This window comes from Lygodium microphyllum, chromosome 27 (assembly GCF_053477565.2).
Source record: "Lygodium microphyllum isolate KBCC chromosome 27, Lygodium_microphyllum_v1.1.10, whole genome shotgun sequence".
In the NCBI taxonomy this organism is placed as follows: Eukaryota; Viridiplantae; Streptophyta; class Polypodiopsida; order Schizaeales; family Lygodiaceae; genus Lygodium; species Lygodium microphyllum.
In genome coordinates, this window is record NC_141161.1 from 84,249,772 (window position 1) to 84,393,950 (window position 144,179).

At 39.9% G+C, this 144,179-nt stretch overlaps 1 protein-coding gene across 3 annotated transcripts; it reads right to left on the bottom strand.

The window, feature by feature from the left end:
- Positions 1 to 9,197: 9,197 nt before the first annotated feature.
- LOC148012546 (putative histidine kinase 4) lies at positions 9,198 to 71,876 on the bottom strand. 3 transcript variants are annotated; one of them, XM_087668842.1, is made up of 11 exons: positions 71,404 to 71,874; positions 67,753 to 71,291; positions 66,644 to 67,666; positions 65,655 to 65,771; positions 52,025 to 52,146; positions 49,888 to 50,113; positions 48,362 to 48,470; positions 47,067 to 47,601; positions 45,650 to 46,310; positions 9,642 to 10,213; positions 9,198 to 9,529 (listed from the first exon to the last, which is right to left on the bottom strand). In XM_087668842.1, exons 2-10 carry the CDS (start codon positions 68,110 to 68,112, stop codon positions 10,001 to 10,003), a joined length of 3,366 nt encoding a protein of 1,121 aa, XP_087524968.1. In that variant the 5' UTR covers positions 68,113 to 71,291; positions 71,404 to 71,874; the 3' UTR covers positions 9,198 to 9,529; positions 9,642 to 10,000. The 3 variants fall into 3 exon arrangements, with proteins under 3 accessions (XP_087524968.1, XP_087524970.1, XP_087524969.1); XM_087668844.1 differs by lacking the exon at positions 9,198 to 9,529 and adding an exon at positions 12,156 to 12,209 and having other exon boundaries at positions 10,114 to 10,213; positions 71,404 to 71,876; XM_087668843.1 differs by lacking the exons at positions 9,198 to 9,529; positions 9,642 to 10,213 and adding an exon at positions 12,449 to 12,897 and having other exon boundaries at positions 71,404 to 71,876.
- Positions 71,877 to 144,179: the final 72,303 nt, after the last annotated feature.

Here is a 144,179-nt window from a genome sequence, read left to right on the forward strand (position 1 = left end):
GCATCCAGCTCCTCATGAGTTCTCCCTGCTAAAAGCATGTCATCCACATAGAGTACCAAAATCAGTAAAGAACCGTCATGGGCTTTCTTCATGTACAAGCAAGAATCCATAGCATTGCGGCTGTAGCCGTGTGACTGCATGAATGCATCAAACTTATGGTACCATTTCATAGGTGCCTGCTTCAAGTCATATAGACTCTTCTTTACCTTGCACATTAGGTGTTCCCTGCCAAGGTGTGCAAAGCCCTTAGGCTGCTCCATGTAAATCTCATCATGCAACTCCCCATGTAAAAAAAACCGTCTTGACATCGATTTGGTACAAGTCCAGGTCAAGCTATGCAACCAAGGCCAAGACTAAGCGTAGATTGGTCATCTTGACCACAAGAGAAAAGACTTCATCAAAGTCGACACCATGCTCCTGCTTAAAACCCTTAGCAAACAATCAAGCCTTGTATGCCAGCTTGGAGTGTCCAGGGATACTTTTCAACTTGTACACCCACTTGCATGAAAAAGTGTTTTTACCCTGAGGCAAGGAAACCAAATCCCAAGTCTTATTCTTATGCAATGAGTCAAGCTCAGACTGCATAGCCCTCTCCCAAGAGTAACAGTCGCCCCTGTGCATAGCCTCATCATAAGTGAGAGGCTCTCCTGCATCTGTAAGCAATATATAATCCATAGAGGGTGCAAAACGATCAAGAGGTTGTCTATCTCTAGTAGAACGCCTCAACCCAGGCTCTGTTGTTTGCCTGACCGACATCCTGTCTAACATCAGCATGTTTAACATCCGAGCCATGAGCATCAGGTGATGTTGCACGCTGTCTAGCTGGCCGTGGAGCGGGTTGAACGGGAGCAAGTGGCTCCTCCTGAAAGATAACTCTGCGTACCTAAACCACTTTCTTAGGCTACATATGCATTTTTTCCTCATGGATGCGGATCACTTTCCGTGCTTGCGGATCCCATAAACGGTAACCCATCTCTCTTGCATCTCCATAGCCAATGAAAATGCATTTGACATTTTTAGAATCCATCTTGTTGTGTTTGTCCTTGGGCACATGGCAGAATGCCTCACATCCAAAGACACGCAAATGATCATAAAAGGGGGGCCTGCATACCCATACCTCCTCGGCAACTTGAAATTCAATGTCACTGCTAGGCGACCTGTTAATGACGTACACTACAGTAGTAACTACCTTAGGCCCAAAGTGTTGTGGTAAGACAGCCTGGCTATGAATGCTACAGACCATTTCATGAATGGTTCTATTCATGCGTTCAGCCATACCATTGTGGGGTGGGTTGTAAGGGGCGGTCAACTGATGCTTAATACCCCGCTCATCACAAAATTGCTCAAAAGCACGTGATACAACCTCACCCCCATTATCTGACCTTAGGCATTTTAGCCTTTTCCTAGACTCGTTCTGTGCCAATGCAAGCCAATACTGAAATGTGTCTAAGACATCAGATTTTCTCTTTATGGGATAAGACCAAACCTTACATCAATAATCATCTATGAAAGTAACAAAGTACTTTGCCCCACCAAGTGACTGACAGGGCACGGGCCCACATACATTTGAGTATACAAGAGCCAAGGGCTAACCCATGCGTTTCTTACCAGACTTTTTATGCATATTTCTAGTCTGCTTTCCATACAAGCAATGATCACAAGAATCAAAATGCGAAGAGTCAAAAAGTGGACAATACTGCAAAGCACGGAGCATTTTCATTCATTTAAGAGACATATGTCCCAAACGAGCATGCCAAAGGTATACATGGGGAATAGAACCCACAAACAAAACATGATCCAATGTAGCTCCTGATACAAGTAAGGGATAGAGGCCGCCAAACTTAGCACCTCTTGCAAGTACAAGCCTGCCATGAGTAATCTTCCATGCAAAGTCTCCAAAAGACACAAAATACCCTGCATCATCAAGCTGTCCAGCTGACATAAGGCTACGAGTCAACACAGGTACATGGCGTACATCATGCAAAACAAAATAGCTGCCAAAAGGAAACTACAGCCTAATATCTCCAATACCCACAAAGTCAAGAGACATGTCATCACCAAGACGCACAAAACCAGACATGGTACGATAGGTATGAAACCAGTTTCGACAAAGTGTCACATGAAAGGGCGCACCCAAATCCAAGAGCTTGCACTGCACATACATAAAATGTATCTCAGAAGTTTGTAAGGGATCGCATAAAGAAGATGCAAGTATGTAATCATCATCTAAATCAATGGCCAGCATGACATTGACCTCTTCTATCTTTACACTAGAATTTGCAGATACAGTATTGCGCTTTAGAAGACTTTTCGTGCACTTTTTCTTTTCTCTTTTTCTTGCGCTTATCATCACACATTTTATGGCGCTATGGCCTTTATGTCCTGCTTTCCCACAATAGTGACAAGTAAGATCAAACTTCCATCCATGAGACTTAGTGTGACCACGTGACTTGGACCTGGACTGCTGAGATTCCCTTCCCTTATGATCATTATCATGCCTGCCATATCTGCCACCTCTAACGCTCAATGCATGTGGAGCGGGAACCATCATGGTTTCTCCTGTTGATTTCCTCAGTCAATAAAGCACTCTCAACATCTTTGATTTTCAGCCCATCAAGCTTGTCTGTGCATATGGCAGTACGGAAGACATCCCATGATTTTAGGCAAGGTGCCAAGCAGAAACAACGGGTGCAAGTTGTCTTTGAACTCAATACCCTGTGACAATAGACTCTTCATGATAGCATGAAATGACTGAAATGAGATGAAAGGGAGGTCCCCTTCTTCATGCGAAGGTCCATTAACTGCTTTAGCCAATACATTTGTGACGCAGGACTCTGCTGCAAATACAGCTCCTGAATCTTCTCCCATAAATCCCATGCACTCTAATTCTGATCTTTAACAACATTATGATGGACCTCTTTTGAGAGTGACAAAATAATGGTAGACTTGTATAGCTTATCAACCTCCATCCAAACATCATCATCCATATCCTCAGGTTTGACACCTTTGAAATGCAAGGGTTTAATCTGCAACTTCTACATCAAAACCTGCCATATTTGGAACTTCTAATACCCATAGTTGGTACCATCCAACTTGGCAATGTTAAAGAGAGCTGTGTCTTTCAAATGGCCAGCCATACTGTCCCAAATCAATGCAAAAAATGCAAAATTGCAGGTTGCTATAATTCGTAAAAAATATAAAACTGGCTGAAAGAGTGGATTTCACCAAGACAAGCACCTGTCCACCAAATATGACCAAGATAACATCAAATAGTAAGCATTGCCCTGATAGAAGTGTTCAAAATCTACAGATTTCAGCTTGCTATAATAAATGATAGCAATATGTAAAACTGTCCCAAAATGAAGCCATCACTGATACGCATGTCACTGCAACTGCCAGGTAGCAAGATACATCCAACAGTGAGTTTTCAGGGGCAAGAAGGTACCAAGAACTGTAAAACTAATAACATGTCAGGCAAGAGACATCTCGTAGGTCCAGAAGTCATGCATGTAATGGGTCTCGGGGTAAGAGAAGAGACCAAGCACAAGCACAACTGATAGAGCAAGAAGCTCAATACATAACCATCCAAGATGCATACAAAACTGGCAAACCTGTGACAGAGATAGGTGCCTACCCCCCAAGAAGCGTATCAAATCAGCCCACTACAAACAAATTGCAGACATAAAGCTCTCAAGAGAGCAAATGCATGTAACTATCCCACAAGCTCAATCTCATCTATAAATAAGACTCTGTGTACATCCGAATATACCAAGAGGCTCCCACTGGAAGTGAAGTTAGATACAAAGAGAGCAAGCAACGCTCTAATACATCGAGTACATAGCATCAGACATGCCAAATCCTAGTAGGGTACATCTGGAGCATAAATCCCAAGCTATCTCAGACCCGTAAAGCATAAGCCTGAAAGCATTCAAAGAGAATGTAACTGACAACCAAATGTAATGCCCACTAGATCCAAAATGCTCAAATACATGGGAAGATGAAGCTCCAAGTAACTGACAAGCATGGGCAAACCAAGTGGCATCCATATCTAACCAAAGCATAAATGCAAGAAGCCTAAATGTCAAGCAATGACAATAGGCATAAACCGGTCCAAAGCATGCCAACTGAAGCCAAATGTGAGTGAAGAACGACCAATTCGGAGCTAAATCCAAGCTCAAAGCATTCCGGAACCAAGAAGAAGCATTTGACAACCTCCAAATACATCGGTATGATCATTCAAACATCCAGGAAGCACCTCACATCCATGAATCAATGCATACACCAAGTAAATGAGCTTCATCCCACTGTACTATAGCAAGCAATTTACTGTTATATGAAGCTCAAACGGTGCTCAAATATGCTCCAAATCAGTCCCAAAGCATAGACATAGCATGCCACAACATCCGGGCATCAATAGACATCAAACAGGCAATGCCAAGAAGCATTAAATAATAATTATCAAGTGCTGCCATGTTTTGACAGTCCAGGGACTGTGTATACGGTAAAGGACTGAAGGGAGAAGCACTCGAATCGATCTTTGGGAGCCAAGCACTGATGCCGGGGAGTCAAGCAATGCTCGGGAAGGTTGCCAAGAGTGTCGGGAAGCCAAGGAGGAGTAGGGAAATGCCGAGGAGAATATCAACCCAGCCCCCTAAAAATGCGCCGAAAAATGTGTTAGTTGTTCCTGGGGGCTGGGGGTCCTTCAAGAGCCCAAGGAGGCACTTGGCAATGTCGAGGGGGCTCCAATGCAGCGCGGGAAGAAGGCGATGAAGGTCCGGAAGCTTGGGGAGGAGAAGGGAGATCAAAACATACCTGCAAATGAAGGTGCCATGGCTGCCATTGAAGCTCGAGTTGAAGCTCTTCAAATCCGGGCTGAAGAGAATGACGGTCAAGCTCTAATGCCTTTGCTCTAATACTAGTTGAAAGGGAAGTTGAACCCAGGAGGAAGAAGCTTGGCGGTGAGAGCTATGGCGGATGGAGAGCAAGAGCCGAGAGAGAGAGAGAGAGAGAGAGAGACTCAAAAGTGGAAACTCCAACAACCACAATGTGGGGCCGGGCCTTCCTTTATTCAAACTATCACTAAAAGAATAAAGAATAAGTGATAGTGTGATGGGCGTCTGCCATCTGCAGTGTGCAGTGGCGGGTACTGTCAGTGTAGTAATACACGGGCGGTTAGGCGGAGGCGCATTTACCCCCAACAAGAAAAAGAAGAAATTCTCAATATAGTTTATGGATTATTAAAGTTTTGTAATGTTGTAGGCTTAGTGTATGAGGATAATATGCATGCCACGATAGGGTCAATGTGAATAGAAATCACCATTAAATATATTTATCTTCAAGAAACTTTGATAAATGGCCATAAGGATTTTTAGGAGATATAGTTTAGGCCTGATCCTATTAATGTTGGTCTTCCGCTCCCTGATCAATGAGTGTCGCATCCCCATATATTGCATTTTCATGCATTCAATATTATATAATTCTAAGTTGCCAAAACTTTTTAAGTCCAAATTATAGTCTGTATATCAACCTTCTATGAATTATATTGCCACATGAGACATCCTTTTGAATTGTAGTGGGAGGACACCAATTCAAAGCACCAAGAGAATATAGGCGTGGAGTGCCTTGTTGATGTTATATACGATGTTCATGTTGCAATTCTTTTTCCATTGGATGTTCGAAATAGTCATGGTGCTTTTATGGATAGAAAAGCAAGGCCTTGTAATCACTATATAAGTGAGGTATAGGTGCTAGTTTAGAGGGTAAGGAGGAGCAAACCAAGACGAACTAAGTAGAGAGTGTTGAGTGGTGGACAATGTCGACACATGGAGCTAGGGAAATGATATGACATCCTTGTTGCAAATGAGAATGAGAAGATTAAACAAGTGAAGGAAGGGAGCTATTGTTCATGGTGAAAATTTGGGTAGAACTATCGATGTGTTCTCCCCCAAGTGTGTTCCTTGAGTCTTCTATGTGGAAGTTTGAGGTTGACTCCCTAGCATGTGGTCCCATCATGTCTAGTGAAGAGAGCATCTTTGTATTCACTAGACCCGATGTCCCATCTATTCTTGTCAAATATCCTTATGATGTTGTAGAAGATGAAAGTGGTTTATTTTTACTAATTCTTATACTAGTTCTATTTGTCTATAGACTTTATTGGCATATAGAGAAAGGTGAAGGATATGTTCTTAGTCCTCAACTACACATTCACCAAAGGGTAAAGTATCTTTTGAATTACTAAGAGAATGTTAAAGAATGAGAGATGCGATTGAAAAGAGAGAAAATGCTAAGTTCTAGTATTGGAAATAGGCCAAATCTACTATTGCCTTCAATCGAACAATCATACATGATGTTTGTCGCAATTAGGAGAAGCCAAAATGCTATCATTTAGAGTAACAAACGCCAAAGACTTTGTCACCAACACTTACGGGACCTCCGAACTATTGTCGCCCACTTTCTTGTTGATCTCCCTTGCCAAAATCCCCACTTGGATTAGGCACTAATAGAAACATCGATATTTTCTTCTTCTCTCAATTGCTAGAATGACTATCACCACACTTAGCTAGCCAAAAACAACCTTTATTATTAATTTTCGACATCTGACCGTGACTATTAATTACTTGTATATCCACATTTAATGTGTATAGCATGGGATCTAAAGTTATTTTGAACTTTAATTTGGCCTTAGACTAGCACTAATTAATTGATTAATACCGAGTTGTAATGTCAACACAAGATATTTTAAAGACCCATTTTATACCCTGGCATCTTATTGACGCAAGCACCCATAAGTACATGTCTAATATAACTCAAAACAACTTTTGCCATTAACAACCATTGCATTTCTTAGGCTTTTGGATTGTCACCATATCCAAAATTAAATTGCATTTACATGTGCACAACTTAATAACGCAAAAGCTAAGCATTAAAAATACATATTCGTGTGATGATAGACCATGAGACAAGCCTTCCTTATCAAATAGAATGATATGTGACACGATTTAATGGAAATTACAAGTAATGAAATTTATGCTTTACCAATTAATCTTGGACTGTCACAATTAATCTTGGACGATCAACACACAATTGGCCTCAACAATTGACATCCCTTATGGTATTTCTTCCTCCTTGTGCCTCCAAAATGACTCCCACTTCTCTCAAGAAGCCTAAACAACCCTCTTTCATCAAATGTGGGTAACTTTTCCAAGTGGCAACCTTCCAAAAGCAATTCTTAACATTAATTAATTATCGATTTAACCCTACCCATTAATTGGTTAGTCTCCATCCACATTTAAAGTGCTAACCTTAATGAAACTATTGTTTCAACTTTAACTAGCCTTAGACTAACATTAATTATATAATATATGCACTAATATCACCAACAAACATTTTTAAAGCCCATTAAATACCTTGGCTCAAACTAACACCACACACCTAGAAGTACATGTCCAACATAGTTTATTACAACTTTTGCCATTGCTACCGATCACATTACGTGGGCTTTGGGCTATGATCATGGCCAAAAGTAGCTCATGCTCCACGAGTGTGTCTCACATGGGCACAACTTAATAATTAAGTAATTAATTATCGATTTAACCCTACCCATTAATTGGTTAGTCTCCATCCACATTTAAAGTGCTAACCTTAATGAAACTATTGTTTCAACTTTAACTAGCCTTAGACTAACATTAATTATATAATATATGCACTAATATCACCAACAAACATTTTTAAAGCCCATTAAATACCTTGGCTCAAACTAACACCACACACCTAGAAGTACATGTCCAACATAGTTTATTACAACTTTTGCCATTGCTACCGATCACATTACGTGGGCTTTGGGCTATGATCATGGCCAAAAGTAGCTCATGCTCCACGAGTGTGTCTCACATGGGCACAACTTAATAATGTCAAAGCTAAAGGCCTTAAAAATGCTTGTCCTTGTATTAGACTAAAAAGCCACTAAGTTATATATTAGTTCTCTACTTCTGAAATGTTGAGCATATCGACAATCTTGATTTCAACAATTTATCCTTGCAACTCTACATCGATAACCATAAAAAAGAAAGATATAACTACTATGAAAAATGATCACTAGAACATAAATGTCTCACCAAATCAAGACAAAGGAGATCAAAGCTTTCTTTTGATACAAATGAGACTCGTCCAAGCCACCGAAACAAAAGCTATTAAGACAACGTAAATCTCACAAAAATTTGAGTTTTGTCAATCAATGTAATTATTAGCTAAATTTTTAGAGAATAAGCTTTGGACCCAACTAGTAGGCTATGTAGCTCTATTGACATCTTCTCAAATTCACCAACCGATGAAAGGAGTGAACTTCACGAGTCCAAGAAAGAAGGAATGCAAATCCCACACGGCCTTCATCAATTCAACCGCCATATTTCCATGTAAATCAAAAATGTCAAAAACCCTTGGAAATCGAAACGTCAAAAAGAGAAGCCAGCCCAATGCTACAGAAAACATATTTCCAAGCCCTTCAACCTCGACCACTTGTAGGTTTTCTCGTTAAGGGTATAAGACCCGGACCTTTACCTAAAGGAGAAGGAGAAGGGCCGTTGAACAGGTTTGCGTTACTTAGCCAGGAAAACTCCTAGTAAAGAATCGAACGACGAAATTGGATCTTCTCCCATTTTGTCGAATTGCTCGCTACTCAATCGACCAGTCAGCCTACCTGCCATGCACACTAACCCTAATTATGTCCCATGGGAGTCGTGCGGTTTTGTCCTTTACCTGCTAGTCGCTAAGCTTACGACCTTGTCTACGATAACACGAATCTCCTGGTGCTTAGGTTTTATGACGCAGTCTGTCCGTCCGGGAGGGGAGGGCTGTGCTGCGACTGCAAATTGAAAGGCCTTGGAATGAAGATACGGGGATGCCAAATTTGCGTGTAAAAGCGTCCATTGTGAAGGACAAACACTGCCATCCTTCAACCATAAAGGCCTTAATGTAACCGATGATCGATTCGATGCGTCTGGTTGCGATGTTCTTCGCATCGCTCTCTCTTCCTCATAGGCAAGCCTGAATGCAAGCCTCAGAATATTTGAAACGTGCGGAATTCAAAACAACATTCCCATAGATCGGACGAGGATGCTTGACGTTGACAGCATAAGGGCAACAAATTGTCTAAATTAAGCCATACACAAGACTTTGATCATTCGCGGTCAAGAAATATCTTGTATTCGTAAATTTTGGAGTGTTTTAGTGATTGCAAATTTCACATGACATTAGTCGTGCTTACTTCATTATGCTATGAAGATGATGAGCGGGGGGCATAAGCATCAGCTGAATGATGTTGGTCAAGTATGACTATCCCGTACTCTCCACACTATTCATTCCTCGTCTTTTTTGACTGGGCTTACCGTATCGTCATTTGTTAATTTTCCGGATACTTCCAGTATGATGTCCATCACTCTAGCATAACAGGTATACACACTCTGTTCCAAGATGGTACTAGGATGCAGCATTGACATCGCATGTGATCAAAGTCTCAGGTTGCAACCTGAACCTGGAGAGAACAAACAGTAAAGGCTGCCAAGTTAACTATGGGCCGCTAAAGAAACAAGCAACTCTTAAAAAGCACTACTATGACTTGATCTACGTGAAATCGTACCACTGACCTTCATTCAGTTGACCTGATAAAGTATTCTGATGATTTACTCGCGGGACCTCCTCATTGCCCATCAGCACCCCACGTGCAACTGCTATGTCAGGATTGAACGTAGTTAGATTTTTACAATCCACATCAGACCTCGAACAAAATTGTTGGGGTAGCCTGCATGGTGAAATGCACCACACATCCATGACACAAAGCTGCCAGAATAATTTGCTAGGCTTGGCTTTGTCAAAAAAGGCTCATCATCCCCAAGAAGACTCACCCACAGGCAAGTAGAATGTTTTATGTTACAAAGCACGGCAAAATTAGCAGTGCATACTTTACATCAATCTCTGCTTTGATTCATTGGGCATTAACACATCATCACTTTTCCAACACTCTTTGAATCACTTCCACAAGCTGCTTTGTTTGGAAGGGTTTGCATGCATATGCATCCATCCCAGCTTCTAAGCATTTATCCTTGTAACCTTGAATTGCATGGGCTGTCAGCCCAATGATCGGCTTTTTCATGTAACCAAACTTCTTTTCATCGGCTCTTATCATCTTTGTTGCTTGTAGACCATCCAAGACTGGCATCTGTTTACAAAGGTAAACAGTCAGGTGAAGGGCATTTACCACATAGAAATAATAATCTGTACATTGACACTTTCTTTTTTGTTGCATTTCAGTCTTGCAGAGGAAGACAAGACAGCTTGAAAAACAACAGATTATTTATTGAGTACTAAGAAGTACGAGTCCAAAGGGTGGTCGATATGAAAGTGCAGGCTGGGAGCTGTACAAGTGATCTTGAAGTGCATTTGGCTGTTTGGGAATTTGCTTAAGGATTGCTTAAAGCACACATCTAACCCATTGTACAGTCAGAAAGTTATCTTCACTATCCAACAATAAGGTAAGAACATTTTTCAAAGACTTCGTTGATATGATGGATGTGGATGTTTGCATAATCTCGTTGACTGAGGAAAACAAAAGCAGAGAGGGCTGGAAAATATCGTTTATGATGTTCCAGTCAACCATTAGCATATAATTACATCAGACTTTTCAAGGCCAAGAGACTCCAAATAAAGATGTCAGCAGCTAGGATTATATCAAACCCCTCATCTTCCGATTGTGCATGAGTACAGCATAGCAAAGTAGTCACTTCTGTACTTAAGAGAAGTATTAACTTTCAACCAAATATTGCAAGTATTGCAATCTTAAGAGATACATGTAATGACTACAGTTTATGAATATATGTTTGTAGACAGGGAGTGACATTCCACTTGAGAGCAGGGAAGATAATATTTTGGAGCCCTCTCAGCAAGATGGCAATACTACTACAACCACTATATCTTTATGTTGAACTTTATGAGAATACAGTGGAGGGTGAGGATGTTGAATGATGGTAATGTGAATGATACATGCACCAGTCTAGCATCTTCTTCACTATAGTTTATCAGTTTTCTGTTACTCCACTTCTCCAATTTTGATATATCGCTTGCAGCCCCCTTCTCCAAGGGCCAGTTACTATGGATACGCCATTAGCCATGGACTAAATTGGTAAAACCAACATCAAGATTCTTTGTGATGTCTATTAAGAAAAGAAAACCACCAAGTGACCAACCAATAAACAGTCCAATGACCATATCAAAAAATTTGTGAAATGTTTCACTGCTGAGACAGAACATTGTTGGATCTAGGGTAAGGGGACTGGTCATGTTGTGGCCCCAATAGTGTTGCATTTTTCTGTTACATACAGGAGCCTGTAACAGTGAGTTGTGGGTGGTGAGGTGTTAGATTAACATGAGGTGCCACCTCCCTATTGGAAGACGGGTTCATATCCTGCTTTATCACTGGCACCTTCTCGCATTTTGGGTCAGGCCCTCACATGCCCTTCTACAACGGGCGTTTTCTGCTACTCTTAAATTGCAATTTGTACTTCAATCTTGCACAAAGACTACATCGTGAGTGCTCAGATTTTTTTTCTCACACTCCCTATGTTGGAGTGACACATATAATCTATACATTTGGCAAGGAGACGTAAATTTGTGGAAGATTTTGATTGTTGTTGGTTGCTGCCACAATACCACCCCCTTTACCCTAATTATAAAATGCAATATTCGAATTCTGAATGGGTCATAGTGACATGTCAGACTAAAATGGTCATTTACATGAGCGTGTGAAGGTTCTAGCCTAAGCTCAAATCTAAAATTCCAGGTTTTGAACCTCAAGACTACGATTCCAGGTTCCAACTCAAATTTCAAGACCTCTCTCCAATGCAGAGCCCACATCTAAAACTAAAGGCTTGCACCCATTTCAGACTCAGATCCCCAACTGTCCAAATATTGGGAAATTGTACTTTCCCTCAAAATATCACGGATCTTCCTGTCAATTTGGACCCAAGCCTGAATATTTCAGAGTCTGAGCACAAATTGTGGAGTGGACAATTTCAAAATCCAGTATGGAAAGACAGGCAGGGAGGATTTATATATACTTATTTGCTATACCTTAACAAGCATGTGAGGGTAAAGTTTGCACTTACAAAGATTTAAACTTCTTTTTCACCAAGAGAAAAGTGTTTTACTAAAACGCTTCACTGCATACAATGATAAGTTTCAGTCACATTTCATTGTCAGTGACAATGAAAAGTACTTTGCAGTGATCATGACCATACAACACTAAATGTAAACATTAGGTGAAAATTTGACCAAGCCTGTCCATAAGCTGTAGTAGCAAATAAAGAATTACCCAACAAGGAAGAGTTTCATTTGAAGCAAACAATGGGCTGCAACAACAAACATGAGGCTAGTGTCTTGGCACCATGATCCCCCGCACAGATAATCCAATCACCTTAGTTCACAAGCAGGCACTTTGCTAGAAAGAATATAGCCTACAAGAGAGTTTTGAGAACAAAAGAGAGTAGCTATATTATGAAGGTGCAAGGCCCGGGTGGAGGGAGGAACACCCGGGCGTTACAATGCTTGTTTGCGCACTTGACTTCCCTCCTACAAATCAATCAGTTCACACACCAATGGGTCAACTGCTTGATGGACAGGCTCCTCTTCCTTTTCAGCTATTAAACTCTCTGCTTATTTCTTTAAATTTACATCGCTCGTTCCTTTTTACCATTGTGCAAACTATGAAGAATCAAGTTGCATGTCACATGCTAATGGGATAACTGCTTCAGTGGCAGCCTGAACTTCGTTTACCTTTGCACAAGTAAATACACCTCACACAATTCTCTGTTGTTCTAAGATACTGTCGGTACACATCCTCCTGAATTCCTGTAAGAATCAAATTGCATCTGTTCATGCTGATAGGAAGACTGCTCCATTGGCAACCCTAACTACTTTTACTTTTACTCCACAAACAAATACAACTCACATATTCTCTGTCTCGCTATCATGTTTTCCGTAAAAAGCCCACCAAATAGGGATTTTAGATTGATCGTTTCAAAAAATTTTACACCACCACACACGTCAGGAGCCACTAAAACACTTGGTACTGATATGCTAGGACCATTTTTGGAGCCTATAAAATGAAACTTTTAACAAGTTTCTAAAACCATCTGCAAAACCTAGAAAGTGACACTAATTCCAAGGTCTCTCCAACATACGTCATTGGCAGCTTGTGCTTTTAAATTTAGGTTAGGGGAGGTTGGGCTGGTAAGCAAGGGCAGAGGAGGCATACTGCTAGCTTGTTGAAGTCCCATCTTTTGTCTCCTCTCTAAAATAATAAAGGACCTGCATTTGTACAAAGTCCGTGTACAAACAGAAACTCTCAATCAAGGTAACTGGACATTACTAGTCAAGAGGAGCATGAGCCACAAATGCACACATCCCATGCCTAACCAAGCAAGTTAAGATGTGTTCTATCATGTTTGCTTGAAAAAAATTTGGTTCTTCTTATGAAACCGCGACTTATTAGACCATTATTTTACAAAAAAAACATAGAACTGACCATCCAAATCAAGTAAAAAAGCACCATCCATGCAAGCAATATGCTTATTGCTGGCATGTAGCTATCGTGTAAAGATTTAAGATAGAGATCACCCCACCCTGTGCTGCTTGTCCGTGCCATCCCAGCCAGTCTAGCCACCTGCCCCCACAGCCTGCCCCACCATGCCTGCTCTACCACCTAGCCTGCTCTGCTCCTGCTTTCCCTGCCCTCAGCCCACCTCGCGGAAGCACCCCTTGTTTTCCCCTGCCCCCAGCTTGCTGTGGACAACTGCTCCCTCACCTGCTTCCTGCCGCCACCTGCTACTTTCCATTTCCCCTGTCACTGCCACCCGCCCAAGTCCAGCTTCTACACCTATGCTGCCCTTGTTCCAGCTGTTAGCTTCACCCACAGTTGGCAACTCTCTCTATCTCTTCGCGCCTAAGGAACACCTGCTGTCTCAATCTTCGTGCCGGACCCATCACTACAAACTGCTATCAGAGTGGGCAAGAAACAGCTCAGGTGTTACAGGAGTCCCAGGTGGACTCGACGAGCGTCAGTAGGCAGTAAGTTATGAGCGGCAGTCATTGGCAGGCAACAGTCGCAGGCAGTGAGAACAGTCTACAGCTGTAGGCATCATGGGTAGTCACAGGCAGTGAGGACAATTGACAGTTGCAGGCACCGTCGGCAGACAGCAAACTCTTGATGGCGTGAGTCAGTCAGCAAGCAATGGACAGCAACGGGGTTCACAGTGGGACCAGCGGGCAGCACAAGCAACGTCTGCAAGGAGTCGAGGCGCGACAGGTCACGCCGGGCAGCGGATAGCGTGCGACCAGCAGCAGCTGACGTGCGACTAGCGGGCGGCCGTTTGGCAAGTGCAATAGGTCACGAACCTGAACGGTCGTTGATCCGCTATGCATGTGAGATTGCAAGTATTGGCACTGTGCAGTTACAGTTTCAGCATGGCTCTGTCTTTACACTTCAGCATGTACGACATGTACCTCAGCTTAAGAAGAGCTTGATTAGCATAGGGCAGCTAGATGGTAATGGTTTTCATACCACCTTTGCTGATGGAAAATGGAAGATCTGTAAGGGATCTAGAGTGATTGCTAGAGGTTGTAAAAGTGATACTCTATATCCTCTCCCTGTATCTAGTGTGAGTGATCATGTTGTTGCCGTGACCGAGCAGCCAAGTGTGAGTTCCCCAAGAAACGTGGTTGGGCAAGCCACCTTCATATGCTCATCTGAAAGTGTCTGGCTGCAAGGCTTTTGTGCACATTCGTTAAAAAAAACGCAACAAACTTGAGCCAAAGTCCTATAAATGCATTTTCCTAGGATATGGTGACAAGGGTGAAATGGGGTATAGATTGTGGGATCCCAAGAAAAGGAAAGTAGTACGCAGCAATGACATTATCTTCCGGGAAGATCGCATGCACAAACAGCCCGAAAAGATTGAGGAGGTCCGTAGAGTTGTATTCCAAGAAGAAATACCTTTTGGACAGCAAAATGTGCCCACTGTACAGCAGCAAATACCTGCTGTAAACAAACCTGTAAATGCAGAAAATAATGCTGAAAATGATCAACCAGCTATTGCCCATGATATTGAGCCACTACATGTGCAGGAACAACCAGGATAGCAAGCTGTTAATGCTGATTTGCAGGCTGAAATGCTAGGACAGCAAGCTGAAAATGCTCAACCACCAGCAAACAATGATCATTGGGTTAGGAGATCGTCTAGGGCTACTAGACAGCCTAACAGATTTGTTCCTGGTGCAAACAATGTGGCTAATTATGTCATGTTGGCAGACTGTGGTGAATCATCTTGCTTCAAGGAAGCAATGGACAGACAGGACAATAAGAAATGGTATAAAGCCATGTTGTCAGAAATGGAATCTCTTGAGAAAAATGGCACTTGGGACTTAGTGCAATTGCCTAAAGGGCAAAAAACGCTTCCATGCAAATGGGTTTACAAAATGGTCACTTCTAGTTCCTCACCAAAGTACAAAGCAAGATTGGTTGCAAAGGGGTACAAGCAAGAGCATGGAATTGACTTTAATGAGATATTCTCTCCTATAGTCAACATGACTACATTGAGAACCATTCTGGGCTCGGTTGCAATTGAGGATATGAAGCTCATATAGATGGATGTAAAGATTGTGTTTTTACATAGTGATTTGCATAAAGACATATATATGCAGCAGCCTGAAGGGTTTGTTGAACAAGGGAAAGAAAAAATGGTATGTAAACTCAAAAGAAGTTTGTATGGGCTGAAACAAGCACCAAGAGAATGGTATCACAAGTTTGATACATTCATGCAGTCTCAAGGCTTTCATAGAAGTCAAGTGGATCACTCCTTGTACACCAAGAAGGCAGCAGATGGCAACGTGATTATCTTAGTTTTGTATGTCGATGACATGCTGATTCCTGGTAGGGATACTCATGCCTTGGATTCATTCAAGCAAAGTCTGTTGAGCTAAAATATGCATTACTTGCTGATTAGCCTCTTAAACAACCCCAAAACACACTAAAAATACTCTTTCAGAGTAAAACCCTAAAACGGGAAGCAATTCGAGACAGTTCAGTGGAAACCCTAAAACAGGGAGCGGTTCGAGAAAGTTTAGTGAAAACCCTAATTTTTGGGCTTCAGCTATCATCCTTGTTTTGCAGGTTATACCAGCCCACACACCCTCTGCTGCTGTTGGCACCCAGTTTCCAGCCTGCAACCTGCCTCCATCTGCTGTCCAACCATCATCGACTGCAGCCACATCATCTTCAGCCTGTCCATTACTGTAGGTGACAGCTCTCAGCTGCTGGCAACTGCTCCAAACTGTCCCAGACTATTGTTCAGCCTGCTGTCCATCATCTCTAGGGTCAGCCAGCCTGCATTTTCAGCATTGCAGGCCCTGACACTCTTAAACACTGTTTCAGCCTACTATTTATAGCAGACTGTGCATAGTTTCCAGCCCTCTATCAGTGATACACTGCTGCATTTACCAGTTTCTAACCTCCAAACTGCTACGTTTTGGTGACCAGCCTGCTGCCATTCACAATTCAGCACTCGGACTGGTGGTCATAGACTTGGGATCCGTCTTCGGTGGACTCACACTCCGACATTCCTCTGCCCTTGAGCACACTGTACACTCTTTAATTCATTTACAGCATTCATTCACTTCAGAGTTGTGTTCTCTCTCTCCCTTCTTCTGTTTGTGTTTGAGTTTTTGTGTGAGTTTAGGGTTTGAGTTTTGAGTTTTGCGTTTAGGGTTTGAGTTTTGCCCTCTGTATCTGTGTTTGTGTCTTTGTGTTTCTGCCGTGGTCATACACTCTGTGTGTTCTCAGTGCAACATGGTATCAGAGCCGATGCTCTTGTAAAGAGTATCCTGCGGATATTGTTGAGAGCTAGTCTTTGTACAAGGCACACAATATGACTCGTAACCGAATCACAATGTCCCAGATACCTTCTTCTCCAGTTCCTATGATGTCTTATCAGGCTTCTCCATCAATGGAGGCCCTGAGACGGCATTATGGACTCGGTGAGGAGGACGACACTCCACTTTCACCAGATTTCACTAATATGACAGAGGAGAACTTTGAGGGGTACTATCCCAACAAGTATGGTGATGTTTACACCCCTCCTACCAGTTTTGCTACCACATTCGGACCGGTTGGTGAGGCTGGCCACCTCTCCGATCATGGAGGACATACGGCATACGGAACGTTTGGCGATCCATCTTCATCATCTCTGTCAAGTCCAATGTCAGGTTTGTACAATTTTTTTGTGTTGCATGAATCAAAACTCTCGCCTGTTTCTTCTTTTGAGGTACAGGATCCGGATGGCTTTGCGTATGTGAACTTCAATAGAGGGGGCTCACGAAGCAGACGAAATTCAGGTACATCTACAACTTCTGTTTCATTTGAGCATATTACACACACTTCTCACTTGTCACAACTCTATAGAAACAGAATTTGTATCCTTTTTCATTAATTTGTCTATATAATGATTTATTAAATTTGTTTCCTTTGCACTAATTAGATATAAAGAAAAGTGCATTGGAGCTGGCCACTGATGAGTGGTCACAGGTTATAGTGGACCCACGCGGTGGATTAGAGAAAAGATAGTTCACACTTCCACCTATATGGCCTGATTGGGTGCCTGTGACTAGAACTCACGCATATCAGGGTTAGACTCGCACACAGAAAGAATTGATGCCTTGAAGTGTGGACTAGATCCGCCAGAATAGACAGTTACAATCAACAAGATGGCATGATCATGAAATGCTTGTACAATGTGCATGTGTGGGCTGAAAGCTTGAAATGCACATTTCTTTGCATAGGAAAGTCACATGAAGATTTTGATACCGTTTTTGCTATGTACACGGAAAAAGCTTTCATATGACACGCATATTTGGGGGTCCCTAAATTTTAGGAGCCTCGAATTAGCCTAAAAATGCTAGTCCTAAAAAATAGGCATGTCATTTTAAAAATAGTAAATTCTGTACTCTGACTGTGCTTACTAAATTTGGTTGTTTCTATTCTTGACAGTATTCAGCTCAAAAAGGAGGGCCATAAAGAAGAGAGAAGTGTCAAGACACTTGTCACACAAGTTTCCAAGTGTTCCACCACTTGTCACATCTCATGACATGTGGCTGGACACTTGTCTTGTGCTACTCCACTTTCCCCTTTTGTACTAGCTCTTCCCTCTCCTATAAATAAGAGCTCGTTTTTCTTCATTCAGCATCATTTTTCTTTGCTGTGAACTCATGTACAACACCCACAGATAGCCAGAAACTGGCCCCATCCATCCCCATTATCATCCCCCACTTCTCCATTATCAAATTCCTCCATATTCCCTCTTCTATCACTGCTGTTTTACAGGACGGCAAACCTATAAATTCATTACAACACCTCCTTCTCGAGCTCTTTCTTCTATTTAAGCAACAAGAAGCAAGCCTTATCCATGTACTGCTGATCAACGATGGAGAAAGGCTGATTTCCCCTCTTTCTTCTCTCATACTGTAAAGAAATTAGTTCTTATCATTGCATAATAGATAATGCATGTGTGTTTGTACATCTTTGCATGATCTTGTGAGAGAGAATTACTTCTCCTCACTCTCAGGTTGATTGTAACTGAGCTCTTTCCTAAGGGACTTGGGTTGAGCAGAAGTACATTTCTTCGGGCGGGGGGGGCAGGGGTTGTTGCTCATCTTCAACCCTCAATCTTGTCTCCATTACTTTTACATTTTCATGGCTGTAATTTTGTGAGTAATTTTCATTTTCAGCTTTAAGTGTTCATTCTCTTTGATATTAAATCTCGAAAACAAGCGAATTTCATAATTGTTAAGCATACTACGTTGTTCGGGGCGTTTACATTACTTGCCTTCCATCCGACCCTCTTCTATATCACACCTTGATCATCTCTCATCATCTTTCCAAAATCTTGGATTATACTCCACATCTGCATCACACACCCTAGGGGTTGGATCTACCATCTCTGCTCCTAGCACCTTTTTCTTCTCCACCCCATTCTCTACCTCTTTGTACCATTGTACTTCGTTAGGGAGAATGCCACCCTTTAACACAGTGCCTCTCACCTTTCAGCAAATGAGCACACCTATCACTCCTGGGTCGACTGTGATGGGCATCCCCCTCACTATCCCCATATCTCCCATGACCACTATCCCCATATCTCCATCCTCAGCTTATGGTGTGTCTTCACACTCTCCTTGGGTTACACCTACGCACGGATTCCCATCTTGTGCTCCCCGTGTTACCATCCCACCTCCTTGGGTTCCTCACGTGGCTACCATGCCCATGCCTAGTCAACCCATTCCTACCTATGGATCCACCTTACACACTACCCGCATGCCTGGTGAGCACTCTGGGACCCATTCCCAAGTGTACTCCACTCCCCCATCCTACCCCCACTACACTTTTTCACACTATCCATCTCCGAGCACTACCACTCCTGTTGCAACGGCCAAGAATGCCTTCACGGATAAGACACGTTTTAACAGGTCAAATTTCACTTCTTGGTCGAATTTCATGCAACAAGTGCTTGAGTCTCAGGGTCTTTGGGACCTCGTCATTGGTCTAGAGCCTATGTTGGACCCTTGACTAGCTCACCCTGACTACATCCATCAATGGAGAGTCCACAATGCTACAGCCAATGTTGAGCTGATCCAGGGATTGTTTTCTAAGTTTCACTCTCACTTGCAGCACTTCCCGCTCACATCAAAGCGTTGGAGTCACCTTTTCGACCGCTATGCGGCTCATGATCATACTCGGCGCATCAATCTTAACTTTGAGCTTCAAGAGTTCTTTCTTAAGGAAGGGGATGATCTGAAAGTCAAGCTGATTGACTATAGGCGGTTACTTGCCGAGTTCACCACTACTAGCTCTCCAAAGTCAGATGACGATCAGGTTACATTCTTCTAGATTAAGTTGCCGGCAAAATACTTCAATTTCATTCAACACATCATCTCCCAATCTCAATTGCCAACCTTCTACGAGTTTGAGTGCCAGTTTTTGCATTGCGCAAGGCTGCATGATCAAGTCCACAAGAAATCCTCATCACAACCTTATTCAGAGCAGAGGGGTTTGGTTGCTTCTTCTTCGGAAGAGAAAACCACCGGTGGCAAGAACTTGCTAAATGCGAAGGCAAGCCAATCAAAGGGTGACTCCTCTTCCTCCAATAGAACCAAAGAATCAAGACCTATCTGACAGCCACTCCCTAAGAAAAACTAGTTTTGCACACACTGCCAGAGAGCAGGCCATGTGGACGAGGAGTGTCGCTCCAAGGCCCAAGGTCTTTCACCTAAAAAGTCTCAACAGACCGCTACAACTCCACAGTCCAGTGGGGCTACGCCTTCCGCTCCTGCTTCGTCTACTCCTTCAACACCCGTTGTTGTTGCTGGACATGTGGCTCGAGTACAGTCTCAGCAGCCCATCTCTTTCACTACCCCCAAGGGACTGGTTGATTGGTTTGCAGGTTCCCATCCCGTTGCACTTCATGCATCTATCTCACCTTCCTCCCCACCTCATCAAGCGTTCCCTTGGCAGAGCCCTCTGCTGCTGGACGTACGCGATGGTGGCCACCTTCTTAGACTAGCATGTCTCTAGGTCCTTTCGGATACCCTAGGTCAGTCTAGCATTCATTTTTTGCACTCTTAGAGTCGGGCCCATAGGATTTTTGTATCTACATTTTAAGTCTTCCGCTGCATTTACTCACACACATACACATTTGCATCTTTGCACTTATTCCTTCAGTTGGCTTTTCGTTTTTGTTTTATTTTGTTTTTGGAGTATCTCACTACTGACCTCTGTGATTGCACACTTTGATCTCCTTTGCAAGTTTTGTTTTCAGTGTAGGGCTAACATGCACGTTTGCCCAGTTCTACCTAGACTAAAGACTTGGGATGTGCGTCGTTCCTTCATGGTTTCATCATCCTTGGAGTTTTGCTCTTCTACCAGCATGGAGACTTCCCCTCCCGAGGCGGATCGTACAGCATCTCTCTTGATGCTATCATGGCAGTGACTTCTACCTAGCTCTTCCAGTTGGGATGCTTCCTCCTCCTCTTCATTTCTTATGGTTCTCGGCACCACACGAAGACCAACATCAGGCTCCTCTTCCTTCTTCGGCATCTACATCCAAGTTGAGAGAGGGTTCCTACCCTTGTTGGTATTCTACAGGCTTCAGTACTTTGTCTCCGACATCGGCTTCTCCCCTCTGTTGTACCTTACCCTTTGCATTGCATGATTTCAGCATCTTGATACTAGGGCGCTTGGGCAAGTGAACAATTTCCCCATGAGAGACGCTATCCAAGTGGCACCAGCTGCATGAGCATTCTTCAGCATGTAGCATACTTTGCATCTCATTATGCAGAGGTCCACTTAAGCGGATCCTAAGCTGTTTCCACCGGCGGCTATTGTTACCACACCACCATCCTTCTTCATCACATGGATACCTCATCACCCACTTTTCCTCATCATCGACACCCTGAGTGGATGGGTTAGCTTGTACTGTTTTGTGATGTGTTGGGTGTACTCTCCCTACTCCCGTCTTCTGGGTCACTATTAATCAATCGGCTGCATCCCATAAAATTTACTACACTTATTCAAAAAAAAAAAAACACACACACATACAAAGTTCAATGTGGTTCCATTCACCTTTGTAGGACTTGGTAGGCCACTGGGCAGCTGATGTGCACCCTTTGTCCGATGCCCTATCCTCTCTAGGGTGACTACTTGGATTCCCTTGGTAAGATAGCCATCGCCTCTGTAGTCTTGGTAAGCCACTGGGCAACCGACGTGCACCCTTTGTCCGATGCTTTGGCTGCTTTGGGATGGAACGCCTTGGGGTACATAAACATCACCATGGCTAGCCTAACCTTTCGGCTCAGTTTTGGGCCTAAGAGGGGATGTTAAGCTAAAATATGCATTACTTGCTGATTAGCCTCTTAAACAGCCCCAAAACACACTAAAAATGCTCTTTTAGAGTAAAACCCTAAAACGGGGAGCGGTTCGAGAGAGTTCAATGGAAACCCTAAAACGGGGAGTGGTTCAAGAAAGTTCAGTGGAAACCCTAAAACCGGGAGCGGTTCAAGAAAGTTTAGTGGAAACCCTAATTTTTGGGGCGCCCTTCCACATCTATAAATAGACAGCATGCCCCCATTCAGCTATCATCCTTGTTTTGCAAGTTACACCAGCCCACACACCCTCTGCTGCTGTTGACTTCCAGTTTTCCAGCCTGCAGCCCGCCTCCATCTGTTGTCCAGCCATCATCGACTGCAGCCACATCATCTTCAGCCTGTCCATTGCTATAGGCAACAGCTCTCAGCTGTTGGCGACTGCTCCAAACTGTCCCAGACTATTGTTCAGCCTGTTGTCCATCATCTCCAAGGTCAGCCAGCCTGCGTTTTCAGCATTGCAGGCCTTGACACTCTCAAACACTGTTTCAGCCTGATGTTCACAGCAGACTGTGCACAGTTTCCAGCCCTTGATCGGTGGTACACTGCTGTGTTTACCAGTTTCCAGCCTCCAGACTGTTGCATTTTGGTGACCAGCTTGCTGCCATTCACTATTCAGCACTCCTACACTCCGACTAGTGGTCACAGACTTGGGATCCGTCTTCGGTGGACGTCACACTCCGACATTGCTCTGCCCTTGAGCACACTGTGCACTCTTACATTCATTTACAGCATTCATTCACTTCAGAGTTGTATTCTCTCTCTCCCTTCTTCTGTTTGTGTTTGAGTTTTTGTATTTGAGTTTTGAGTTTTGCGTTTAGGGTTTGAGTTTTGCCCTCTGTGTCTGTGTCTTTGTGTTTCTGTCGTGGCCGTACACTCTGTGTGTCCTCAGTGCAAACCCTAGCACTCTTCTTAACAAAGTCTTCATGTTAGCTTTGACATGAAGGATCTTGGTGATGCAAATCACATTCTTGGCATGCGAATACTCAGAGATAGATCGAAAGGCTTACTCTATCTATCTCAACAGGAGTATATCTCGAAAGTTTTTCAGCATTTCAATATGGAAGGGGGGGGGGGGGGGGGGGGGAACAATTGGGGTTCCATTGCCTCCATATGTAAAACTTAGTGCAGAGGACAGCCCTACATCTGATGATGAGAGGCTGAAATGGCCAAGATACCATATAAGCAGTTGTTGGCAGTTTGATGTATGCTATGGTTGCTACACGTCCTGACATTGCCTTTGCAGTGGTAGTGGTTAGCAGATAAATGGCAACCCCCGGCAAGAAGCATTGGGATGCAGTGAATGGTGTTATGCGATACCTCAAAGACACAAAGGAGTTGTTCATCTACTTTGGAAAGCAGAAGGCATTTGTTGTTGGCTTTACGGATGCAGACTATGCTGGTCATGCGAACTGCAGAAAGTCCACTTCTGGGTATGTGTTTACTTTCACAGGAGGAGTAGTCTCTTGGATCTCCAAGCTACAAAAGTGTATTGCATTGTCTACTACAGAGGCAAAGTATGTGGCTGCTACTGAGGGATGCAAGGAGGCTTTATGGCTTTCACGCTTGGTGGGAGAGCTTGGCATCACAGAGTTACCTGTTCTCCATTGTGATAGTCTGAGTGCTATCATACTAGCACGGAATCCTGTCTTTCTTGCAAAGACAAAGCACATACACGTAAAGTATCACTTCATTAGAGATGTACTTGACAGCAAGAGCATTGAGCTTGTCAAATTGTATACAAACGATAATCTTGCAGACCTTCTCACAAAGGATCTTCTAGCAGAGTGGTTTGCTCATTGCCGATAGATGATGGGAATTGGATAGATATATGTATTTCAGCTTTCTACATACCTAGACTTAGCTGATTATTTTCTTCTCTTAAGGCACATTGCCTTTAGGTGGGAGGTTGTTGGAAATAAAAACATCGTGTCTTTAAATGTGCTCAAGTGTGAACACACCCTTAGCACTTGTACTTACACATATATATCTATCTAAAAACCTAAAGGTACACACTCGTCATTGTACCTGAAAACGTGCTCACTCTCTACTTTGCTCTCTCACACTCTCTCTGTCTCTCACTGCGTGTAACGACTGTTTACCTCAATCTCCGTGCCTAATCGGTCCCTACATAGAGTGCTACTAGCTCTCAAGCTCCCAGGAGAGCCCATTTGGCTCTATGGTTGGGAGGTGAGTCTAAGCCTGCTCCCTATATGTTTGTGGATATAGCTTGTATCACGCCTCATGTGCATTTGGATTCTAAGTGGGCATTTCATTTGTATTAGAGCATCAACCTACAATCTCGATTTTGATTCTCACACAAGATGTGATGATGTGCACAAAACCACTTTCTCTCATGGAACCGTGAGATTCACACCTGACATGTACACTTTTATCTTGTTTAGGGTGCTATGCAACACTACTGGCAAGAGGGGCATGCATGGGGGGGCACATGTTGCAAGTGGTAGATATTAGAAGGTATGTTTCTTGTCCGGTATTCGTGTTCAAGGTTTGTTCTGAGGAGATGTTTTGTGCAAGTCTTTTCAGAGGTATTAATGATTGGAACCCGAGGAGCCGCCACTCCGCGGCCATGGTAGGCCATCAATTGGTAGCCAAAGCCTTATGCTCAAAATGGCATCAATAAGTAGTTTTGATATTATCATTTAATATTAACATTATCATTAAATTTCATGTTGATGTTACGATCAATCTTATGACATTAAATCTTAGTGTTAATGTTACTTTGATTTTAATGGTAATGATAACTTTTATGTTAATGTTAATATTTGTTCACATTAACACTACGTTGCTGAATTGTCTGGTATCAAGGAAAGAGAGAACATGGTGGTGACGAAGAGAGAGAAACATGCCATCTACCTATGTGCCGTGAGGCAGCCTGCTTGCATGAAGAGAGTAATCTATGTCTGAAGGGCCAATCTACATGCAAGGCTTCACATGGCCCTATGGAGATATGCTAGGGTTTGCAAAAGAAAACACTAAGTGTAAGACCACGACTGAAACACAAAGAACTTTTACACAAATGTAAAACAAAAAACACAAAAACACAAACAAAGAAAAGAGAAAACTCTGAAGTGAATGAATAAAAGCTGTAAATGAAGAAAAGAGCGTACAAGATGCTCAAGGGAAAAGCTATCCAACAGCCGATGGCTCTCATGACAGCGAGTTAAAGTAGGTGTTATGTGTCATCCACCAAAGATGGATCCGGAGTGCTCTAACCACCAATCGAAGACAAGGCTAATGAAGAAAAGTACTAAAAACGCAAAAACGATCTACTATAGATAATCATGGTATCAGTGAGATGGGGCACAACGCAACCTATAGGAGTTGCCAAGCTAAAGGGTGATAGTTGTAGACGACTGCAGCAACAAGCTAAATGAGGCACCTAATGGATGGAGGCTAGAAAGAACTAGGATAGATAGCTAAAGGACGATAAGCTATAGATAACCACAATAGCAAGCTAAATGAGGTGCGTAATGGATGGAGGCTAGGAAGAACTACGATAACCTACAAAACACTAGATTAGCTGAATAGTCAGCAACCTATCCATTTATAGCTGAGTGGATCCTCCCAAATAAGGGTTTGGCTTATGGGGCGCAAACACACTCTAAGACCATGCACTATTTAATGAAGCTTTGGGTAATTTAAATGTTTTGGGACTGTTTTAAAGAGCTAATTAGTTTATAATGTGTTTTTTAGCTCAACACCCTCTCACGCCCAAAACTGAAATCAAAGGGACTGCAAGTGCAAGCATAGCTCTAGCCCATAATCACCCCAATACATCCCACCCCAAAGCAACCAGGGCATTGGACAAAGGGTGCACATCAACTACCAATGGCCTACCAAGACTACGAAGGCAATGGTTATCTTGCATTTGCAATTCAAAGGGTCACCCCAAAGAGGCCAAGGCACTAGACAAAGGATGCTTATCGGCTGCCTAGTGGCCAACCAAGACTAACAAAAGTAAATGAAACCACTTTGAAACTTCTTCTTCTTCTTTTTGTTAAGATATGGTTTTGGAGACATCCAAGCATTTCTAAAACATAGGAAACAATTAAATTGGAAATTTGTACTTGAGGATTACAATAAACTCAATTTTGTACATCAAATCAAGTCATCTTTTTCTCCTATTAAAATATCACCTGTAGAGACATGGATTTGAAGTTTAAACACATTTAGTAGCAGCTTTCATAATTCATGTGACATGTCACATGATCCATGGATTCATTTTGATATGCTTTAGAGACATGGATTGTTATTCCTATTTTTAATGATCGTAGTTTATATATTTCAATAAATTTTAAACTATCTTAATATGTTTACTTTATATTCATGAAATCTGGATGATGAATCGTGGAATATGGATATCATACGGTGTGTATATAAATTGTTGGTCTTATTCATTTATATTTTCCATACAATGCTAAATTGAAAATATACCATGCTAAATCATGCTCAATATGTGTTTTACTATGGCCCATGGCACTTAAAGTACATTTATATTTAAATTGAATTTCAATAATTTTCATCTCGAATGAAACCAGTTTCTTACCTTTCAGCAAACTCGTATGAAGCCTTTGAAACCCATTTTATACCTCTCATTTTTGAAACCCCTGGCAACTATGCAGCATGCAAATGGATCTTACAAATGAAGAAGCAACACATGATATTCCCCAACTAGAAGAGCAAGGGAAGAGTCGACCACCGAGGCAATTCAATGTGTCTATACTCGATCTCAAGAGATAGCTCCAATACTAACCAACTATAGGCATGCCTAAAACTCGACCTCAAGAGATGGCTCCTATGCCAATCAAGAATGCAAAGGCACAACCATGAAAGGTGGCAGCCCACCTAACATGAAAAAAAAATGAATAAAACTAGGAGTATGGTAGATGATGGTTAGATGATAAAAACACCTTAGGTGAAAAGAAAGACGGATGCCAAGAGAAAAAGGATACGCAAGACCCGATCTCAAGAGAGAAGATACTATCTTTGTCTCCATGCTAATGGAAGCAATAGTCACCAAGGGGGGAATTGAAAAGCAAACCTTCAGCCCAAGTAGGACTAGTGGCATACCTACAATGTTAGTCCTAACTGAAATACAAACCCATGCATGAAAGGATTAAGAAAGAAACGTATAGAACGTATATTTTATATTAAGATGCTTTGGAAGCTATGGTAAATGAGAAAAAAAGCTGAGTGTAAAATATAGTCAAAGTAAATTAAAGAAGAAAGTATTCAGCAAAAGACTTCAAAAAAATAAGGAACAGCTAAGCCTTCAAAAAACTAGGCTAAGGTTCTTAAGTATGACCTAGTACTTGTAAAAGACTAGCTTATTGGGATGCAATGACCAAATCACACAGAGATGACATAAGCATAGTCGCCAGGAGTTTCGAAAACGACGAAACACAAAACTTGTTTCGGAGTCATGAAGCAGAGTTTCAGCCCTGGTTCGAAATGGCGAAAAAGGGAATCCAAAAAATATAGGTATAAAAATAAAAATATATATAGTCATAAATATAACTAAAAATATATGATCAGTAACACCACTTATTAGTTGAACTTCTACATCAAAACATTTAAATTTCTCAACAATATAACATTAGGACTTAGAAGAGAAGCGAAATTTGACAAGTTTAAAGTATACACGAATCATGATTCAATTTAAGACACTAAATTGTAACTTATCATATATAGTAAACTCAAGATTGAAGGCTCAAAAGTGCTCAAAAGTGAATAGTCATAAATTCATATTATGTCATATAGACTCAAAAAAGAAAGTACTCTTAAGTTGTAACTCAATAAGCAGTGCATGAAAAAGAAATACAACTATGATGTGTGATGTATGGTGTATCACAGTATCTCATGAGTCGTGAGTCATCCAAATGCCACTAAACCATAAACATGAATTTACATAATCAACTAACAAGTCGTCTGCAAAGTACAAGTCTATGAATCATCATATCATGATCTATCATCTAATGACTCATGAGAGTCACTCAGTAGCATCCAAAGCCATCTTTGTCTCGGCCTCCTCAGGGCTACTAGCAAGAGCACTAGTATTGCTACTAAAGAAAGAGAAGGCATCATAATCATCATCAGCCACTAGAGCTGTGGAGGTAGAAGTAACTCCACATAAAAGTCGACATCCTCTCGCTCTAGCTGATGTATACCAGAACCATGTCCGATACACAGGTGCAAACATCTGCTCACATAGCGTATTGTAGATGTTTGTCTCCTCCTCTGGAATGGTAGAAATGTGCCTCACCTTCTCTATGTCAATGCTATCTATATTTACCTACTTTGGCCAAAGACCAATCTTTCAAGCTAAGCAATCTTCAAATTATTTCTCTTTTTGATGTGAAACAATGCCCACGTGCTTCAATTTCTCTCAGCAAAACCACTACCACAATCCTGTGAGAGAACACGAATAGCCATCCTTTTCTGCCAAATTCCAATAAAAGAAAAAAAAGAAATTCAACACACTTATCTATGTTACAACTTACATGTATTATTGTATAATGTATCGTGTAACATGTTTACTGTTTAAACTTGTTACTTTACTCACCACTGTTGAAGTACAATTTTAACAATTCTCCCACCAAGACATAGGATGAAGCTGTGTCTCACGTAACTCTGTTGTGGGGCGTACAAATGAGAGAGTGCGATTACGAAACTTGAGGAGATCATCCTCAAGTTGAATAATGATGGAAACATCTCCATCAGTCCACTTACTAAAATAATCTTGCAACCCCTCTTCAAGCTTCTCACTTGCATATTGATCCTTGCTGGACCAAAGAGGATGCAAGCAATGTGCAACGGCATGGATTGGTTTGTGAAACCAATCTCATCTTCTGTTCCACATTGCGCAAATGTCCTGCACTCTATAACATATATAAAAGTTAACTTGTTACCCACATAGCAATATAAATTATCAATCATAATAGATTATAGATTCATACATATGATTAAAAAGGTTATATTAAACCGAATGATCAATGATTCACTTATCTCGAGACAAAAAGATGTTTCTGTCAAGCACCTCTCCAATCTGATCCATGTACTCCTACAAAAGGCCTAGAGGACTACCCTTTATATAAGTGATCCTTAAGATTGTGTAAATGGAAGTGAAAGGTTTTACCAATGCAGTAGCATCCTCCCAATAGGCCTCATCCATGACATTTCTAATAAATGTCAAAGCCTTAAGCTCCTCCTCTCATCCCACGCAGCCCACTCTCTAGAGACAACCATCTTAAAGAGGCACTGGCGGACTCTAACAAGTCTCTCCACAACAATAAACATGTAAGCAAAGCGAGTGGTTGATGGCTTCAAAAGATCAAAATCACTATTTGCCCTAAAAATGGCATGCACTCTAGAGCTCTTTGTCACAAACTTTACCATGCTTCTACCTCTCTAGAAGAGGTTATCTATCCATCTAACCTTTCCAAATCTTCCATGAGTAGATCTAAACAATGTGATATATGTGGAGTCCACATGATCTTAGAGAACTCACTCTCTAAGAAATTACCCATAGCCACACAATTACTGCCATTGTATGACAGCCTTGATGTGCCTATAGATGTACTCACCTGTAATCACTATCCCTACCGTTGATGCATCTATGGCATGCAAAAACATGGTCCCTTTGCAAGAGGACACCATCCCTCCTCCTCACTTCTATCCATCCATCACACAAAATAGTTCAACCATACGTCTACCAAGAAGTCTTTAAATGCTGCATCTCTAGCTCTATAGCTTGTTTCTCTCTAACAAGCTCACGTGTGCGGCATGCGCAAAGCCTCATAGAAGGGGCTCTCCCACTCACATCCAATCTTATTGATGGCCTTGATGGTCCGTTTCCACCTCTTTGTACATGCAACATGGAAAGGGATGGCACATTGTATAAACAATCTCATGATCTCACCAGTAGCCTTTGCCTTTGCTTGCTTTTCAAGGGCTATTCTAATACTTTCTCTTTCCATTGATCCTCTTGCAGCACTTGCTTGCCCAATGGTACGTGCCCGCTGATGAGCTACTACCACCCTATGTACCCCTAGAAAGTGGAAAAGGGGTCCATGAAGCAACTGGATCATCAACAAAAGCACCTGCACTTGCCTGAGTGGCTTATGCATCTGTATCCATAGAGACACTGGCACTACCAAAAGCACTACCACCAACATCCATGCATACTCTACCCCTCTTTGGGGCACTACCACCTACTAAGAGAGGAGGGGAAACCATAGGGCGTGCACTTGGCCACAAGTATCATCCTCGTGGTACACTAATCACAAGGCGTTGTGGCCTCCAATGCTCTAAACTAGCATACACATCATCAAGCACATCCTCATGTGGTGCACTAATCACAAGGTGTTGCTGCCTCCAATGCTCGAAACTAGCATACACATCATCAGGCAGATTAGGGCAATTATCAATATCCTTACCACTAACACGAGCAAGTTGATCCTTCACTCATGTAACACTCCCCATGAGTGTGGCATGGCAATAGTAGCATTTCCATTGCTTTGAGCCACCGCTACCTCCATAGTTGCTAACGATACACATGTGGCTCCAAAATGTGTCATTCACCATGGCTGTACCTCGCTGGAAACAAGGGAAACCAATAGAAAAAGTGGAGAAAAGTTGCAATGAAGGACGAAGAGAGGAGAGGGATTGCTTGCTAGAAACAATGAAAACCAACACTAAATCTGAGGAAAAACAACCAGAAATAGTATGGACAAGAAAGGAAAGGAATTGGGCAGTTGGTCACTGTATGTGGAGTTTTAGGGCCGGGATGTGGAGCAAACCGAAGGTAGGGAGGGTGATCAACTAAGAAAGATGATGGATAGCAAGGGAAAGGAGGAATGCTCACATAGGAAGGTGAAATGTAGTCCGCAACCTGAAAGCGGGTCAAAACCCTTGTCCGTCGAAATGCCTATCCTGAAACACGCTTCCAAACCGAAATGTTTTTAGTTTCAAGCAACTATGGCCACAAGGCACCAACTAAGGGGAAGATCCAAGATCCACCATACCAATGGCCAACCACATATGAACACAAATACCACGGGGTGGAGAAACTCTACTACCTCCTTGGGAAGACCCTCTCTCAACCTTCTTGGAGTGGCACTACCAGTGTCATAAGGGGCTGAGGTTGGTTTGGGAATGGAGATCGGGTTCAACTATGGTGTGGCTAAAATATCCTTAGTTGTAGATGGTATGATTTTCTATGTGGGTTTAATATCCTTAGAGCAACCATTGTCATCTATATGGCCCAATTTCTAGCAAAAAGTACAAAACCTATTCTTTCTAGGAAAGTAAGGCCAAAAGGGTCTTCGTGAGGTTTGGACTTTACCGCTCCCTTTTTCCTTCAAAGGAGAAGGCTAAGCATCGGCATTGGAACATGGTCCAAATTTAGGATCAATCAGGGAGTGTGGGGACTCCATCTAAATGGCTACGTGATTCATGTCCACTCCTTGAGTCCTTCAAAGAAATAGGTGACTCATTGGCATAAAAAAGGATTCATGCATGTGAGCAACCAAGTAGAGAGGTACAATGTGAGAGGGGGGGAATTCCCCACACAACACGACCAAATGAAAGAGACCGATGCACTTGCAAAGATGGGAAAGGTCCATAGTGTGCAAGTGGCATTCCCAACAAAAAAACACCAAGGTGCAAAGTAGAATCCTATGAGTATCTAGTGATGGCCTAAAACCAAAATGTTGCATCAAAGATAGGATAACCTATTGTAGGTCCAAAGCAAGGATCTAGATTGAATATGGATAAATCTAAATGTGAAGGGAAAGTAGAAGGAAAAGTCCAAACCTCACAAAGTCCCAAATGGCATTACTTATCTAAAAAGAATAGGTGTGGAACATCTCTCATCACAGCATTTTCTTCAAATCCATACTAATACGAATTAGATCTCCTCATGACTTATGGTTGGTCCTCGTATAATGGAAGGAGCAATGTAGAGACACACAAAAATGGATTATATGAATCTCCATGTGGACTTCATTGTGAAGAGTTTGAACTTTCGATTATAACCTGAGTGGATAGTTCTTCCTCAATTGAGAGGTGATCAATCTCGTTAGCAGAGCGCCCCAACTGAGATGCACCTCGTGAACAAATATGAGACGAAGAAGAGTTGGGCCTTGGTGAATGATCCCTAAAAGAAAGATTAGTAGATGGAGCGTTGTCCTCCAAATCAAGACCATAATGCCTCAATAGAGGCTCCATTGAAGGAGTAGCTTGACGAAGCATCAAAGGATCCAAAGATGGAGTGGTCTAAGCCATCATGAATCAATACACGACATATAGTGTAATCAAGAACAAACCAATGAATCCACGATAGCCTCAAGTAACTACTCTTTAGAAGAGCATCGGCTCTGATACCATGTGGAGATATGCTAGGGTTTGCAAAAGAAAACACTAAATATATGACCACAATCAAAACACAAAGAACTCAAACACAAAAACAAAAGAGAGAGAACTCTGAAGCGAATGAATGGATGCTGATAATGAAGGAAAGAGTGTACAAGATGCTCAACAAGAGAGCTATCCAACTACCCATGGGTCATGTGGGAGCGGTCTGGGGCATCGACTCTCCTTGAAGCGAGCTTAGGGAGGTGTCAATGTGAGTCATTCGTCGGATACAATTCCTGAGTGCTCTAACCACTAATCAGAGCAAAGGCAAATGAAGAAAAATGCTGAAAATGCAAAGACGACTTGCTATAGATAATGATGACATCAACAAGACGAGGCAAAACGCAGCATATAGGGGTTGCCACGCTAAAGTGTGATAGCTACAAATGACCACCACAATAGACTAAATGAGACACCTAATGGATGAAGGCTAGGACGAACTAGGGTAACCTACAAAATAAGGGATGGTGGGCCGAATGGTGGGCAGCCTGTTTATTTATAGGCGAGTAGATCCTTGCAAACAGCTCAAAGTGTCAATGAGGGCAACAGATCAAGCTGATGACAATGGCTGCACCAAGTGCGGAGAATCAGAGTGTGCAGCTGCAAATAGAAGACTAAAGACTGAGCGTGCGTGTTTGCCAAGTGGGGGGTGCAGCTATAAATAGCAAAAGCACCAAAAAACTAGCCGACCTGCTCTTGTAGGGGCTATAATTGCTGGCCGACCAGCATTAAATGCTGGTCATTGAAGAAAAATGCTAGAAAAAATGGGGGAGGTTCTAGCAAAATCCCAAATGACAATGACAATGTCCGATAGGCATAGGCAGATTGTGAAAAGCAAAAACTAGCTTTGGAATGCACACAAGACACCAACCAATAAAGAAAATGCACCAAAACTTCCAAAGCTCATGTGTCTCCGTTAGACTCTAACAGGAGCTCACAACCAAGAGATGACAAACCAACATGACTAACATTGACAGACTAACACCCCCTCTCAAATCCTGGGAGTGTTTGAAGACCCAACAACCTCATGTGACAAAGCATAGAAGCCTTGAGCAAAAGCTTCATGAAGAGATCTATCACGTTGTCCTTCATGAGACAGTAGGCCACCACTAACTCAGAATCCACGATTCGTTCGCAAACATAGTGATACTAAACCTTCATGTGCTTCGTGCAAGCATGAAATACAAGGTTCTTCACCAATGCTAGAGCACTCTGATTGTCGATTCGCAACTCCATAGGTCCAAGCTAGGAAAAGCCAATCTTCACCAACATGTGGCGAAGCCAAACCACCTCCATAGCAGTAGAACATAAAGCACAATACTCTGTCTCTGTAAAAGAAAGGACCACACTAGGCTGCCTCTTGTTGCTCCGTGAGATAACTCCTGATCCAAGAGAGAAGGCATAACCTATAGTAGACCATCACAAATCCACATCACCTGCCTAATCAGAATCACTCCAACCAAAGAGAGTAACCCTCTCTCCATACATGATCCCATAGGACTAAGTCCCCTGTAAATAACAAGACAGCGCAAGGCCACTCTCTAATGCTCCTAAGTGGGAGTCTTCATGAAAGAAGACAACAATTGCCACACTTCGCTGGTTATTTGTTCTCCTCCTCAAGGACACCATTCAAGAAGGCAAACTTTACATCCATTTAATAAACAGGCTAGCGATGGTGGGCTGCAAAATCAAGATAGCCTGAATAGTAGTCATCTGAGCCATAGGTGCAAAAGTCTCAAAATAGTCCAAGCAATCCCTTTGAGCAAAACCCTTGGCAATGAGCATAGCTCTGTGCTTGTCCAAGTAAGATCATCCACATACGAGATGATCATAATACATCTATCACCCTGTATAGGTTGGAGTCATGAGCTAATCGATGCAAACCACTCTGTAGAAAGAAGCAATCAATCCTCTAGTACCAAGCACAAGGAGCATGCTTCAAGCCATAGCGAGCCTTCTGCAATTGGTACACATGGTCCTCCTTTCCCTACACAAGGAAACCTAGAGACTGTGAAATATAAATCTCCTCCTGAAGGACACCATTCAAGAAGGCAAACTTTATGTCTATCTGATAAACATGCCAGCAGTGGTGGGCTGCAAGAGCCAAGATAGCCCAAATAGTAGGCATCCGAGCTGTAGGTGCAAAATCTCAAAATAGTCCAAACCAACCCTTTGAGTAAAACCCTTGGCAACGAGCCTAGATTTGTGCTTGTCTAAGGAACCACTTGCAAGGTACTTGGTCTTAAAGACCCACTTCACACTTATCACCTACTGCTTCACGGAACACGGAACCAACTCCCAAGTCAGATTACGCTCAATAGAATCAAGCTCCTCCCACATTGTCTAATGCAAAATATCCTGTGCAAGGGCCTCCTCAATAGTAGTGGACTCATTGTCATGGAGAAATTGTGACATAAGAGCATATTTCACATAGAGTGAACTATTTTGCTAGGCCCATAAGCGAGGTGATTTGTGTGGATCGATAGAAGATGTAGGAAAGAGAGAAACTCTTGAATCCTTCATGAGTTGGTGGTACCACCAAGGAATCCAAATAGGCTCGTCCTCCTGCAAGGAAAACTAGGTAGTCTCTGATACCTGCAATGCACATGTCTATGAAAGGGACTCCCCCTTACCAAGGGAAGGTAAATCCTCCTCATCTGAAGAAGGCTCCCCCTCTGATCCCTAGAAGACTCCAAAGGGGAGGCTTAAGGGATGGAAGTAAGTGACAAAGAAAAAGTAGTTGCATCTGTCAAATGTGGCAGGGAAGTTGAGGTAGAGGGTGGAGGAGGAGGAAGGCGAGGAGTCGAAGACAAAGGAGTCCGAAGAGGCAACCTGGAAGGAAGTAGAGAAACTAAGGGTGGGGGAGGGTCACTCGAGGACAATTGAAGATGGAGATGGTAGCTATCAGCTCAACACACAATATAGATAGTAGAGACTGTGAGAGTGTAGATACAAATCGACAAGATTCAATTCCAAGTGTATAAGTGAAAGTACAAAGTACAACCCTTAGACCTTAGCATTGTGTAAGTGCCTTAAGGTGCGTTCACACCCAAGAGTATATAAAGTGCGGTAAGTAACCGAACTATATATCATAAACACACAAATAGAGAATAATGTGATTGACAAAAAAAAACTCTCTTACAAAAAGTAAAAAGTGCCCAGTGTCCTATTGTGGATCATCGACACTCCTCTCTAAGCATAGGTGTGAGTCAAATCCAACAAACCCCCCTAGAGTGAAAAGTGATCAACTGTTCCAAGCCTCAAAAAGCGGTACATTTTTCAAAGCGTAACAAGCACATATAACTGCTTCCATCCAAAAACCATGTGGCAATTTTTTAGCTTTCAACATACATCTGGCCATCTCTATGAATGACTGATTCTTCCTTTCTGCAACCATATTCTATTGTGGAGTATATGCAGTAGTATTCTGATGTGCAATGCTTTTTTGCTTCAAATTTTTATTCAGCAAAGAAGACAAGTATTTCCCCCCTCAATTCGAATGGAGAGTCTTAATCTTACAACTAAATTGATTGTCCACAAGTGCAGTAAAAGCCAAAAATGCATCATACACTTCTGACTTTTTTCACCAATGAATAGACCTAACAAAAGCAAGTTAAGTCATCAATGAAGGTGATGAAATAATAACATCCACCCAATGACTTTGTCGGCATAGATCCACATATATCTGAATGCACAATTTGCAACCTGGATGTTGCCTTAAAAGCAACATCACGAGAAAAAGAGAACCAAAGCATTTTTCCCAAAATGCATCCTTTACAAATATGCTCATGACGCCTCTCCAAGAAAGGTAAACCATCTAACATTTGAGTATGCTGCATAAACATCAAACTGCCATAGTTAACATGCCCCATGCGAGCATGCCATAATTTTGCTTGTGATATAGTAGGAGTAATAGTAGATGCCTAATAGACTGACTAATCAATCAAATGAGCATCTAACTGGTAGAGTCCATGACATAATGTACCAATCAATACTAAAGTCAAGGATTCATTATCCCTAACCATGCATTTGTCATGATCAAATGTGACTTACATTCCACACTTTGCTAAAGAAGAAATAGACAATAAATTATTCTTTATCCATGGCACAAATAATGCACGCTACACACAGAGAATAGACCCATCAATGACCTTCAAGACAATCTCTCCAACACCTCTAATAGGATAAGATGCATTGTTGACACATTGCACAAATTTGTCAATAGAAGTTGCAACAACAGAGGTAAAGAGATCATTCAAGGATGTAATATGCTTAGAAGCACCATTGTCAAAGAACCGAGTGCTAGCATCCTCTATAGAGCTGAATGCTCTATTTGCCGAAGAAGAATCATAACTACAAGAGTAAAAATAGTAGTCACAGTCAACAACAAACGACGTAGACTTTGTAGCAGTAGCAGTAGAAGGTGCATCATAAACAGACATCCCAGACTCCTCCTTTTTCTCCTTGGCAATTCGTTTCTTGTATTCGGTGATGTAGTGACCTGGCTTTTTATAATAATGGCACTCGTTCTTCTTGGCTTGTGTGCCCCTTGCTTCTTATTATTCTATGAAGTACCTAAACTTCTAGAACTCTGTAGAGCATTCCTAGATTGATTGCCCCTGCCCTTCTATCTTGCCATAAAGCCCGTTCTAAGGCTATAACATCCACCCCACTGTTCTTCCTTGTTTGCCCTTCTTTCGTTAGCAAACTAACCAATTGAAGAAAGATAAGTGGCTATGGAGAAATTTTCATTGTGAGATTCAATGCCATATGAAAGGCCAAATAAGAAGGTGGCAAGAAATTCAAAGTAGTAGAGATCATCTGTGCATCATAATAATACTCATCTACATTCATCAACAACTCATGCAAGTCCTGAATTTTGTTAGGATGATCCTACATAACATCACCTTCATCCATCTTCACATTTTCAAGCTCCTCTTTCAAGAAAGAAATGTGTCTCATTTTTTCCAACAAACATTTGCTCAAGTGTAAGCCATGATACTCTTGAAGAAGTAGCAAACCGTATATGCAGGATTATGGACCGCTGAATTGCCAATGCAATAAGTGACAATGCTTAGGCATCCGAGTGTTCCAAGCCTTCTATGCATTGTTCTTTGGGAAAGTGGCTAAGTTGGAGCTTGCCATTGACCACGCCCTCCTTCGGGAGGAGTTGCAAGAGCCACAACTCCAGGACGGACTTCTTCACCACTAACATACTCCCAAAGATTTTTAGCAATAATAACATTCTTCATTATGAAGGAACATGAAGAATACTTATTGCCGTCTAATCTATCCTCTTTAAATACATAAGTGAATACATCACTCTCTCCTTGATCGGCCATCATAAGTGTCACTCTTCCAAAAGGCACAAGTGCAATAACTAAAGCTGGAATAACCTGCAAATCTGCAAATTTCCAGAAACTGCAGCAAACACCAAGCTGCAATTGACAAAACTGTGTCACACTTGATCACTATTGTCCAATGTGTTGACATTTCCACAGATTTCAGCAAATAGCATGCTGTCCAATGCATGTACAGAGCTCAGCAACACGAAAAATGCAAAAGCCCCAAAATTTAATTGTCCAAATTGCAAAATTTCAGACAATTTCAGACCGAATCTTTAGTATAGGTGCCAATGTCTGCCAAACATGCAAAAGCCCCAAATTTTCTGACCCGAATTCCAAGACATTTCTGTGATTTGTACTCAAAAACACTTGCTGAAGCAGAAATGCACCTTTCTGTGTAGAAGCTCTTCGTTGTAGCTCTGATTTTTCGAATAAAATAATGAGATACACGTGTCACATTCGAGATGAGCTGAAGACGACCGGTGGATGTCAAAACCAACTCAGCTGGTGGCGGTGACTAGAGGAGCAGTAGAAGCTGGCACTGGAGCTGGTGGAGCTGGTGGCCACTACAGAGCAGTCAGGCGGCGCTACAAGCAACAACTGCTGAGATGTTTGGTCGCTTGCGTCGTAGGGTGGCGAGCGTGGCACAGGACTAGACAGGGCAAGCCTGACTAGGCTAAGTTGATGAATTTTGAGCTGGGCTAACAAGGAGCTTGGCGAACCTAGGAGCTCTAATACCAAATGTTGAAGATGGAGATGGCAACTATCAACTCAACACACAGTGTAGACAGTAGAGAGAGTGAGAGTATAGACACAGCTCGAACACGATTCAATTCCAAGTGTATAAGTGAAAGTACAAAGTATAGCCCTTAGACCTTAGGGTTGTGTAAATGCCTTAAGGTGCATTCACGCCCGAAAGTGTGTAAAGTGCGGTAAGTGACCGAATTTTATGACATAAATATACAAATAGAGAATAATGTGATCGGGGACAAAAACCTCTCTTACAGAGAATAAAAAGTGCCCAATGTCCTACTATGGATCACCAACACTCCTCTGTAAGCGTAGCATAGACATGAGTCAAATCCAACAAGAACTCAGAATCACTTGCAATAGAACCATCAATAAGATCCTCAGAGACCAAAGTTTCAATGAAGATCGCATCTTTGCTCACCTCAAGCTTTAATGTCGCGAGGTCGTAGAGTCGATAGCCCTTCGTGGTAGTGCTATAGCCCATGAAGATGAGTTTCTTGGACTTTGATTCAAGCTTCCTCTTCCTCCTCTTGTCCACATGGACAAATGCATCACATCCGAGGATGCGTGAGACACAGAAGGTTTTCGACCAAGGAAAGCCTTGTAGGGAGTCATGTCCTATAACACATAAGTCGGGGAGCAATTGTGAATGTATATTGCAGTGGCCACCACCTCACTCCAAAGGATATGAGGAAAACCCCAATGCTCCAACATCGATCGGGCCATCTACATGGTTCAATTCGCACACTCCACCACACCATTCTATGAGGGTGTATTCAGATGGGTAAACTCCACCCAAATGACATGATCCTTGCAAAACTGAGAAAAGAGGTCAGAAGTAAACTCACCTTTATTATCTACTTGCAAGCCACAAACTTTGAAAGTGTCTCCACAAACACTTTCCACTTGCAAAAATGGTAGTATGCCTCACTGTTGTACTCCAAAAAGTAAGACCATGCATAATAACTAAAGTCATCTATAATCAGCATCAGATACTTCACCTTCCCAAGGGAGGTTGTGCCCATAGGTCCACAAAGCTTGGTGTGAACCAACTCAAGCAAGGAAAGAAACCCTCCTAGTGGCAACCTGGGGATGTAGCTGCCTATGCTTGCACCTCAAACAGCTAGAGTACAAAGTATGAGTAGGAGGGAAATCAAGAAGTCCCTCCACCATCTTCTTTCGAGAAGCCCATTGGATAGCATCAAAGTTGAGATGACCATAACAAGCATGCCAAAGCAGACCAAGCTCGTGGGGAGACCTCATGCCTAAGGCTATGAGCGTATAAAGCTCACCCTTCTCGGATTCTATCCAAACAACAACACCTATAGATTCATCCTCTACTATCACCGCATCTTGTGCATAGCAGCCAGAAACATCAAAAATGTTTAGAAACGAAATGTTAGAAATGTGTTTCCTAAGTTTCTTTCAAGAGGAGGTAAAATAAGAAACATGGGTTTTTTTATATAGGGATTTTTAATAGTTTTGACTAGAGAAAGAGGTTCTAAACCTCTATGGAACTCTCTCTTAAACAAAGAATGGCCAATTGAGCTTGAGTGATAATAGAGTCAATTGAAAATAATATGTTACAAAGCTCAAACATTATGATTCATACATTGAAATAAGTATGTAAATAGCATATCTACAATATGGACTGAGTCAAGTTGCAAGTCATATAATAATTGACTCTGAAGACAAGAATAGATACTAGATTGACAAAGTCCAATAACTAAACAAAATCACAAAAAAACCAATTTCTCGTTCAAAATCTTGAGCCCTCATGAGTCATTACACATCATCATTATCATCATGTGTAACATTGCCCAATTGTTTTTGTCAAAAAAACCATGTTTTGGGTTTCAACTCACCAAAAAAAAAAACCACATTTTTCACTCTCAAAAACGTTTCGTCAGTTTTAAACTGAAAGAAGCATATTTCCTAGCTGCTATGATCTTGTGTATAGACCACGCAAGGTACCAAAGTCATGTGAGACCATGAACAAACAAGAGGTTAAAACTTAATTCCGATACATAGAGAACTTTGGCCGAAGAAGACTACTTGTCTTGTAGTAAAGGAATAGTCCCCACTCCTCAAACAGGAACGGTATTGTCACCAGTGATGACTATGCCCTCTCTAGCACTCAAATCTAGAGGTCAATCCTATCTATAGGTCATGTGAAAAAAGGCCCCATTGTCAACAAGCCGAGGCTTCTCCTGAGCGAAAGAAGCAAAAGTTACATCCTCCTCGGCAAATACATGCACAAAGATAGACTCTATCGTCACCAAGGCATCCTTTGTATCCTTTGAATCCTTCTTCTTGGGCTTCAAATGGGAATACTTTTACCAACACTTTTCCTCACAAGAGTGGCTTTCCCACAATGTGGACACTTATGCTTCTTCTCCTTCTTCTCATCCTTCTTGTTCTCCTACTTCTTCTTCTTCTTCTTCCCTCCACCTGTACCTACAATAAATGCCTTGGTGGAGCTAAAATCACTAGTCCCAACCTCTCTAAGTCGCTCTTCATGCTCAAAGACGAGGTGAAAGCTTCTCCCATGAGAGTGTCTCGTGGGTCCTCGATGTGAGGAGGCTAGTGTAGAAGATATCAAGAACCGAGGAGATGGCAGCTGAGTCAAAAGGATCATAGCAATGTCTTCAGATGATATCATTTGACCAAGAGAGGCAAGCTCACCCCTCATGTCCCCTATCTTTTTGTGATGTGCTCCTTCAGAGAGGAGGAGTCATCAAGACTGAGCATCCACAACTTCTCTAGAGAAATCTTATTAACAAACGTCTTGTGCTGATACAAAGATGCAAGCTTCTTTCACACTTCCACCGCGCCTTCAACATTGAATATGCACAGAGACAGAATCCTGCAAACTCATAAAGAGAAAGGATCAAGCTCGAGAGTTGAGCCAATCCCACAAGGCTACTTGGTCCATAGAAGTATGATCTATTGGATCCTCCTTACGACGGGGGATGGAATCTAAAACAAGAGCCCAAAAATCAAAGGTGTCGAGTAGAAGCTCCTCCTCTCACTCATCAAGGCTTGTGAGCTAGTAAGACATCTTTAATCTTGTAATCACCCATAAAGCTGCATTTAGCAAAGAAAGGTTATTGCTTGTCACCAGAAAGGGATAGCCTGCACCAAGAGGCTGTTACCTATGCAAAAAAGCAAGCTTGCACCAAAAAAAAAACAGCTTGCAAAGCACAAATTTGTATTTGCTAAAAAACGCAAGAGATAGGGGCCACCTAATGCCTGGACAAAGTCGCCTAGTCCTGGATGTTGTCGCCTAGCTTTCAAGAAAGTCAAATGAGTTGTGGACCACATGTACAAGGTATAAAAGTAGGCTGAAAATCTACATTATGAAGATCAAGGCTGCTCCTCCGCGATGAGAACATGCTCTTCTGAAAGAAATCTCCAAACCATGTCCTCACAATTTTTTCTAAACCAATACTTGAAATGAAATTTGATTAAGTGACCTTATAACGTTAAGATTAACACCTTTAACGATCCACTGCCTGACTATAGCCATCTGATTGAACCCACCCACAATCCTATAGTTCTTGTAATCAGCATTCTCTCATAGTTCTCTCAAGCACTTTATTTTTATGCACAAAATAATTACTCTCACAATTTTCTTTCCCTTTCTTCGCCCTTCACACTACTTTTTTCTATCGAAGCCATGGCCTCTCAAAGAGTACCTCCTTTGGATGCACTGAATATGAGTGAACCTCTACAAATGGAGGATGCCCAACCAGCTTCTCTCAAACCTAAACACACTCATGGGCACCATCCCAAAGGATCTTTTTATATGAAGTCTACTATAGAATCGTCCCTTATAGCGGTTCTCCAAGCTCAAATTAAAGACATGCAATAACAATTGGCCAAGCTACATACTCCCCACTTTCCATTTGTGCCTCAAACCATGAGGACGTTGCCTCTCCAATTAAACTATTTTCATATCATCCTACAGTTTCTTCAACACCATGGCCTCTCACAACGTACCTCCTTTGAATGCATTGGCTATGAGCGAACCTTGATACATGGAGAATACTCAACCAGCTTCTCTCAAACCCAAACACACACACAGGTACTGTCCCAAGGGATCTTCTTTCACGAGGTCTCACGTAGAATCATCCCTTGTGGCAATTCTCCAAGCTCAAATCAAAGACATGCAATAGCAATTAACCAAGCTATGTACACCCCACTTTATGTTTGTGCCCCCAACCATGAGTACATTGTCTCTCCAATTGCAGCCAAATCCCTTTAAAGGGGAGAAGACAGAACGAGATGAGACCAACATTGACCTGTGGCTAGCCAAATGGACAACTTATTTCAATCTATATCAATTCGATGATGCTCAATGTATCAGAGAGATACAAAGTATGTTACAAGGGAACACATATGCTTGGTGGGCAAGGCTACATCCCAAGTCAAAGACATAGGGTGATTTTTAATCCGTTTTTCAAAAGGAGTTCATAACCAATGATTGGATTGAAAATTTTTACAAGTTGTTTGAACTTGACATGGAAAAGAAGACCCTAGATATATATTCATAGGAATTTAAAGACCTTCGCAAAACAAAAGGCCTTCAAAGACCCATAAGCATTACTCTACATACGTTATCTCTTCAGGTTGTCTCATAGGAATTTAAAGACCTTCGTAAAACAAAAGGCCTTCAAAGACCCATAAGCATTACCCTACATACGTTATTTCTTCAGGTTGCCTCTAGACTACCAAAACGAGATGCTCCATAAACCTTCATTCTCTAGAGAACATCTAATGGTACACTGAAAACTTTGATAATACTTTGGCTACGAGTAGGAACAACCAATTGACAAGTGGATCCCATCAAGCTATCTCTACCTTCAAGCTATAGAAAACTTCTAACCCACTAGCAAGTCATAAGTCGCCTTCGGAGTTACGCAAGAAGGATGGTAAGCGCAAGGCAACTCACAATAAAGATCACTCTAAAGGTCGTTGTTTTTACATACCATCAAAATAGGCACTTTTGTCAAGACAAAGTGTGTCCATAGAAGAAGAAGGTAAAGTCAACTTCAAAGACTTCAATAAATATTATGGAAGCTCCAAGTATTTCTTTTGAATTTTCAATAGATGTTTGCTTTGTTAATACAAGTAGTTGCAATGGTTATTTTGTAAATAAAATTGTGTTTGGCCATCATGATCTTTTTAATATCAGTGGCTATATTAACAACCAAACAATTACAATTTTGTTTAACAACAATTCTACTTGCAATTTTCTTTCTTTTTGATTTGTAGAAAGACTTTGACTCCACACGATACCCGCTAATTGAAAATATCATGTTTGTTATACAAAGGGCTTTACTATGGATCATTAGGATCAAATTATACCAAGATTGGATCTATTGATGCAACAATACCATGGGTGTCTAGACTTTTAATCAATGAGTTTCAACTGTGCCAATGTCTTCCTTGGCATGCCAGGGTTATTTGATAGATTTTCCTCTTTGTACATTGATTTTATAACTCATTTACTTTTTTCTGAACTTGATGGTCACTATCATGTGATCAATGGCTATTCACCCTCCGAGGTCACTGAATCTAATATACATGTGATATCAACTTTGAAATTTAATAGATCTTTTCATGATCCAAATGTTGCTACCTATGTTTATTTTATTGAAAAAGTTCAATCGACTATGGCGCAATGTCATTCAATTTCTTTTAATAACAACATTCATACTAATTCAATCGTGAGTAAATATTTGGATCCAATTCTACATGAGTAAGTTGATGTTTTTCTATCCGAATTACTTTACAGACTTCTACTATCACGTAGTGAATTAGATCATTGAATCATCGATAACCATCCTATCTCTCAGCAACTGTATCGGTTTAGCCCAAAAAAGGAAGGTGAGATAGCTAGGCAACTCAACAATTATCTGCAGGCTTTATTAAACCTAGTGAGCCTCCGTGGAGTGCATCTGCCTTTGCAAAAAAATAGAATAGCACAGTACGCTTCTATGTAGTTTATAAGGGTCTCAATAAGGTAACCATTAATATCCATTGCCTAGAATGGATGATCTTATACATCAACTCTGTACTACACTCTATTTCACCAAGATCAATCTTAGATCCCCATACCATCAAACATGGATAGCTTCAAAGGATGTTCTGAAAACTATGTTTTCAATGTTGTATAGACACCCACTTTTTTGTTCTACCTTGTGGATTAACTAGCACTCACACAACTTTCCAACAAATAACGAATGCTTTATTTTGTCCATATCTCAAAAAAGTGGATAGTTGTTTTCGTCAAGGACATACTTATTTATAGTAAGTCATTGGAGGAGCACACGAACCACTTACATACCATGTTACGTCTCTTAACACAAAAGCAATGAAATGAAAGGCTACCAAAATGAAATCGAGACTCCACCAAATATCTCAAAGACAATATAATATAAGGTATATTTTCAAAAGTAATCAAGGATTGCTAATATATGATGATTCAATCCAAGAGAAAGACCCAAAAGTTCAAAACTTAATGCGTTAGAAATTGGACTAATTTCAAGCATGGCTGTCATGTGCATAGCCCTACCTACTAAACCATTCAGTAATGGACGTCGCAGAAAAAGGTTTTCAAGAATGATAGTCATATGGATAGTCCTATCTACTACCATAGTTTCCTTTTTAATACTTCTATACATAGCACACACATTCAAGCAAGGGTGCTGAAAAAGTATGATTAGCCCCTTTCATGTGACAGTTATGTGATTGAAGAAATAAGTTAACAAGTTTTACATCCTAACCATTAATAATTAAACAATAAATAGGCCCATGGGAAAAGACTTTCATAAGTCTGAAGTCTTTAAATGCCTCTACTCTTATTCTTTAAATGCCTCTACTCTTATCGCACTTTCACATTAGTTAGTTTGCGCTTTTTTGTTTGGTTGCTTATGCTATTCTATATTGAAGACAGATCAGCACCTAAACTCTTAGGCATCAAAGCCTCCATGGACAAGTAGGAAGCATTTCCAAGCCAACTAGTTCTGAACGCTTGAAAACCTTTTAAAACTTTTAAAAAGTCTTTGCCAGACAGATTTGTATTGACTGAAAGAAGATACCTGTACATCCATGAGAATAAGATCGTATTTGTCACGATCTGTTTGAAGAGCTTTGAGGCACTGTTGTCCATCACACACAACATCTACTTCAGTTCCAAATTTCTTCAGCTGCTGGCAGGCAACTTTCTGGTTAACTAAGTTATCCTCCGCAAGTAGCACTTTCAATCCCTTAAAAAAGCCTTCACTCTCAATATCAATCGGATCACTATGTACTGACTGCTCAGGTTGGTATCCAACCTTTGCAGCCGTCTTATAGGCCTTATGTTCATCCAAACTGACAGGTATAATCTCCTGTCTGTTATCTGAAGATCTGTTAAAGCTATTTCTTGTATCTTCTGCTTCAAACAATACTTCACTGCTTCCACTCTGTCTTCCTTCGCCATTTAATAATCCAGAACATGGCACATAAGCAGCAACTTCCGACTGCATACCACCAGCACCCAGACTTGCAGAACTGTTTCTCCTGTAATTGTGAGATACTTTCTGTGGGCTGACATACCTCTGAAGCAAGACATCTCCAAATCTTTCTGTGAGATTCCTTCTGTCCTCAAGTTTGCACTTACAAGGATCCCCTTTGTCAAATCGAGCAATGAAATAGAAGGTGCTTCCTCTTCCTAGCTGGCTTTCAAGCCAAATGCGGCCACCCATCATACCAACCAATCTGCTCACAGTTAATAATAGAACACGATTAGACCATAAATTGAGTGCAAAGAAAGCATACAGTTGCTCTGCTATGACAGCCAGTTTAAACTCAAACTACTCATCAATTTAGTGGTTCTACAGGTTTTGATAATAAAAAAGATACCACTATAGAGTATGGACTGATGAAATGTTGTTATGAATGACTCTATAACTGCTGAGGTTACTATATCACTAGCTTCATTAGGACCTCACAAATTTGAGTTCAAAACATTTAGTTTATCTGGGATAGTGAAGCTTCCTCAACATTCCAGAACGAGTCAGATTCATGCAGCTATACTCCATACTTGCTCGTTGTCCATTGGTTCATGCAACATAACAAACTTCAGTAAAATAAGTGACTGGAATTAAACTTTTGTGGCCTGAATTTCCTGCTATGTTCAGAATAATGACATTTCTTCACTAATCTGGCATTTTCAAAAGCTGTTACAGATGAAGATGTGTAAAAGATATCCATGGCACAAGTGGCTGGCAGATGAGGTGGAGATCAGAAGAATCTCTTAAGTACAAGTAGGAAGTGACTAATCAAACTTAACAGGTTCACTAAAATGATGCGTTATTAACCTTGCAAACTTTTGGTAAGATCTAGAAGATAGTTTCAAAGCATGTATCTGGCAGCTTCATGCAATGAGATTCAATTTTGACAACAATACATTTCTGTAAAAGCATTGCTAAAGTAGAAGTATGGCATCAAGTCTTAAGTGAGACTAAAAAATACCTTTCCACAATACTCAATCCTAATCCAGTTCCCCCATATAGCCTAGTTGTTGAGCTATCTGCCTGAGAGAAAGCTTTGAAGACCTCCCTTTGCTTTTCTTCACTGATGCCAATTCCAGTGTCACTAACTGAAAATAATAAAGCCAGCCTCTTATCATCATCCACCTTGCTGTCATGAAGACATACACTTTCTGCTTCCTTGGACCAAGATACTCTGTATGCTGAAGAGACTCTTGCTATTTCAGAGAAAGATGCTCTACAGGTTCTTTGCTGATCAGTACTGCATCTTTCAACAATTTCACAGTCACTATTTCCCTCAGCTTGAAGGAAGTCTTGGTTCACCACACCTTGCACCAAACTTTTTAAAGAGCACTTTGAATTGTCCCTGTTGACAGCAGGGAATGTACTCATCCTTTTCTCGTGTACACTTGAGTTCACACTGGCTCTTACACTGGTTTCATTGTAAGGCTCCTCTTCATACAGTTTTGCTGAGAGAAAGACTGATCCTTCTTGAGTAAACTTGATTGCGTTACCAACTGCAGCATATAATAGTTGCACAATCAGGTTTCACATACCAGGAAACAGTGACACTGCTGATGAAGATTGTCTGAAACGTGCACCTACAACATAGGATTATACAGTAATAGAATAAACTCTGCAACACTTGCATCTCTGCAGTACATGAAACGGAATTACAATGTTATAAAGTTTGTACTTTGATGTAACCATGATGTCCAAAAGTTTCAAAGTTAGAAATCGAGTTAAAAGCCAAACGTAATTCAGAACATAGACTAGCATGTCAACCCTTATTAGCCTCAGCTTAGTTCCCCATCTAAAGTGCCTGTTTCCCATCACGTTTGTTGAAAAATCAAGGGCATTTTGATTCGTGATGCTAAACAAAGGCTCATGTACACGTAAACACAGCACTTTTTGAAGTGCTATTTAACCCCAATTCAACAGAACATTTAAGCAAGAGTTGTTGAGCGGGAAACTCATTGTATACAGTACATCATTTAAAACCGGAGTGCCTTACTGAAAAGAGAGATCTTTAATTATGAGAATATCAATGGTTTCTATATCCAGTGCACATCGCATTGGCATCAAATTATTAAGAGCTTTAAGAAGCACATCCCGTGTGCAATTACCTTTGATTCCCCTTCCACTAAGCAGTGAAAATTTGGTAAACATAAAATGTTCATTACGAGAGAGTGTATATGAGAAGCAAAATATTTGGTTAGAAAATCGCACCAAAAAACAAAAAAACAAAAAATATTTTGCCGCATTACAGAAGCATACCAAGATTGAGAATACATTGTTGCAAACGCCCAGCATCACCAACAAGATGAACAGGTACTTCTTTTGACACCTCCCATGACAAATCTAAATGCTTTTGTCTGGCTCGTACCTGCGAGTCGAAGTCCACACACACACATTTTGCATTTACCACTGTTCATTAACACTAATTACAAGGAGAATAGACTTCATTGTAAAGTATATTCAAAAAATTTTGAAACAATGGTAAACGACATCCATAACAAAAGCATTGGCATCCAACTCATCCCTCTCTCTCTCTCTCCCCCTTTGTGTGTGTGTGTGCACGCGCGCACACACTTTACAGCTCTTTATGGCCATGTTGAACTTTTCTCCAACTAGTAGGCCAACGACAGACAGAGCCATCAATTGCATAGAAACTCGGCATATGTGTAGAGGTGTAGGTAGGAAATTAAGCAACCAAGGGCAACTCCTACAAACAGCATCTCAACCATCTGGCTTATTTAACCAATCCTTTAGAGGCTATAAGGGAAACTTCAAGGAAATGCTAAGAGGATTAGGAAATGACCAGATATTGTTCTTCGTGTTTAGGAGTTGATCCCTTTCCTTTTTCGCAAAGATCATCATTTGTATCATCTTCATTAATAAGCTGCCCCAGCTTTCTCTGATAAGCATTGCATTCATCTATGGAGGTTTTGATCAAATCATTTTCACCAGTTGAAGTACCTTCTATTTTTGTGTTAGTAAAACACCCTGATCCATCTGCTCAAAACATTTTCACTAATCGAGATGTCTCCTATCATCATTATACTAACACAACCTGATCTGGCACTTTCTGGGCCATTGTTTTCACTAGGCAACATACTACTATCTTCAAGATTGAAGGCATCTTGATGGAAAACTGGATGTTTGTTGAGGTTGAGTGCTTGATGCTGAGCAGCACAGGCTACAATGACCCCAAAGCCAGATCACCAATTGCCTTGTCTTTACCAAGCCAGCTGATCTGGTTCTCCCGCAGCCATCCTCTATTGCCTTTAATAATAATTTTTCTAAAGACAAAATATATCGCAAAAAATTAATACGATTCTACCTTTGTGTTCACTTCTTCATCATACATGTATGATACGGCTTGTGGATAACAGAACCAACGGTCAAAAAGGATTACAGATGTTTCAATGAACATACCAGCATATATAACAGGTACATTATTTGCCTTGCTATAGGTCATTTTCCATTTGCACACCCAGGGACTCTGAATGAAGGCATGAGAATCCAGGGCCTTTGTGCATTACAAAAGAGTTTTAACGTTTCATGCTCAGAAAGTTATAACATTGTATTAGCCTTTACAGGTGGCCTCCACTGTTAGCATCTTCTCACTATCATTTTTTCTCTTAGCTTGTTATCCTTGGGAGGCAGGATGTTACTTATATGTGCCATTACCAAGGACTATCAGACAACAATGGCCATGGCTCCATTGATTGCTGGAGAGAGATTATTATTTGCACCTAGGAACCTTTTAAAGACAGAGACGTGACTAAATAAGATTTTACCTGGAGCATCTTCATTGTTGAGCCTATTGTTTCAGAAAGATTGAACGGAACATGCTCAAGCTCTAGCCGCCCTGCTTCAATTTTTGCCAGGTCAAGGATTGCATTCACAATATGCAAGAGGCAATCAGCTGACTGTGAAACTGTTTCAAGATGCTCCCTTTGTTCATCTGTAAGGTCAGTGTCCAATGCCAAAGATGCCATTCCAATAATTCCATGAATAGGAGTCCTGCAATTCAACGTAGAGACTAAAGGTTGAGTTTTGAGCTTTCCACAAACCAGATTTATAGCAATCTTTAGAACTGAATATCACTATATACAACAAACTTCAAACTGTAAAACTCTCTAGCTTCCTGATTGTCCAGATTCCGACATAACTGGCTCTTCACAAAATGCATCTGCAACTCCGAATGATGAAGAGGTAATGTTTTATCCTGATTGAGCTCGATAAGGATATAGCATAACTGGCCATCTGATGCAGTTCAAAGCATCTAAACAGCTATTTAACACAGTAAAACCTATCTAAACTGATCAGCACTGAAATGACAATAGTGCATCAACTACTTGCTCACAGCAGAAGTCTGTTCAGCTGGTACAAGTTTTACACATTCAATCCCCCATCAAATTCACTCACAAACAAAGACAAACTAACGAATCAGCTGAGCTCCAGAGCATTCACACAAATCACAGTTGGATATCACTGGTTCCCTACTTCACTTATTGAGCTATATTAGAACCAAAAATGACACTTACTGGCCATTGACCCATCAGAGGTCAAAAAGCAACAATACTAGACAGCTTTCCAATGACAAGCTCTCCTCCAAAGCCAATTATGCTAGGTATTTCTGATTTATCATTGACTGTCCAAGATGAAAGGCAGCCAGATAATCTCCTTTATTGATCCATGGAAATTTCCAATGCTACTGGCAGGGAATCTTTTTAATAAGAAATTACCTTAAAAGAAATGCTTAAAAGTTCCTGACACAATGATTTCCTGGCACTTGAAACTGACTTAAGTGTTGCAAGGCCCAGGTTATGGTTATGTAGTAAGTGATGGTGCTAGCATCCCATTGGAGGTTTCATATCCTCCAAAAAAGAAACAGAAGGCATCTTGCGTCCTCATTCCTCGATGGAGATCTTCAAAATAGAAAATATGACTTCCAAGGTGTTTTAACTTGCCACTGCTAAGGAGTAGTTCCACCTTGAATTTGAAAGTAAACATCAGAATAACTTCCACCTTGAATTTGGAAGTAAACATCTGACTCCCTACTGGCTCATCAGTCATTATCATTGAGCCCTTTCATGTCTCCAAGTCTTACATTGATGGTCAAATTAGAGCCATAATTGCTATTGTTGCTAATGCTTGAGCTTAGGCTGTCAGACAAAGGGACTCTCCTAAGAATTAGCCTTGTAGAGGATTTTTCTAGGACTGTTAAAAGGAACAGCATGCAAAAAGTGCACCAGCAGGTTGGGGGCATCAGAGTCAAACAAACCAAGGTGCCTTTGTGATTGCTCTTCCATCCGTTCCTGCAGACTGTCACAGAAACAGCTTATGGAGCACCATTTTATCTCTCTCCTGCCTGTCCACTTAAGGGATGTGTGTGCAAAAATTCTCAGGCTGCAAAATGAGTTTCGTGGCTGCACATTGAGCCCAGGAGTGGGAATTTCAAACTGATTACAGCATGTACATGTACCCCGTATTTACAGGATCTCTACAGAATTACCAAGTATATCTAAGTAAGCCCTCAAGTATGTCCTGCTTCATGTTTTGTGCACTTGCTTTCTACTATCTTCTGCCTTTGAGTTGTTCCCACCGCATAAAAGGTCCAAAGGGCAAGATTGGAGAAATCTCAAGCAGCATTAAGAGCCAACTGTGCGCTCCAATGCTCATAAGATATCTTTCATGTCACGAAAAAATGAAGTGTAATTTCCACAAATGCATATGGGCAGCCATGATATAAAGACGGGACAATAAACACTGAACAACTGCAAAGGAAAAATGTCAGCCATTTATCAATTGTAAAGAAGTGTTAATCATAATAATAGTTATATCATAAAAGTACAATAGATCAAAGTATTTGCCGCACTGACTGAGTCTATACCCTGTTAAATAATGTCCCATGTGAAGAGAATTCATTACCGTATTTCGTGGCTCATGTTTGCAAGAAATTCAGACTTTGCCCTGCTTGCTTCCTCTGCTGCTGCTTGTGAAACCTGTAGTTCACGGTTTGCTTTCTCAAGCTCTTTTGTGCGATCTTGGACCTACAGAAAACACAGGACGATAACAACAGCCTGTTATACACATTTTGAGATCAAAGAATGTTGAAATCAAAGACCAGGTACTCTTAATAGGACATTCATTTTCTCTGATTCCCTGTGTTTGCTAGGTTATGCCCTGACTCATTACCTAAAATATGAAAAGCTGGCCTAAAGGTAGTAGGCAACGAGTTAATACCTCTAGTCCAAAACCTGAAAGAACACCTTGCAATACATGAGCTACCCATGCAATTTACATGAGATGGCCATTGCTTAACACAAGCTGAAATAATTGATCATCCTAAAGCATTCAGGCATGCACATTCCAAGAAGCAAAAGGTTCAGATGACAATCCAAGGCCCCACTGGTATAAATGTCAGAATTTGACCATGAGACATGTCACATTCCTGGCATTCATATTGTGATTCACCTTCCCAAATAATATCCATATGGACCTAGAAATATGGATTCTCTTGTGCTTGAGTGTGTTATGGGTACACAAATTATTGAAGAAAAACAAATAATACGAAAATGTTTACTAAGCAGAGATTCTTTAGTCTACATCTACATATGATAGGGGATCAACACAAGCTGAGTGCCAGTATCCGAAAGAACTAGAACCCATTGTACAACTATTTAGTACATTAGAAATGAAGCAAATAAGATGACAAGAAAAGTTGCATATTATCTAGCATTCGGGAGACGAAAATATATTCATAAGGCTTACTCATCTATGAGTGAACAGAGGCACTCAATTTGTAGGCATGGTTTAGGACTCATCGATGAGGACTGCCATCTTCAAGAACAACTTGAGAAAATGTACCACAGTAACATCATATAAGAATCGTGCAGCAGTAAGGAAAGGACACAAACTTACCTTTTTTTGAAACACCATAACTATCTTTTACTAGCATTTGAAGGCCAATCCAAGGCTCCTAAAATCTCGAATCTCCCAATATAGATACCATATGAAAGCTCTTTTTGAATGAGACCTTTATGCAAAGATATGTGCATTCTTCTACAAATCTCATTACATAACTTTTCATTATGGTTATTGTAACTCACCATCTCAAACATGGATTGCAACCTGTTCCAATAGCAATAAGGCTATACCAAACCATGTCCTTCCCATTAGGATAGCTTGCATAAACATAAGACTTGTTTCCATATGAAAACATAGACATATTTCCCATGAATTGATCTTGTTCCCCGTCCTGAAACCTAGTCCTATTTCCACAAGCATCCATGACACCCCATCAAAAATGGTATCAAAATCATGTTGTCTACCTCAGTAAAATAGCATAAACTTCCACTCAAAGAGCTCGTATATGCTTCTGCAGACACTATGCTCCTTGAGATGCTTTATCCACCACACAATCTCAGGCCTGCTTCAAAAGCCTTACACCCATCCCCATCCCATGGATGCCAAGACTAGTTGGTACCTCATGAGCATAATAAGCATTTAGTGTAAACAAGCATGCAACATAGGCACCCAGGTATACACTCAATGTTTCAAATATACATTAATCCTACACTTTTTCAGGTATGTTCCTTCTAATGGCTGACTGACTCTCCCCCTGAGTATTCCACATGTGGACATCCTGGAGGAGTCATGATCCACAACCGAAAATAACCATGAATATAATAAGGTATCTAAAATATCAAAACTACATATGGCTGAATTTATAACTACTTGCACTTTCACTAGATGCAACCACACAGTCATCTCCTTCAATTAAATGGTGACATGTCTCTAGAGACAACCACAATCGCATAACCTTCAGAAAGTTGATGATGTCCTTCAGTTTGACTTTGCACTGCTAAAAGTTCAAAATTCATTGACAATCCACTTTCTTTGTAATCTTTCAGCTAATAAGAAAGATGTTTCAATAAATTCCCAAATGGATGCTCTAGTATTTTGCGCATCTCACCAATAGTCTCCAAATTTCTTGTAATGAAAGAAGATGAGGGGAGAGAGAAGGAGAGCTGAGGAGCGAGAAAGAGAATAAGAAGAAGAAGGAAGAAGACTAGAAGAGGAGAGAGAATGAGAGAAAAGAGGAGAGAAAGGAGAAGGAAGCCATGGAAGCTGGAGGTGAAGGTGAAGAGTGTGATCTTGATAATAACCGGTTGCCCTAATCTGGGGCTCTTACACCTTAAATACCCCGGTCAGTGTGACGGGGTGTCTAAACCCTAGTCGGTGTGTATCCCGCTTGTTACAATCCATCCCCACTTGAAAGGTTTTTTGCCCTCAAAAACAAGGAGATACAGAGGGGAGTGATGGGTGGGCTAAGGGAGGGTTGCAGAGTACTACTCAGAGCCCTTTGACAATGAAGAATAGGTGTGGAGAGACTAGGGACAGCATGCAGTGCTGAACCGGTCAGCTGAAGTAAACTGGTCATAACTTTTGATAGGTGGCTCCAAATGGGGCGTACTATATGTCGAAACGGAGCTTATGACGAGTACTTTTAGCTTATGTAGAATGCACATCCATGTGATTTGAGTAAGTACAAAACTGTTCTAAAACAGTGTGCAGTCTGCGGGCGGGAAGTGGGCAATTTTGGGCATGACCGGCTAGTCTTCCAGCCGTTGGGGTTCACAGAGGTAGGGAAATTCATCGAGGATGGTTGCTGGGCACCAAGAGGCTTCTTCCAAGGGTAGGCCTTGCCATTTGATGAGGTATTCTTTGATGGATCGGGATCGTAAGTGCTTATCTCGCTGCCCAATGATTGCTTCAGGAACATATTGAGTGATGCTTTCTTTATTGATGGAGGGAAGTTCTTCCACATAGTCCACTGAGGAGCCTACAAAGGGTTTCAACTGACTGACATGAAACACATTGTGGATTTTGGTGGTAGGGGGAAGTTCTAAGCGGTAGGCTAAGTCGCCAACTCTCTTCAGGATGCGGTATGGGCCATAGAAGTGGTGGGCTAGCTTGTTACTGCTGCCCTCTTTGAGGATGGAGTAGCGGGACTTAGGCACTTTCAAAAGGACCAATTCCCCTTCTTGGAATTCCAAATGCCTACGTCTTTCATCAGCATAGAGTTTCATGTGTGTTTGGGCCTTCTGAAGATTCATTTTGCATTGCTGAAGTAAAGCTTGCATGCGATCCAATTCAGCTTGACTCTGAGGATTGATCTTATCAGTAAATAAGACTGTAGGAAGGGAAACCTTATACCCATATAAGGCCTCAAAAGGGGAAACTCCAATGCTAGAGTGTGTGGAGTTATTATATGCAAACTCAACCAAGTGAAGCTACATATCCCAACTGTGCTGTACATCATGGCAAAAATGCCTTAAGTATGTCTCAAGCCATTTGTTCACTCTCTCAGTTTGGCCATCAGTCTGAGGGTGGTATGCAATGGATGGAGCAAGCTTGGTCCCCATGGAGGTGAAAACTGTCTGCCAAAAGTTGCTCATAAACTTTGCATCCCGATCATGTACTATGACTTATGGTAAGCCATGCAACCTGAAGACATTTTCCATAAACTGAGTGGCCACCTGAGAGGCAGTATATTGGACCTTAGTGGGGATAAAGTGGGCAGCTTTGGTGAGGCAATCAACTACCACATAGATATTGTTCCACCCTTTCTTAGTCACGGGAAGGCCGGTGATAAAGTCCATTGTAATGTGAATCCATTTTCCTTCAGGAATAGGGAGAGGCTGCAAGAGGCCAGCGGGCCTGAGTATACTATCCTTGTTCTGTTGGCATGAAACACATTTGGTCACAAAGTCCTTGACGTCCCTCGATAAGCCTTTCCAATGAAAGCTCTTGGCAATCCTGTCATATGTTTTGAAAACACCCAAGTGACCGGCAGTGGGGCAAGAATGCATTTCTTCCATGATCTTTTGCGTGAAGGGGGAAGTGTGTGGGATGACAATCTTGCCATGGGACCAAATAAGGCCATGCTTGAGCTGATATTGGGAGTTTTCAGCTATAACCCCATGCTGTAATTTCTGAAATATGTGGCTAAAATGATCATCTAACAAGGAAGCCTCCTGGAGCTCTTCAACCCAATCACTGTGCAATTCTGAGATAGATGACACTTTCCATGCCCACATTCGAGAGAGAGAATCAACCATTATATTATCCTTGCCCCGCGTGTGTGAAATGTCAAAGTCATAGTTCTGTAAGGTTGCCACCCATCGCCTTTGCTTAGGAGTCTAGACTGAGTCAAGAAGTATTGGAGGACTCGGTAATCGCTTTTCACTTGGAAGCGGCTGCCATACAAATAGTGGTGCCATTTCTTGATGGCATGGAGAATGGCCAACATCTCTTGGTCGTATACATTCATTTGCATCTCCTTCTCATCAAGCTTGCGGCTTTCAAATACAATCATACCATACTCTTGCAACAATACTGCACCAATACCCTGGCTACTGGCATCACAATGAATGGTAAAGAGCTTAGAGAAGTCAGGGCAAACAAGGATGGGGGCTGAAGTAAGCGTGTCCTTTAATTGTTTGAAGCTATGATCCACAGTGGCATCCCAAAAGAATGACTCTTTTTTCAAGCGATCAGTCAAAGGTGCTGCAATGGTGGCATAGTGCTTAATGAAGCGTCTGTAGAATGAGGAGAGACCAAGGAAGCCACGCAAGGAGGTGGTGGTGGAAGGAGTGGGCCAATCCTTAACACGTTGCACCTTTTTGGGGTCAACCTGTGTACCATTTTTGCTCACAATGTATTCCAAGTACTCCACAGATGTTTGCATGAATATACATTTGCTCTCCTTAGTAAAGAGTCGATGCTCTCTCAATATGTCAAACACCCTCCGAACGTGTGTCAAGTGCTCCATAGATGACTTGCTGTAAATGAGGACGTCATCAAAGAAAACAAGCACGAACTTGAACAAAAAGGGCTGTAGGATTTTGTTCATGAGGCTTTGAAAGGTGGCAGGGGCGTTAGTCAACCCAAAAGGCATCACAAGAAAATGGTAAAGTCCACGATCAGTCCTGAAGGCCGTTTTGACCTCATCTCCTGCCCACATACGAATCTGATGGTAGCCAGAGCGCAAGTCAATCTTAGTGAAAAAGCATGCCCCTTTTAACTCATCCAGCAAATCATCAATCCGTGGGATGGGGTAGCGGTTCTTCACTGTAATTTTGTTCAAATCTCTGTAGTCAATACACATGCAAAAGGAGCCATCTTTCTTTTTGACTAAGAGGACAGGGGATACATAGGGGGAAGAACTCGATTCGATGAAACCCATCTCCAGTAACTCCTTGATTTGCTTTGCAACCTCTTCATGCTCACACTTGGAGAGTCTATAGGGAGGTTTATTCACTGGCTTGGAATGGGGCTCTAGGTCAAGTGGGTGGTCCACTTGTCTCTTGGGAGGGAGGGATGTAGGCATCCGAAATAAGTCATTGTATTCCTCAAGTAAGGCCTCCAAGGCAGAGTCATATGATACTGTGGAGGGCTGATCAAAATTGTCCTTATTTAATTGCAAAACAAAGATATGTGAGCATTTCTTAAACTCCCGTTTGAGTTGCTTTTCTGTAATGAGCTGAAAATCAGCATGATCTCAAACTCCCTCTAGGTGGATAAGCTATCCATGCATCATAAACTCCATGTAAAGCTGAGAGAAGTCCATAGCAATTTTCCCTAATTGTTTCAGCTAATCACAGCCCAAGACAACAGCAATGGGGCCCATATCGAGGGCAATTAGATCAACCGGTGCCACATAATTTTCAGCCAAGCATAAGGGAACTGCAAGACGTACATGTGTGCTAATTTCTTCTTCTCCGTTTGCTACTTGGACCTTTAGGGGGTGGTGTAATGCCATAGGAATACATTTCAACTGGTCAATGGTTGATTTATTGACAAAACTGTGAGTGCTTCCACTATCCACAAGGATAAAAACATGCTTCCCATTGATACTGCCTTGAATGCGAAGGGTACTGGGGCTACGCGAACCCATCCAAGCATCCAAGGAGATCGAGCAAAGGGAAGTGGGAGGTGGATGGGATGTTAAATCAAGTATCTGTGAGGGCGCACCGCCCGGGTCAAAGGGAAACCCATCCTCCAGGTCATAGAACTGCTCATGATCAACATCCTCCGTGGGCTCAGTCTGGTCAATGGCCAGGTCATCCTCCTCGTTGTGCCAATCTTTCATGACATACATGCTATGAACTTTGACCTTAGACGTCTTGTACGGGCATTTGGAGACATGATCAGCAGTGTACTTATCTCCACATTTAAAGCATAGGCCCTTTTCTTTCCGTTCCTTGACAACATCTGGGGAGATGAACCGTTGATTACTGGATCCATGGGACGGTGATGCAGTGGACTGTTTATTTTCAGCATACCGATTTTTAGCAATAGAGCCCGAAGCTGTTCCAAAAGTGCCCATTTTCCTTTCAGCATGGAAGGCGGGGTAAGTGGGTACTTTGGGGCTGTTATTAGGCATAGAAGAGCCTCGAAAACCACCTCCGTATGGGGTTGATCATGAAGGGATGCGGGGACGTCCAACACCTTGCTGAAAATGCTCATTCTTACGGTACTTTCTTGCATATCTCTCAACTAGTTCGATTGCATCAAAGAGTGTAGTGTGTTTTTGGGCTATGAAATCAGCTAATAGACTCGGTTTCAACCCATAGATGTACTTGTGCAATTTAGCGTCGTCACTGATGCTTTCCACATACATGGTCAAGTTCATGAATTGATTGGTGTAGTCACGTACAGTGAGGTTACGTTAGTCAAGAGTGTACCATCTTCTTGCCAACCGTTCTTTTTCCACAGGGGACACAAAACCTTGGACCATATGCATTTTGAAATCTTCCCAATCAATGAACTGTTGATTCTCCCAATTGATATAGCGCCACCAAGTGTGGGCAAAACCTTCCAAGTGGAGAGAAGCAAAAAGTATTTCCTGCTCATCAGTGCGGGGGTAGATGTTGAAGTAAGACTCCAACTTGGACGTCCATTCTTCCAGGTCAGATGGTGAGGGGGATCACCCATTGTACTTTGTGAGAATGACCTTGTCATGCAAATCATAGGGGCCATGCTGCCCATGAAATCCTTGTTGTCCATGCATCCCGTGGCGGCCATACATGCCCTGCTGTCCATACATCCCTTGTGGTGCATTTAACCCATGTTGTCCATTATAGCCATGCTGTCCATGATTGCCAGGCTGGCCATTTGTACCATATTGTCCTTGATGGGGCTGATTCATATGTGGTGCATGGGGGCTCCTAGGTAGAGCGGGTGAAATTCGACCCAAGGTGGGGGAAGGCCTCAAGGGAATGTTGCCGGCATGGTGGACAGGGGAATTCAATAGGGACTCATCTTGCGTATGAGAGGGTTCCCCGATCTCATAAGTAGAAGGGGAAATTCCCTTAGCACCAAGTATACCCTGTGGTCCATGCGACAGTTCCTGATGTGGAGGGCGTCTAGACTCATGTCTAGAGTCATTGGTCTTCTCTTGGGATGAAGCGGTCACTAACTGAGCAACAAGAGCAGTGAGCTGTTCCAAGGTCTGTTGGGTCTTTGATCAAACTTTAGACATCATCTGGCGGTGGTTGGTGACCATATCATTGTGGCATTCCATATGACGAAGCTCATGTTGACAAAGGGTGTGATTAAGAAGGGCATAAGGGTCTGTTTCAGGCATTTCCTCCTGTATGTCACCATGGTAATCTTGCGCTGAGCTCGGTTCCTCGTTCATGGAGGTCTGGGAGTCTCTAATCTCCCTCTGGAGTTCCTCTTGGGCCTTGCTTTTGCCTTTCTGGCCAGCCATCTCGATCCAGTCCACAGGACCTGCTGTCAATAAAAAGGGCGTAACTCTTAGTAGGAAACTCCGATTGCTGAGGTTTTGGGCGGGCTCAAGTCGGAGGGGACGACGGCCTCTTCGAGATGAGCTATTAACCTTTATGACAGAAAATGATCAGAATTTTCTACAAGGGTTTTATAGTGTCTGTCCTAGAGCGGTCTGCAACCTGTCCACAGTGACCCTAGTGCACAAAAATGGGCATAACTTTCACACTGTAACTCCGATTGGGGAGATTTTTTATGCAAACCGGAGGGAACGAAGCCCTCTTCAAGATGAGCTATAGGATTTACTCCTAGATTCAGGACAGAATTTTCTGCAATTGGATCTTTGTGACAGTCCTGCAAGACTATGACCAAAAACAGTGTCTATCCCTTAGTGCCAATGTCTGACATAGATAGAGCATAGATCAAGGGGCCTGATTTGACACCTCAATAGCATCTAGAGCATACTGAACATAATCCCGAGCATCATTGCATACCCATCAACTCTGCCATTCATGCATAAGTACATTCATTGCCATACATCTCCATTGACTGCATATACCTCAAGTAGCATACATGGGTGCCATTACCATTGCGGGGTATTCAAGAGGGATCATTGGGATAGGGAAGTGGGGCTTATGGAAGTACTTGCACCTGCAAACAAGTATTGGGCTCCGGATCACCGGGAGGTGGGCAAAGTTTCCCCCAGGCCGAGTTGTGCACCCCTTCAAGGTCTTAAGTAGTAAGGGAGGGTCACCTCTCTTTTGTCTTACCACCTCGCCTGACATCGGCCTTTTTCCTCAGCCGGAGTATACATGGCAGACATTTTTAATTAGCAATCAGCATGAGATGCATTGGAAAGAAAACATTGGGCCTTTTCATGAGATGCAAGGAATGATGAGGGTTGGGGTAGAGATTACCTTGGCAGTCCAGTGACTCACTGGCTGCTACTTACCCAATTTACAATGGCTAATATTCTTCCAAGATTATAAGACAAAGTAGGGATTAATGTCAGCCATTACAATAAAATTCGGGAAGAGGTATGATGCTTGTATGCAATCTTGAATCTCTCCAACAATGGACTAAGCTCAGCAAGTGGCTAAATTGAGAGATTAAGATCAAAGTGGCATACCTCTTTAATGCTTGTGACGACCGTTGAAGCCCGAATCACCATGATGCCGCTTGCTCCATTGATCAAGTCCGGTTGTTGGTTGGACATCCATGGAGGAGTGCTTCAGCATTTGAGTGCTCTTGCTGATGAAGAAGGCTCCCAAGCTTATCCCCGAGCTTGAGCTTCAAGAACGGGAAGCTTCAAGTGAAGCTTTCATGGCTGCCCGCAAAGCTCCCATGCATGCTGAGCTCAATAGCTTCATCCGGACAAGAGAAATCCTTCACGAGCTGAAGGGGTTGTGGGGTTGAGCTCTCCAGGTCAGAGGAAGCTTCAGTTAGGAGAATCCATGGCTGCCCCAAACTGTTTCAAACAGTCCCAACTGCTGTCCACCATGGGAGTTGATTCCCGGGAGCAAAGATGCCAAAGGGGGAAGGCCAAGGTGCTGGAGCAGTGCCCTGGAGTGGCAGGGAGGGGAGGGCAGCAAGAGGGGAAGTGGCAGGAGGGCTGGGAGGGAGCATGACAGCCAGCACAAAATGCGCCAAAAATTGCGGGGCTGTCCTGTAGGCCTCCTAGACAGCAAACCCCCCAGTCCACCTCTTGTTCAGGAGCTTGGGAGGTCAGGGAAGAAGTCTCGGGGCTGGTTGATTTCAAGTTAGATTTCTTGGGGTTTCTTTGGGCTGGCAGCTTGCAGGAGAAGAGAGAGAAAGAGGGCTGAGGCAAAAAGTAACTGAGGTTTTGCCCTCTTCCAACTCCTGGGACTCTAAACTTGGCCTGGAACCCTTAAAATTTGCATGAAAGAAGTGACGACCTGCTATTTTAACCGTTTTACCTCCAGATATGTCTAAGTCTCCAGCCATAGCTCCTGCTTGCTCCAAAAAGCTGAAGTTAACTGCAGTCCTTGCTGTACCTGTACCTGTGAGCTGAGTAACTAGGGTTTTTGGGATTTGAAAAGGGAGAAAGGGGAAAGAGGAAAAAACCAAAGCCTGAAGCTCTAATACCACTTGTAATGAAAGAAGCTGAGGGGAGAGAGAAAGAGAGCTGAGGAGAGAGAAAGAGAACAAGAAAAAAGAAGATTAAAAGAGGAGAGAGAAAAGGAGAAAAGAGAAGAGAAAGGAGAAGGAAGCCATGGAAGCTGGAGGTGAAGGTGAAGAGTGTGATCTTGATAATAATTGGTTGCCCTAATATGGGACTCTTACACCTTAAATACCCCGGTCAGTGTGACGGGGTGTCTAAACCCTAGTCGGTGTGTATCCCGCTTGTTACATTTCTATACATCCATATATGCACTCTAGTCTACATGTCTCCCTAGATTCCTACCAGCATTCCTCCCTACCTCAAAGACCTACCTCAAAGATTACTCTCCAATGTCAATGTAGCCTTACAAGCTCATGACTTCCTAAGGACACCCTCCAACCATGGCCTAAAAAACCAAACCTCCACCAAACTAACATGGACATTATGGCTATGCGATCACTTGTGGAAAAGGATTTTGTGACCCTAGATAAACAAAAGCCTCATTTGTACTTGGAATTCAAGGTTTTCCTCTTCTTGTGTTCAGCCAAAGCCTTAAAGATAGCAAGAAATCTTTCATCTTTGAACATGTCTATAAGCACATCCAAAACTCCACAAACAAGAACCTCAAATGCAGCAGCATCCTCTCCAATAGTGATTGTTTCAAGTTGTATCACATATTTTGGTTATCGTTGAGAAGCAAGTGGTTGCTCCTTACTTTTATATGTAGAAGACCCCTGAGGTAAATATTGTCTAGCGCGTTGAATCTATCTAGTCTGCACCCAAACAACTGAAACCCACCTCCTTGATAAAGTTGATAGTATCCCAATAATGAAACCAATGGAATCAACCTTCAAAACCAAATGGCAATAGAACTTTAACTATACACAAATTCAGCACTTAAATAGGGCAAAAACCAAAGACAAATGGAGCTAGAAAGCTCCTGCACTGAGTCACAATTTCACCCAAACACCAATACCCATTGGCCTAAATCCTTGCATCCCTTGCAATATTTCTTTGAATTTATTCCATGCACATCTATTACAAAAGATGGAATTTTTCAAATCCAGCAACACATAATCACTACTTGCTAGGTAACCCCAATCTTTGCACTGCAGCCTTGAAACACAATCCCAAACATACAAGACAGCACTCTAGTATAACTAGTGTGCCTTCCAAATCTAATGCCGCACAGCTTCCAACGACAAACATGTAGACAATTTTCTTCAAGAGTATGAAAAATGGTCCTCTCAATGGCCAAGACTGCCTTGCCTTAGCCATGAACAGCCCAATTTGCCTACAATAGCCACGATCAGCCAAAACTGCTGTCAAACTGGCCACATCCACAGCCTATACAACCTCGACCCCTACCAAGCCAGCCTCATCTTCTCAAAAGGCAATGACACACACAGCAACCGAATTGAATTGCCGCCATATATCCAAGGCAACCACTACTCCTAGAGCAACCACAACTGATGCAACCAACTATGACCGATTCCAACAACAGCTCACACCTTGTTTTAATAATCTCAGCCTACTAACAATAAAATCACACTCAAACGCTACCAAGCAAGACTCGTCTTCTCACAAGGCAGCCATATACGCAGCTAGAATAGCCACTATATGTCCAAGACAGCCCTACTCCTAGAGCAGCCACAATTGATCCAACCAACTATGACTGATTCCACCAACAGCCGACACCCTACTCCTAGAGCAGCTACGACTTATGCAACCAACTATGACCAATTCCAACAACAGCCCACACCTTATATTTATGATCTCAGCCTACTGGCGAAAAGCTCGTGACTTTTGATACACAAAGAGCTAACAACAAAACTTAAACTAGTTAAAAACCTAACAACAAAAATTAAAACAGCAAACAATCTTTCTAATATTCAAAAGTGAAAATAAAAAGGTTACTTTTCTAATCAAATAGGCCCAATCTACATATTGCCATGTCAACAACACACATTATCACATGGAATAGGAAATGGGGACGGGAAACAAGGGTGGGGAATGGGAACAAGGAAGACTATGAAAAGCCATTTCATGTGCCACATCATCATTTGCAGAGCATGCTCATATTTAAAATCAAATGAATCATCTTGGAATCCTCTTTCCATTTCTACAACTTTCATGTATAAATTACATCTGCACTACAAGCTCTCATTTCTCATCCAGCCTGATTCTTAATAATTCACTGCTACATCATTACAATAATGTGCACCTTCCATCTCATTACTCTCTACTATTACAAATTCGTATAATATCTAATGCAATCAATGTAGGGTTTATCCACAAAGGTAGTGCGCATTTAAATGACTTGCGAAATTACTTCATCAAAGCAAAAGAGAAGGAAATCAGCTTGCTGCACAGTTTATGCAGAAATTAGGGTTTCAAAATCCTAATTTTCAAAATTGCAACAAATCAGCCCATTGTGATTGTATATGGTTCAAGCACTTGGTGCCCATGTTTCAATAAAATCCTATAAGGAGGGGCTGGTTCCCCTCTCAATAAGGTGTCATCTCTCTTTTTTCTCTCTCTCCCCCTCTGTCTTCTAATTTTCCTGGTGATAATTGATTAAGTTAGTTAAGTTCAAAGTATTGTCATTCTCATGTTCTTCCCCACGCTTACATAACGCACTATGGACCATCACTGCTTTCAAGATGGCTTTTAATGCTATTCCTTTATCAACAGTGAGATAGTCCGCTCCGCTCCATAATCATGGTGGTAGAATCTCCTGCCCATTCAGGTGAGTGCACCATCTCCACTGTTGAGGCAGCAGGTTTCTCATTCTTTGTGCACCAAACCTGGGTGCCAGTAGAAGTCTAGTATATCAATACCTTTTTACAGCATTACTTCCACCAGCATTGATTTTATTTTACTGGTTCTCTGCTTACTGGCCCACGGCGTTAACTGCATAATTCTCTGACTTATAATACAACGGGTTCTTGTCTTCCAATCCAGTGGGATCTTTCGTATTGAGTGGTAGAAATCTAGTATATAAAAACGTTTTTACAGCATTACTTCCTCCAGCATTGATATTATTTCACTGGTTCTCAGATTACTGGCCCACAGTGTTAACTGCATGATTATCTGACTTATAATACACCAGGTTCTTTTCTTCCAACCCAATGGAATCTTTCATATTGAGTGGAGTGTTTTCTGGCCTGACAAACAACTGAAATACTGAACTGATACATAAAGATGTACATAAATTGGTAGATCAATCTTCCTGCATTCAGCAATAAGTTTTGCTTCGAGTCAAAACATTCTGAACAAGTTAGTAGCCTAATGCATCCAGTGACAAGTTTTGCTTCTTGTGCCAGTAAAAAGTTTGATCCATACTCCTTTGTACAGGAAGCTCATAAATCACCTAGTTGATTACAAGGACATCATACATGGATACTGCTGATCCATGGGTCCAGTAACTAAATTTAAGCCATTTAAGCTACAAAAGACAGATGCTGCTATCTACACCAAATGTCAGCAAGAGGAAAAAATTGCTCTTTAAAAAACATCACTAAATCAAGATAGTTGTTCCACTAGAGCAATACAATGAAAGGGTCTTTTATACAAATGTCTACAGAAACAGATGGCAGACAAATTTGCAGCTAGAGCTCGCTTCTTTGAGCACCATACCTGAGACTCCAGGGTTGAATTCATACTATTCAACTCCCCCTCCATAAGCTTGCGATCGTGCACTATTGCTGCCAAAGTGATTGCTACTGTTGCTAAAACACAAACAAACATCTCCACCTGTAACAGGCCAAAAGTCCCATTATGTATAGATGGATAGATAATCCATCCACATAAAATCAACAAGTCAACAGCTGCCCTCTACTGGAAAAAAATTTGAAACTGAACTTTTCATTGTTCTGGTCTTTGCGATCAGATGTGTTGTAATATCAGAGATGAGGTATCTTCCTGCTTAACATCCCAGAATAATGACTAGCTAACTGGTCAGAAAACTAATTTAAAATAAGCAAATAAAATGTGCAGAAATGCAAGTCCCTTCCTACTGATCAAAGTTATTATTAGACATTGCTTCAGAGTCAGGTGGTTACGGAGTCAGAAATAGGCCAGTATATAACAATCTGACACATAAGACACTATGCTAGTTAGAACAAGTACGATTAGACAAAGGTGCATCCAGCTCAGTATCATGTAAAATCTGCACTCAGCACGAATATGGCATATGATGATTAGGTGAGAAGGTTGCAAACTTCTTGAGATAAGATGAATGTACAGACACTGGAGAGGATTATGCACCCAGCAACCCACAGGTGTTGGTCTGCATATTAGCTAACATTGCCCTGTAGCTATCCCACTAATCTCAGAAAGCTCAATTCCAATAACATAACTGATTTAACATGAGAAGTTTTGTTTTGCGATAAACCTGCAGCACAGTTAACAACCAATAACTGGAGCTGTTCAATGTGACTGATTTAACATGAGAAGTTTTGTTTTGAGATAAACCAGAAGCACAGTTAACAAGTAATAACCGGAGCTGTTGGAGATCTAACAACATTCGTGTAGCTTAAGAGAGCATGTACTTTAATCAAGCAAAAGACAAAGACAGGTGCTGAAACAAATAACCCAGATGCTGGTTTGCTATCAAAAATGCCCACCTGTAACAAAGCACTTTGATCCGTACGAACACTTCCAGTGCCAGCACTTGCAATTATAGCAACAATGACAACTGCCAGAGGTAGGCCCACACGATTAAATCTGAAGGATGCCCAGATCACAACTGGAAACACCAGATAAGAGAGTCTCTGTGTGTTCTGAGATTTGCTAATTCTTTGGAAGAATATGAATAGAGACAGCACAATGAGGACAACAAAAAGCACCACACATTCAGTGACCCGTAAAAGGCAAGTTTGGATTGAAAACTCCGGAGTTTCTTTTTCACATGTTGCCCCTGATGAAGTGCCAGCACCTTGATCACCATGCATTCCTGAACTGCTGGGCTTGCTTGTATAGCTGTCTAACCTGGTTTGAACATCATTTACATTTTCATGTACATGAGGCCTGTGATGTTTTCGAAGTGACAGATGACCCTTACACCACAAACTCATCCTCCCTTGACTCGAAATACCCAATGGAGTGTCTTGCTTCCACTCGGCATCTTGACGGAATTGACAGTTCTCAGGTAAGGCATTCTCAATATCAACACAAGCCATGGACTTGGATGAAGCAACATTTTCACAATCATGCAATCTATACAAACGTGTTGTGTTCCTAGAGGAAGAAGAGCCAGTAGAAGCTCTATCCATCCGAAGTGACTCTTCCAGAATCCCTAAGTTGTTGTCTTGCACAACTCCCACATTATCTTCCAGTGTTTCTCGAACTTGTTCGCATGGGTCAATCTGTGGTGACTGCTTGCTTTGACCCCAGCATAAAGATTTAGTATCAGGATGAAAGTAATTCCACAGATGAAGGATGCAAGGCATATAGCAGAGAATTGCTGACAAATCACCAAGCACCCAGGTTGGCCAAACAGACAGAAAGCGATCCCAATCTGCCAGCTGAAATGCAGATAATGCAATAGCATTTCCTGTTCCCGCAATAAATGTGGAAAAGGGTGCCACAATAAACAGCCATAAGGCATCATGCAGGGTATCAACTGAGAGTGTGCCTTCTCTGGCTTCCTGCAGGCATGCATATCTCACAAGTATTCACATTACCATTACATGAGAGAGAAAAGAAATAAAGCTATGCCATAAGCAATGAATACCTGCCACCGAAAGCGCCCATTTTTAAATTGCAAAGGATGCTTTAGCAGCCATCCACAGGATAGAGATTCAAGCAACGAGAACCCGCCAAATGCAAGTGATGCAGGCAGGCGATGTTCAGGCGCATATTTGTGGAAATACCAAAGATTTATCCCGATGGTTCCAAGAAGTATGCCTGCGAATATTCTGCATCCAAAGATAAGAACAGCTGCAACCATGATCCCTGAGGGAGCCCATATGGGGGATTCCACGGATCTCACCATCAGTTGAGTGTTTGACAACCTTCCAGTTCCCACACATATGCAGGCAATTACGATGTTGGTGACAAACCACCTTGCTGAACCCCACCGCAAGTCCTTCATTTTATGATGAGACCATGAGACACAGGGGTATGTTGATGATGGTGTTGGCCAACATTAGACACGGGTCTTAAGGAAATAATATTTTCAGACTGCCCACCCATACCACCGGTAACGTGCTTGAATGACTTACAGCATTCCACGCATGTGACCAAAATACATCCATGAAGGCAGATAAATGATTTTGAGCTTTCAGAAAAGACGAGTTCTTGACACTCAAAAACCCTTGTTGCTCAGCAGAACCTTCTGCTGTATACGTTGGTGCATGCATAAAACTTCTTCTAAGCAGGCAAACCAAAGTGTTTATCATGCTTCACCGGCCCTCGACACTGTGCCAGTACAATTGTCGAGCATGAGAGGGGGCGCTCTCTTTCTTCAGAAGCAACTTGGGTGTGCGGAACAAGTCTTAGTTCCAAGCTAGCATTTTGAAACCCATTCGGAACTTTTTTTCTTTTGGCACGTTGTGGAGGTGTTTGTCACGCGCATGTATCCTGCGCATATGGGAGAGAAGCACTTGAGCTCGTTTTAATACAACTTGAAGCCTAGCCAGTAGCGTCTATCTTCAGCTGCTCTGTTTCCTGTAGAGACCAGTGACTACCCTTGCCCTTCTACCTTTTGTGATCAATCGGTTGAAGAAAAAAGTTCGAGCCCACTTCTACTCACAACACAGTAAATATGCTAGCAAGGACAAGTTCTCCAGGAACTGATGTCGGAATTCAGGAATTTTCGTGCAAAACCCAGGCATGCAGAAACAGGCCCCCAACAAAAAGAGTAGCCATTCTAGCTTGTTAATTTTGGTCCAGGTGGAGGTGGCGAGTTTAGCACATGCGAGATTTCTGCTTCGATTAGCTTGCAAAATGCGTGTTTAGAGAAATTTCCAGCAGCAGTGCCACCCTTTTCTTTCCTCTTGAAGGGGAGTTTAAACAGAGTTGGTGGGAGTTAGTGTTAGTGGGTGTGTTGCTTGCTTCGACAAGCAATGGCAGGCACACAGAGGGAGAATTCCGAGGAGGAGGGTACCAATGCTGATGTCAAGGTATTCCTGAGAGAAGGGAAAAAAGAGGCCCAAGTGGCAGGTAGAAGGGAGGGAAGAAGAGAACCAAAAACCAGAGAACAATTGAACAGAGAGGAGGAGAGACAGAGATTGCAGTATGAGAACGTAAGGAAGAATATGCACTCAAACTAGTCTAGAGAGAGAAAGCGGGTTTCCGGGGAGGGAGAAGCATCATGCAGAACTTAGCTCAGACTGGGAGAGACAGAAGAGAGAGAGAGAGAGAGAGAGAGACTACATGTAGAAGCATGCTCAGACTCCGAGGAGAGAGAGAGAGAGAGGGAAGGGCAAAATTTGGGAGACGGCCCGGGGAGAACTCGGGACTCGGGAGAACCCACTCCCACCCAATCACACAGCACACAGACAGAGAAAGACAGAAATTGGTTTAAAATAATAAGGGGGCATTCAATACCAGGCCGGGCTCAAGCACCAAGAGAGGGGTGGCCACTGGCCACTGGCGACTGGCGAGAGAGGAGAGGAGAGGAGACTCGAGAGACCGCCTCAAACCAGCAACACCTAACATTTTGCAAGCCTGATGTGATGTGTGTTTTTCAATTTCACTTCCTGAGTTCGCTTTGCTTTATTCACAGGCTACTTGGCATGGCATGTGTGGCCTGATCAAAAATCAAGTGCCCGCATGTGCATGCCTTTTTCCCTCAACTCAAACGACAAATATTATTATAACTGAATAAATAAGAGAAGAAAAACACGCTTTTGTAAAATGCTAAGAAGAAGAAACACACTTGCCCTCCACGGTCCACCACCATCCATCACCCTCGTCACCATCTCCACTTTTTTGATATCCTTGTGTCAGAAAAGGAGAGAGGAGGCTGGGCGCCCTCTCCTCCTATTTCCTTGCTCTACTTGTTTTTTATCATGTGCTCCAAGCCGATGCCCCCATGGGCCATTGCTCATCACTTCCTGGAGTATTTTGCAAAAAGGAAACCTCGGAAGAGTGTAATGTAATTTTTTAGCGTTCCTTTTGTTTTTTCCGAAGAAATTGTTTGCTCTTTTGTTAAGATTGATTATGATAATGAAAATGAAAATCTAGACAGTGAAGCCTCCCGACGGCTCCTTCCCTTTCTTCTGGCACAAGTGAAGTGTGCATGCAAAAGCATGTTTGAACTCCCGGCTCTCCTCAGTGCTCACACTCCAGAGAGCTCCTCCCTTTTGTGGGTGTGCACCTTACACGTTTTTTTTTTAATAACAAAATGGTCATAAATTTTTAGATCCACTAGATTCGCAAGCAGTTGTAGACCCTTTTCAAATTTCTGTTCTGAACGATCATGAAAACTATGAATGGCATTTTTATCAAAGTTTATGTCCAAATCCTCAGACCGCCCCGGGGGGGGGGGGGGGGGGGCCGCCAGGGTTTGTTTTACTGCCGATTAAGGTGGTTTTCTAACTCGCAGCAGCCCATTTTAGTAATATAATAATTATTTATTACGATACGATACGAACATGAACGTCACAAACATTAAAGTTTAAACCCTGCAAGCGATGTTTTTGTATGTATGGCCTGCAGGCTGCATGATCGTGAAATCCTATCAAGCGGGCCTAATTTCTTCTATTTCCAATGCCACCACCAACCAACCATATTGCAATAGTCACTAGTGCAGACAGAATTTCAAAAAGTTCCACCCCCCCCCCCCCCAGGCCCCCTCTCCCTTTCTCTCTCTCTCTCTCTCTCGTTTGCATCGACTCCATCATGCCTTGTGAGTCAAGAAGACCTGTCTCGAGATAAAGCCATCTAATGTAGTCCATTCTTCTATTATTATGTATCCATCTGGCCACCTGGTAAGATCGACTGTAGTCTGTAAAATAGCTTTTGAATAAGATAGTCAATAAGAATAGCAATCCGATCAAAAAGCTGCCAGCCACAACGAAGTTTATTTACTATTTGTATCCTGAGAGTCATCATGAACAAGAGATTGACATAGATTTAGAAAACGATGAGACGTTTATGCGAAAGGAGGGGGAAAGAGAATCTGGATTTGCCAGAATTGTTTTGTAATTTGGTTACTACGCACGCACGCACGCACACACACCCACCCACAAATCTCAAACCTGTCGTCTTTTCTGAGGGTTACTTTTGCCCAACTCAACCTCGTCGTTTGCAAAAAGAAGCACGCACCTGCTTACAGATTTCAGAAATTAGAATTTAATAAGAAATTTGTGATGCAGCCATGTCTGTCACTGAGGCTTGTGGCAGGGCATGACTGATGGTTTACATGCAAATCCCTTACGTTATTTGACGTTATTCTGTTGGTAAGAGTGTCGCCTATATTGTTATCGCTGCAGGATGGTGGCCTTTCTTTTTGGGAAAGCAGTATCCAGTGGTCTTGAAAAGAGTGATTAGCGCCCTTTTTAACAATACTAATGACCTTTTTAGAGCTCATGATGATGATGATTTACTCGATACATGTCGGAAGATGTCACGGAGTTGGATATTCTAATCAAAAGGCCTTACCGATTCACGTAAGTAATGTAAAATTAAGCTGCTGTGATCTGCATTGTCTCGACTTCGAACAGGTAGATTGACACGCCCAAAGTACAGGATTAAGAATCGGCTGATCTCACGCACCACTGCCTAGGCCCTAAACAGAGCTAGCTTACACGCGATTCAGGGTCAGACGGTACTCTATGAATAGTAGAAAGGCTGCGGTTGTGCTTATTAATGTGTGAATTTTGATCCAACACATTTTGTGTGCGAGAGAGAGGGGAGGAGGAGGAGGAGCCCTTTTTCCTTTTATAAAGAAAGAGAGAGATGTGAAGGAGGAGGAGGAGATTTGTGATCACACTAGTAGTGTAGCTCCGTTCTAGTGTGGCTCAGCTAATTAAGTTGAATGCCTGGTCACCACGAGGCCTTAGGTTTAACTCCTACATTCTATAAGGTAACCACTTGGTTTACTAATAAATAAATAATTTAATTTTTTGTGAGAAGTAACTTTTCCCCAAACAAATTTAAAAATAGAGGTTTAATCTTTGAAAACAAATCTGTTTACAATTCGTCATAACAATAGAAATATGCCTAAGAAACGAAACTCTTAATTACATCACCTCATAATAACAATACTTTTTTTTAGTGTTATGTAAGTATATACTACCAAAAATCTAAGTAAAGTGTTGCAATAGTATAAAAATGCAACAATACATAAGTCTAGAGCTAAGTTGTAGTTTTACAAAATGCTCGAATGCCTAGTGGGCAATCTTCAACTTCCCTATGACTGCCAACAATTGAGACCTCAAAGCATCAATCTTATTCATTAGAGCTACATTAACTCTAAAAGCAATATGGCCATATTCCTAAGCACAAAATATTGTGGATAATATAATCACTCTAAGCAAATTCCACAACTTCATAGTGGCATCATCCATATGAGAGTAATCACAAAAAAGAGCAGTCCTCTCATTGCAAAGGAGTCCTTGAGATCGACCTCTCTAAGTCGAGCTTTGGGTTTGCTTGACATGGGGCCACTCCCAAAATAAGTGAGCAGCATACTCCTACTTTTTACATCAAACATAGAAAGGGGAGACTTTGACAAACTTAGCCAACCTCTCTCTAACTAGCAGCTTGTTAAGTGCTAACCTCCATAGCAAAGCATTCATCTTATTTGAACTAGTGGCCTTCTAGGCTCTCATGATTCTCTTCTTCCAAGTTGAGACTTTAGTCAAAGGGAACCTCTTCTTCAAAGAGGCCCAAGTCACCATAGCAACCCGTCAGGAAGGACCTTGAATGTCTCTAGACTTCTTACATCACCACAATTTCTTCCTAGTATTAATGATTAGACACTTAGTTGGGTGCAACATCCTCAAGGCAAGGGATATCGACCAAGGATCCTTCAACTTACAATTTACCCAAAAAATCCATTCTAATGCTTTGTTAGAGAGTCCAAAATGGTGCTTCACCCAACCCATGTCCTTTTAAGAATTATTTACAGATCCTAGATATTGACCCAAGCTCTCAAACCTTTTAGATGAATTGATTTTGACAACTTAGGGCACTCACCCATAGAGGGTAAGGCAAATCATATGCATGCAAGGAGAGCTAGATGTTAAAAAGAAGGGGTGGATCACCATTTCTTGAAATCTCATTGACCATTGAGAGTCCTTCAAAATCAAGTTCCACACCTTAACCAACCTAAGACTAGGGGATTTTACTAGAGAGACCATCACCCAACACATCAAATTACTTAATGCCAAGCTGAATACTGCCAAGTATAGCTATAGACTCCATCCAATTTGTTAAGAGAATGGACTACGATTGATTCACCTAAATCCTTTTGAGAAGGCTGAGAAAGTAGCCTAGTTGAATTACCATGAATATTTTCTAGCCCATACCCTCCATCTTCCATGCTAGTCTTCTCAATCTGCTCCCAAGAAGTCTCACTCAAGGGGAAGATGGACCCCACAAAGATTGTCATAGAGGTCAAGATAGCCTTAACAACATTTTTCTTGTTGGTAAGAGACAAATGCCATCATTTATCTATTCTCATGAGAAGAGGATTAATAATAAGGGAAAATGGCAAGGAAGCGAAGGGACAACCATATCTAATAGACCTTCTAAGGGAAAAAAGAGAAGAAACAAACCCATTGAGGTATTGCTAAAAAGAGCAAATACCGTCCTAATGAAAACACATCCAAAACCAAAAGCTTGAAGCACAAAGATTAGGAACTTCCAATTGACCTATTATTATGCCTTACAAGGTTCATGTTCATTAGAATGACCTCAGTCTATTGAGACAAAGCATGATCAATAGAAAAAATCGACTTGAGGATAGCATATTGTGTTTTACACCCATGTATGAATCCAAACTAGTGCAGGTGCACAAGTTTAAACAATAAGGGCTTAATTTTTTACATGCGAGGGGTTTAGCCAAGATTTTATAAGAGAAGGGAAGCATTGTCAAAGGATAGCAATGAGAAGGTTTGCTCCTTTAATAGATTCTAGGGCCACTTTAATCAACTCTCTATTCCAATTCTCAAGGAAATACTTGAATTTTTTAATCACCCAATTAACCATATCCAATAAATCAAATGAGCTAACCTTCCACGTGCTTTGGATTGACTTCAGTGGAAGCCCATCCAAGCCCAGGGCCTTACCATGCTTCATAGAGTCTCTAAACTTATTTAATCTCATTTTAGAAAACTTTCAACGAGAAGGGCCTCCTCAAAAGGAATGAGATTGGTCACATATTTGAAAAACGTAGAGGTTTTAGTCTCATAGTGAAACATCATAGGAGGTTCACTTCCAATAATATCCACCATGTGGTCCTCAACTTGACCATAGAAAACCGTGTTGCCAAATTGATCTTCTAGAGAGAGAATTAGCTCCTTTTTGTGTTTAGCTTTTAGAGCGCTAAAGAACATAGGCATGGGGCCATCCCCATAACCTCCCATAAACCTATCAATTGACCTTTGGTTGTTTTGACATGGGTCTCCTCCTACTTCTTTGTGAAACATTCAATACCTATACAAGAAGATGTTGCAATACTTGATGTGTGGGGTTGATTTTAATGACGCACAACAATGAATTGTGAACACCTGAGATGATATTGCATGCCTTCCTTTTGGCCACAACCACCACCCTACCATGCCAAAGGCCTCAACAACAACACTTTTGCCAACTAAAATCATGGAAAACCATAGGATCATGATCAGAGCTCCAAGTATCCTAAGGGTCATAAACTTCTTATCTTTAAGGAAGGAGACATTAAACTTGAATGGGGACATCCATTAGTGATTCTATTGAATAAAACCACCTTGAATGATGCCAAGATTCAAGAGGTGATTAGATGATGTCTCAAAGATGAGAAATCTAACCTTTGCTCCTCCACCAATATACCATGTGTCTATATTTGCATAAAATCTATCCAATCTATATGCTCATCAAGTGTTATCAAGATGCCTATTATTCCAAGTCACCGAAAGATCAAGGCCAAATCATGTAGTTCATGAGATAGCTCTATATTATTCTAAGGCTCACACTCCATTGAGATCATGTAACCTCCACCATGTGACCTATCCTTCGACCTAAGAGTCATATTCTAGTCGGCCACTAATAGAGTTGGTGATTCTATCCTTGATAATGGACCATAGGGTAGATCTCTTAGCAAAAGAGTTAGTTAGGCATATATACAGAGTAAATGTAATATCCCCACCCCGCATAGGACCCCCTCCGCCCCCTTTTTAATTAAAGGATATATTTTTATTACCCTCCCCCCAGCCCTGTTGTTGCTGAAAAGTGGCGGGGGAAGGAAGCAAGCGACGTTGACGAGGAAGAAGGAGATGAGTTGATGATGATGAGGGAGGAAGAAGTGGATGACGGTGGGGAAGAAGAAGTGGTAGATGACGACAACAAAGTCAAAGTGGCGGAAGACGACAATGAAGATGACGATCCTAAGGGGGGAGGCCACGTTACCAAACCCCCCCCCCCCCCCCCCCCACACCTGAATAGTAGAAGAGGATTAATAATAAGGGAAAATGGCAAGGAAGCGAAGGGACAACCCTATCTAATAGACCTTCTAAGGGAAAAAAGAGAAGAAACAAACCCATTGACCATGATAGCAATTGAGGTATTGCTAAAAATACCAAATACCATCCTAATGAAAACACATCCAAAACCAAAAGCTTGAAGCACAAAGATTAGGAACTTCCAATCGACCTATTATTATGCCTTACAAGGTTCATGTTCACTAGAATGACCTCAGTCTTTTGAGACAAAGCACAGTCAATAGAAAAAATCGACTTGAGTATATAGCATATTGTGTTTTACACCCATGTATGAATCCAAACTAGTGCAGGTGCACAAGTTTAGACAATAAGAGCTTAATTTTACATGTGAGGGCTTTAGCCAAGATTTTATAAGAGAAGGGAAGCATTGTCAAAGGATAGCAATGAGAAGGTTTGCTCCTTTAATAGATTCTAGGGCCACTTTAATCAACTCTCTATTCCAATTCTCAAGGAAATACTTGAATTTTTTAATCACCCAATTAACCATATCCAATAAATCAAATGAGCTAACCTTCCACGTGCTTTGGATTGACTTCAGTGGGAAGCCCATCCAAGCCTAGGGCCTTACCATGCTTCATAGAGTCTCTAAACTAATTTAATCTCATTTTGGAAAACTTTCAACGAGAAGGGCCTCCTCAAAAGGAATGAGATTGGTCACATATTTGAAAAACGTAGAGGTTTTAGTCTCATAGTGAAACATCATAGGAGGTTCACTTCCAATAATATCCACCATGTGGTCCTCAACTTGACCATAAAAAACTATGTTGCCAAATTGATCTTCTAGAGAGAGAATTAGCTCCTTTTTGTGTTTAGCTTTTAGAGCGCTAAAGAACATAGGCATGGGGCCATCCCCATAACCTCCCATAAACCTATCAATTGACCTTTGGTTGTTTTGACATGGGTCTCCTCCTACTTCTTTGTGAAACATTCAATACCTATACAAGAAGATGTTGCAATACTTGATGTGTGGGATTGATTTTAATGACGCTCAACAATGAATCGTGAACACTTGAGATGATATTGCATGCCTTCCTTTTGGCCACAACCACCACCCTACCATGCCAAAGGCCTCAACAACAACACTTTTGCCAACTAAAATCATGGAAAACCATAGGATCATGATCAGAGCTCCAAGTATCCTAAGGGTCATAAACTTATTGTCTTTAAGGAAGGAGACATTAAACTTGAACGGGGACATCCATTAGTGATTCTATTGAATAAAACCACCTTGAATGATGCCAAGATTCAAGAGGTGATTAAATGATGTCTCAAAGATGAGAAATCTAACCTTTGCTCCTCCACCAATATACCATGTGTCTATATTTGCATAAAATCTATCCAATCTATATGCTCACCAAGTGTTATCAAGATGCCTATTATTCCAAGTCACCCAAAGATCAAGGCCAAATCATGTAGTTTGTGAGATAGCTCTATATTATTCTAAGGCTCACACTCCATTGAGATCATGTAATCTCCATCATGTGACCTATCCTCCGACCTAAGAGTCATATTCTAGTCGGCCACTAATAGAGTTGGTGATTCTATCCTTGATAATGGACCATAGGGTAGATCTCTTAGCAAAAGAGTTAGTTAGGCATATATACAGAGTAAATGTAATATCCCCACCCCGCATAGGACCCCCTCCGCCCCCTTTTTAATTAAAGGAAATATTTTTATTACCCTCCCCCCAGCCCTGTTGTTGCTGAAAAGTGGCGGGGGAAGGAAGCAAGCGACGTTGACGAGGAAGAAGGAGATGAGTTGATGATGATGAGGGAGGAAGAAGTGGATGACGGTGGGGAAGAAGAAGTGGTAGATGATGACAAAAAAGTCAAAGTGGTGGAAGACGACAATGAAGATGACGATCCTAAGGGGGGAGGCCACGTTACCAAACCCCCCCCCCCCCCCCCCCCCCATCGTAAGGGGATAAGAGGCCTTGACGCCCTGGCATGCTACACATAGAGAGAGAGAGAGAGAGAGAGAGAGAGAGAGAGAGAGAGAGAGAGAGAGAGAGAGAGAGAGAGAGAGAGAGAGAGAGAGAGAGAGAGAGAGAGAGAGAGAGAGAGAGAGAGAGAGAGAGAGAGAGAGAGAGAGAGAGAGAGAGAGAGAGAGAGAGAAAGAGAGAGGGAATATTCCAAGGTTCTTCCTCCCTTTTCCCTCATAAGAGGGTGGCCACACACACACATCTTTTCCCCTTCCTCGTGAGATTTCCTCCACCTCGCAAGCTCAATTTCTCCCCCAATTGGCCCCCACTATTTGAGAAGGAGACTATTGAATTCTTGTGGGAATTATGCCTAGAAGCGAGGAAGATCGAGAATGCCCCCCAAACAAAGAAAGTCAGTTGTAGGTGGAAATCCCCCAATCCGCAAGCCTCGGGTGAGGATATCACCGCCAATACAATTACAATACCGAATGTAAATAATACAATTTTAAAGCATTAACTACTTGCTTTGATTTCTGCATGAGATGCATTAGACCCATATTATGCCACACAAGAATAGGTTAACTAAAAGGAAAAGTTCATCCCAAATATTCAAAAGAAGGAGTTTGCAAAGTGCTTGTATCAAGAGCAGTAAAGCTGTGACTAGTTCCTATGTGACAAATCCATGCATAGCATAAGCAACACATAAGATTCTAAAGTATTAAGCATCGATAAGTCTTCAATTAGTCTATATTTAGGACAATATTGTTTAGGGTTCACAAGGTTACCTTAAGGGCTATGCACATAGACGGTATATGCATGGGAAAGATTATATGAAACATACATCGATGGTACACGAATTGATATTGCATTAAAGTCTTGCATCCATCCTATGAAGGTTTTGCATAAAATAACGGTCAAGGAGCTTACCTTGTGCTGCCAAACCATGAGTCGATTACAACTCACACAATAATTCAAGGATCATTTTACATTAGAAGATAGTCTTGCATCATTACAAATTTGTGTCACATTCTTTGCCTTAAGAGAAAGGGAGATAAAGTCAAGTAAAATTTCTACATAGTATCGCTCTTTGATCCCAAGGGGGAGAGAAAATATGTGATGGAAAGGTTATCGCGATTATTCTTGCAATGTTTGGGAAAAAATACCATTGTTTTTGTTGGTTGATCAAACAAGTTCCTAAATACTTTTCAGTCAAGTGATTGTTGGATTGTCGTTTGGATGATTATTCCAAGTGCTTGTGATTGATGGTAAATTCATGGCAAGGGTCTGTGATGACAAGTTGCCATGGGAATAAATGAATGTTTTTTGAAAGATGATATTAGGGTTGAATGCCTTGTTTGAGCTTGATTCCTAAATGATTTAACTAAGGAAAGGTTCTTTGCACGGGTGGATCATCTCCAAGATCACACCACGGATCTACTCGAAAAGGGCACTACTTGATTCATGGACCGAAGGTTGAGTGGTGAAAAGGCCAACCAAGGGAATAATGTTTTCACTCCTAGGCAAGTTGTGGGTCAGGTGGAGCTTTGGACACCCCTTGCCAAGTCTGGAACAAAGTCGAAGGCTGCCGTGGGCCCAACGTTTGTGGCATTTGAAGATCCTATGCTAGATAAAGGATGGAAATTATGGTGCCATGTGATTTGGACCGAGTACTTTTGCATGGCAGAAGGGATATATAATTTCTCCTATATGGATAGGAGACAAAGATGTTATTGAAGATAAGATAAGGAACATTTGTCAAAAGGACTACTTGCTCTATTTTCATGTCAATGCTATAAGTTACACAAACAAACCATGTTCCCTAAAAGGTTTAATTAAGGAAGCTGATTTTAATGTCACACATAAATGTGATAGGATTTAATTAGATAACTAAAGAACGCCTATTGAGGAAAGCGGGTGTGCGGAACCCCCGACGGGTCCCTCCTATGGAAGGGTGGTACTAGAGAACTAGGAGGCTTCTCATAAGGTTTTACTGAAGACCGACCTTAGCAATTGTTATGTTAGAACCCCGATTTATACCGTTTTAGGGGACTGAAATGGGACTATGCCCTACGGGTAGAGAGGTTGAGCAGTGCATCCCTCTCGTTTCCCCTTCTCTTTGAATCAAGTGCGGCATGGATCTACTTTGGCTTGGGTATCTTTGCGTAAAGTAGGATGTCCAGGACATCCAGGACCCGACACTAGAATGCTGTCAGGAGACCTTGACCACTAAGGACACTAGATTTTAGGTCGATCCCAGTGGGTACAGCCGTGAACATTTCGTTGCGAGGTGGACTCAAGAAACCCTAGGCGACAAACCCCGTAACATTCCATGGGAGTGCCGGGTAGTGTTGCTTAGATTTGTCTCTCGATGGACCGCTAACAACATTCCTAAACAACCGATAGGCGGGCACATTACAGTAAATTACAATAACTTCATTGAGTCTTCACCAGTCCTAGGAGAGCCTCCCAGCCATCACAAAACCATCTCCAGCTTTCCATTCCACCCTTGGACAAAAATCTTCTTTGACTATGATCAAAGTGGCACCCTTACCTTGGCTACAAATGTCCGCAAAGAAAGAGAAATGAGAGAGTGAGAACTCATCGACACTAGCTTCATCTAGTTTTATTTCCTAAAGTGTGGCAAGTCCTGATTTATGATTTCTAATGTGGTTATAGTATATTATCTTCTACTTATTAAAGGTAAGACTTTTAGTATTCCATGATATTACATTAGTTTTGATAGATTGCCTAAGTATGTTAATGATACCCATGAACCATCAACATTATAAAAAATATCCTCGATCCCATCAATAGCAACGAATAACTTTCAATCAATTAATAGTGTATGGGTGAGTTTCTTAAGCAAAATCTTGAATTATGATCTGGTAGATCTACCCATCTACAAAGCCCCATTTGGTAGCACATTCTCATTTTGTGCAATAGAACTTTTAGGCCCATTTTCCGTGGCCACTCCATCCAATTCAGTATGCTTTGCATCTTTAGCTTTCTTTGAAATAGCTTTCAATGTGGAGGCTTGTGGGAGCTTGCTCTCATCTCCTTCTTTATCTTTAGGACCAGTGGCTTTGTTAGCTTGCACATCGCAAGCACTATCTTTCTTCACCTTGTAGTTGTCTTGCAACTTTTTGGTGGCATTGGCTTGACTATTCTTCTTAGGATGTGAGTGGGCAAAGTGACCAATCTCATGATACATGCAGTGCAAGTCAAGAAAATGAGAGAACCGAATCCAAACTACCACCTTGAACCCTTGAAGATTTGAGATCTCAAGGAGCTCAAGACATTCATCCCTTCCGATGACATGCAAGCTTTCCTTTTAGCCTTAAGCTCCTCAAAGAGGGTAGTTGCTATTGGGACATATAGAACCCTACCTAAAGCTTGAGCAAGCTTCTCCACTTCATCATCAAGCCAAGGAGGCAAATTTATGAAGGATAATAACATAACTTGTTGAGGGTTTTCTAAAGAACCTTAAATACACGTGGTAATGGTTTGATGTCTTAAATACAAGCCCATTTAGATCAAGTAGTATAGAGATGGCTTGTTAAACTCAATATCAAGGGTTCCATTCCCATAAGTTGTAGCGAAGTGAAGCAACCTTGTAGAATGTAAGAAAGTTATTATGGCTTCACTTGGTTGGTCACTAAGATATGGATGTTATGATGGGACCACATGTTAAGTTTGTAGTTAAGGGTTTGGGTATCCCTTGATTATAAATCTCGATGCAAGCCCTAATATTCACTCAATATAAAATCCTTTCACATTTAAGATTAAATGCATGCTCATTTTTTCTAAACTTCCTAAGATTATCCAAAATCCTCTTTATAGACTAGGCATTTGTATTCACTCAAAACTTATAATGGGACCAAATGTTGAGTTAGTAGTCAATGATTTAGGTACCCCTCAATAATAAGTCTTGATGTAAGCCCTAGCATGCAATTAATTGGAAATTCTTTGAAAATCCTTTCACATTTAATATTGAATGCATATGCTTTTATTTGTAAAATTCTTGAGAAGTAGAGATTGAATATTTACATAACTACTCATATTTTTATGTAAAGAGGATGAGTGATTATCTTGTTAACATGCTTACATTGATTATTATTTACTCTTGAGCATGTTGAAGGTGACTCAATAGCTAGCAAAAGCACATTGGGCTTTTGAATTTCTTGGGAGGGCTTCTCAAGAGCCTATATAAGAGCCGCATGGGACCAATTAGATCTCAGTCTTTCTCTTTTGGGTAATCTCTCTCTCTCTCTCTCTCTCTCTCTCTCTCTCTCTCTCTCTCTCTCTCTCTCTCTCTCTCTCTCTCTCTCTCTCTCTCTCTCTCTCTCTCTCTCTCTCTCTCTCTCTCTCTCTCTCTCTCTCTCATTGTGTGGTGTGTATGTTAGGGGAGGGCTACCGATTGGCATACATTGTGAATTCGATGATAGTATTTCATGAGTGGGGAGGAGAACCTTCTTGATAAAGATAGGTTTGGGTTACATAAAGATTCATACTTAGATGATCACAAATTCAAAAGTGGTTTGAAAAGCTTCAGAGAGACATGACAAACTCATTCATTCATAATTATTTTGGGGATCTGTTGAAAACTCTCTCAAGGATAAATGATTTTATGAATGATAGTTTTCTCATTTTCAATGAATTTATGAAAAAGAATTAATGATATGCATAGAGTTTTCTAGGGTGAAAGGTTAAGCCCACTTTCATACAAACACCTTTAATTCTTAGGTAGATAGTTATTGTCACTTTGCGCATAAGAGGTTTATGTATGAAAATGGGCTTGGCCTTGTACCTAAGTAGACTCTAAGTATATCATCAATTCTCTTTCATAAAGTTTCTTTAAGAGAGGAAAAGTATCATTTGTAAATTTATTTATTCTTGGGAATGTATTCAACACATTACTAGAATAATTATAAATAGATGGGCTTAGTGTATGTCAAAGTTTTTAGACCACACTTGAATTCATGATTATTTAATAATAAATATTTTTACAATCCAAACCATATCTTTTCCTAGGATAGCTTTTGCTTCAACTTTTGAATATTTGCTATGCTATCTTCTCTATTTTGAGACTATTCTCATTGGACACCAATGATCCACAATTACTCAAATATAGAGACAAAGAAGATGCAATGATAAATGTGTAAGTGTTTCCACGAAGGTATTGACTCTTGAGAAATGAACAGTGAAACAAACTAAAAAACAAACAATACAATAATCCATACTCATTTTTGTGATAAAATACAAATTTGTAATAAACCTTTTGTCCACTTTTAATGAGCACATAATACATTTGACTTGAAAGAATTACAAAAAAGATAAGTAAGCATGTGATAATGTCTCAACATTAATAGCAACAATATAAACATTGATAGCTTTTATATCACATGAACATGCATACGCATATGTACATATATTGTGTACACATACTTATATTGTAATTTACATTGTGATTTACATCTATTATAGATCACTTATATTGTAATTTACACATATACCCATTTGGTGCATCCCTTGGGCTTCTTGAAGCTATAATTTACACAAAGTTGTATACACATATTGTAATCTATATAATATATTTACATTGTAATTCACTTATATTGTAATGTATATAAGTAATTAATAATCAACTTACATATACAACTTACAAGCAATGAACATAACATTAAAGCATATTTTAACTAATCATGACAAACAAAATACTATTGAGCATCAGACAATAACCATATGATGAACTATACCATGAACTAACATTGCCCAAGCTAGGATGTTAAACCATTTAAAAAAGTTCACACATGTTTGATTGCTATGGCACTTTGTGATTGCCCTAATGTTTGTTCAAAAACAGAACCAAGACTAGCAAACAATTAAGGATTACTTCTTGCTCTTACTGGAGCAAGTAACCCGATCTTATTTGCGCATGCTTTGGTTCCTCATTTTTAAGTATCTCCATGCAAAGAATGGAACCTGGCTCATCAAAAGATTATCAAATCCATCCACACATGCATAAGATACTCTTAAGTTGTCTCGTAAGAGAGTTCTTCGCCCGAGAAGGATGTACTCCCTAAGAGAGAGACACTTGGAAGCTAGAAAAGTGAGAAATGTGGTCGAGGTCCTTTATATATAGTTGATTTTTAAGGGTTTCAAGCCCATTAGGATATACAAAAATCCCATGGGTTAATCAACATAGCAAGTTTCAAGTGCTTAACATTTTTAAAACATTATTAATGTAAAATCATAGAGTTAATGACATGTTATTCTTACAAGATTGCAAAACCATAATCACATCATTGCAATCTCTATTGGGAAGGCCCAAGCCCTCTTTATAGATTAGGTTTTTGTCTTCACTTAATATTCATATTAGGACCACATGTTGAGTTGGTAGTTAAGGGTTTGGGCTCCCCTCAACTACAGGTCTCAATGTAGGTCCTAACATTGAATTGATACAAACTTCTTTCAAGTTTAATACAAGTCTTGATGCAAGCCTTAACATTAAATCAATACAAAATCTTCTTATGTTTATAATTAAAGACATGCTTTTTTTTGTCTAAGCTTCCTAAGGAGCCCCAAAGCCTCTTTATAGACTAGGCTTTTTTATTCACTTAAGACTCATAATGGAACTGCATGTTGAGTTGGTAGAGTTTACCATAACTTGCAATGTTCAGCTACTGGATACTAGTATTGTTTATAGCATAAGTAGCATTGTTGCTATTTTTGGCAATGGCAAGTCCTAGACTAAAATTTCAAGCATCATCAAGTATGGCACTATATAAGTAGGGAAACATAATTTGTTTAAGGAAACATAAAGATAAATATCTTTTAAATGTGAAAGACAATTATTGGAGGGGTTAATTTCTTCCTAACCAAAGAAACTACTTACTCTAGTTTGAGGAAGAGGCTTGTCAAACCCTACTCATGATATGTTTTCAAACCCTCTAATTACCTTGGGGGAACTTATACTTCCACCCCTCACTAACCTTGAGAAAAAAAGTACTTGGGACCTTATTACAATACCTCCAAACCTTAGCAATATGATTTCTAAACTTAAGTAATAAAGAGGGTCATAAATCCTTATTCTTGTCGAACAACATAGCAATAACATTGCCTACTTCCATCCTAGAAAGCCCAAAATTAACCTTTAAAAATAATCAAGAGTATAGAAGCTCATATGTTTATCATCCCAATATTGTTCCCACCCCTACATTCTTCTATCACATAGATTTAGAAAACTTAGGTTTGTCCATTATAAACTATACAAATGACCATGAAAAGGAGAGAGGTACCTCTCCTTCCTCCATTCTCCCCCCTCCGCCCAACTCATAGTCAAACACAATCTTAGACCAATCTCTTGCCAACACTTGGGCAGACTTGGATTAGAATTGATTATTTTCTTTCAGGTAAAATTTCACCATTTTGGCTAGCAAAATTTGGTAATGAATAGGGTCATTTTGGCCCCCAAAATCATAGTATAGCTTAAGTTTCAATTTTTTGGTAAAATTTCTAGATTTTCTCACGAAAATTGTCTTCTTGTAGAAGATAAGTATGCTTAACTATAGCAATATGCTAAAGTATGATAAAAGGTAAAAGTTACTGCTCAAGTTGAGACTATTCTCCCATCATAGACAAAGGCAAGGTCAAGAGCAAGAGTGAGATTATCATGAATCTTCCTACATAAACGAAACCAAATAAAGGACCTCAGGTAAGATGAACTTGCTTCTAAAGGCTAATACTTTAGCCATTACCTTATACACAATGTTGCGTATTGATAAAGGCCCCTATTAAGCCACCTTTTAAAGCATAATTCTAGATAATTTACTTATAAATAACATGAACCTAATTCTCAAGGCTTATGCTTTATCCAGTATCTTCTATGCAATGCTGCACATTGATGAAGGCATCCATTGAGCTACCCCTTAAACACATAGTCCTAGGATAGTTTAATCAATATACATTTGTGATACTAGGAGGCATATTTCGCGGTGGATTCCATGACTATATTTATTTGTCGGGGCTCGTATACAAGGTGGATTCCTTATGCGAGAAGTTGACTAGGATGCCTATCCTTTTCAGGTATCATATTAATTTAATGTGCATGTGGGATTCCATAAAATACATATCAAATTAATAGACGTTTACAAGTTTAGAGTGCACACTCGAATTAAATTAAGGTCAAGACAGAGTTCCAACCTATTTAATTATTTTGTAGCTGAAGATTGTTAGGTATTCACTTTTGTTGGGTTTTATTATTTTCTAACAATTGTGAATGCTTCAATTGATGTGTAGAACAGGCGGCGGTGGCGTTGGGTAGCATCGGGCAATGAGGTGAATCCATCTGCTTAGAAGAATTACTATTTTTATGGGTGTGTGCCTTATCACTAAAGGCGTGGCGCCAATATTTATTTAACCGTGCTTATTTATCAAAGCACTTGACAAAACATTTATTATCTTGTATACACATAGGCACTCGATTAAATATCTTGTATACACATAGGAACTCATTTTTTGGTCATCAATCTTTTGGAAATAATCTAAATGGGAAGCATTCATCTACACCTAATCATGGACAGCCATATGCCTTACTCTATATTTGAACAAACACAAAAGCAAAAGCATGCTATTTGTAAAGTGGGCTATTTTTGAGCTTAAAGATAAATAACTCTATAAATACATGCCTTGTGAAGCGCTCACACAAGGCATGGGGGGGGGGGGGGGGGGATTGCACCCAATGTTTCTTTTTGTTCCATGTTGTGCAAATTTACTTTTGCTTTATTCTTGAAATTATGAAGGTTTGTAGAGTTCTTTGTTCTTGGGGACCTTTCGGCATTCACTACGCACGTATACAGTATTTGATCTGCGCATCAATGGTATCAGAGCGAAGCTAAGATCGACCTTCCAATTGCTTGCCATCTCGCATGAAGGCAAAGCTCCTGGAACGAACTAGCTCTATAGATTGGAACTGATAACACAATCGTGTTCCTGGTGGTGAAGAACCCTCTGTTGTACACTTTGATCGTGAAGGATCTCTCACAACAGGCGGAGGACCACTCGGGAAGCCCCTTTGTTAAGTCATTTTTCTCATAGAGAAAGCAATTGATGGTATGGGAATTGCTAAGCATAGAGAGCTTAAGCTCTAAACTTCTCAAATCAGTAATTTGGCATGAACTCGCTGATGTCGATTTCGTCAAAGGTATACTGTCGTCCTACGTCGAATTCGTCAATTTGCTTAAGCTTTTTAAAAACTTTAAGCCATTAAGCTTAATATAAAGCTTAAAGTTTAATAATTATTAATCTCTTACATAGCATGTATTCATACTGTGGTATTCCTGAACCGGTTTTGAAGCTTCAGTAATCAGTAAGCCCCTAATCCCACCTGCAACTTGGCTGAATGGATTTACAGCAAGTAGGTTGTCACACACAGTCTATGCAGAAGATTATTTTGCTTGGAAGAAGACCGTTTTTAATTATCGTACTTGAGAAAAGCAAGATCATAAAAGCAAATGCATATTAATAAACAAAGCAAGTTCGTAGTGATCTTATCCACACGTGACTAGAAGATGAGTGATGGATCTTCAATCAAATCTAGGATATCAGATCATAACATGGATGATTTTATGGGCGAAGGCGATTTGCCAAAGCCGACTATGGAACAGAAATTGGATCTAATCATGATGCAGCTTCAAGAAGAGCAAAGGGAACATCAAAACATTGTGAGAGGAAGATATATAAATGTGCATGATTTAACCTTGTCAACAAATAAGAGTGATTTTGCCAATAGCCTAGTGTTGAGTTGCATTGCACTCAACATTTTGGCTCCATTAGCAAGAGTGATATATATCCAAATATGCATAAATTTCTTTACATCCTCACCTGATGGAGCAATAGGGGAAATGCGATTGCCATGAGGGATTGAGTGGATCTCCAAGAGCATAGCTTTACAAAACTTGTAATATTAGATTAGGAAGGCTGAATTGAGAAGAATTGATTTATAAAAGTAGATTAGATTGAAAGAGGGAACATATGAGTATAATGAGGTTTAAAAATCAATATAAAACCTCCAAAAACTATAAAACGTATATAAAAAACCCACATAATGTGTAGTGCTTCATGATTGATCTTCTTGCATAGAATGCATTTTGACTATTGTTACATGGTAGTTTGGCATAGAAATTAAAAAATAAACTTGCCAATATCCCTTTTGATGAGTTTATACTAGATTTTAACTTTGAAACAACAATTGAAGTAATAGTTTGCATGAGAAATCAAACCCATGTTAAAACTAGGTTGTACAATGCCCTATACAATGTGCTCTTCCTAAATATACATGAAAATTGGATTCCATGAGTCTTGAGCTTCAAGAGGGGTAAAAAATTGAATTACATGAAAATTGGATTGCATGAGTCTTTAGCTTCAAAAGAGGTTTAAAAAACTATATTTTTCTTACACTTTCTACTTATCAATCCATTTTTCAATGCTCACATGGCTAGAGGAGTCTAGACATTGACTAGTCATTCTATACCAGCTTTAAGAAACATTATTTTACCTAATCTTATGATTTGCTTACTCAAATGGACTCAAATTGGGATATATACAAGGTAAAACATGCTCTTGACTTGCAAAAAAACCCTCTTATATTGGGATTTTGTGTTAATCCATCTCTCAATTGAGATACCTAGTTTACACATACACCCTTGCATATACATGGTTGAGGCAAGCTCTTAGATGCTTGTAGTTGCCCTTGGAGAGTTCCCCCTCCCTCACCATTTTCTTTAGTTTTGCATCAATCCTTTACCTCTTTCATGAGTCCTTAAAAATCAATTTTTGTGTATTGAAACTCATACTACTTCTTGAAATAAGATCTATATGCCTTGTGGTAGTTATAGGGAGAGCTAGGAACCAATGTGCATGCTTATTAGATTATTATAAGCTCAAAATACTTCACCTTCCATATTACTTTGGTCTCATATCACCCATAACTTGGCTCCAAAAGTAGTGGAGATACCAAAACACCTCCTTATGCAATGTGTAGAACTTGTGCTAGATGATGATTGCTAGTTGTGTTTCTCACTGTTCATTAGGCTTCATTTTTCCACTAGAACACACCCTCAAGATAACATTACCTAGAGGGAAATTGAACTCTCATCTCAAGTTTTCTTTCTTCCATACAAATAAGCCAAACAACTCAACATTGTCTGACAAGAACAAGGACCTATATATATAATCTAGCGAATGAATAGCCTCATGTTTCTTTGATTAGTCATTTCTCACCATAATAATCAATTTACCTCAAAAGCACTTATCTTTTACCAATCTACATCTTGACCTCATAAGCAAGGTGTTTTCTTGACTTGTATGAAGTGTTGTTATAATTCTAGCAATCATCAAGGTTCTATTTTCCTAAACCTAGCCCAATGTAATATTATCTTGAGGGTGTGTGAGTCATGTAATTTGAGGTCTTTTTCTCACATTCAACCAAGGCATTCATAACTTGGCTTGATCACTTGGCTAGATAAGAGTCATAGAACACTCGGGCTTAACAACCTTGCATGGTTAAGGAATACTGTGGCATCATTCGGAAAATTTCACCTAATACCTTCAAGAAAGAGGTGTTTTTACCTTGAGTGAGTGTGGAGGAAATCTTGAAGCATCATTCAACACCTTCCAAGTACTCTTCTTGCAAGGCACATCTTACACCTACCTAGAATCACCTTGCTTTACATTTTGACCTTTATGGTCCTTGCTTGAGGCCTAATGATCCTTCACCACATCCATTTGAAGTATACCTTAATCTAATAGTTAATACCATCTTGAGGAAAGAGTGGTTATTGATCTTGCATCATTTGAGTCAATGGCTCTTGCATGCATATCACCCACAACTAGAACATAAGCAAAACATTGCATTAAAACTCTGTTGTCTTGTGAAAGCATCAATAACACCTCTAACTTCAAAACTACCCACAAGATAATATTACCTTGAGGGTAAGGTAGTGAAACCAATAGGATAGTGCCACATCATAAGGAGGTGCAAGATTTTAAAATGTGCTTGGGTGAGAAACCTAAGACTTAGTAACCAACGTCTTCATGCTATTGAGAAAGTAAGGTTCTTTATCCTTAAGGACTTGTTCACCAAATGATTCTCCAAAGTGGGTTGTGTAGACAATCTCATAGTAGATCTTACAAGTGTTGAACATAAGGGAGGACAAATCCATTAGGGACTGCGTGACAAGTTTTTCATCAACATGATCAAACTGAAGAGCTATACAAAGTAATAACAGAAAACCTTAGTCTTGATCAAGCAAACTTGAGTGATGTTTAAAGAAGTGACACAGATAGGTGAGCTTCTTGAGAAAAGGAGAAGAAGTAAGCTGCGCATGCCCTCTTGCAATAATCGTAAAGTGATAAAGGTCAAGAGGATGATTGCCTCAACACTAGATAGTGAATCTATATGAAGCTTCTTGTTGCTGGTCCAAGCAGCAATACCAATCCCAAAGAAAACATGAGTTAGTCTTCACCTATGGAGTAATAGATATCAAAAAATAACTAGCAATGATCTTAAAAAGCTTAAGACCTAGGCTTGTGTATTTGTAAATGCCCAGTGTGACCATTGTGGTGGCAACCACTTTCCACCCAAATGCACAAAGCCACAGAATATACAAATCTATTCTAAGTACAAAAGGTATGGTCGTGAAGCAATGGGTGTAAGCAACTTGCCCACCCTTAGCTAGGTTAGAGGAGGTAATGTTTTGTAGTCTCTTGAACGCCATTCCTATGTAGCATTGTTTGGATCATATGGATTCACAGACTTAGCTAGCTAGTTAGGTGGTTTCTTCCAAGTCTATATCGCAGTAGAACATCTAGGCGTTGAGCCACTAGGATCAACTTGAGGGACTCTATATTTCCATGGTCATTAAACACATAGATAGTCACAAGCAATTAGCTCTAGTCCTAATTAAATGTGTAAAAAACACCCAACTTTTTGGGTCCACCCATCCGTACGATAGCATAATCGAGACTACTTTCCACCTAGTTTCCATCTAACACACTTGTCATATTTAATTATTTAAATAAGAGTCCTACCAAGCTATGATGAGAGATTAACAAAAATTCCTTAATTACCCCTTTACACATGGTTCATAAAATGGCCTTTAGGCACAAACACAAAAACAATTGAAGACAATCCTTTCCTAACAATTATTTGAGAGGTTTATATAACTAGTCTCTACATAACATGATACAATATAACACAACCCATCTTGGGTCTCACCATACCCATATCTAGAATCATGGTCTATTTGATGCCCATACATCATGCTCACTGAAGGGTTTCTTCTCCATCTTAAGATTGAACATGGGGCTTATTGCATGACCATAGCTCTTTTGGTATGCATGTCACCATGGGAGTGAACCTTCCTCTAAGGTTGATCTCATCATCTTAGGTGCTGGTCCCCACACTCTAAGTTGCTATTTTTTTGGCTTAACTGATTGAACAAAGACTCTAAGGGGGAGGGTGTGACACTTCAATATTCATGTTTAGTTTGTAGACAAAAAATCAAGCATGAGGGCTAAGGAAACATTCATATTATGTACACTCTTCCATCTACACTATCCCCACCAACTTAAGCTATCATTTAATGTAACTTATTTATGAATGATCCTCTTCTCTAAGAAGAGTTTTTTTTTTAACATGCATTATTCCAAAGTTTCTCAAATTTTTAGTACTAGTCCCAAGTTCTTTTCCTCTCAAACTTACTCTCATCTCTTTTATCTTTTCACCTTGCTTGTTCTACAATAACTCCCACACTCTTACACTAGCAACACTTTGACTATTACCTTCTCCTTCTTTCTCTAACTCTCTCTCCCACTTCTAATACTCTTATTACCCTAACCTTAAATCACCATACTACCCTCCATTACAATATTAAGCTACAGGTCATCACAAATACTATGCTCTCTCTCTGGTCTATAGTGACACTTAATATTCCCTCCTTTATTCTTTTTATCCCCACTGTAATTAACCCCTCCTCTACCATACTAAATTATTCTGATAATCAACCTTCCCTCTCTCTCTCTCTCTCCATGAACTCCCTTGTCTCTCAACACACACACACACACACACACACACACACACACACACACACACACACACACACACACACACACACACACACACACACACACACACACACACACACACACACACACACACACACACACACACACACACACACACACACACACACACACAACATCTATTGGCCCGTTTCAATTTAATGGAGGATTGGGGGGTCTTTTACAATCTTTTATTTTCGGGGGGGGGGGGGGGGGTATTTTGAGCCACAATTATAGCTCTCTTTGTCTTTTGTAAGGTGAGAGGCTACCACCTAGGCATGCATTATTCAACTCAAAATAGATATCAAGGAGCTAGGGTTGTTGATTAGTAGGGGTAGGCCCTTGAGTGGTCCCTATGTTGCTTTTTTGTTGTTTGTTGGTAGTAAGTCTAAGAGGGCTAGTGTTGCTACATACTAGGCGCTCTGCGCCTAGACTCAGCCCGGAGCTACGCGCCAGCTTTCTCCCAGTGCTTCACGCCGAAATGTGAAGCATCAATGTTTTAATTTGTTCACACATTCTTCCACTTAGCAATGAATCAAATAGTCTTGCAATTTTTAAACTTCTATTAAAATCTAACAATTCAATACAATAACATTGATTATCTCAACCATAATAATTGGAAAAGATAACTGAAGCAAAGTTGATTTTTAAATATCACTGAAAGAATCCCAACTATAACAGCAGGTAAATGGAATGAGTTCTCCTCAGTTCTATCCACAGAATCAGCACTGTAGTATTGTTTAACCTCTCCCGGCATCAACTGCAATGCACGATTGTTTATCATTTCCACATCATTGTTTCGAGGTGCAAGAATGGTATGTTTACTAAAGAAGGTTTTGTAATCGATTACACAATTCATTTCACGATAGACAAAATTGATCAAGTCTTGCATCGATCCTCCCTTTAACAACAATTCAGGTGGAATTTGCAATATGTTATTAGTATGTGTTTTTTCCATCTCCAATGTCTTGCAACCATGCAACAAACTAATCCTGATGCAACAAGCGTAGGTTCAACAGGCTAAGCTCCTCAAGTCCTCCTCTCACCACACATTTAGAAGTTGTGTGGCCATTCCCGCCTCCAGGTGGAGGGCATGCAACCCTCATTACCACCATAGGAAGCCCTGACCAACATCTCTGATGGTGTAGACAGGGTACCATCCCTTTCTATACACCTTTCCCCCTTTCCGGTCTATCCTTTCGAGGATGAGCCCTACCCCACTCCATGACAACTAGTCCATGCAACTTAGCATAAGCCAAGATCTACTAATGGCTGGAGGCAAAACGAACATCATCATGGGGGCCATCCCTCTACAACAAAGACTACATGCCTCACCTCTCCCCTCCTCATCATATGCGCTTGATAGCCCACTATATAATCCCTTCCATGCGAATAGTTTTCTCCTGCCTCAAGGCCTAATCCTTGGTTCGCATTTTGCAGGTCCCCCTGTGATAGTTGACATGGAGCACCTAGTGCAGTTGGCTTGCAAGGACACTATCCGCCGTCGAAGGGAGCATGTAGCACAAGCTCCTCTGCCAAAACGCTACATACCTACCCTTAAAAGGTATGCAAAGAAATGAGGCCCCAAGCAACACTGCCCCGGACGTAGGCCAAAAAATCCCAAGGCCAAGGAAATAGAAGCTCAAGGGAGCACATGGGGCATGGCAACACTGGTCGTGCAGGCTCCCACCAGATGCTCGGGCACCAGGTGCTCAAAAGAGGAGAGGGCAGCTCGAGACAAGTAGGAATTTGACGCATTGTTTAAAAGCATTCTGGAGATAATTGCGGCTAGGGACTATACCATCTGGGTCCTAGCCGACATTTTCCCCACCCAGCCTCACAGGAGCCCCTCACCAGCATAGCCTTAGTCGCTCGAGCAGCCAGACTCGCCCCGCCTATACAAATAGAGTAGCCCCATCTTGTATAAAAGGCTTATCAAATGCTACCTGGCCATGACTTTTTGTCTTTAAATGGTTAAGTGCTGACATGTTCCCCAATTGTACAAACTTTTCATATATGCGTTTAATGTATTTCACGTCTTTAAGCAAACGAAAAAGCTTATCAAGCGCAGGTGATAAGTATCTAAGTTGACACCATGGAATTCAGATAAGTGATGTCTCCTTGCGTTGCATTGGTTTATTATAGTTACGGCATATGTCATGCATGTACTCTCATGAAGTGACAAGTGGATGCAGGATGATGCAGGTCTTTGTGCGAAAGTGTTCAATGCCCAAGTCACCGCAAGTCCACCGACCCCACAAAGAGCCGCAACAAAGCCACGCTGCCAAAAGCAAAGATCACCCGTGCTGGTGCCCACAACGCATGGGCCAAAGCATGATCTTAACCACTTCCTCTTTCTGGGTTACACTCTACGTCGGGCACTCATGGCAGCTGTTACCCCAATTGTACCAACATCGCACGTTCCAAAGAGGGTTGCAATATCTCAAGTGTATCTCCCCATCTCAACGATTGCTTCTCTAACAACGAGGCTAGGACACAATCATCATTGTAATATCCATTTCTTGAGACTTCGAAGCTTGACATTTTCCAACCCTTTGAAAGGTTGATAGCCTCAACATATTGCAATGGTTGTACTTAGGTAGGTCCAAAAAAAAAGAAAAAAAGGAAAAAAAAGTAAAAAAAAAAACTAAAAGATACGAAGCACCCATGATCATAGCATAGCACCTAGGGGTCCTCAAATTAGGTACGTCCCTAGCCCCTTAGCATCACTCATAATTGTTCAGGGCACATCAAGGGCAGGACATACCTAGGGAGCTTGCCTATGGTTAGACCTGTCACCCTAACCCATTCACATGATTCCCTCTTGCACTCTGCCTTAATACCGTTGCAATCAATTGTGGTAAGCACCGCACGAATGGCCATGAAAAGTACACCGTCCTCATCAAGCAAGTCCAATAGCTCCTAGCTACCGAAAGTGCAGTGTCCTTGCGTTCAATTATGCTACATCGTGCAGTCACAATGCAAAGGATGTCTCATACACCTTCACGTGTACTTCTTCTCAACATGGACAACTTTGCTTTATCCACACATTGTTACGAGAAACCAGCTCGCGGTCTTCTAACTACGTAATATCTAAGTATGCACGAGCACTCACATAATATCTGCACCAAAATATATACATAGTTTGGGTCCTCAAGTGCAGGACAATACTCTCAGCTTGCTTCGAGTTCGACATGTCTCCCAAACTAAGTGAACTATGTCTTGTGCATGATAGAGAAGACTAGCACTACCCCTAGGGCGAGACCATCTATGAGAGGTTTTCAATTGCAGGTATTGAAGACTCCAACGAAAGTGTCATTCGCTCTTCATCGACACCCAATTCTGAATTCTTATCCTTTATCATTCTGCAAGCCCGCCAAGAATCGTCATGTGTAGAATCCCCAACAAACCAACACTTATGCTAGCCATCAATGCAATCCCCAACAAAGAACAGCCCTACCACCAACTCCAACAACCCTACCACCAGCCACCTAGGCCACCAACATGCCCCCAATGACCTTCCTCCACACCACCATCATCCACTGCAATCATCGATGTCCCTTCCACCCACGTCTTCAATCCAGGCCAAAGCCTGCTACCTATGACGGTGAGTGCCATGGGACTGGCACTCATCTAGGAGGGGGGTAATGTTAACCGTCAGACGAACAAGGTGGAAAATCTGGAAAATCTAATGCAGAAGAAAAAGGCCAAGGAAAAGTGAAACGGAAGACAAAGGTGCACAAGGAAAATTTAGAAACACAAGAAGCGCAGAAAAGTCCCAAATAAGGGAGAAAGACGCACAAGGAAAAGCGCAAGTCAATACTTTTGTAAAAGAGCACAAGCACATCATGATTTAATTTACGGAGCGCTGGGCTCTCACCCGTGCAATTTGTAAAGGTAGATGGGCGGTGGGAAGGAAGCTAGGAAGATAGGAGGACAATCGAAAAAAGGGCCTAGGCCACGGCCATCCATGTAAAAAAGGGGATAAGGGGATGACCGCCCAAAAGGGATTTAGGGTTTTGTATATAAAATTGAAAAGTGAATGAGAAGCCCATTCTTGTGTGTGGCCAAAGCTTCTTCTTCTTCTTCTCTTGTTTCTTGCCTTCTTGCTCGTGCTTGAGTGAGGGATTGAGGGAGTGTAAGGGAGTAAGGGAGTGAGTGTGTGAGAGTGAGGGATCGTGGAGAAGAAGCTCCCGATCTTCTCTCTTCATCTTCTCTTCTTCTCTTCTCTTCTCTTTTCTCGTGCAGTTATGGAGGATGGAGCTTGACAGAGAGGGCTTGAGGCTGCTTGAGCTTGCCGCAAGGATCCTGGAGCTACTGGAGTGCAAGAGAGAGGAGGGAACTCGATCTAGCATCAAGGTAACCTCACTACACCTGTAAGGTAGGCATTGTGCGTCGGCTATGTGAGAGGTAGCCATGGCCGCTCGGCTTGAAACACTTGATCAATAAGCAGTCCGTAGGTCTCGGGGTAGAGCTCCGTAGCTTCCCTTCATTCACTTAGCCCTGGTTGCACTTTTTGATTCAGAGCCCCACCATGCTAGGAGGATGAGGTTTGAATGCCATGTGGGAGGGAAGACATGGAGTTGTTATATTTGCATGGGTTGGCATGTGGGCTAGCATGCTACCATCGAGGGGAGCATGGAAATAGGAGAAGGAGCCTCTCTTTCTCGCTTTTATTGATTAACGATATCATTTTTATTATTAATATAATCAATATCATACTTTCTTTTGATTTAACTAACATTGTACGAGCCAATGTTACTAACTAGTAGTATCACTAATATTTGTATTTTCCATTACTAACTCACTTAATTTTCTTATTAGCAAATTTACTAACGTCAAGAACTAATCCTTAGTGCTTAATTGAAAATTGTATTTGACTAACCTAAATAGCTAGATTAGCTAATAGACTAACTTTTCTTAACTAGCTAACTAACCGACTTCCTAACCTTAATGTCATGGCCCCTAGGTTTCTCTTTTTTGGTACATTATTGTGAGAATATTCAGCATGAAGTGTGGTAAAATTTTAAATCAAAAGTTAAGTTACAAATTTTGATGCTTAAAAGCTTTGAGAGACTAGGATACATTACAATAGAAGGTACATTATAGTCCTTATCTTTGGAATAGAGGGCGTTCTATGGAAGAGGAGCTTCACTAGCACTTCCAACACCATATAAGTAGAGACTTGCAACTCATAAGACATAAATCAACCCATCAAGAATCCCTAGGCCACTTCCACCCTATGCAACTCACCCACTCAGTAATATCCTGACCCATTATGTGGAAAAGCCTCTAGAAGAAAAAATATAAACAAATCCACAAATAATAATTGATGAAGAGGATAGTAATGTAGTTTGTATGGACTATCAACCTATTCTTAGAATGGTACTTGGATGAGAAAGAGGAAAAAAATATGGAGTAACCTTAAGAAGAACTTGATCATATTTTGCATTGATGGGTAAAAAGTAGAAGATTGAGAAGGACAACAAGGTAGATTAGAGATGTATGGAAGGTAATATCACCCACATGTATTGTGATTGCCCTAAGAATAGAGCTTCAATGTGTAAGGCCATAGTATTCTCTTCTCTAGTGAACTTCTCTAGAGTTGAGATAATCATAGAGGATTCAAGTTCTATTGTCTTGAATGGAATCACTATAGCCCAAAATAAGATGAAATGTATGAATCTCCATGGTTCCTTGCCAACTGGCTTAAACAATTATAAGAATACTATTGAGAAGAGAACACAAGAGCTTGACCAATACACTAAAAAATTTTCAACTATTAGTGCATATGATCTTCAAAGATGTGCTAAGGGATATCTTTGAATTCACTATTGCTGCATCATTGATTATGTGTGTAAATTTCTATTAGGAAGAGCATTCAGACAAGCTATGAAGAGTATTCAAAAGGTGCATTGACTATTAACTATCATAAAATCTTATTTAGGTGAAGATAGTTACAATTATATTGTTTCCAAAAAAGACATTGATGTTGATATCATGAAATAAGGGTGATTCTTGACCTACCTCCACTAACTAGGTGCAAGGGAGTCCTATGCTTTCTAGGTCACATTAGATGCTATAGGTGCCTTGTTTTCAACTACATAATTGATAAGTCTCTATACAAGTTCCTTGTGGTGTTAGTATGGATCAAGGAATGCCAAAAAGTGTATGAAAACTTGTAGACAATCTTAATTTCTAGAATAATCTTGTGAGCTTTTTTTCACATACATTGATGCATCTAAGATGACCATTGGGGTGGGGTTGTGCCAACTCAAAAAAAAAAACACCTTAACTTTCAAGTGAGCTTCACTAGTTAAGAGGTTAATGATGCAGAAGTGAACTATTCAAGAACTAAAAGACAATGATTGGGGATAGTTTATCCAATCAAGAAGTTTAGACATTATATTTTTAGCAACCTCATTCACCTTTTTTGGTAGTAATCAAGTCTCATTATATCTCATAAATAAGACATGCACTACAATAATAATTTCTTGATGGCTTTGAGTCTACTTGAGTTTGCCTTTCCAAAGTGGCATGTAAGGAAAATAACATGCAATGATAGATCACATGTCAAGAGTGACTATGGAGAGTTTGCAACAAGGATTGATGACAACCTCCTTGATAGTCACTTATTTTCAATCGGATAGAAAGAAGCCAAGTTGTTGTAGTCTAAATCGCCACCTTACGAAGAGAATGGATTACAAGAGAGACCCATTGAAAAAGAACAATATGAAATTTTTTGCTCAAAGATAGACCCCTAACAATTGATAATTAGACTCTTATATGGATTAGGCCAAGATAAGCTTTTTTAGAAGATGTGCATGCAAGCATAAAATTGATAATGTGTTACAAGAAAAACATGGTGAGATAAGAAGAGGCTACTACAATCCCAATTGTGGTGTCCAATTAAAAAGAATAAGGCAAAGTTAACACTCATCATAGTCTACCAACATTTTGACAAACTAGGTAGACTCCATGTAAAATCGCTTATAGATTTGATGCAGCCCTACCCATGAAATTTCTTATCTTGAGCTTGAGAATTGTAGTTCATGAATGATGGGATGGAAATGAATGGACCAAAATACTAACGTAGCTTGGTACAAGAAGCATGCCAAACAATGAATCCTTGACATAGGAGACCTTGTGCTATTTTATTATCTTAAAGAGGACATGAATAAAAGGTAAAGTTTCATGGATCAAACCTTATGATATCCATACTTTCAGTACTTTAATGTAGAACTGGAGACCTTGGAGGGAGAAGGCATTGGACATATGAGTGGAAGCCAAATTAAGAGATACTACCCTCTAGGCAATGTATTGCATGTTTCTTTTTAGCCTCTTTTGTGACCAATTTAGGACAATCCTTAATTATATGATTGCTTGCCTTGCATTGCTTGCAAGAGCTTTTACTTCCATTTTTCTTCTCATCCTTATCAAATTTATTTATCTAAATGGTATTTGTAGATTTTTGCTTACCAGGAGAAAATATAGCTTTTTCTTTACCTTTCTAAGTAGCCAAAAAAGCTTGTTAGTAGTGTGCGTAATAGATTTGTTTTGTCAAGATTGTTCAAGTTGCAACAAAACAAAAACCAACTCATCAAATCTGTTGGGATTTCCTTTCATCATCAAGCAAAGAGTAGATGTAAAGCTCTAGTATGGATTAGGTAAACCATAGAACATATAATTGACTAGCAAAATTTCATTTTTAGCAATTAACTACTCATTAAGATCTCTAATATTTGTCAAAAAATTGTCTATAGAGTCACCTTCATCCACGTGTTTATCCCTAATTTCTTATGTAGGTAAACAATGGGGGTCTCATTTCTTCCTTAATACAAATGTGCAAGCATATCCCGAGCCTCTTTAGTCATCTCACATGAGCAAATATGTTGGATCATGATATTTTTAACAAATGGTGCGCTTAAGGCACAAGCCTCTATATCTCTTCCACCTAGTGAATCTACTTAGTAGTAGGTGATAGTGTTGTAGTATTAAATGTAGTAGTACTAACCTAGAACATCCTCAACAACACTTATGTTTGCTACACTTGTAGCTCCCATAGTGCAATAGGATGTATGCCAATTCTCGATATAATATTCCAAGTCCCTTTTGCAACCAAATATCATATCAAATATATCGTGGTTGTCAACCACATCCATGGACTACATTTAGTTTTCCAAAGTTACATGTATAGAGGGAAATCTACACAAGACCAAATTGTGCTATATAGCACAATGTAAGGTAGATTGTAAAAGGCCTTGTTGAAATGAGTAATGCCCAAAGTTCTGTACAACATTATGTAATAGTTTGTGTAGTATTGACAATAGTGAAAAATGAATCCCAAAATGAGCCTAGATCAAACATCTAGCATCACCATGTCCTATAGGATCTCTCAAATATTATATTGAAGCTTTCTCTAATATTAGATGTTGCGTTTAGGGTTGCAAGATTGCATACATGGAGAAGAAGAATCTTAAGAGCTCATAACACAACAATATGTTGAGAAGTGTTGATGTAGAAGATTTACAAGACTAAGTTTACCTTAGACCGACTATGAACATATATAAGGCCACAAGGAAAAAAGCCTCCTAATACGAGAAAAAAATTGTATTGATAGACATCATTACCCCAAAATACTAACAAGGAAGAAGGGGGATGGGAGAAGGATATCAGTTCATGTGTAGTCTAATTAGGTGCTATATGTGTGTGTGGATGAATATAATATTTTTCTCCAAATGGGCCTAGTAGAGGGAGACCCTAAGTGAAAATCTGAGAAGGATGTTACTAATGCTTGAAGTTTACAAAATCTAAGGCGTATATTTGTAGGGCTAACCAAGCTATGAAAAAAAGGGGGATGCATTAAGTAGTAAAATGTATATGTGTGTGTGCGTGCATGTTCGTATGTAGGAAAAATAATGTGTGCCACACTCTAAGATTTGATCTCTAGTAAAGTATGTGTGTATGCATGTGCAATTGATGTAGTGTGGTGGTTAGACAAAGGTAAACTAGTAATATGTGTATATGATAATTGAAACATAGAAATAAAGAATAAAATGTGTCCATGCATTTTCATGAAGGAATATTGAAGACGAAAAGCATTAGAACCATCTTTTATGAAGATGTTTCATGATCACAATATGAGAAATGTGTTTTTCCTCATAAATGCTAGAGCTTTTTTAGGCCTCAACAAGCAAACGTCCATCAATTGCATATATCCATTCAAAAACACATAGTTAAAATCAGTTGTGGAAATGCACTTTGTAGGTATTGACAATGTAACTTGGTTGTTATCTATGTTACACTTACTGAGATGCTTTAAAAAACCCCACCCAAATGACCTAACTTATTACTTCTTATAAAATTCAAATTTTTACGAAAATGCATCTAGAATCAAGTCTAACAATGAAAACATTGTTAATACAAACTTACAAAGTGGTAGACTCTAGAATTTTTGCAAATTAACAAGCCCTTAGGGTGCTAAGAATGAATTTGTTGAGAAGTAAATTGTAGATCAGGCCTTTAAAGGTCATCCTAGATGAATCTTCATGGGGTCTAAATTTGATCTCTTCAAGTATCTTCACAAAACATGTATATTTATTGCACAAAATGTCATCCTAGATGAACCTTCATACAATTTAGAATTTGTTAAGGTTTGTCCAACAACATTACAAAAAAAAAAAAGAATTTGTCTCTTAAAGCATCTTAAAAAAAGCATGTGTGTTTATTACATAAAGAAACATTTAAGCTACCCTAGAGTAATTGAGTAAATTATAGTAAATGCTATGGCAATCATTTTCATATCAAAGAATTACCCAATTTAGCATGAAGAAGAAGAACCATTCATACAAAGTGGAGTATAAAAGGCTTGAGACTTGTAGTATAAAATGAAAGACCAACATATGCCAAGTGTGATGGTCCAACCCTTAGAGACCCACTCAGGACCCTCTCGGGACCCCGTCTAGGCCCCGGGGCAGCACTAGACCCTTCCTGTAACTTTTGCATTTTGACCCCCTCAACGAGTCATGGGGCACCTCAACACGTCACGGAACATGACACGGAACATAACACGACACGAGTTTTGCCAAAGGGCCCATCTTGGGGGCTACAAGTCATATTCATAGATAGAAAGCATTTACAAGCCTGCACGGGCTCAGTAAGGGACCATGTCATGGTGGGTGGGTGGAGCTATCAACGCGCTATGACACGATACCACAACCGTGGGTGAGGGAGCTACAAGGGTACTCCCTCATACACTAAAAGGCTTGAGACTTGTAGTATACAATGAAAGACCAACATATGACTCATGGAATCATAAGAGTTGGAAAACTATTAGAAATGAATAAGATTTATATTTCAAAATATTCATCTAGTGTATGTTTTAGTGCATTTAGAAGGAAAAACACCACTAACCACGTGCCCCCTTGAAGAAGTGGACCATTTAATAAAATTTAAGTTCGTTTTTCTTACTAAGCATGCACTATGGTTGTAGGATGTAGTTTTCCACCATGACCATCATCATATACACAATTATAATGTTAATATGTAAGTAATACAAGTAATTAAAGTGCATTGATATATTAAGAAAATCTTATTTTAGCCTCATGTGCCACTTGGTGCAGTTTTAGTGCATTTAGAGGGCAAATCGACACTAAGTATGTGCCCCCTTGAAGTAGTGGACCATTTAATAAAATTTTAGTTCATTTCTCTTACTAAGCATGCACTATGGTTGTAGGATGTAATTTCCCACCATGAGCATGATTGTATACACAATTATCATGTTAATATGTAAGTAATAGAAGTAATAAAAGTGCATTGCTATATTAAGAAAATTTTATTTTAGTCTCATGTGCCACTTGGTGTCCTATGAAAGGTAGGCACATCAAATAACACTATCAGAGTTCCATCAAACAGCAATTTAGCATCTTGATAGGCCATTATCAAGTTAAAATCATATGCATATATGATAATGACTATACATATGAAAATTGAAAATGTTAGTTGAAAATGAACAATTTCAAGCTTTCACAAATGATAATGAACTTGTTAGACAAGGATGATACCATGAAAATTGACAAATGTGAGCTTTCACTGATGACAAAGTATTACCCTACATTAGCTTATCTCTAGTCTGAAGCTCTTCCAATCATGCCTACTCCATATACTAATATTGTAAAGCAACCAATCCATATCAAACCAAAGTATATGCCAATTGTAACATGTATGTAATCACATCTATTTGCTCCAAGACAATATGTTTACTCAAGAATTTCGCTAGCAATTGTGAAATTATTCTCCCTTACCCAAATGCCTAGCCATCTTGTAAAATTATGAAGCTATAAGTACATTGGCTTAAGCCACTATTGCAAAGATTTACGACTACAATTACAATTGAAGGTTCATGCCTTGATTAATAATGAACTAGAAAAAAAATGCAAAGTTTCTCAAAGAGGGGAAACAATTGAGCTCATAGAGGGGAGACCACGCAGGAAAAGGATCAAACACTACTACTAGGAAGGAAACTTTTTTCCATAGCAATAAACATACTACTATTGATGATCAAAGCCTTTGAATCTCCTTTGGTGCATGTAGGTTCATAGCTTCATCATATGAGCAAGATTCAAGACATTTCCAAAACTTAGGGGGATTTGAACCATATGTGGCATATAGGAAACAAAGCTAATGTGCCCAAAAATAGACCAAAGTCACAAGATAATAGATGCTACTTTTGTTGCAACTTAACCTTTATTTATTGCAATTGCCAACTATTATGGTCATAACCCAATGCTAATCTTACTATACCAATCAATAGGGGATTAGGACTCAAGCGACAAGCATGTGACCAAATAGTCCACCACTATTTTCAACATAATTTAAGCTAATGTATTGATCCACAACACCTACCCAAAGCTTATCATTGTAAGAGAAATACCAAACATGATGACATGCCAAACCATATGAGTGGTTAACTATGTAGAAGCAAAAAGTGTAAAGATATGCATGCATCTGGGGGGATACAAACTTGAAGTAAATACATCTAACACTTTGATCACCTTGTGGACTATAATTAAGGGTAGAAGTTAGAATATTTTATGAAAAATTATCTCCATGAGAATATAATGTATGGAGTAATGTGTATGTATGATCCATTACTAACCTACATGCAATACAAAAGAGAGAAGTGTTTAAGTGTCTTTAATATTTGTGTTTCTATGTGTGCAATACAAAGAGGGAAGTGTTTAAGTGTATTTAATATTTGTGTTTCTATGCATGCAAGTGTGAAAGTGTAAGATAGTGGGTTTTGTGTTGGTATAACCAAGGGGTCAAGTAGTAATGTGTGTGTGTGCGCACACACACACACACGCGCACACGTGTGCATGCATGTGCATGTGCATGTGTGTATGCACATGCACATAATGGTAGGTGAATATGTTGATTGGTCTCAAGCAGCCATGAACACACCACTCTAGTAAAAAAATTGAGGATCTCCTTATTAATAGATTACCAGAGTTGAGATTGTATAAAAACACCAAGTTCCTATGTGCATCATTGCATTTCATAAAACTATGCTCATGCTTTCAATACTTCAAATTTCTAATAATGCAAGTTTTTAGGATCTATAGGTTTATAGGATCAACTTGCCCCCCTTATACTTCAAGTTTTCTCTCTCTCTCTCTCTATATATATATATATACACACAGAGAGAGAGAGAGAGAGAGAGAGAGAGAGAGAGAGAGAGAGAGAGAGAGAGAGAGAGAGAGAGAGAGAGAGAGAGAGAGAGAGAGAGAGAGAGAGAGAGAGAGAGAGAGAGAGAGAGAGAGAGAGAGAGAGAGAGAGAGAGAGAGAGTGTGTGTGTGTGTGTGTGTGTGTGTAAGTGAAAAAGAGCAGCCCCCCTTTATCCTTTGAGTTTCTTCTTATCCAGTTGTATCTGTTCTCAATTGTGAGAGCACAATCAGTAATTTCTATCATACTATTTAATGCATTTTGGCATAGATTGTTAATGCAAGGTGTTATAGCCACAAGTTTTTATTAAGGTCTCAACTAGAAGGCCAAATGGATAGCTAAAGAGTGGAGAGAGACATGTAAAAGGCTATGAGCTTGGTAGGTTTGTGATTGATTTGAGAGTCGTTTTAGAAAAAATATGGAATAGTATGAAATACTTAACCCTCCTCTTGTGGTTAGGAGGAAACATGTGCTCTCTTACTCTTTCTCTCTTAGAGCTCAAGTATAAAGCCCTTTTCCATGAGAACAACAATGTTATACTAGTATTATCTTCTATTAGCACTTTTATTTACAAGTTGGCTTTTATAGTTATAGATGTTGTCCTTATTCTTTATAAGAGTTTAGTTTCCCTTTTTGTAGCTTCACGTAAGCATTCTTTTTGTTTACATTCTTTGTTGGATTATCAAGAATCCATAATTTGTTCAAACATTATAATAATGTAGGAATATAAATACTATAAAGGAAGGAAAAGAAGGGATTATAACTATCAATAGATGGATTCCATCATAGCATTTTTGGTGCTACATGTTAAACCCCTTGGCGTTTCTTGTAGCCATGCAAAAGACCATGCACACATGTAGCAACTAAAGTTATAGGGAACATTTTCTTTTGTGGTTTGTCTTTTCTTCAGTGCAAGTACATTTTTTGGTGATTAATGCAAGAAAAAAAGCTTGAAACTTCTATAAATTACTTAATGTTGACACATTCTTCACTTTTAGATTGTAGTGAAACCATATTAGTTTAGGTATTTATTTCATTTATGCTAATACATTCGTGTTAGGATGATTAACTTAAGCATATTTGCCCCTAGTTTGCATTCTCATTTTTCGGGATGAAAATTTTGAACATAGATTACCATGCCCATCCAATGAACCTTTGATAGAAAGATTTGGTTACCATGCCTATCCAATGAACCTTTGATAGAAAGATTTGGGTAGCCCATCGAGAGATAGTCCTAGACAACACCATCCAAAGTTCCCTTGAAATATCACAAACATTGCTGCCTAGGCTTGCTTGAGTCTACCTTGTAGGGGAAGTTCTACTCCATACCCACGATGATCAAATTAAATTTAAGGCTTCTACACAATACTATGGTCACCTAATGATTTATCTAGCATCAATCATTGAGCAACTACTTGTGCAAATCGGCTTGAACCGAAGCAGGGATGTGTTGCACTTGGTTCAAAGAGGGTGAGAAACAAGGGCGAGCTAATGCATCAACCTCTCCATTCAAGAGGCAAAGTCTCACTGTGATTCCCTAAACGATATGAGTTCAGTAGGCTCTAGAATATTTCATAGGATAGTTATCGTCCAACTCCCTTCTAAAACCTTATAAATCTAACACTTTTAAGGAAAATTCTCAGCTCACTGAGACCACCCAACCATAGGATGGATTTGTCGAGGACCCACCCTCCCATTTCCATTTAAGATTGTAAGAAGCTAGGAATAGTTAGAATGCTAATAATATGCCATGTCACATAGACACTGGTATATAAGGAGAGAAGTTGTAAATTTTTACATCTTTTGACAAATCAATACATTTACAATCTTTCTCTCCCTTCTGGTTCTAAGCTTCCATGGCTTTCTCATCTTTCCTGTCTTTCTCTCTCCAATTCTAGTCTTTCTCTCTCCTCGTCACTCTATTTCTCTCTCTCCCTGCAGTCTTTCTCTCTCCTCTACAATTTTTCTCTCTCCTCTTTTTCTCTCCCTAGTTCTCTCTCTGACAAGTGGTATCAGAGCTTCAGTCTTTGATCCATTATTTTCTTCCATTTTCACTCCTATTTTCCTATTTCAAAACCAATTTCAGACAAAAATGGTACAAGACAGTGACTAGTGGAGTGCTGCAGGACACCTACAGTTAGCAAGAGACTACATCTGGAGATATCCAAGGTCAGATATGGCGGGTAAAGGCTTAAATGGCTGGACGTCATCAAATTTTATGCAAAATTGAAGGTAACTAGGGTAAAGGATGGTTAACCGGGCCTAGTTTGGGAACAAACTGTGGTTACTTTGAAAAGAGGGGTTTCTCTTTCCCCTTTCCTGGAGTTTCCTGCAGGTTTCATGGAAGATCAGCCCTAAAGATCAGTTCATCTCTCTCAAACCCCTGAGTTTCTTGGCCAACCATTACTTGGAATAGTTCCCTCAGATCAAGACCTTCAGAATGATCATAAGATTGCTCAGTTTTGCCTCAGCCATGGAGCAAGAAACAGCCCCGAAAATTGCGGCGCAATTTTCGGGCTGATTCCAGCCCTGCCTTCTGCTCAGCATGCTTCCCCTCAGCCTTGGCATTGCTCCTGGTCCATTTCAATCATAATCCTCAGCAAGATTAAGGCTCTCAGCTCCATTCAAGGATTCTTCAGCTCTTCCTAAACCCTACATGAACAGTCCATGGGCAGCCATGAAAGCTTCAGCCCAAGCTTCCATTTCTTGACAATTTCTTGAAGATTCTTCATCCTTTTGGCCCGTGGAATCATTTCAGCAAGGATTCTTCAACAAATTGCAAGGATTAAGCACGGGATGGCTAAAGATTGAGGATTAAGAGCTTCTATGGAGCAAAAATTTGGGGGAAACGGGTTTAATGCTTCAATTTCAAGCATTTGAAGCTTCAAGATTGGTCTCAACCATCAGATAAGCAAGCCTTATGGATTATTTTGCTAACATTGGACAACCGGGAGTCCTATCAAGCATTTGGCAAGTTATTTTCAGCCATGTCAAGGTATTTCTCTTCAATTTTTAATCTCTCTCATTAATCCAATTGCTGAGCTTAAGCCATTTGACTGAGAGATTAAAGAATTGAACATTTTCATCAAATTCTCAGCCAATCTTTGCTTGAATTCATCTATTCATGAATGCAATGCTTGCCTAATGCATATTAGCTTCAATCAGTGAATTAAAGGCATCAATCTGAGATTTCAGCATAATATTTGAATCTTATTGACTGAATACATTGATTGATGCCTTTGTTTACTCTAATCCAATTGATTGGTTGATTCTCTTTTGCCTAAATTGAAAAATTGTAAAAGGGTAAGTACTAGCAATCAGTGAGTCACTGAATTGCATAGGTAAAACCCTTCTCCCATCTCAAGTTCTTTTATCTCAATCAATTGCATCTCATGAAAGGCTGAATGAATATTTTTGGAATTGCATATCATGCTGATTGCTTAGCACACTAGTCTCTGCCATGTTGATATTCCCACCGAGGAAAAAGGTGGATGCCGGGGGAGATAGTGGGACAAAAGAGAGGTGACCCTCCCTCACTATCGAAGATCCCGAAGGGGTGCAACCAACCGACCCGGGGGGAACTTTGCCCACCTCCCGGTGATTCAGAGACCGTGTAGGGAGCCCATCCTGCCGTTTTATCCCTCACACAGGTACAGCGAGTGGAGAATTGAAGATTGAAGACTTTCCAACGACTCAAGTACCTACTGGATTAAAACAGGGTAAAACAGGGCATTTACAGGTTACCCACAGGGTATTTACAGGTGGATACATGTACACCCTTTGATACTGAAGCATAGATGCAGGTACTACAGGGTACCCACAGGTCTTATATACCCCTTTGCAGGGTTTGGTAGCCATTTGAGGTTACTTTCTTGCATTATAGGGTCAAAACAGGGCACTTACAGGTCTAAACAGGGTGCAGGACTGGACAGTTCAGACTCTGAAATTTAGTTACAGAATTTTCTATCCTAAACCTGTTATAGCGTGCTATAGCTCATCTCGAAGAGGGCATTGTAAGCTTCGATTCACACAGAAAAGTTTTGCAATCGGAGTTTTCTAGCCAAAGTTATAGCCGTTTTACTGACAGGGGGTACTGCAGAACTGCACTAGTATGGCAGGACATAAAGGCAAAAATAAGGTCCAGGAGGACTATGCACAGCAAATCAGGGATTCTATGATGGATAGCGCACTTCAAGAGAACCCTGAAGAGCCTCAACAATAAGGAGAAATCAGTATACTTACTGATACCTTGTGTGCCCATGAATTGAGACATAGGGAACGACATGAGGCCATCTTGTCAAGAATGGAGCAGATGGTTCAATCTACTGATTAGACCAAGGCTTCTATTGATAAGTTGGTAGAATCCAACGAACAACTCATGGCACAAATTACAAAATTTATGCAGTTGCAAATGGCATAAAAGGAAGTTAATGAGAAAGCTTGTTCAAACAGTGGCCCTTCAGTCCCACTTCAGCCATCTAACCAGAATGGTCATGGAAATGGGATCATTGGAAGAAGAGGCATTCCAAATAGTCAGTATGAAGTAGGAGAAGCTTCACAAAGGCATGATGACTATTTGGGCAGTTTGAATGGAGCTAATACTCAAGCTTTTGGACTGCATACTCAGAATTCTAGGGGTGCTTTACCAACAGGAAGATTACATGGTAATTCTCAGCCACCTGTTGGAAGATTTCAGTCCCAATATGGAGGTTCTGTACTTGGAAATCCTGATCAGCCAGTTTTGGGACAGCAACCCTTCCATGATAGAGAATTCAAGGACAAAATTGTTTTATCCAAATTCAATGGCCAGTCATCTTCACCATCAGAATTAGAGGAATGGACCTCTAAGATGGAGTCTTATTTTGACATATTCCCTAAAACTGATGATATGAAGATACACTTTGCCTCCTTGCACTTAGAAGGATTTGCCCATACTTGGTGGAGGTATATCAAGAAAGAGAATGTACTTATTGACAATTGGGAAGCTTTCAAGGCACTTATGGCTGAAGTCTTTGTTTCGCCTCTTGAAAAAGAGAAGCTAGCACGAAGATGGTATGGTTTGGAACAAAGGGGCCTAAGTGTAAGAGAATATACAAACCAATTCCTCAACTTGACCATGTATATGGAAAGCATCAGTGATGAGGCCAAGTTATATAAGTTTATGTATGGTTTAGAACCATCCTTGTCAGCTGATGTTATGGCGTAAAATCCTACTTCACTTTTCAAGGCTATTGAGCTTGCAGAGCGCTATGGAAGGAAGTATAGGAAAGAGTCTTCATTTCAGCCAAGTTATGGACAGCCAAGGACTGTTTTAAAGCAAGGGCAAGTTGGTAACATTTATGGCAGCAATCATGTGCCTAGTGGGAACTTAAGGGTATCAACTTATCCTCCATTTAATGCTTCTAGGCTTCAAAGCAATTTCAGGACAGCAACAGTCCAAAGGTTGAATTTAAGCAGGGTGATAACAAGCCTAAGTCCACTTCAGCCATTACAAATTCCAAATCTATTCCCATGGATCTTTACAAGGAAAGAAAGGACAAGGGCTTATACTTCAAATGTGGAGAAAAGTATACTCCTGACCATGCTTCAAAGTGTGTATATAAGAATGTCAAGCCAAAGCTTCAGAGTATGCTAGTCTTTGAGGACTTTGAAGATGACATAAATAAGGCTAATGCAGTGATAGACAATGCTGAAAATGAAGATTTTGAGGATGATGGTGGACAGGAGTACTTTTATGATCCATCTGACTCTTTTCCTTTTGATCCAGGCGGTGATATCCCATTTGATCCGGGTGGATTTTGTAATGAGTTGCCTGCTGCCACTAATTGTTCTATCTCTATGGATGCTTGGACGGGATCTAAGAATCCTAATACACTTCGTATGAAGGGAAGCATATGTGGAAAGCCAGTGTTCATCCTGATAGATAGTGGCAGTACCCACAGTTTTGTCAATAAATCCATTATGTACAAGTTGAATTGTGTTCCCACCGACTTACAGCAGCCCGTTAGAGTACAAGTGGCTAATGGTGAAGAGGAAATCAGCACACAGATTTGCCCATAGGTTTCTTTGCAGATGGCTGAAAATTTTGAAGTCAAAGTAAACCTGATCACTTTGGAAATGGGGCCCATAGATATTGTACTTGGTTGTGATTGGTTGATGACCTTAGGTAGGATTACTATGGATTTCTCACAGTTATATTATGGAGTTTTTCTCCAATGGACAGCTCATCCGTTTACAGGGAATCCCTAGTAGATCTGATTTTCAGCTTATCACCATTCAACAACTCAAGAAAGAGTACAAGAAGCGCTCACAGATATTTGTATTGCATTTGAACAAAGAAACACAGGATCAGCCCAATAATTCAGCAAACCATCCAACCTTGACAGCTCTTCTTGAGGAGTATAGAGATTTATTTGAAGTACCTACTTCATTGCCTCCTAAGAGAGCGGTGGATCACCCCATTGATTTGGAACCCAACTCAAAGACAATCAATAAGCCACCTTACATACTATCAAAATGTGAACGAGAGGAAGTAGCCAAGCAAATCAAAGAGCTTCTTGAAATGGGATTCATTGAACCAAGTTCTTCACCGTATGCATCCCCAGTCCTGTTAGTCAAAAAGAAAGATAGATCTTTCAGAATGTGCATTGACTACAGGGATCTCAATAAGATAACCGTGAAGAACAGGTATCCTATACCCAGGATAGATGATTTGCTTGATGAGCTTAAGGGGGCTCGATTCTTCACGAAGATTGATTTGAGATCAGGGTATCATCAGATTCGTATGAGAGAGGGTGATGAGGTCAAGATTGCTTTTAGGACTGATCGTGGGCTCTACCATTTCTTGGTGATGCCATTCGGCCTTACAAACGCTCCAGCTACCTTTCAAAGCCTGATGAATAAGATTTTGCAACCTTTCCTCTTTCAGTTTGTCTTGGTGTTCTTTGACGACATTTTGATCTATAGCAAGACTTTACAGGATCATTTGTCGCATATGAGGAAGGTTTTTGATGTGTTGAGACATCATAGGCTTTTTGCTAAGGAGAAGAAGTGTTCTTTCATGTAGACTGAAGTAGAATACTTGGGACATGTAGTCAGTGAAAAAGGAATACAGGCTGATCCCAAGAAGGTGCAATGCATAAAAGATTGGCCAACGCCTACTACTACTACCTCTCTTAGAGGATTTCTTGGTTTATCTTCATTCTATCGCAGATTTATAAAGAATTATGCGGCAATTGCAGCCCCTTTAACTGATAGGTTGAGGAAAGAGGCTTTCTTTTGGGATGCTCTTGCAGATAGCAGCTTCAACCAGTTAAAGGAATTACTTACCTCTGCTCCTATTCTTGTATGCCCAGATTTCTCTAAAGAGTTTACTATACAGTGTGATGCTAGTGGCCGTGGCATTGGGGCTGTTTTGCTTCAGGAGCATGGAGTAATTGTATTTGAAAGCCGTAAGCTTACTGATAAGGAGATGGCCATGAATGTTTATGACCTGGAAATGTTGGCTATTCTGCATGCAATCAAGAAATGGCACCATTACTTATATGGCAGCCGGTTCAGAGTACATAGTGATCATCGGGTACTCAAGTATTTCCTTACTCAGTCAAATCTCACTCCAAAGCAAAGACGATGGGTAGCAACATTACAAAATTATGACTTTGAGATCACTCATACAAGGGGCAAAGATAACATAGTGGCTGATTCTCTTTCTCATATGTGGGCCTGCAAAGTATCAGCCATGACAGAATTACATAGTGATTGGATTGAAGAGCTACAAGAAGCATATCTCTTAGATGAGGAATTCAGCCAAATCTTTCAGAAATTACAGCAAGGTCTTATGGAAGAAAACTCACATTACCAGCTTAAAAATGGTCTTATTTGGTGGAAGGGCAAGATTGTTATTCCCTCTACTTCTTCTTTCAAGCGAAAAATTATGGAGGAGTTGCATTCTTTGCCTTTGGCTGGACATTTGGGAGTTTTCAAGACTTATGACAGGATCAGCAAGAGCTTTTATTGGAAAGGACTGTGGAAAGATGTCAAGGACTTCGTTATGAAGTGTATGCATTGTCAGCAAAATAAGGATAGCACCCATAAGCCAGGAGGTTTGTTGCAGCCATTGCCTATTCCTATGGGTAAATGGACTCATATTACTATGGACTTTATCACTAGCTTACCTACTACCAAGAAGGGGTGGAATAGTATTTATGTGGTGGTTGACAGACTCACCAAAGCAGCTCATTTTATCCCAACAAAAATTCAGTTTACTGCTTCTCAAGTGGCCAACCAGTTTATGGAGCATATTTTCAGATTACATGGATTACCGCAGGTGATTGTCCATGATAGGGACTCAAAGTTTATGAGTAACTTTTGGCAAGCGGTATTTACATTTATGGGTACTAATTTGGCTCCATCTACGGCTTATCATCCCCAAACTGATGGACAGACAGAGAGAGTTAATAAATGGTTGGAGACTTATCTTCGCCATTTTTGCTATGATGTCCAAACCTCATGGGATTCTTGGTTACACTTGGCTGAGTTTGCTTATAATAATTCCACTCATGCGAGCATAGGAGTTTCACCCTTTGAGGCTTTGTATGGTTATAATGTGCCCTTGCCCACAGTTATTTTTAATGAAAAGATCAACCCTCATGGGAAGGAAGAGTTGGAAAGAATGCAGACCCTTCTTCAGCAATGCAAGGTGAATCTAAGGAAGGCTCAAGATCAAATGAAGATGTATGCTGATGAGAAGAGGAGGCCTTTAGAGTTCCAGGAAGGAGAGCTGGTTTTGTTGAAGGTGCCCAAATCCAAGTACTCTACATTGAAAGATGGATCCAGTAATAAGCTTGCCCACAGATTCTATGGCCCTTACAGGATCCTTAAGCGGATTGGAGATTTAGTATACAGACTAGAGCTTTCCTCTTCTACAAAGATACATAACGTCTTCCATGTTAGTCAGCTCAAGCCCTATTATGGAGATCCAGTGGATTTAGTTGATGAGCTGCCACCTATTGATGAAGATGGTCTTGTTCAGTACATCCCAGAGGCTGTTATAGGTCAGCGTGAAAAGAAGCTTCGATCACGTTCTATTGTGGAATATTTGATTAAATGGAGAGGTTTACCCTCTGAAGAGGCTTCTTGGAGACCTGATTCAATATTGGATGAGTATCCATACTTGAGGGATACATTGGTGGCTGAAGCCTATTGCTTATGGAGCTAGTATTGATGCAGACTGGTTCAGGACAGCACGCTGTTTTAGAACAGTTTTTGTCGTATTTCATTTTCAGAATTGAGCTATCTATATGAGCTTAAAGTACTCTTCAAGAGCTTCGTTTTGATATATGGTACATCTCATTTGGACACTTCTATCAAAAGTTATGGCAGATTTGGTCTAGCAGGGACTGTTATTTCAGCAAGCTGTCTACTTTCTTCTGGAACTATTTGTTGAAGATTCTATGGCTCCAATTGCTTCTGAAGTTCTTCAAATCATGTATATAATGGGGTCCTCTTTCCGTTCTTCAAATTCAGCCCTTGTAATGATAATCTTTTATTCATTTTCCATTTGTAAAGCTGTAAAACAGAGTAGTACTCTGTTCTATCCATCTCTTCTTTAGTTCTTTCTAGGTTTGTTTTTGAGGACAAAAACTTTTGGGAAGGGTTGGATTGTAAGAAGCTGGGAATAGTTAGAATGCTAATAATATGCCATGTCACATAGACACTGGTATATAAGGAGAAAAGTTGTAATTTTTCACATCTTTTGACAAATCAATACATTTACAATCTTTCTCTCCCTTCTGGTTCTAAGCTTCCATGGCTTTCTCATCTTTCCTGTCTTTCTCTCTCCAATTCTAGTCTTTCTCTCTCCTCGTCACTCTATTTCTCTCTCTCCCTGCAGTCTTTCTCTCTCCTCTACAATCTTTCTCTCTCCTCTTTCTCTCTCCCTAGTTCTCTCTCTGACAAAGATGGGTTTCTTAATTGGTTAATTACTTGGTACGATTAATATAACATACAAAAATAGCTTCTTTAATTAATCTCATTAGCACAAGGTTTGTTCATGTAATTTATACAAACACAAAGTCAAGATCAAACTCTCTTTTGAAGACAATAACAATAATGCATTTATCTGCATCTTTTCCAAGGTGCAACAACAATCTAGCATTTTGTCCCTTATAGTGGGACCCTTATCCAAACATCTAGATTCTTGTGTCCAAGTCCCACGAACCCAATCCATAGTCCACCATTTATCTAGAATAGGATTTTCCAACATTTGCAAATGTTAGGCTATAGAGGTTTTCCATCTCCATCTTAGCTCCAATGTGGGGTGTTCAAAGATTCCGTGATTGACATGTTGCCATAGGAGTGAACTAATGTTCTGTGGTGGCCTTCTCACCACTTGACCTTCGGCCAATGTATTGAGCAGTGCCCTTTTGAGTTCCTTGCCATGACCAACATCTTTTTTTGTGGTGTGATCATGGGGGTGATCCACTTGTGCATCTCGACCCTTGTCCAACAATCCCTCGAAAAAAGTACAACTCTTCCCCTTGGGGGATTCACAAGTTTCAGTTAAGAACAAGGTAAACATTTAACAACCTATCACAACTAGGAAATCATCTCTTTCCAAAACCAATAACACAACTTCTTAATAACTCAAATAAAGTAATTAACATTCCCAATTGAGCAAAATAAAATCATAAGTTCCCCTCTAAAAGAGAGCATAACATTTAACTTCTTATCACATGCATATTTAACTCCTTATCACACTTGTAATGCAAAAACCTTCAAAGATTTTTATTTCATTTTAGGGCTACTAAGTCCAAGTCCCTTGTAGTCCCATCTTCATGTTTTCAGGTCATAACTTGATGACTTAGATTCTAGTTAAAATTTCAATTCTTTGCGAGGAAATCTATGATTTCTTCCCTTTCCAAGTTGAGGTTCTTAGTAAGGGTCTCTCTCTCTTAGAGACATTAGGAGGTTTCCCCTTTCGAGACTAACAGGGAAATTCTTCTCCAAAAACATAGTACATAGTAATAATGTTAGTAATGAAAGGTCTTTACTTCACTTTTTTAGAAGATAGACACTTTACCTTAGTATTAAGAGTTCATGTTCGGTTTCCTTGTGCCAGCAATTGAACTTTAGAAAGTATATTGGTTTGTTCAACTAAATATGAAGGCACTTGGTGACCTTAAGTAGCAAATCGGGTCTCGGTTACGCGTCTCGAACCCGAAGTGTTCTTTTTTGGGTGCCATTCATGCCATTTTGCTTGGATGCTTCCGTTCTTTTGCTTGCTCCTCCTGCTACGTAACTGTCCTGCTAGCTTGCACTTGCACGAGTCCTACAACTCTTCTCTCTCTCTCTCTCTCTCTCTCTGTCTCGGTGGGGTGTGTGGGTGGGTGTCTAGCTAGCGTGGCAGCTATGTTGCTAGTCCATTTGATGATGATGTCGATGTCAACGATCACTTGTTCTCCCACCCGCCCCCCCCCCCTTCCCTTACTCTATACACGAGACGTCGTGGATGATGATGGTGAGGCTGGGACTCGACGTTATCGAGATGAAGACGATATTGCTGATCTTCTCGACGATGGAGAAGGCGATGTTGTGCTACATTGGCAGTTGACGACTCGAGTACCTTGAGGTTGAAATGGTAGGTCAATCAGTTTGACGGCAGCGGTTGGCACAAATGCGAAATATGTAACCTTCAAAGGTCATTATAACCTTCTAGGGATATTGCAATAGAACAAATGTACTAAGTTATGAACAAATCTACTAAATTTGCTCTTATCTACTTAGAGGTATGCTGAGATTTAGGGACGTGGATTTTTCTTTGTTTTGAAGGCTATCTTATGTATGGATTTTTGTTTGCTATGTATGGAAGACTATCTTATGTATTGAAAGAAGCTAGTATGTATGTCAAAAATTGTCCTTTTTGTTTCTTTACAAAACTTGAGCTTATCTCCTTTCAATCAATCTAATATTCACAAGTTTAATGAAATCTTTAAACCACCCTCCAACTTGACTACAATAGATTCACATCTTCCAAAACATACATGCATTGCCATTAACGATTGATTTGCTAAAGGAATAACAATTTATATTTTGAGTCAAAGCAAGTCTACAAAACGAATATCTTTTATGAACAATACATAGGCGTGCATTTTTGGATGTGAATGAATATTTTATTATGTCTCAAGGGATGCATGCACATCGTTTGAACTCCTAAACCCATGTAAATCAAACCACGAAGCCATGTGTCACGTGCCTACCTAACAGTTCCCTAGTAGCACGTTTTAGTGGTCTATCAGGGAACTATCCTAGATGGCTTCGCTCGGCACTCACGAGAATGCGCAGGGTCTATCGTCTAGGGTTCCTAGAGTCCATCCCGTAACGAAAGGTATCGGCCATCCCCACATGGATCAACCTATAAGCTCGAGTTCTAATTTGACAACTGAGGTCTTGATGCATCAGCTAACTCCATCGGAGATGTCCCACAAGGGCTTCTTGTTCGATTGGAGTGATCGTAGTTACCCTTGGTTCATGGAGTGCAATGCTTTTTTCCAGCAACTAGTTAGGATTCAGGGAACCTTAACAGAATTCTGGCACAACCGCTACACCTTTTCCCTAAGATAATTATTGATCAAGGTTTTAAGACCCAACCCTAGGTAAGTCAATGCTCGGCTCTACCTAATTTCTCCTAATTAACGTTTCATTCAATCTCTTGAAAGAAGCTCTCAGCTTACCGGGACCACCCAATCATAGGACGGATCCGTCAGGGATCTCGCCCACCCGCTTCCCACAAACGGTTTTATTTAGTTTTCTAATTATCTATCACATTAAGTTATGAAACATAAAAGCAGCTTCATTAATTAACCCAATATCATAGGTTCCTTTGCGTAATTTTACGACACAATACAAAGACAGAGAAAAATAATCTTTTGGCAAAATATATTTATTTATTATTTTGCAAAAGTTATTTACAATGCTTTTCCCCTTCTGCCTATGCAAAAGATAAAACCTCCGTTCATCGGAAAATCCCTTCTGTCTGTGGTGCAGAAGAAAGCAAACCCTCAAAGATTTTCGTCCCTTCACTAGTACCGGGGACTCCAAGTTCCCATCCTGATTTGCGTGAGGATCACGCAGTTCCTAGGAGCGATCGATCGAGAGATTTACGGCTAGAGCCCCCTGGCACTCCACCCTCCTCTTGCATAATGGATTCCTCACCAAGTGACCTCTCGCCATTGAGGCCGGTCCAAAGCTCCTTGTGGCAGTACAAAATAATCCCCCTTGGAGTAGGGTTCCGCGTCTAGCCGTGGGGAAGGCATAACGCAATCTTTCCTCTTATTATCCTGATTATATATTTACAATAAGATCTAAGTGCTACAAGCACAATTAATCATTCATGTGCAACCATCAATACATGCACAAAAAAAAAAAGAAACGACAGCAAGCGTTTTCAGCATAGGAAGCAGCCCCACCCAATTCTAGGGTTTCTCTTTTAAGGTCCCACCTTATTCTTAGGGTTTCACTTCCTACTTGCAACTCTTTTTTCCGGATCCGCAAGTTATTTCGCGAATTTGAAGTCTATTTTATCCTCACGAAAACTTGGTATTTTCGCCCTAAAAGATAATATGGGCATTTATACCTATGGCATGCAATTCATGTGTTGCCCTGCCCTAACCCACACTTAGCAGGATTTCAAATGCTTTTCCAAGTCTCTTTAGACATTAAAATTTGTATCGATAAATTCTTATCAATGTCCAATAAGTCTTACATACTTTTGATATTTATTTAATTTTTTGATAGTGATATTTTCAAGCTTGTCGAGTATTCCATAGTTGTTTTTGTTTTAACATCCTCGATATTTTAGGTAAGGTTTTCTCGTTGATTTATATGTGGGTCGACTCATGATATTAACGCTCTCGCTAATATAACCATTAATATTAACATTATATGTGTTTTCAGCAATTTTTTTTAAATTTTATTCTACTCGTATTCTATGGTTTAATCGACGATGTTCGACCATTTGTCGAACTTTCAACATTATCTAGGAAGATCAATTTTCATTTAGCTATGTCATAATGCAATGCTAATTATTTTTCTGAAAACTTTATTCTAAGCAATGTAAAAATCATAAGTGTAATTTTTCTTTCATCTTTCAGACATAAAATTATATTACTACACATCTAATTTATGCGCATTTAGTATATATTTTCCTATACAAATTTTTATTGATTTAATGCATTGATTATTTCATGATATTATCTAAATGATTTTTTAATAAATTATTATAAGACTCATATGCGTTTGTTTATCATTAGCAAAATTAAATAAAGATAGTCACTTTTAGGGAAAAAATATAAAATATTCCCTTTCCTAATATTGTCTACCTTTTTTTAGTTATTATAATCACACGCATCATTAACGAAATAACAATAAATATCATGAAATAAACCATAATTACAATATTTTCTTCATGATATAAGCATATAATCATTTTTCAAGTAAAAGAGTCTTTTCATTGAATACTTTATTATTATATTACTTAGGCCATTTTTCTAAGCGGCAGTTCATATGCATCTTCTTTTAAATGCGTTTATAATCATTTAAAGCCAAACATAGCGATAAGCTTATAAAACATTACTTTTTTCCAAATCGACAAGATGTTACCTCTATCAGGTTTGTAGTAACGGGGGTTTTGCCAATTCCTACCACATCATTTTCTCCATTGACCGCGTTTCTCTTGATTCTTTTGCTTCAAATGAGCTTCTTGAATTTTTGCAACCTCTTGGAGCCATGGATGTCAGGCGAAGTTAACGTGGTAGCTCAGGAGAGTTGATGGTCGTCTAGAAAAATTTCGCTAGCGTTGTGCTTAGTGATATGGTTGTATGGAAGAAAGGCGTAAGGTGGAAGAGGGGTATTTTCTTTCTTCAAGGCTCAAACTAGAATGGAAAAGAGATGTAGAGAAATTTTTCCATCATCAGGAGGTCTTCCTTCTAGCTTTCTTTGTGAAGGAGAGGGGTTGTATTTATAGCCATGAGAGGGAAGCATGTAGGCACTCATTCTTTTGGCTACTTGTCAAGAGCTAAGTAAGCTTGATAAAAAATGTTTTTTGGTTGTCTACCTATGGGATGGTGGCATGGGGATGATTTTAAAATGCTTTCTCTCCCTCCAAGCATAAAAAAGTCATGAATTTTGGCCTATTTTTTCAAAAAACGTATTTTTTTCATCAAAATGACTTCATTTGGTAGTTTTTGGCCAAGTTACCTCATGACTTATCTAGTTTATAAAGTCATGCTGTAATCTTTGATACTTAACTTACTTAAAATCATGCTTGTTCTTGTGCGTTCTTTGTTTATCGATTAAGGCTTTTGTGATTTGTCTTGCCGTTGCAAAATCAATGCGATCTTTGATGCATTAAATGGAATCGGGAATGCTAAATCAAATATAATGCGAGAAATATTATGAGCAAGCCATCGTAATATTATTTACGAGGCGTATTTGCTTTTTTGTTGGTTGGGTTTATTGAGGTGTCTTCTCGTCAGATTGCAGAATTGATTTAATGCAAGATTTGATATTACATGTGGTCACTTATGTGATAACTCAACGAGTAATTTTTAAAACACTTCAACCGAATTTGTTTTATGAAGTGTTATGGCGGGAATATTACATCCTCTCCTCCTTAGAGGAATCAAGATGTCCTCATCTCGAAAAGAACTGGGGAAGCTGTTTTTCTAGAGCTCTCTCTTTTATCCAAGTAGCATTCTCTCAAGATAGTCTTTCCACTGGATAAGATACTCTCTAATGGTTCTGTTTCTAAGAGGTTTCTCTTTTACATCTAGGATATTATCAGGTTGGAGTTCAAGGGCTCCTTGACTAGGCATTACAATTTGCTGGTCATCAAGAATATGATCTTGATTTGCCACATAAGCTTTGAGAAGACTAACGTGAAATACATTGTGGACTTTCACATGATCAGGACGTTGTAGTTTGTATGCATTAGCTCCCAGGCATTTGAGAACCTTGTATGGTCCACAATACCTTGGACTCAACTTTTTGAACTTTCCCAGAACTCTTCTTTGGGCGTACATGGATGAAAACCATGTCTCCCTCTTGGAAGATGTGCTCTTGTCGTCCTAGATCAGCATGAGCTTTATGGCGATCTTTGGTAGCTTAGATGTCTTGTCTGATAGTTTTGGCTTGATCATCCATGTCTTCTAGCATTTTCTTAGAAGCCTCAATCTTTAGGATTGGATCAGAGAAATTCAATGGCGTAAAACAATCTTGTCCATACAATGCTTGAAATGGAGTCATTTGAATACTCTGGTGATATGATGCATTGTAGGAAAATTCTACTAAGGGCAAATACTGTATCCACTTTGTCGGTTCTCTGGAATAGTAAGCTCTCAGTATATCTTCAATGACCTAAGTAACTCGCTCTGTTTGACCATCAGTTTGGGGATGGTAAGCTGTGCTAAAGCAAAGTTAGGTTCCGATTGCTTCAAATAAGCTTTTCCAGAAATGTGATGTAAATAGAGAGTCGCGGTCACTAACGATCCGTTTAGAAAATCCATGAAGCCTAAAGATTTCTTTCACAAACAATCGTGCAATATCTGAAGCTTTGTAATTGGTCTTGACTGGGATAAGATGAGTGAGCTTTGTTAGCATATCCACAATCACCATGATTGAATTATACCCTCCTTGAACAGAAGGTAACCCAACTACGAAATCCATACTAATGAACTCCCATTTCATCTATGGAATGTTAAGTGGCTGGAGCTTACCTGGCATTTTGACACACTCAGCTTTCACCTGCTGGCAACTTAGGCATTTAGTAACATAAATGAGTACGTCATGCTTTAGCCTTTCCCAGTAGTAACTTTTCCTAACTGCATTAAGAGTTTTTGCATAGCCAAGGTGTCTTGAGGACGGGGAATCATGGTTCCCATAATATCTTCTTTTTTGGCACTTGATTGAGGGGAATGCAGAGCCTTGTTCTGAAATAGACAAGTCCACCATCCATAGTGAAATTTTGGTATTTGACTTTGAGCTTAGGATTAGTGTTGTTAACTAGGATTTCTCTAAGCATTAGCTGATACTTAGGATCCTTGCCTACCTCTTCTTTGGCTAGCTCAATGATTGGATTGTTAGGCATCGATATCATGGTAGCTAAAGTCTCTCATTTAGATGGCTCTTCCATGATAAGTGCATTCAAAAAGCTTTACGACTTAATGCATCAGCAATCACATTCTCTTTCCCAGGTCTGAACTTGATTTCAAAATCAAATTCTTGCAAGACTTCAATCCACTAACGCTGCCTCATGTTGAGATTTGGTTGAGTAAAGATCCATATGAGACTTTTGTGGTTAGTGACCAAAGTAAACTTACTTCCAAGCAGATAGTGTTGCCACAATTTGAGAGCATGGATCACAACTAATAGCTCGAGATCATGGGTGGCATAATTCCTCTCATGGATTTTCAGTTTCCTTGAGGAATAGGCTATTGGATGACCTTGCTGCATAAGCACACAACCTAGTGCAAGGGAACTTGCATCTGTTATGACTTCAAACTCTTGACTTAGGTCATGTAGCTTTAAGATGGGTGCTGCTACCAAACTTTTCTTGAGCTGCTCAAAACTGGTTTGCTCAATGGGCGTCCACACAATAGCAGTTTGCTTTTTCAGCAAATCAGTGAGAAGTGCAGCTATTAGGGTGTAATTTTTTATGAAAATTCTATACCATCTAGTCAGTCCTAAGAAGCTTCTCACTTCCTTAACTGTCATTAGAGGTTGCTACTCTTGAGCATCTCTAACTTTGGTTGGATCTACAGAGATTCCTTCAGCAGATACTATGAATCCGAGATATTCCATCTGTCTATTGAAAAAGGTACGCTTCTGTTTCTTCACATAGAGCTTGTGTGTCCTCATGGTGTCAAGCACAATGCTCAATTGCAGCTCATGGTCTTCGTCTCTCTTGGAGTATGTTAGGATGTCATCAAAGAAGACTAGGACAAACTCATCAAGATAAGGTCGAAAAATGTAATGCATTAATCTATTAAATATAGTAGGGGCATTAGTTAGACCAAAAGACATTACAAGAAATTCAAAATGACCAAATCTGGTATTGAAGGCAGTTTTGGGGATATCTTCTTCCTTGATCCTTATTTGGTAATAACTAGATCAGAGATCAATCTTGGAAAAGATTCTCGCCCCTTGCAGCCTATCAAGTAGCTTGTCTATTCTTGGGATTGGATATTTATTCTTGATTGTTACCTGGTTTAGACCTCAGTAATCAATGCAAAGGTAGAGAGTTCCGTCCTTTTTCTTTTGAAACAGTACTGGGACTCCCCATGGTGAATTACTAGGTCTGATGTATCCTTGATTCAGTAACTACTTGAGTTGCTCTTTCAACTCAATCACTTCAGGGATAGACATTTTATATGGACTCTTAACAATTGGAGCGGCTCTTGGTTCAAGTCTGATCTCGTGATCGACTTCTCTTCGAGGTGGTAATTTAGTCAACTCTTCTGGGAAGATGTCATCATATTCCTTCAGTCAATATGGCTCTCCCTTGTCTTGTTTATTCTGCTTAACCTTATTTAATTTTATGAGATACACTGGTAATCCTTTTCTTAACCCTTTTATTATGCGAGATGATTTGGTTGTTGAACCTTGGGTATCATTGTTTCCTCCATTAGGTTTTGAAAAGTCACATGGCCTTTTTTGCATTGAAAATGTGCATCATTGGGGATTAACCAATCCATACCCAATAGACATTCGTAGGCCCCTAAATTCATGATCCTAAATCCCATTTCAGAGAGATTGCTTCCAAGGCTAAATGTCACTTTGCAAGTTTGCTAAGTAGATATGATTTCTTTTCCATTAGCAAGTTCCATAAGTAACCTAGATGTAGGTATTGTGTCTATACCTAATTTCTTGGCACACTTTGGTGACATGAAAGAGTGTGTGCTTCCACAGTCAATCAGGATTTTAAAGGACTTACCCTCATATTCTGCTGGTGTTTGAATCACTGAAAATTGGCAATTTGGGCCTTTATTATGGAGGGTGGTGTGAACTAATGCCCTCTCCATATCGGCTTCCATAGTTGGGTTTCCCTCTTCTTCAAGATCTTTAAGAATTATAGCAGATGCTTTTCCTTTTGTAATGAAAGCATGGTTCTAATCTCTGTACTATCCTTGGCGAGGAATTTGGCCAAGCTTTGGGCAGTGTCTTTTAAAGTGACATGGCTCATTATAGTGGAAACACCTAGGTATTCTTGAATTACTTCCCGTAGGTATGAAGTTCCTGACTGCGTTTGTTTTGTCCCTCTTTCCTTGACCAAGTGGACGTTGACCTTGGGCTCGCTTAACATAGCCCAGTGAAGTCCCTTTGTTTTGATTCGAGAGCTTATTATTTCTTGGCTTTGATTGAATCTCCTGAATAAGAGGTGCTGTACGAATCAAAGCATCTTGTAGATTAGTTGGGTGCATAGATTCAAAGCGTGTGTTCATAGGAGCATTCAATCCGTGACAAACCTTAGACATCTGTTGAGCAATAGTCATGGAAGGCGCATATTTAAGCAGTGAGATAAACTTTGAGTAATATGCCTCCAGGATCATTCCCAGCTGTCTTAAGTTAAAGAACTCATTCATTTTTAGTGTGCGATAAGCTGGTGGTAAATATTGACCATGCACAGCTTCTTTCAACTTTTCCTAGGTGATAGCTATCTCAGCAAGTCCCTGGTCTTTACAACATTGTTTCCACCACAGGTGTGCCTCACTGGTCAATTTCAACTTGGCGATCATAGCCTGATTAGCAGGGCTAGTTCCCGCGGCAATAAAGTAGTCCTTCATGGTCTCAATCCAAACCTCTGCCTCGGCTTCAATGTCTTTGCCCTTGCCATTGAATTCCGGTGGCTTAACTTGCTTAGGAGATACTTCTTCTCCTGAATTTCAGTCGGACTAGCGATAGTTGTATTACCTTGGGTTATCATAAGTTTTTCAGCTTTGTTTCCACATTAACATATCTTACGAGTTTTGTTAAACAATGATGGGCCAAAGAGCACAATATTTTTACAAAATCTAGTTGTTGTTATCTTTTATAATCAGTAGCCTTATGTTATGATTTTTACAAGTAAGGAATATTTACAAATGGCAGATGTTTACAAGTAGATATACACTAGCATTGATAGGATAGGCTAGATGCTATGTACAATTTCCAAAATAGGATATCATTATATCTTTCTTTTTCAGGGATGGATATAAGTTACATTCATGTAGAAGAAAGTAGGCCAATTGCTGTCTATCTCCAGAAATCTATACTGTGGAAATGGCAGATCTAGAAAACCATGGATATGGTAATCTCGATACTTGCAATGTCCTTGGATTATAATCCTGTCGGCTAGGATTACCTTCAGTACATTGTCATAGACATAACGGTCTGGACGTATCTGTTGACCACTGGTAATCATAAGTGGATTCCTTATGGACAAAAGATAAATGCCTCAGCTATTTTTAAATTTTCCATCCATTCAAGGCGTTTTAGATTAGTCTGCATGTCGAAGAATCAATCGGCCTCGATGTAACAATAACGTTCATCCCAGAACCATCTTCTTTCGCGATTCACGGGGGATGGATCAAATAGGTGATCGAGTATCCTCATCATTTCTCTTCTCCACTCGTCATCTGTGGAGTTCAGCGCAGATGTGTACATTGCTTGAAAAACAAGGAACTGGTTCCAGGCTTCATTATTCTGCCAAATTTTATCCCTTAACAATCAACACACTAATTATTACTTAGAACAGTTAGTCTTAAAAACCATAGATATTTTTAATTTCAATTATGCTCTGATACCACATATCACGTGCCTACCTAACAGTTCCCTAGTAGCATGTTTTAGTGGTCCATCGAAAAACTATCCTAGATGGCTTTGCCTGACACTCGCGAGAATGCACAGGGTCTATCGTCTAGCGTTCCCAGAGTCCACCCCGTAATGGAAGGTATTGGCCGTCCCCACGAGGATCAATCTGCAAGCTCGCGCCCCTAATTTGAAAACTGAGGTCTTGATGCATCAGCTAGCTCCATCAAAGGTGTTCCACAAGGGCTTCTTGTCCAATCGGAGTGATTGTAGTTACCCTTGGTTCATGGAGTGCAACGCTTTTTTCCAGCAACACTAGTTAGGATTTAGGGAACCTTAACAAAGTTCTGGCACATTTGCTGCACCTTTTCCCTAAGATAATTATTGATCAAGGTTTTAAGACCCGATCCTAGTTAAGTCAATGCTCGGCTCTACCTAATTTCTCCTAATTAACGTTTCATTCAATCTCTTGAAAGAAGCTCTCAGCTTACCGGGACCACCCAATCATAGGATGGATCCATCAAGGATCTCGCCCACCCGCTTCCCACAAACAGTTTTATTTAGTTTTCTAATTATCTATCACATTAAGTTATGAAATATAAAAGCAGCTTCGTTAATTAACCCAATATCATAGGTTCCTTTGCGTAATTTTACGACACAACACAAAGACAGAGAAAAACAATCTTTTGGCAAAACATATTTATTTATTATTTTGGAAAAGTTATTTACAATGCTTTTCCCCTTCTGCCTATGCAGAAGATAAAACCTTCATTCATCGAAAAATCCCTTCTGTCTGTGCAGAAGAAAGCAAACCCTCAAAGATTTTCGTCCCTTCACTAGTACCGGGGACTCTAGGATCCCATCTTGATTCGTGCAAGGGTCAGGTAGTTCTAGGAGCGATCAAGAGATTTACAGCCAGAGCCCCTTGGCATTCCTGTCTCCTCTTACCTAATGGATTCCTCACCGAGCGACCTCTCCCCATCGAGGCCGGTCCAAAGCTCCTCATGGCAGTACAAAACAATCCCCCTTGGAGTAGGGTTTTGCGTCTAGCCATAAGGGAGGCATAACACAATCTTTCCTCTTATTATCCTGATTATATATTTACAGTTAGATCTAACTGCTACAAGCACAATTAATCATTCATGTGCAACCATCAATACGTGCATAAAAAAAAAAAACGTAGCAAGTGTTTTTAGCATAGGAAGCAACCCCACCCAATTCTAGGGTTTCTCTTTGAAGGTCCCACCTTATTCTTAGGGTTTTGCTTCCTACTTGCAACTCTTTTTTCTGGATTCGCAAGAAGTCTATTTTATCCTTATGAAAACTTGGTATTTTCGCCCTAAAAGGTAATATGGGCATTCATACCTATGGCAGGCAATTCATGCTTTGCCTTGCCCTAAAACACACTTAGCGGGATTTCAAATGCTTTTCCAAGTCTGTTTAGACATTAGAATTTGTATCGACAAATTCTTATCAATCTCCAATAAGTCTTACAGACTTTCGATATTTATTTAATTTTTCGATACTGATAGTTTCAGGGTTGTTAAGTATTTCATAGTTATTTTTGCTTCAACATCCTCAATATTTTAGGTAAGGTTTTCTTGTTGATTCATATGTGGGTCGACTCATGATATTAACGCTCTCACTAATATAACCATTAATATTAACATTGTGTGTTTTCAGCAAGAAAATAATTTTTATTTTATTCTTCTTGTATTCTATGGTTTAATTGATGATGTCAGACCATTTGTCGAATTTTCAACATTATCTAGGAAGATCAATTTTCATTTAGCTATGTCATAAATGCAATGCTAATTATTTTTCTGAAAACTTTATTCTAAGCAATGAAAAAATCATAAGTGTATTTTTTTTCATCTTTTAGACATCGAATTATATTACTATGCACCTAATTTATGTGCATTTAGTATATATTTTCCTATACAATTTTCTATTGATTTAATGCATTGATTATTTCATGATATTATCTAAATGATTTTCTATAAATTATTATAAGACTCATATGCTTCTGTTTATCATTAGCAAAATGAAATAGAGATAGTCACTTTCAGGGAAAAATTATAAAATATTCCCTTCCCTAACATCGTATATCTTTTTTTAGTTATTATAATCATAAGTATCATTAATGAAATAATAATAAATATTACGAAATAAACCATAATTACAATATTTTCTTCATGATAGACATATAATCATTTTTCAAATGAAATAGCCTTTTCACTGAATAGTTTATTATTATATTACTTAGGCCATTTTCCTAAGCGGTAGTTCATATGCATCTTCTTTAAAATGCGTTTATAATCATTTAAAGCCAAATATAGAGATAAGCTTATAAATTATTACTTTTTTCCAAACCGACGAGATGTTATCTCTATTAGGTTTGTAGTAACAGGGGTTTTGCCAATTCCTACCGCGTCATTTTCTCCATTGAGTGTGTTTATTGTTTTTTTTCCTTCAAATGGGCTTCTTGAATTTTTGCAACCTCGTGGAGCCATGGATGTCAGGCGAAATCAATGTGGTAGCTCAGGGAGAGTTGGTGGTCGTCTAGAAAAATTTCGCTAGGGTTGTGCTTAGTGATATGGCTATATGGAAGAAAGGCGTAAGGTGGAAGAGGGGTATTTTCCTTGTTTAAGGCTTAAGCTAGAATGGAAAAGAGATGTAGAGAAATTTTTCCATAATCAGGAGGTCTTCCTTCTTGCTTTCTTTGTGAAGGAGAGGGGTTGTATTTATAGCCATGAGGGGAAAGCATGTAGTCACTCATTCTTTTGGCTACTTGTTAAGAGCTAAGTAAGCTTGATAAAAAATGATTTTTGGTTGCCTACCTGTTGGATGGTGGCATGGGGATGATTTTAAAATGCTTTCTCTCCCTCTAGACGTTAAAAAAGTCATGATTTTTGGCCTATTTTTTCAAAAAACGTCTTTTTTCATAAAAATGACTTCATATGGTAGCTTTTGACCAAGTTACCTCATGACTTATCTAGTTTATAAAGTCATGCCATACTCTTTGATACTTAACTCACTCAATATCATGCTTGTTCTTGCACGTTCTTTGTTTACCGATTAAGGCTTTTGTGATCTGCCTTGCCATTGCAAAATCAATGTGATCTTTAATGCATTAAATGGAATCGGGAATGCTAAATCAAATATAATGCGGGAAATATTATGATCAAGCCGTCGTAATATTATTTACAGTGCGTATTTACTTTTTTGTTGGCTGGGTTTATTGAGGCGTCTTCTTGTGTCGGATTGCAGAATTGATTTAATGCAAGATTTGATATTACATGTGGTCACTTATGTGATAACTCAAAGAGTAATTTTTAAAACATTTTAAGTCTGAATTTATTTTATGAAGTGTTATGGAGGGAATATTACACCTTGACCCCATTGGCATAGGGATGTATTTTTACATGTTTGGTCGCATCAACGTGTTATCTACTAAGTAAACTATTAAACCATAAAAATTAGAAATGTAGATAGATTTCAAAAGGTTATTTTCTTTATACTTTATTATATTTATTATCAAAATTTATGGTTATAGCATAAACTTACATATGTAAAACACATTTTTACTACATTAATAGAACTAATATGGTATTGCTACAGTTACAATATTTTCTTAGGATGTATTTATTAGTCTTTCTAGTCCATAATTTTAGCTGAAAGGATATAGAATTCTATCTAATTATTAATCACTAAAATTTTGAGGATATGTTTATTGGCTTTTGTGGTCCATGCTTTTAGTTGAAAGGATACAATTTTAATTTTAATTTCAAACTATAAGTAGTTGAGCATTTCAACTTTGTCGAATCTATCTAAACTCAATAGAATTAGTATGGCTCATTCTATAGCTAGCTTATTCATTGTTGTGGCTTTGTACTCATGTGTTTTCTGCCTAATGGTAAGATCTCATTTATATAATTAGTTGGATGTCACTATACTTAGTGCTTATGTAACCATGTAGTATGTTGTATCTTAAAAAGGTCAAAAAGTAACTTTTGTGCTTCATAACTAAGTCATACAATCCTATTGCCATTTTATTAAAAACTTTTATCGGAATACTTCTCTTGAGAAGCACCTCCTCTATGAGAGATCTCCTATCTCCCAACCAAATCTCATCTACTTATTTGTTATCACTTAATTTACATCTCTTACTTATTCTCTTTGCAAACTTAATTCAATGATATCTAACATTTCTCCTAAATGTTGACAAACAAGAATGAAACACGAGAGGTGAGTCACCACAAGATCTTAAAATCATATTAAGAAAAAATATTTCTAGAATACAAATCTAATACAAATTACTATTTTGATACATAGTATACATTAAAATTGTGAGGATTTTAACCTCATTGTGTTCCTTCACTTAATCAAATTTTAATTATTGTTGCTAGCTTTTGTGGTAGAAAGAAGGGGAACATAACATCAAATGGTGGAAAAATGTAAGGGAGTGGGCTTGCGATATATGCATATAGAAACATGGGTTATCTGATGAATACCGTATGTATTTGTGTGTGTTCATTTTTGCATATATCCATGTATATTTGTGTGTACATGTGTGCACACACAAGTCAGTGTGTATGCATTAGTATGTGTACATCTATGTCCATAGTATTTGTATATGGATTTGAATGTTTCTATGTGAAAAATGGCTATGTATGTGTGTACACCCCAAGCCCTTATGTGCACTCTATTTGCATGTGTGTCTACATGTGCATATTTGCAAATATTTATGCTTTTGCACTTGTGTGCATGTGTATTTGTGTGCTTCTTTGCCCTCAAGTACCATTTGTGTGTATGTATTGTTTGAGTGCATGCAAAGCTAGTGCTTGTGTGTTGTCCCTACCCCTAAGGTAGTATATTGTGTGTGTGTGTGCGCGTGTGTGTGCACCTATGTGTTTATGTGTGTATGAGTGTGTATTTTTGTATATATGCCTTTTTATCTCCATGTGTGTGCACAACTAAGCCCTTGGTTTTTTGTATATATGTCTATGTATATATGCTACCCCTAACATAGTGCTTATGTGTGCGCATCTATGCATATTTATGTGTGCATATAGGTAAGTACATATATACAAGTGAGTAAGCAAGTTACCAAGAAAGTGAGAAAGAAAGCTTGCGTGTGGACACCTCCATTCCTTGAGGAATGTGTGTGCATGCATGCATGTCTCTGTGTGTGTGCATGCTAAATCAAAGCAATAGAATAGGTCACATCAAACCATGTAGAATTATAGAGAACATAAGCAAAATTGAAAAAAATTTGCTAAATAATTCGAAAGCCTATGCGTCGATTGGAACAATAAAGTGAAATCAAAAGAATTTCATAAAAGATGTGAAACATTGCTATACCAGTTAGGTACAATAAAGCAACATAAAAATTGCTTGAAAGAGAGAGGGACAATTTGTTAATTGTGAGCCAAATAAGTAGATCATTAGTAAGAACTAAGTGACTTACACATGCATCACAGGTGTCAACAATAGTCCCTAGTTGTTATCTATGTCGCCCTTGCAAGTAGATGCTTTACTTTATTTAATTTCATTTCCATAAACAACAAGCCTCAATAATCTAGATAGAAGAGGAAAGGTGGTTGAGCTCTACTCAGTTACAATAGAAGTAGAAATAACTTAGCTCCAAGAGGAAGTGGTGAGAAGTCTTCAAGAATTTATAGCCCCAAGATTTTAGCATGAGTAAGTTGCATAGGGTAACAACCAAACAATGAACCTTAATTAAAAATAAAGAAAGAAAAGCATGCACAATAGTGCATGAGGGTAGGCCCTTTCTCCCCACTCAAAATCGTAAACCAAAAGAAAATGTTGGTAGAGCTAACAAGCTCTATTTCTAAAACCCCTAGAAGTAAATAGCCATGCTAGTAGACTTATTATATGCAAAAAAGGCCACATTAGAGGCTCAATACATTGTAAATCACAATAATTATTCAGTATGTTGCTACATCATAATGCAGATGCCACATTGAGCTAGAGAGGCACAGGATAATCACTTTTTATTGGAGGATTATATGCCTATGAATGTTGTAGATGCCTATAGGCAAGTATTAGCCATTAGACCTAATGATATTCTGTTATTGTAGCACATCATATCTTGTAGTGTACAACCAATTCAGTGTCAAGAGCCAAACACAATTTAAACCAATACAATATGTATTCATTAAAGGTAGCAACACTACAACTTTTTTGTAGAATGTTGGGCAACTGCTTTCTAAAATCACATGTATCTTTAAGGGAGCCTAGAGAGGGTGAATAGTGTCACATGGTGGTCTTTTGCCCACAAAAGTAGTTTGATAGCCCACATGTATGTGTGAGTGTGCATATATACACACATGCATATTGTTGTGTGAAAATGCTCGTCAAACATGCCACTTTTCAATGCTTGCATGTAGCAGAAGTCATATAAGTGAATAGAGTTTTATGTGATAGCTTGCATGCTTGGCACATGGTTTTTTCACTTGGCTTTTAGGTGTGTGCCTATAGTGGGATTGTGGTCACGAGCAAGTTTTAAAGTGGTCAATGACATATTTGCCACTTGGCAAAATAAGGGGAGTTCGTGGGTAGCTGTATATGTATAAACAAAGAGGGAGAGAAGGTTTTCAACCTTTGTTCGAGAGCTACAAAGAGAGGGAGACGTGGTTGAAAGTTTCATGGCCTTGGAGCTTGATGGCAATGCATATGGAGATAAAACTTCATAATTGGGTGCACTTTTGCAATTTCTACACTTTGGGTAAAACAACAAGAGAGATGTTGTGTTTTGACTTGTATATGATGTACTGTAGATGTTTGAGGGTTTTACATCAATAAGAAAAGGAAAAAAAAGGGTTTTTAGGATTGCAAGCCTATTGGGTATCCCCCCCCCCCCCCCCCCCCCAAAAAAAAAAAAAAACATTCTTGGGTTTCAACTTAATGGGTGGGAGAAGATGGTAGAGAAAGAGGTTGCAGAGTTGGGAGAGGTAGAAAAGGGGGGGGGGGGGTCGTAAGGTAGTCAAGAGGAAATCGTGGTTGAGTAGGTAAGAATGGAGAGATTGGCAAGTTAAAGGAGGAGTGCTAGCTAAAAAGTTCCTACATGCAATGAATATGCTCTCATTCATATCATCTAGCAATGCGAAGAAAAAGGTGGGAGAAGTATGGAATGAAGATGGAGTCTCACCATTGTTAGAGGGCCAATCCTTGCATCGAGATCAAAGAAGAGAGGGGGATATATTTAATTATAAGGATTTTGAGGTGCTCTAAGAAGAAAACCTAGAGGTCTTAGGTAATTTATAGTTGTAAAGAGGACTAGACTAGGGTAATTCTTGATGAACTAGTCTATAAAGGCTTAGAAAGAGGATTTAGAGATGTAAGTGCATCAAGATGTAGGGCATGCTATCATTTCTCAAATTAAAAGGACTATTGAATCTACATGGCTAAGGATAGTATGCTAGATCTTCTTGCACCTTAGAAAAGCTATCGCAATATGCATACCATGGTTGATAGTTAGTATTGAGAATTTCCTTCATAAGATGCATGCATTGCCAATATCAAGCAAAATTCACTTATGGATGCATGAGTATTGTAACTACTAGCCTAGTAAGAATCCAAAAATGCGTGTAAATCAATTGCTAATGATCCTCCCTTGGGATAAAATAGCTCAAGGTACATGCTTTGGGTTATTGAAAGGTTCAGTGCCCCTTGTTTCTAAGGTATAAATTTGAGCATAATGGAACAAAGATAGGCTCTAGTTTAGCCTTTACTCTCATGATGAATGTGGTTCAACTCATCCCTTAGGAGAGAATTTAGTCGAGCTCATAGTCTTAGCAACAACCTACTCTAATCCATTCAAATCTCATCTTCTTGTGGCACTAGACGATCAACAGATTGTTCTTTTGATCTTTGGGCCAAGGTCAAGGCATAGAAGATGATATTGTAGTGGGTGTATTATCATATTTGATCCCCACTTTTGGTAAGCAATTACTTTTAGAATCCCATATACATAGTGAGGAGAGTGATACTATCCAAAAAGCTATAAAGGCATGTACTTGGTTGACATTCATAACAAGAAAATGGAACTATCAGTTTGAATCATTGTCAGTGTCGTTGTCCATCTTACACAAGAATGTGTTTATGAGTCCAAGCTAATCTATCTTGGAACCTAATTCACTTGTGTAATAGTTAGTCTCACACTAGCTTTTGATACATCGAGTAAGGCTTTAGTCATGCAACTTGGCCACATGCATTTCTTTGTATACAGGGGGTTTCTCATGGACTTTAGGAAGTCGGTAATGATTTGGTTGTTCAGGGAATCCCTTCACAATATAACTATTTCATTTTTTCTTTCCTAAGTGAGCTATCCTGCTAGGGGGTAGGATAGTAGTGAAGACATACCTAGAGATGGACTTCCTACTATCTACATGCCCTGCATAGTTGGAATTAATGTGACTCATGATTGTCGTTAAGTAGCAAATGTTCATATTTATCATGTCTTTGAGGTACCTCATATTACCCTTCATAGCATCACAATATTGTCAACTAGGTGCAGCCATATAATGTGCCACAACTCCCACTGTAAATGCCATGTTTGGATGAGTGGCTATCATGGCATACATCAAACTGCCCACTACAGACGCATAAGGGATCTTGGCTATCTTGGCCTTCTATTCATCTAACAGGGGGACAATTTACTTGACTGGCCTTCACATGGGAAGGTAAGGGATAGCCATTAGCTTAACATTTTGCATATGGAAATGCTCAAGGACCTTCTATATGTAGTTCTTTTGTGACAAGTAAAGGAGCTCCTTAGAGCAATTGCATGTGATGTGCATGCTAAGAAAATGTGAGGCCTATCCCATGTCCCTCATCTCAAAGCTCTTATTGACCTAACTTTTCAAGGCATATACCTCATCATGAGCTCTCCCAACAATTAACATATCATCCACATAAAGTACAAAGATAATAAAGCTGCCATCACAATCCTTCTTCCTATAGAGACATGGATCCATATCACTATTGTGTATATGCCTCGTGAGTGCATGAAAGCATCAAAATTATGGTGCCATTCCCTAGGTGCTTGCTTAAGGCTATAAAGGCTCTTTCTCAACTTGCATACTAGGTGTTCCTTGCCTTTTTCCTCAAAGCCCTTAAGTTGATGTATATTAATCTCATCATCTAGATTCCCATGTAAGAAATCCCTCTTTACATCCATCTAATAAAGGTCATTCTAATTGAGCAACCAAAGCTAGTACCAAGTGTAAAGTAGTCATCTTGACCATAGGAGAGAAGTCCTCATCAAAGTCAACACCATGCTCCTGCTTAAAACCCTTTGCAATAAAATTGGCGTGATATGCTAGCTTGCAGTGTCTAGGAATACTCTTTAATTCGTACACCCACTTGCATCACAAAGCAACTCATTGATAAGTTGGGCACAAGCTGGAACAAAAATTGGGAGAAGGAAAGACTCAATGTATACCTTGGGAAGAACAAATAATAGCTGCCATGAAACCTTGAGCTAAAGCTTTAAATTTGGGCCAAAGCAAAGGATGAAGAAGCTCCTTGAACGGTGGCTCTAATACCATTTGAAAGATAGGGCTCAAGTGGAAGCACACAAGTAGAAGTAAGAGAGTAAGAGAGAGAGATACATAGTATGTGGGTGCTCCAATGGTCATAATGTGTGACCGGTCTTCCCTTATTCAATAGTCATTGATAGAATAAAAAATAAAGTGATAGTGATGGGTGCCCACCACTTGTAGTGTGCAGGTATGTAGTCATGGTATGTGAAGTAAATATAAGGTAGTGTAGGCACATGTGCCTTTACCCCCAATATTTAGATGGAGGTAACATTAGGGCATTCCAATTCTGGCACAATGGTCATTTTGGTCATTTGGTTCAACTAAAATGGATGCTCACATTTTGGGTTTGGCTTGTATAGTAGTTATGGCCTTGGTTTTGGAGTCAACTGAAGAGGAGCATGTGTTTGCACAACAACAACTAGCTCATCATTAACATATGAGCTACCAAATTTTCATTTTCTTATGTGTTTTTGTAGGGTGGATGTCTCTATATCTAGCATGCTAAATTCATTACTAGACATATATTTTCTAGTTGCACTTTCAACTAGACCCTCTCCCCACAACTACATTTTACTCCTATTGGTTGTTCTAATAGCTAGGTGATCAATATCTAGCTATTGATGACACATTCTAGGATGCATTTTATGTAGTTGTGTTGCTAGTCCTTGAGAGTTGGGGCAACATCTCCTTATTGTTGGGGTGACTACTTTTTGGTGCTAGTAGTTACATTCCTAGTGTGGATAGACCTCTCTAGGCTATGCTAATGGTTCTTCACCTATCAAATAGGCTGTGTTTCCAATCTACCAGATTGTGTTTTGTGCATTTTGCAAGCCAACACCAATGTTCGATAGTTTCTTGACACTCCAACTTGAGATATTCCCTATTCTCCACTACTACATAACATGTATTATTGAACAACAATATATAAGCCACAAACAAGTGGAGGTCATTAGCATTCATATGGGAGGATTGTGTGGATTAGGAACGTTAAATTGATAACAAAGCCCCTGAAGTCATCTACTTAGAAAGCTATGATAGTGAAGATAATTCTTTAGACCTCAGAGATCAACACAATGATTGTGACTTGGATCATAGGATGACCAAGGTCCTTTCTTACCACCATCATATCCTTCTCTCCATGTTTTATCTTCCAATCCACAATTGGCTAATATGGCACCCCCTATGTAGGTGCCAGTCTTACCCTCTCTTCTTGTTTTAGAGAAGCCACACGGGACAAACTACCTTCTCTTATCATGCAAGGTCAAATGCATCCTTGACAACTTTGCCCTATGGAATTTCATGATAGTTGCTATTCCTTGACCTATTATGGATCCCCATGTTAGAGCAATTGTGGACTTAACAACTTTATGGGATATGCTTAATTGTAGAGCACACTTTCTTCTCTTTTTAAGTTGTGTAGATTTTGTGCTCATGCATGTAAGATGTATCTACATTACTACACAGAGGTCTAAAAGAGATTGGTATCTCTTTATTAGGTTTAAACATTAGAGCATTGAATCACCCTTGAGTTGAAGTTTCCATGGCTCTCTATTGCAGATTTCTCTATGATGAAGACCACACCAACAAGATGGAAGGGATTCAAGATGAGCTTGCATACCTTGGTAAGATTGTATCTTTGGCAGACCTTGTAATGACACTTCTTACATCTCGCTTCTTATCATCAAAGTATGATTGTTCTACACAAGTCTTCTCATATCTAGTATGAGGGATCCTATCATTTGGGGGGAGCTAGTTCCATTGGTGCTTGAGCAAGATGCCTATTTTAAGGAAATAGATTTTGGGGGAGCCAGAATATAGAGTTGTGCCTTTGTGGTGTCAACTTTAGGTGGAGGTCAAGCCAAGTAAAGAAAGGGAAAAAGAAGACCAAGAAATTAGAGTTATCATTTGCTTTAATATAGATTTAGAGGGGAAGCACAAAGGATATTCCAAGTGTCCACACTATGGGAAGACCTAGCACTCAAGCAAAAGTGCCCAAAGAAATACCTCAACCTTCATCTAGGAGTGAAGGAATGGGTTATATCAGATCCTCCCCGTTAGGGGGAATATGGACTCATCCCTACCCCACCTACATTCCTAGGCTTCACCCACTTTTTGCGGTGGACCCTACCTATAAAGGAGGGGATCCTCCTTTCTTTTCACCTTGGTATCTAGCCCTTTTCAGCCTCTAAGTTGGGACTACCACTCTTCCAAAAGTGCCACAGTGGCAACTCGGATTTATTTTCACCCCAAAAAATGAAAATATCAAAATTCTTAAAAAAATTGGGTTTCTTTTTCTTAAAAGGTATCCAATCATATTGCAAGTCGAAATACTCATTTTTGGTATACTTTTTTGCATTGAAGGACCTCTAAATTAGTTCATCCTCTAAGAAGGGACCATCACTCTTCCAAAAGTGTCACATCACTAACTCAGATTTATTTTTGTCCCAAAAAATGCAATTTTAAACTTTTTACAAAAAATAGGCTACTTTTTCTCAAAAGGCACCCAATCATATTGCAAGTTGAAATACTCATTTTCTATACACTTTTTTGCATTAAAGGCCCTCCAAATCAGCTAATATATTTTAATACATGCACATGTGATACTTGGGACCTCGTAGAAGTAGTTACATATGTACTTTATGCTCCATTACTCCTCCTAATTAACACACCAGCATGGCTGAAATAAATTTGACCCCTATAAAGTGATTTTTTCCCTCCCTACTCAAAACATGCTCTTTTCCATCTCTAGTGGGATCTAACCATATTATATATGCATCTAAGCATTTTTCATGCTCTCTTTTGTTTTCTAGCCCTTTCAAATCAATATTATACAATGAAAACTTAATCTACTCCATGTCCTCTCCTACTCTAGATTGAAAAGATAAGAAAAAATCACAAAACCATCCAAAATACATAATGATAGAGAATCTAAAAAATATATAAAGAATTAAAAAAGAAAATCTCTTGATCTATTCATTTAAAATCTGGATACATAATTTTGGTTAGAAATTTTGACTTGTTGCAAAAAAATCGATAAAATATAAAATTTCTCCATTCATTTGCATATTTAAAAGAAAAAACTAGTTAAGATTTGAAATATTATATTTCAAACAAAACAAAAAAATTCCAATATTAAACAAGCTCATCTTTCTACCACCAATATAGAAGTTGATGCTCTTTGTAGTATGAATGCTTCCCATCAAAACAAGACACTTTCACAGATTTAGAAGACTCCAACAATCACTCATTGTGATTGACTCGATCATTCAACTTGGCATATAAATTTGAATATCAAATGCTTGCTCCATGTCTTTAGTGGACTCCAAGGGAATCCATTGGTCTATTTTCTTCATCCAATATTGGTAATACAAGTGCATCTATAATGATGAATGTGCAATCAAGTAATGAAAGATAACACTAGAGACCACCACTCATCAATAGCACGAAAAGTTGACACCTTTTTGCACCCCATCCACCTCATTCCATCCTTCTTCAAAATTGGAATTAAGAAAGTCCTTAGTTATGTTGTCCTGACAAATGAATATGGAGAGACATTGATGTGCATTAGTGTTTTTGAAGATATGTGCAAAAACATGAATTAGTATAAACTATGAAAGACCGACTAATCTTAAAGCTCTCCCAAATCTCAATGAGGTATGAATGTCATGTATGATCTTCATTTTTAATGTCTGAAACATCCACTCATCCAGAATAAGCCATTCCAAAGAACCGTGAGGTGGACAAGGAAGTGATTCAAGAGAACCATACGAATCAACTGATGTAGGCATTATTAACATGAACTTATAGAAGAACATCTTGCAATGTAAAAGATATTGCAATGAATTTTCAATAATCAATGTCTCATCCACATACACATGCAAAGCTTTGTACCTTAAATAAGTTCCCAAAGGTTAGTCCTCAATAAGATTAGAAGGAAAAATGTCTGATAGGGTGAGAAGAAGTAAAAATCTCAAAAACAAATGAGAAGTTAAGAATATAAAAGGAATGGCTTACAATTTGAGGGGAAGAATTGTCGAGTAGTCCCAAGAGGTAGCTTCAAGTACTTCGCACCATACACATGTTGAACTAATGCAATAAGACCAACATCTCAAGCCTCCCAAAACCTAATCACTCTACCCTTGCAATGATTTTGTAGTACACCATGATGACAAACTTGATGAGGCCCTATTGCTAAAGGTTGCATGTAGACCCATGAATCCTTCTTGAATAATGTTCTTGCCCATGTGCCATGTTCATCCTTTGTATTGTATACATAGATAACATACATGGAATCATAAGGTCACCTTTATTGACATGTAGATGCCATTGGAATGATAATGGAAGTAAGGAGGGTTGTGTGGCTATGGCTGTGTGAACACAAAAAGATGAGAAAATTTGTGGAATGGAAAAAATAAAATTATCATGGAAGAAATAAAGAAGTTGGGTGTTGGATTGGGAGAATATGGGGCTATGTGGCTATCTCTATGGATATGCTTAGAAGAAAGAGAGAGGTTCCATGTTGTGTGGCTATGGCTATGTGAGGATAGAAAGATGAGAAGATTTGTGGAATGGAGATAAGAGAATGACCATGGAAGAAAGAGAGAAGCTAGGGGCTGTGTGGCTATAGTTGAGAGAAGCTGGGAGCATAGAAAATTGATAAGATTTGTAAAATGGAGGTAAGAGAATGACCAAAACAAAAAGACACAAAAAAATGCATTTTTAAACTATACATGTCATAAAAAGAGTTTTTTTTTTGGGGGGGGGGAAGCCATTTTTGGAGGGGGGAGGAAAATTCAAATTTTGGGTCCACCTCTCTCCCATTGGTCCACCTCAAATCTCTTGTCATTAGGAAAGTCATTAACTCTGAAGCTAAAGGGCATTTTTTGAGTCCATATTCCCCCTAATGCTATCTCTACTTCTATATTTACTATTATTATGGAGTTTGAGTTACTTTACATCCATCAATTGGAGGAGATTTCTTTGGTTCGCTTGTCTTCCAAGAGGCCTTGGCTCATTGACAATGGTGCATTAACTCATATGACTTCCTAAGGAGATTGCTTTAAGATCTTTGCACATAAGAGGATAGAGTCCTTGTTGATGACATTTCCTTGGTGCTGTTTGTGGTGTTGGTGTTGGCAAGTTATGATGCCTTTGATAGCTCCTTACTATCATGTCTCCACTGCGTTAGAGGTTTGGGTTACCCATTCTCGAGACTAGAATTTTCTAGGGTTATCCACTCTGAGGTATCTCTACTCCCATTGGCCAAGGTGGCCTCCCTTGGATCGGATTTCATATAGAGAAGGGGTTTTACTCTCTAGCTAGCAATTATCCTAGAAACACTTCATCGATTGTGGAACTCCTTTTGCCACCCATGAATCCAATCCATTTTCTTTGTCCTTCTGTAACATTTAGAATTTGATAGCTGTGTTAATAATCATGTGTGTCATCATGTCTAGTCATTTCTTGTGTGTCATGTCTAGTGATTTCTTACTTGTAAGCTTTAGTTTGAGATGTAAAAAGACTAAGGAGCTTTAACATAGTGTCATCTATCACTTTGTGTGTTTTAGACACTCTGTATGGAGGTTATATTAGTGCATTTTGTTTGTAGCATGATGATCATCTTGATCATTTAGGTAGGCTAGTTTGGGTGCCCACATTTTGTGTTTGGTTAGTTTGTATACTAGTTATGGCCTTAGTTTTCCTATCTATAGATGCTTGCCCCCTCACTTCATTCATCCATCATTCTCCTCATTCTTGTCCCCCTGCCTCCATTTGGTATCCACACTAAGGTTGATTATTGTAGTCTTGTATAATTCAATATTTTATCAATTTGTTAATTCTTTCTCTTATGTTTCTTTCACTCTCCTTATTCTTTATTTGCTCCATTTTCACTTTTCTTTTCACTACACATTCTCATAGATATATGGTGTTTTGGAGGTAAAAGGGCCATTTCATGTTGGTGGAGTGATTCATGCTTTAGGTGGCTACTTTGTAGAGTCTTAGATTTCCATGCCTTGTTTAATGTCATTGGTATGAGGATGATGGCCAAGTACCTAGCAAATTGCTTTGAAAATGATTCATTATATGATATTTCATATTGAAAGCTAAAATAGTTACTTTAGTGACAAAATGAGTAGCTAAGGTCGAACTTTTTGACAATGCAATATTGTCAGGAGATACGAGGCCATTTATTGGGTGAGAAGGAGAAATTGGTCTTGATTCTTAGCAGTCAAGCTAGTCTAGACAAGATAGTCTAGTTCGAAGTGGTGAATTATAGAGCATAGATTGGAGTTTTGCAAAATTAGTTGAATGTGTGCAACCTCTAGCCAATGACTTGGAAGATCTTTGTGAATCTTTGGTTCATGAGATTGTTACTTTGTGAAAATAGTTTCATTGCCATTTTGCATTGTTGTACTTTGGTACTTTGTCCATGGTAGGATAACCAAGATTTGATTACAGATTTGGATGCCCATTTGGAGGCTCGTCGTATTTTGGATGTTGTCCCTAGTGCCTCCTCCTTCTTGAAGAGCACCATGAACAAAAAATTCAATATATCTTGCCTACAAGAGTAAAAGGATTGTAATGTCTCCAAGTTTGTGTCATTAGTTCAATAAATTCTTCCCTATGAGAGAAAAATGACCCTAATGTACCCCAAGCTTCTAAATATCAATCTTACAAATTCATATTGAAAAGTTTTTGGTTTTGATAGTAAAAAAAGTAAAATTAGTAGTTAAAAGTTAGTGCTAGTTATCTAAATTCTTATGTTAGTATTAATATCCCTTTCTAAGCTAACAATGAAATCATGTTAGTATTAATAGATTGAGGATTAGCTAGTTACATTCATCAAACTAATTAAGTCCACCATAAGTTCAAGTTAGTCTATTACATTACTTTCCTCATAAGCTGCATTAACTAGTTTGGCTAATTGATCTAGTTAGTATGGGACTATGGGCCAAAAAAATAGTAAGGTTAATACTAAATTACATTTAACAATGGTTACTAAGGTTAGCTACGTATTAGAATTCAACAACGATAAGGTAATAATTAATTAAAGTTAGCTAGGCTAGTTTATTTACTTTGTTACTTTAATAATAAATAATAATAGTTCTAAGAAAATAAAGGTTAGTTAAGGCTACCCTCCCTTCCTTATAGTTGGCTAGTAGTTGGGTGAGGCCATTAGTTGACTAGGGCGGCCTCACTATTCCCTTCTCTTGCACCATAAACCCCCCTCTCTTGATTGCATTGGGAGGAAAATCCACCATGTGCTCAATGAAATAGGCACCAAAAGGCCTGAGTTTAGATAGGGCAAGGTGAACCTCTTGTAAAGGGCCAGATTTAGATCCAAAAAAGAGTAATTACATGTCTCCTAAGCCCCTTGTAAGTAAGCAAATGTAAATATAGTTTTGGATCTATAAAGACTATTTTGGCAAGATTTCTTGTCTTTCATTCATAATGAATATTATTTAAAGGGATAGTTGAGGAAACTAATTTTACATGTTTCATCATGTGAGTAGCATATCTTAAAAAAAACTAAAGATAATTTTGGGGTATGTGAGTGGAAAGTGGGCCAATGCTACCTTCGATGGGTGCATTCTATGGAAAGCTGGACCCAATTAGTTGGGTGGCTTTCTATATGCATTATAATAGGGCCCAAAAAATGAGATTGTCTAGAAAAAACATTAAAACCCTTGGTAACACTATGTTAGGGAGAGTGATAAGGACTTTGGTAAAGGGTCAAGACATAGGTTCCCTTCATTTTACATTCTCATGAACCCAAGCATAGTAATATTTGCTTTCATATTTGATTGGCTATGAAGTAATCTTCCTTAGATGGGATCTAGATTGCTCTAGGGTCATTGCCCTGGTGCTTTACTATGAACTAGACTAGAATTTGCATGACTATCTAAGTCATGTGCCTTGTAATGCATACATAGATCAAGTATCCAATAGCCTACTAAATAAGAGTGGACACCATTCATCTACATGAAAGAAATAAATTATGGCTTCTATAGTAACTTAAGTTGGTTATCGCATAATTTCAATATCCTCTAGGGGCATACATGTGTGGAACATGCCCTTCTAACTCATTGATGCTTCACACAATGCTCTTACCGCCTTTTGATACACTACAACCTAAACTTAACACTACAACCTAAACTTAACACCTTTTGATACACTACAACCTAAACTTAACACTTTTTAAGCAAATGGCACCCTATTCCCCCATGTGTTTAGTATGTCGTTGAAAGGATGATGCTTTTCATTTCTTCTAGGAATGCAAGGGCTCTAGATAGTTGCGAATAAAAATTTAGAAGTGGCTAGATAAGGTGGGTCTACGTGATAGGATTATGTGGAAAGATGCCTAATGGGGCATGAAACACATGATTGACTCTCCATTATATTCCACTATGTCATCTTGGATCTTGAAGGGCTTAGAAATGATGGTGGCAAGTTAGTTTTTTCTAAGCTTTCTAGATTTTTTTGAATGCTTCGATAAACTAATGTAACTATTATCTTTCTATGAATATATTGTTGAATAAACCCGTAGGATGTACATCCATGACTGCTCGAATTCAACAAGAAATCGATTATCTCAACTTAAACTTGTTGAAATCCCTCTAATGTTGACAAAGCACCACATCTTCTTCATAATACAAAAATGAAAGGCAATTTTATTCTTTGACACCACCTACAATGAGCCACAGTACTTCATAAACAAAACCAGAATAGAGAGAACTTGTAAGAAAAAGCAATAGAAAAGTAAAGATCCAAAGCACTATAAGGCTACATAACACTTAGAGATTAAAACTAAAATGTTTCTAGAGATATTCTCTCAAAACATTGATGTGCTCAATGGGCTATAATGCCTCTAGCAAATGTACTAGCATACACATCCTATGGGTAGCTATAACATGCATGCTAATAGGTGAGAGTATAGCCAATATTCTACATGGCACATACATCTTATTGGGACACCTATAATCAAAATCATTATGTAATCCTTCCAAGTCGGCTAAAACTACACCTCAAATACTATTCCCTTTGCAACTCATTATAGTGCATAGAGTATGCAAAACACAATGTTCACTATGGCAACATGATTGACTTTAAGTTTAAGCACATAAAATCACACTGTATGATCATCGTATCCCCCCTAGAGTGAAGGATTTCCAAAACCTTGCCATGGGTGACTTCCACATTGACATACCTCATGATTTTTTTGACATTATAGATTTGATATGCTCATTTGTAAGTTACCACGATTCCTACAACCATTCATGGATTGTGTTTGGATCACATATACCAAAACATTGAGAAGAACCTAGAGCTTTGG

Coding starts and splice junctions, on each gene's coding strand:
- LOC148012546 (XM_087668842.1), bottom strand. CDS start 68,112: ATGAAGGACTTGCGGTGGGGTTCAGCAAGGTGGTTTGTCACCAACATC. Junction 52,147..65,654: donor ATTCAACCCTGGAGTCTCAG/GTATGGTGCTCA, acceptor TGTTTTCTGTAG/GTCCAAGATCGCACAAAAGA. Junction 50,114..52,024: donor AACATGAGCCACGAAATACG/GTAATGAATTCT, acceptor GTTGAATTGCAG/GACTCCTATTCATGGAATTA.